This window comes from Lampetra fluviatilis, chromosome 3 (assembly GCF_964198595.1).
Source record: "Lampetra fluviatilis chromosome 3, kcLamFluv1.1, whole genome shotgun sequence".
Taxonomy (NCBI): domain Eukaryota; kingdom Metazoa; phylum Chordata; class Hyperoartia; order Petromyzontiformes; family Petromyzontidae; genus Lampetra; species Lampetra fluviatilis.
This window is the reverse complement of record NC_136277.1, coordinates 26,702,108-26,828,694: the sequence shown is the minus strand read 5'-3', so window position 1 is coordinate 26,828,694 and position 126,587 is coordinate 26,702,108. Positions and strand designations below refer to the sequence as shown.

At 42.4% G+C, this 126,587-nt stretch overlaps 1 protein-coding gene across 1 annotated transcript; it reads left to right on the top strand.

The window, feature by feature from the left end:
* Positions 1 to 39,578: 39,578 nt before the first annotated feature.
* LOC144955790 (fibrillin-2-like) lies at positions 39,579 to 118,246 on the top strand. Its single transcript, XM_078885955.1, has 65 exons — positions 39,579 to 39,838; positions 40,832 to 41,303; positions 44,569 to 44,651; positions 45,428 to 45,526; positions 46,383 to 46,478; positions 48,217 to 48,312; positions 52,205 to 52,402; positions 53,110 to 53,235; positions 56,574 to 56,699; positions 57,103 to 57,255; positions 57,730 to 58,071; positions 58,540 to 58,611; positions 58,783 to 58,908; positions 59,951 to 60,073; positions 60,241 to 60,363; positions 61,039 to 61,191; positions 61,504 to 61,554; positions 62,020 to 62,145; positions 64,749 to 64,874; positions 65,401 to 65,520; positions 65,675 to 65,812; positions 67,053 to 67,103; positions 67,657 to 67,782; positions 69,158 to 69,382; positions 70,051 to 70,176; positions 70,738 to 70,866; positions 71,239 to 71,364; positions 71,962 to 72,087; positions 72,479 to 72,601; positions 73,791 to 73,916; positions 74,447 to 74,572; positions 74,909 to 75,031; positions 75,315 to 75,437; positions 76,042 to 76,167; positions 76,272 to 76,394; positions 77,102 to 77,224; positions 77,637 to 77,798; positions 79,017 to 79,085; positions 79,350 to 79,475; positions 79,640 to 79,765; positions 80,419 to 80,571; positions 82,017 to 82,088; positions 82,217 to 82,342; positions 83,664 to 83,789; positions 84,771 to 84,896; positions 85,072 to 85,188; positions 87,717 to 87,845; positions 88,088 to 88,207; positions 89,360 to 89,485; positions 90,238 to 90,390; positions 91,383 to 91,451; positions 91,655 to 91,780; positions 93,889 to 94,008; positions 94,732 to 94,854; positions 95,513 to 95,644; positions 96,383 to 96,508; positions 102,184 to 102,390; positions 103,419 to 103,544; positions 104,985 to 105,107; positions 107,040 to 107,156; positions 108,609 to 108,737; positions 109,547 to 109,666; positions 110,806 to 111,037; positions 113,304 to 113,499; positions 115,710 to 118,246. The coding sequence occupies exons 2-65, from the start codon at positions 41,128 to 41,130 to the stop codon at positions 116,142 to 116,144; spliced, it is 8,667 nt and encodes a 2,888-aa protein (XP_078742081.1). The 5' UTR covers positions 39,579 to 39,838; positions 40,832 to 41,127; the 3' UTR covers positions 116,145 to 118,246.
* The last annotated feature ends 8,341 nt before the right edge of the window (positions 118,247 to 126,587 follow it).

Here is a 126,587-nt window from a genome sequence, read left to right as displayed (position 1 = left end):
TAGAATTAATGCCAAAACGTAGTATGTCTTATCCATTTTGCCAAATGACTAGTTTGAAAGGCAACGATGAATAGCATTCCATACAAGTTGAAACTATCTTCCATAATTGCACTTCAGAATAGGCATTCATTCGTTGATATTGGTAAAAAAAAGGTCTCATGATATAATAACATTTAAATTAGATGCTTGTAAAATATGTATAAAATATCTGTACATGCCCACATTTAACAGGAATAATGGCGTCCTGTTTGTGCAAGAGTAACTTACTGATTAAAGTAACTGCTATATATTTTTGTTTTTTCAAAACATCCACCAGCTGGCAGCAAAACGTCACAAAGCGCAAGCTTGAAAGTTTTTTTCTTCTTTTTTTTTTACAAAGCATACTTCAATTTATCCATCTACCTTGCCTGCATTTCTTCATGCTTAGTGAATAAAGTGAATTGCTGGCAGAATGGAGACTTCACACACGCGATACTATTGCTCAATTAAATAATGTATTCATATTCTTTCTATATCTTGACATGTTTAATACAACAGCGCAATACTGCTCTGAATTCCTTTTACCAGTACGAAATGAGACACTTTGTAGTCGGGGATTATGCAATATTTTATTGCTATGTTTTCTTCGGGTGAAATTTACGATGTGTAACTTTCTTCAAACGGCATATCAGATCAAAGAACAGGGCTGGATTACCAGTAGGTGATCCAAACACAGGCCAAGTAAAATAGAGGAATTGTAGTCTACTCGAGACCGAAATTAGGGATCAAAAAGATGACATGTTTGTAGTCTTTGTAAATAAATATTTCGAGACTGACCACATGGTGTTGTTCTATTTTGTCACAAGTGACCCGAGTGAATGCCGTGTTGTACCCCCATTCTTTAAAATGCCCGCTTTCTCCCAATGTTTATTCTCATGTGGCCACACCGTATCTCCCGCTGAGAATGTTTCAAGTATACAAAGAATTACATCAGTGTTTGTTTTGCTTTTTGATTATTTAGACTAATCGCATGCGTGATTTGTGTAGGAAGTGCAAGAAAATGGAAGCCTCTTTGGCCTACGTTTCATCTCATCCTCGTGTTTGACTAAAACTTCGAAACGCTGTACTGTATTTTATTTATTCTAAAACAATACCTGTTTTTGTCATTTAACATTTAATTTGCATTCGACTTTTTCTGCTTCTGACACAAATGTATAAAGAGTCTTCATTCAAAGCATATATTTAGCACGATATATAAATGGCGTACATGACAATGCAGTCCATATGTTAAACCTGAACAATTTGAACATGTATCATGAGACCTTTTGTCAGTAGCAAAGTATGAGAAATAATAAAGCCTACGTGTTAAATAAGAATAGGTTTTACCTGCTTTCTGGCAATAAAGCAGGTACAACCTATTTCTTATACTTTGATACTGACAAAAAGGTCCCATGATGTAGCTGCTCACCCCGAGCTATCAATGCTCTGATACGTACATTGTCTTTGTACTTCTAGACAGAGGTGGGACAAAGTCATTGTTATGCAAGTCCAAGTCGAGTCGCAAGTCATCAAATTCATGACTCGAGTCTGACTCGAGTCCAAGTCACATGACTCGAGTCCACATCTCATAGGTGGGACAAAGTCATTGTTATGCAAGTCCAAGTCGAGTCGCAAGTCATCAAATTCATGACTCGAGTCTGACTCGAGTCCAAGTCACATGACTCGAGTCCACATCTCATAGGTGGGACAAAGTCATTGTTATGCAAGTCCAAGTCGAGTCGCAAGTCATCAAATTCATGACTCGAGTCTGACTCGAGTCCAAGTCACATGACTCGAGTCCACATCTCATAGGTGGGACAAAGTCATTGTTATGCAAGTCCAAGTCGAGTCGCAAGTCATCAAATTCATGACTCGAGTCTGACTCGAGTCCAAGTCATATGACTCGAGTCCACACCTCTGCTTCTAGATTTGAAGTTTTCGTGACTGCAAGGATCCATACTCTTTGATTTTTTCCGGTCAAGTCACGTAGATTAAAAGAAAACAAATACATTAAATCACGACGTTTCGGAGGCAACACAAGCTTGTGTCGTGATTTAATTTATTTGTTTTCTTTTAACCTACGTGACTTTACCGAAAAAACCAAAGAGTATGTCTTTGTACTGTTCGTCTTTTGGCGTTCTCTGGTCTGACACTGGTGAGACTTGGTCATAAAGAAGGCTCTCTCTGGTGTAGGCCATTCCGTTTCAAAGACAATGCCATATGTTATATTATCAGAGCATGTTTGTTTTGCATGTTCACCACAAGTACGTGTGGTTAATGCAGACTTGATTTCATGCAAAAGGTATCTATGTGGTGTTTGAACATCTTAACAACTGTTTTATTGCCATAAAGGGTTAAACCTCTTCTTATTTCTCATAATATGAAAATGTTTTACACTCCATTGAATTACACTGAATGATTTATATCCACGCCGCTGAGTGAATATGCGCACGTTTGCACTGTTCTTGCAATGGATGAACAAACATTTTCACACGCAGACGTCCAATGAATCTTTTAACGCCGCATGTGCACGTGGAACGCGGTCCCGAAGGTTTGGCGGTTGCTATTTGGGTGCAATAAGAAACAGTTCGAAAACAAATTCCTCCCCTACACTCGAGCCATCGAGTGACTGGTTTGTCAGCCACGACCCTGACATTGTGCCAGCTCTCCGGAGGGTGTGATTGATCTTGGCGATAGCAACCGGAAAGCATCGCCTATCTGCCAGCAACGTGATAGATGCCCAATTGGGCCCTAAGGAAGCAGTCCATCTGTGCTGATCACACACACGCTGCCGGTAATCCAGGAGTTCAAATAGAAATGCAAAAAATACAAACCCATGTGTACCTACAGTCATTTGTCATTGTTGGCCCAAAAGCTTGGTCAGCCCAGACCTCTTAAAAGGGACATTTTTGCATTCCCCCGGTGGGGGGAGGTAGGGCAGTTTTGGAAGAGTGAGAGGGTCTATTTTTAAATGATGTGGCCAAATGTACGGTGTGTTGCAAACACTTGCAATGCAGAAACCGGAACCGCAAAACAGATTTTAGGGAAATATTTGAAGAGAAAAAAATGTATTCTTCAAAGGAGAAAATGTCAATGAGTTGAGTTTTGGGATACTTTAGCCAAGACACTGAAACGTTTTTTTATAAAAAGAATGAATCATCTAAAAAAAACACATTTGATAAGAAAAATACCAAATAGTCAGTGGTTATCCAAATAGATATACTTATCTGCTTTAAAGATGCATGCAAATACAGTTAAAAAAATCTAGAATTTATAAAAAGGTTGTGGATATTTGAAAAAATATATATATTAATCAATTGCTTGCCACTTTTGCCTACACAGTAAATAGCTGCAATTACTGACATGTCATGCTGTGGTTTCACCCTGCATTAGTCTTACTTCATTCGTTGTCAATATTTTGATGACCTTGTGACGTTCATGCTTAATGAGGATGGATTGACCATACTTCACCATAGGAGCCAGTGTGGATTGCTGAATAGTTTGGAGAACCCTGGATAAGTTCAGATATCATTTTCCAATGATGTTAGCCATGGGCTGGAGTCAAACCTGAGGCCCAGGCTTCATACCACAGCATGCTAGCCACTGTGCTACCCACTCCATCCCGGTAGCCTTTTGCGAACTTGACAGGGTACATACCATCTTGTATTTTAAAGTCAAAGAGAGATCAATATCGATTGAAACACAATTTTTCTGTTCAAGCCATACAAGAGTGCTATATTTCTACAAATACGCAACTTTCACTTGTAAAATTTTCAAGGATCGTTGTAAATTTGATAGGCTAAAGCATTCTGATTTGCCATGTCCATGGTCATTACGCTAAGGTGTATGTTTACATTGCCGATTCACCTTTGGATTTGATCAATTGACAAAACCAACAACTCACCCCTGCCCTTGCCCCGTTCTCTCAACCTCGGCCTGCATCTGAACTGCCCACCTACCACTTCCAGCCACCTTCTTTCTCATGGGAGATTTGGTATTGGTTTAGCTGACAGCAAGAACACATTGCTTTTGTTCAACAAACAAGGTAATTGTGCCGATGGCAATTATTCATCGTAATAAGGATAAAGCTATTTGTCACAACATTCTTAAACAAAAATATATCTTCGAACTTGCTTATCTCCAGAAATCTTGTCATTTCGTTTATCAGATGATTGCTTGTTTGTTAAAAATGACATTTTCCAGAATTCTGAAAGCATAGTTAACGTATTTAGTGCTCTCCAACACTTCCTGAAGATAAACATATACTTTTACAACCACACACAAACGCATGTTACACAGTCGTGTATTCGAAAAAATGTGTTTCAACATTCATAAAATGTCTGCAACACGTTTAGCTGCACTATACTGGCTAACATGCTAGAATGCACTGGGATGAACTTAAGCATTGGGATGAATTACCTAACCTCATGGCACATTCTCCCTGCAGCACAATGTCATGACAATTTTGGAAGTGCATATCATTTGCTGAAAGGTGGGTACTATTTCAATTACTATGCATTATTCTCTTCTTACTGTTGCAAACCATACAGTGCTTAACGGTGAATAATGATTTACGATGACTTTTCAATAATACTTTAGGTATCAGGGTGTCAGTTATGCATTCTTTAATATTTGTGATTATCCAGCAGTTTGAGCAAGGTAAAGGCAACTAAACACATTCACGCGTACACTTGGGGCAGTTTGACAATGTTATCAAATTAGTTTCATCTCTCTAAACCTCCACATGGCTCTCGTTGCGTTGGCAATACAGGTCATATCGAGATTTGAGAGCGCCTTAGGGTTTTGCCAAAAGCTCAGGTGTGATCGTTTAACACGCTTTTATTATTTTCAGTTGCATACGTGTTTGTACCCTGTACTGTATATGTGCGTTGCCAATACAGGTCATATCGAGATTTGAGAGAGACTTAGGGTTTTGCCAAAAGCTCAGGTGTGATCGTTTAACACGCTTTTATTATTTTCAGTTTCATACGTTTCGATTTAAAGCTTTCGTGACTGCAGGGATTCATCTTCTTGGTTCTTTCGGTAAAGTCACGTAGAAGGGAAGTAATAAAATAATAAAAATAAAACATAATACAATAATTCTCACGACGTTTCGGCTACAACACAAGCAGCCGTCTTCAGGTGAAGAATGAGACACTGCCAAGCTAGGAGCTTATATATAAGCTGAGTTGGAGGTGGAAGAAGAAGAGAGCCTTAACAAAAGAATGTGCATATCAAGAGGAATTTAGCATATTCATGGGAAATGCGTAAGAGGTGGGCGGGGGGGTTTCAAAGTCATATTATGCCCATGCATTATGCAGGATCAGCAGCACCAAAGGGAGGGGGGGGGTAGCATTAACAAAGGGAGGGCATGTTAATAGTATGTAGAAGCAATGAAACATGTGAATGGGAAAACGGTGGCAGGAGATCCGCAGCGGAGCAAATAATGCATTCCCTGTGGAGAACACAAGATACACAGTTAATGCCAGTGAGTGGACTGCGGTCTGAAAGTCACCATAAACGTGAACAACAATCAGTTAAGATCCGAAGTGGTTTATTACGTCCTTCCAATGATTGCTGAGCCAGAATCCATCTTCTCGGTTGAAATTGTCTCTGTGTTTGTATATGTGGATCGCCTCATGAACGAATCTCTCATGGTAGCCAGATGGCTTGCAGAGAACCTCTGTCTTGGAGAAGTCAATGTCATGTGAACCCACTGAATTGTAACAGTGATCTGCCACGGCTGAGGTGTTTGTCCTACCGTGTTTCAGGTCAGCTTTATGTTCACGGATGCGGTCCGAGACATGTCGTTTGGTTTCTCCAATGTAACTGCTACCACAGAGGCAACTTAGTTTGTAGACGCCAGGGTACTGTATGTCTGGAACCACGTCTTTTACAGACGGAACCAGATCACGGATTTTATGTACTGTGTTGAATCGTACCTGAATCTTGTGTTTAATCAGGATTTTGGAGATCTTTTTTGTGACCCCAGCAATGTAGGGTAAGGTGATGGTTTTGAAAGGCTCCTCAGCAGGATCCTTCTTGACGGTTGGAGTGATGGCCTTGCGGATTGTGTAGTCGGAGTAACCATTAGCCTTAAGAGCTTGGCGTACGTGTTTGAGTTCACTGGCAATGTGTTCCTGGTCGGAGATGCATTGGGCTCTATGGTATAGAGCAGAGGTGGGACAAAGTCATTGTTATGCAAGTCCAAGTCGAGTCGCAAGTCATCAAATTCATGACTCGAGTCTGACTCGAGTCCAAGTCACATGACTCGAGTCCACATCTCATAGGTGGGACAAAGTCATTGTTATGCAAGTCCAAGTCGAGTCGCAAGTCATCAAATTCATGACTCGAGTCTGACTCGAGTCCAAGTCACATGACTCGAGTCCACACCTCTGGTATAGAGTCTTGATGAGGGAGTTCTTCTGGGATGGATGGTGGTGGGAATCCGGTTTTAGGTAGGCATCCGTATGGGTGGCTTTCCTGTAGACAGAATGGCTCATTGAACCATCAGGTCTCCTTTTAATTAGGACATCCAAAAAGGGTAGCTTGCCATCTTTTTCGACTTCCATGGTGAATCTGATGGCTGGGTGTATGGAATTGATGTGGTCGAGAAATTTGTCTAGAGCAGGCCGGCCATGTGGCCAGATGACAAAAGTGTCATCTACGTACCTCTTCCATAAGGTCGGGTGTAGAGTGGCAGTCTGGATGGCGTCAGTCTCAAATTTCTCCATGAAAATGTTGGCTACAACCGGAGATAGGGGGGAGCCCATTGGGGTGCCCTCAGTTTGCTTGTAGAAGGTTCCATTCCAGGTGAAGTATGTATTGGTTAAGCAGTGTCTCACCAGGGGGGGTACCCCAGCATTCAGTCCTTGATGAACCAAGTCTTCAATGATTGTGATGGTGTCAGGCACAGGAACCTTGGTGAACAAGGAAACCACATCAAAACTGACAAGCAGGTCGTCTGGGGACAGGGAAATCCCCTTGATTGTCGATACCAGGTCAGTAGAGTTTTGTACCGCAGAGGTGGTTTTCCAGTGAAAGGCCGTAGGATTTCAGACAAAAAACGAGCCAGTTTGTAAGTGGGGGAGTTGATAGTAGAGACAATGGGACGAAGAGGTGTATCTTCTTTATGTATCTTTGGCAAGCCGTACAATCTTGGTAGCCTGGCTGCAGAAGGTTTCAACGAGAACTGTTTGGTCTGATCAATTAATGCGGTTGAAGCAGAAATGATTTTGTTGGTTTTGGTGACGAGGCTGTTGGTGGGGTCTCTTTTTATTTTTGTATAGCTGCCATCGTTGAGTAGTTCTTGAATTTTGTTGTTGTATTCTATTTTGTCCATGATGACAGTGGCATTGCCTTTGTCGGCTGAGAGGATGACAATGTCATCCCTCTTTTTTAATTGAGCTAATTCAACAAGCTCCGTGATAAGAAGGCTCAGCTAATCGAGTCTCTCACCTTTCTGAAGAGATGCCGCGACTCTAAGGTAATACCAAACGCATTTACACTAACATCTGCTGCTGTAACTTCTTCTAATGCGAAACGAATTCTGTCTAGAACTAGCTTAGCTCTTATCTCAGAGAAAATCAGACTCACGCGCACCGAACTAGATCAGTTAGACAAGACACTCTACAAATCACACTTATCTTTGAGTGCAACAATGTCCACATCGGATTGGGAACATGTAGAAAAAATGACTGCCTCTTCAGCTGCCGCTATGTCGACTAAATGTAAGGACAACTTGATTTCCAAATTCAACCGCCTCTCAAACAAGAAACCGGACCCACACATTGAAAAGCTAGATGTTAACAAAGTCGTAATTAATCGCAGTAACAGTCCTATTTCTGAAGGTCTGAAATCCGTTTTAGCTAAAGGACTAAACTTTGCAGTCACACCTAGACACATACCAGTTAATGATATAATTGCTCGAGTAGATGTAGCTCTCAAGGGCTTGAGTCACATCGCTGCAGACGTAGCAAGATCTGAAATCTCTGCAACCCTCAAAAACGCTAAGATGCCAGCTAGCAACATCAGCAAAGATGAGCGTTTTGAATTAGCTCAATTAAAAAAGAGGGATGACATTGTCATCCTCTCAGCCGACAAAGGCAATGCCACTGTCATCATGGACAAAATAGAATACAACAACAAAGTTCAAGAACTACTCAACGATGGCAGCTATACAAAAATAAAAAGAGACCCCACCAACAGCCTCGTCACCAAAACCAACAAAATCATTTCTGCTTCAACCGCATTAATTGATCAGACCAAACAGTTCTCGTTGAAACCTTCTGCAGCCAGGCCACCAAGATTGTACGGCTTGCCAAAGATACATAAAGAAGATACACCTCTTCGTCCCATTGTCTCTACTATCAACTCCCCCACTTACAAACTGGCTCGTTTTTTGTCTGAAATCCTACGGCCTTTCACTGGAAAAACCACCTCTGCGGTACAAAACTCTACTGACCTGGTATCGACAATCAAGGGGATTTCCCTGTCCCCAGATGACCTGCTTGTCAGTTTTGATGTGGTTTCCTTGTTCACCAAGGTTCCTGTGCCTGACACCATCGCAATCATTGAAGACTTGGTTCATCAAGGACTGAATGCTGGGGTACCCCCCCTGGTGAGACACTGCTTAACCAATACATACTTCACCTGGAATGGAACCTTCTACAAGCAAACTGAGGGCACCCCAATGGGCTCCCCCTATCTCCGGTTGTAGCCAACATTTTCATGGAGAAATTTGAGACTGACGCCATCCAGACTGCCACTCTACACCCGACCTTATGGAAGAGGTACGTAGATGACACTTTTGTCATCTGGCCACATGGCCGGCCTGCTCTAGACAAATTTCTCGAACACATCAATTCCATACACCCAGCCATCAGATTCACCATGGAAGTCGAAAAAGATGGCAAGCTACCCTTTTTGGATATCCTAATTAAAAGGAGACCTGATGGTTCAATGAGCCATTCTGTCTACAGGAAAGCCACCCATACGGATGCCTACCTAAAACCGGATTCCCACCACCATCCATCCCAGAAGAACTCCCTCATCAAGACTCTATACCATAGAGCCCAATGCATCTCCGACCAGGAACACATTGCCAGTGAACTCAAACACATACGCCAAGCTCTTAAGGCTAATGGTTACTCCGACTACACAATCCGCAAGGCCATCACTCCAACCGTCAAGAAGGATCCTGCTGAGGAGCCTTTCAAAACCATCACCTTACCCTACATTGCTGGGGTCACAAAAAAGATCTCCAAAATCCTGATTAAACACAAGATTCAGGTACGATTCAACACAGTACATAAAATCTGTGATCTGGTTCCGTCTGTAAAAGACGTGGTTCCAGACATACAGTACCCTGGCGTCTACAAACTAAGTTGCCTCTGTGGTAGCAGTTACATTGGAGAAACCAAACGACATGTCTCGGACCGCATCCGTGAACATAAAGCTGACCTGAAACACGGTAGGACAAACACCTCAGCCGTGGCAGATCACTGTTACAATTCAGTGGGTTCACATGACATTGACTTCTCCAAGACAGAGGTTCTCTGCAAGCCATCTGGCTACCATGAGAGATTCGTTCATGAGGCGATCCACATATACAAACACAGAGACAATTTCAACCGAGAAGATGGATTCTGGCTCAGCAATCATTGGAAGGACGTAATAAACCACTTCGGATCTTAACTGATTGTTGTTCACGTTTATGGTGACTTTCAGACCGCAGTCCACTCACTGGCATTAACTGTGTATCTTGTGTTCTCCACAGGGAATGCATTATTTGCTCCGCTGCGGATCTCCTGCCACCGTTTTCCCATTCACATGTTTCATTGCTTCTACATACTATTGCCCTCCCTTTGTTAATGCTATCCCCCCTCCCTTTGGTGCTGCTGATCCTGCATAATGCATGGGCATAATATGACTTTGAAACCCCCCCGCCCACCTCCTATGCATTTCCCATGAATATGCTAAATTCCTCTTGATATGCACATTCTTTTGTTAAGGATCTCTTCTTCTTCCACCTCCAACTCAGCTTATATATAAGCTCCTAGCTTGGCAGTGTCTCATTCTTCACCTGAAGACGCCTGCTTGCGTTGTAGCCGAAACGTCGTGAGAATTGTTTTATTATGTTTTATTTTTATTATTTTATTACTTCCCTTCTACGTGACTTTACCGAAAGAACCAAGAAGAGTTTCATACGTGTTTGTACCCTGTACTGTATATGTGCGATATATTGCCAACACATCAACCACACAGTTAAACTCGTTGTCTGTTTTCTAGTTGTATAATAATAGATGATACCTTTCATGGACACCTTGTAATATCTAAATAAAGGTAAATATGAAGCCCTGCACTTTTTGCCCATGTTCTGCTGGCAGAAGGGAATCCATTAGAAGGTCTATCGGGGCTATGTTGGCCTACTCTTCCAGGCTGGAGAGTTGGGAGCACCCACACTTCATCTCACCACAGACGGCAGCTCCCAGCGCATACATACCGTACATACGGCACATTTTCCACGAGGATGCCTAACCAATGACCGAAATTGGCCTGGGTCCATGCTTTGCATTCTTAGCTCATTAAGAGCCACTTTAAGTCTCTCTGGAGGCTGCATTCAGATGGTGGGGATAAGAAGAGGTCCTTGGCAGTGCAGCCGCTCACAATGTGCCGCTCGCCATGTGTAAGGTTCAGGCAGTCTTTGTCTTGTGAAGATAATTCAACCCGTCTCACCAAATTTAGTAGAATTACGCCACGGGGATAAACTCCTGCGGTTTTAAATCTGATACATCCCTGAATTATATTAACTTCTTCCTTAAAATAGGATTACTTTCAGTGTAAAACCTAATGGAATTCTACAAAATGCGTCTCCTTCGTCACCCATGCACCCACTTGGAGTACATATACAGCATATTTGTTGGCAGTACAAGTGTGAACACCGACAGGGTTACATTTATATAAATTTACATACTTTATTGTATTTAAATCATCCACTACCATGCACATACTCAGCCCAAGCAGACACCAGAGTGGCCAATAGCAGGTGGTTTAAAACGCTGTCTCACAGCATGCACTATGAACATACAGCATCACCACTTACCTTACACATGCATGCACGTAAGCATACAACTTGTGTTGTTTATTGTTGATGTTTTCATCTGTTATAGAGTCAATAGGTGACAGAGTGGCGGCTCGAGAATGGAACACATCCAAGAGCACGACCGCCGGGGAGATGGAGCGATGAATCAGCTCATTGCGGATTATTTCGAATGGTGAGAGCTGGTGCTGACTGAGTGTGTCCTTAATGCAGCAGTCGATTGACCATGACTGATGATGATGATGAAAGTTTCCGACCAATCACCAATGGGAAAAAAAGTTTCTAATAATAGTGACATATAATAAAGCTCACTTATGGTTGCATGACAAAACGTCACAATACCATCTAATGACGAGATAAGTGATATACTGTATTAAACTAACACAAAGTCATTAGGTGGTTGTCATTATTCTCTGGAATTTCTCAGGTACAAATCGTCTTCCAGTTAACGTCTCGCCACAGTGGCGAGACGGTAACTACTTCGCCGGGTATATAGGAGTTGGTGGGTTCGATCCCGACCATGACGCCTGTATATTTGGAGTTCGCATGTTCTCCCTGTGGTCACGTGGATTTTTCTCCGGGTCCTCCGGCTAGTCCCTCCACATTTAGAATCATGCGTTTAGAGTGTTTAGCTGCCAAACATTTCCACATAATAAGCCACTTCATTGAGCTATCATTTGTGGCCAGATCGCTTCTGGAAAAAAGCTATATAGCTCAGTGGGCCTTATGTTTAAAAAAAAAATTAGTTAAAATAAAATGGTGTTGAATGATTGACTGCCATGTGATTAGGAACATAATTGGGATACCATTCTCCTTGGATAAGAACAAAACAAAAACTACTTTTTAAATTGTAATTAGTGGAGAAGTAATGGGATTTGTTAAATTAACTTAACACAAATAGACAATCTACTTGATAAACCTTTTGACATCTGTCATCCTATCACCGTACTGTATTTCTTAAACTGAATTTGAGTTGTTGATGACATTAATGCATTTGTCATAAAAATAATCCTTGCATTTTTATATTCTTTGGGTCTTTAAGGTAAAGTCACGTAGATGACGACCGCTTGTGTTGCGATCGAAACGTCGTAGTTTTTTGTTATTTTCTTTGAACCTATCTACGTGACTTTACCGAAAGACCCAAAGAATATGAATTCCTGCAGTCACGAAAGCTTTAAGTTAAGTTTAATCATTGCTTTGTTATCATATGAGGCATGTGATGCCACATGAAAAACAATAATGTTCCATAACACTGTGTAGCACAGGAATCTTTCACCCACAGTGCACAAATGTGACCACAGGAAAGCATTATGGTTGCAGTATAATGGTTGTGGTCTTACCAAAGTGTCTGTGAATACTCAGGGTTTATCAGAAAATGCAAAAATATTTGTGGATTCACTGGGATCTGAGAATGATTTTATTTGTGTAAAAATGAACGGTGACTGCAAGTACTGAAGTTCCACTCTTTCTGTGGTACCGTGGTGGCGAGATGTTAACTACCTCGCCTGGTATACAGGAGGTCGTGGGTTTGTGGGTTCAATCCTGACCCTGACGCCTATATATTAGAATTCGCATATTCTCCCCGTGGTCACATGGAATTTTCTCCGGGTCCTCCGGTTTTTCTCTCCACATTTATAATCAACATGCGTTTAGGGTATTTGGCTGCTATATATTTCCACATGATAGACCACTTTGTTGAGCTATCATTTGTGGCTGGGTCGTTTCTGGATAATAGCTCTATAGAGCGCAGTGGGCATTACCTGGTAAAATAAAAATAGTAGTTAAGTAGTCGTTAAATGCCATTGTGTGTGGAATTTGTTGGAAACAATGCAAGGAATTATCTCAGTTGCCCCCCCCCCCCCACCTTGAGCTATTCACTATGACAAGAGGGAATAAAGGCACTAATTACACGAGCTTATATTTTATACGAACGTTGTACTGAAATATCACCTAAAAATATATTTTTAGAGAACCCATATGTCACGTAAATAGCCAGCCTTGAAATTGCTTGCGCACGCCATTGCTGATGGTAGGGCCTAAACTAGAGGGAGGTCCAGAGAGTCCATCTTGGGGGTTGTTGAGGCCTACTCATCCACGCGGGCCAGAGGTCTTACGAATAGATTGGAGTAGCCACACTTGATCTCACTGCAAGTGTAGCCATTTATATTGCTGGGTGGATAGAGGATGGAGGGGGATTAAGAAACGCGCCCCATTGTTTCAACCGGCGACCTTTCAATTGCACGTTAAGTGTGCCAAAGCATCCACCACCACTCCGGGATTACAGAGAGTCGATGGCGAATATAATGAACTAGAAATAAAGTTGGTTAAAAACCATGAAACAAAAATACAAAGCCATGATTACATCTTTATTTTTCAGGTGGGAATATTTTTTAATTATGCAACGATATACATTGCTTGATCAGATATTATATTCTATGCGCTATATACATTTTTATATTTAAACATTGTTTCACAATTAACTGTTTATCGTGAGTGTAAATTCTTGCTTAATGTGAAGTAATGGACCTTTTCGTATGCATGAAAAATTTTGATTGTTTTCTTATGTACAGACTATTATGAAACTGTATTTTTTTGGCAAAAGTTTGCTAAACATCTGTGTATATTTCGTAACGATTGAAATATTTCAGCAGGCCATGCGCCAACCTGAGGCATTCGTAATTCTAATTCAATCCATGCTTGGGCCTTATTCAGAGAGCACATTTCTTACACAAAATATACATGCTATTTACACATTGTTTACCCAAGCGCTCCCGTGCAAATAGATTTATAACAGAACACTCTCAGGATATAGGTACAGCACATATCAGTAGTGCTCAGCTCTGTGTCACCACACGCATAATAATACGTGTCATTCCATCGGCCTAACTGATTTACATATTATCCCAAAAGAAACCCAACACATCCTTCAATATTATCCAACATAATTAGTTTAAGCAAGTAAACTCACGCTATGCGTTTTTTTTGTGAGCAAACTAATTACTTTATGACATATATTTCGATTCGTTCCGACAAAATATTTCAGTATATGTGTCTACGGGTTGTACATTGCTAATAATGTTGGTTTTTCGGCTTCTTCTACAATCACAGTGGAAACATTCCTTTGAAGACCTTAATGTAAGGTGGTGTTAATTCAGTGAGTCATCGTTTAGTAAAGAAAAATTACTGTCTTACATTTACTTGACTCGAAGGCAGCCATGTACCATGCATTATATACTACCACTAGCGGGACGTACCCGGCGTTGCCCGGGTGAAAAAGACACACACACATCGACTTACACACACACAGACTTCGACCCATACACACACACACACATCGACTGACACACATAGACACACAAACACACATCGACTCACACACGCACATAGAGCCACACACACACATATCGACTAACACGCAGACATATTGACGTACACACACACAGCGACTCACACATAGCCTAATACACACACACATGGACTGACATACACACTTGGACTTACACACACACATCGACATACACACACATTGACTTACGCACACACATGTAGCCACACACACACATCGACTTACACACACACATATGGACTCACACACACAAACACATGGGCTTACACACACACAAACATCGACCCACACACACATCGACTTGCACACACACAGTGACTCACAGACATCGACTTACGCACACACATATATAGACTTACACACACACACATAAACCCACACACACATGTAGACTTGCACACACACATCGACACAGACACGCACATGGACTTAGACACACACAATTATTGTAAAATTGACTAAGCTAATACTGATATATTAGTTGTGTACACACACATACAGCACGCACACACATCGACTTATATACACACACACACGGACGTACACACAAACACATCGTGGCAGACACGCACATCGACTCACATGCACACAAGGACATAGACAAGCACGTAATAATATTGTAATGTTTAGCAACCTAATTTAGATATATCAGTTGTCAACACACAAACGTAATAAAGTAAATATTTGCAGACTTATTTATTTGCACACACACATATGGACTTATGCACACACACACGGACCTACACACACTAACATCGTCGCAGACACGCACATGGACTCACACGCACACAAGGACTTAGACACAATAATAATTAGATTAATATTCACCAAGTAAATTTAGAAATATTAGTTATCAGCACACAAATAATTTTTTTTTACATTTCCAAGGTGATTATTGAAAGAATAGGTTTCTATGTACGTGAGTTTAGCGAAAGAGACCTAGTACCGTGCAGAGCCCCCGGCCTCGCCTAGATTGCCCAGCCAGCTGAGGTGGCACCTTGGCAGGCTGGGGCTGGGCTACCCCCCCCTCAGTCACGATCCCCCCGCCCGCTCTGCAGTAATATGTACGGCCTATAGTGGTAGCATCTACCGACTGCATAGTAGTAACTGCACACATCGGGGTGGGGGGGAGGACATCACACTGTGAAGAATTTACCTGAGCGTTTTATGTTTTTGTTTAGCATTTTTTACGCGAAAGAAAATGTCCCCCTCACCTGCACCGAACGCGTGTCACTTGGTAGAGGCCCCCCGCCCCACCGAAGATGTGTAAGTTGGTATGGTCGAGCGCGCGTTAAAAATAAGTAAACTAAATCGCTAATTTAACTAATTTAAAGTTTAGGGACGTGAAAAACGATTAGCGCTAGCTCACCGTGAGCCTTACAGCGTGATACCTGGCTAATCTTTTTTTTTATGTAAACCCCACCATTTGAGAGCCAAATCCTTCGCAAGTGTGCGAACACACACACAGACAGACGGACACACAGAAAAAATGCCTTTTATAGGTAAGATGTTAAGTACATGATCTATGTAATAATAATAACGTCATTTATATGTCCAGAAATGCATCTCTGCGTATCAAGACTCATTTAAAAAGGATCATGCATTTTAATGTTTGGCCTATTTGGTTTTAGCAACAATTTCACGTTTGGTGAAATCGTCTTTGTAAAGCACAATAATATATTTAATACTATTTGTTTTGTATTAAAACAACGCGTTATTCAAGATCCCACATACTGTACTAATCATGGATGTCATTTTATACATATATTTCTAAAAGCTGCTGTGATGAAAAACAATAAGGTAAAACATTAAATAATTAAGCCTACTGATTAACAGACCTTTGTGAATCCATTGTTGGGTGAAGTCCTCCCCGCACCGTGTAAGTGGGGGATGGTTACACAGAGAAGGGGGGGGGGTCCAGTGCTGGTTTAGATAGCACTCGTTACTGATATTAACCTTGACCGCTAGTGAGTGAACCACTGCACCACCTCTCCTCCCTATGTGTAATTAATATATTAAGATAAATGAAGGCAGCCAAGTTATTTGATGCCATATTGCATATATATAAAAATGCCAAACCAGCGGCAAATTGCCTCGCAAATGTCTATACTTTTAAAACCTATTGGCACTTACAGCAATTAAATACTGATCTGCCTTCAAATGGCATTTGAGAGTTTATTGATGATTCACTTTCTCAGGTGTTAAGTTGGTTTTTACATTTAATTTGTAGCCTATTTACTTACGTGGCACCAGATACAACTTATATCAACATTCAGTGTTTGTTATAACATTTCTTTCAGTACACATACCTGCTTGATATATACAACTTCGAAAATATGTGTGTGCTACAAACCAAATAATCCGAGTGCACACCTGTGGGAAAGAAATCCGCGATAAAGTTGGCACCAGCTGTTCACTACTGAGCAAGCATTCTAACAGCGTAAGGTACATGTGTCTGTACATTTTTAAAAGCTGGCAAGGCATAAACAAGAAAGCAGTGAGTTCCAAAAAGACATTACACGGTCTGTAAAAACAAATTTCTTTAAAAAAAAGAATCCTGCAGGTGTGGCACATCAGTGCCAGTCAGTTATCGGGTGCCAAATGTGATATTTGCCATCTATTGCTGGCGGCAACCTGAATAAACAATTTACAAGTTCACATTAAAAAAGTACGTGATTAAATAAATGTTGACATGTGATTGAATTAGGGGGGAATGGTCAAAATGCGGAGGGTTTTGCAATGATGCTGTTGCATTCTTGGGGCATGACACACACAATGTGCAACCAGTGTGGAGAAGCAGGGTTTGGGGTTTTAGATAAAAAAAATATGTTTGCAGATTATGACTTTTTATTTATTTTGCATTTTGATGTTCGAAAAAGGCTTCAGGGCCTCGAGCTTTTTCCAGTTTTTTTGTTCCTTTTCCGTACAGTAATTGCACCCGAGTGTTGAAACGAGGCAGGCGCTAGCCAAGTAATCTACGTGGGTCTGATGGACGCCAAATAGTCTTTGTACGGAGCTTTTACTTGGGACTCGGCAGTCAACCTTAATAGCAGCTGTCTTCACCAAAAACAACGGGCACAAACAAGTCGGTCCTCCGAGGTGGGGGAAGGAGAGCGTGATGGAGGTATGTGCACATATGGGTATAGGAAGGTAGAGAAAAAAATAATACGTCGCTGCTCTAAAGGCCAACAGAAGGGGAAATCAGACACAGCGCTGCTTTTTGAGAGAATGCAATCGCCAGGGACATGTTATAATGAGTCTACATTGAAGAAAAAAAACACAAGTGGTTGTTTGGTGAAATGGAGAAGGGTTTGATGAGTCACAGTCCGTGCAGATGCAAAACATTAAATGTGTTTCCTATACATCTGACCAGGCACCGAAAACATGCAGCGCATTCCAACGATGCATTATTTTTTTTAGATGTCTTATAATCGATCACAAGTGCCTATATAAACTCCTTTAATCAGCTGACTTTAGAGACATAACTAAATATTGTATCAGTGGACTCACATTAACCTTCATATCCATTATTAATGGCTACCGTTACCAAATTTCTCTGTTGCCTGCAAGCAATCTGGCAGGAATTTCTATAGAGGCATGTTTCATCAGTGTCACTCCATAGTCCTACATTCTGTGGATGTAGTGGCATCTCTTTCGTTTGCCAAAGTATAAATAATCCTTGATGTTGGCACAAGCTACATTTTTTCCATTACATCTGGCTCAAATGATGCCTACAAAATTATGCTCTAGACAATAACGTTCAGAGTAGGGGAAGATTTCTTTGATGGACTTAGTACAAAGATGCAGCCAACTGAATACAATCTGGAAGGTTGTGCTTTTGCAGTTGTCTGAGTGGAAAACACATCAAGGCAGAATATGTTGGTCTTGAGCATTTCTCCCAATTAAGTAAACAAAGCTGCGGTGGTTCAAAGTCAGTATGCTGTGATAGAGACCTGATGAATGGTCAAAAGCAAAACTGTTAACATTTTAAAACAGTGCAGAAAAAAAAACTTGAAGACCAGTCACTCCAAATGTGTCTCGGCTACATGGCCAGGAGACCATGAAAAGACAAATCATCTGCAACCAATTTGAGTCGTCCAGCAAAACCCTGATTTGAGGTCACCCATGTATACAGAGTGGCAGATGTTACAGACAGATGTTTTTGAAGTGTACTTTTCATTATTTTGTTACTCTCGTACGGGGCTGAAAAAACGACACAGTAGAATCGAAATATGTAATCACGTTCGACGGATAACCTGTTTATTTTATTTATATTTATTTTCATATGCATCAAAAACATTTTTTGCATCTATATAAACTTTAATGTTGTATTTATAGAAAGTCCAGTATAACCCTTATATGTAGTTAACATTGAAGAAAAATGTTGGGCACTTCGATGACAAGCAAAGCAACACAAATTCACTAATGTTAAACTATGTTTATGTATACATGACATGGCTTTCATGTGTCTATACTTTCTTACATTATTATGTACGTGTGTATGTGAAATTATGTAACTTTGTAGACGTTGTAATTGTACCTAGCGAAATGTAGGTCATATAACCACCAACTTCACCAATCCCAGAGCTTGCTTTACAGATTCATTTACAGAAATACTGAGCAAATGAGCTACATCCCTAATATTATAGCGACCTTTCTAACATCACTTTGTGTGTGTATATATATGTACCTATAATAGCAGACAATTAGTTTGATTACTAATTGGCATAAAGAAAGCCACAAGGGCTTTGTGGAATCTGCGGCCTGTAAGCGTTTGTACACGGGACACGTGTCTTTCATAAAAGTACACTGCGGTGACTTTAGAGCCTTTACAGATGCATATTTGTACGCCTTAAGAACAAACTAAGTATTTTTTTTCAACGAATTGTTGCATTTTTAAAACAAAAAACCCACTGGTATGTGGCACACATTGAAGTTATTTACAATTTATTACTGAATATATAATATCAACAATTTATTACAGTGTCTTCCTGGTTCTTTCGGTAAAGTCACGAAGAATGGAAATAATAAAATAATAAAAATAAAACATAATAAAATAATTCTCACGACGTTTCGGCAGAGTCTGTTGTCTCGACAGACCTGTTCTTCACCTGAGGACGGCTGCTTGCGTTGTGGCCGAAACGTCGTGAGAATTATTTTATTGTGTTTTATTTTTATTATTTCCATTCTACGTGACTTTACCGAAAGAACCAAGAAGATGAATCCCTGCAGTCACGAAAGCTTTAAATCGAAATTTATTACAGTGTTTTATGTTTCAGATGTTTTCCTGTAATGTACACACCCAAAGGGTGCTGAAGCACTCCTTGGGTGCATACATTTCCCCCCCAAATATTTTGTCAGATTTTTTTTAGGCTCTTATCGATGTTATTTTCATTAGGCTGTCACCGTCATATCATGAAAAAAAATGTTTATTCGAAAATTTGCGAGGTCCGAGAACAGCTGAACAACATGTGGACACCCTTTCGAGTGTCCTTTATACCTTTACACCTTTATACCTTTATACAACGGAAGGGGTGGGGGTCCACTTTCCCACTCGCTGGATATCAAACTTGATTTGAAGCTTTCGTGACTGCAGGAATTACTCTTTGGTTCTTTCAGTTAAAGTCATGTAGAAAGAAAATAAATTAAATAATAGAGTACGACGTTTCGATTGCAATACAAGCAACCGTCATCAGGTAGAACTACATTTGAGAAAGAGACAAAACACAGACACGAAGACACACAGACAGACACACAAGCAGAGAGAGAGACAACACAGAGACACACAGAGAGAGACACACAACATAGACACACAGATTTAATATCACTGGATATTAAATGTGCGTTTATTTGTTTTATTTTAAATATAATTTTTACAAAAATTACTGAAAAAACATTATCAGTGAAGTAATTCGCAACCCTACACAACAGTTATAGCGACACTGCTCAGAGTTATATCTCCAGCATCTCAGTCGTACCAGCTCAGCACTCTCACTTCTGAACCTATTCGGCTAGCCTCTCATATGATAATTGTTATATTTACTAGTTCCCTGTGGCGAGATGATAACTTACTTGCCTGATATGCAGGAGGTCGTAGGTTCGATCATAGACCCTGACAATGCCTGTTGTATATTTGGAGTCCACGTTCTTTCTCCGCATGGTGGTCGCGTGGATTTTTCTCCGGGTTTTCCTTCTACATTTAGAAACATGGGTTTAGATTATTTAGCTGCTATGATTTCAGTATGTGATGATATGAGTTCTTCCGACGAGATATCGTGTGTGGCCAGGTCGCCTCTGAATGAGAGCTCATAGCTCAGTGGGCTGCAACTGGTAACATTCATATTTGTATATTTTGCTTAGTGGTTATTCTTCAAAGGGGGATATTTCTGCTCGTGCTATATATTATCTTTGCTTTCGATGCACTGAGCCGATTCTTGCTAGGGGCGTTTACATGTACTGTATCTTGTTTGTTTTTTGTTTTATTTTCCCAACCACTCCACTGCCGTTCAAAACCTTTTCACCGAGCCACCATCCCATTCTCCTCTGTGGCAACAAAGGTATGAGATTAGATAAAGTCATTAACGTTTTGCCAAGTTCTTTCGGTGACTTTAGTCCTCTGTTATGTCTGTTATTGTTATTGTTGTAGCAGAGTAATTTTGTCAAATAAACCAATACATAAAAAAAATACTAACAAAACAATAAGGCATTATGGCCACCAAGGAGATGTAGCAATGAAATCAGCTTGAAATCAGCTTGAAATCAGGGGCGCCGTGGTCTCTAGATGTCATCTTCCTCGCCGGTTATGTAGAAGGTCGTAGGTTCAATCCCTGATGCCTGTATATTTTGAGTTTGCTTGTTTTCCCTGTGGTCGCATGGATTTTTATCCGAGTCCTCCGGTTCTTGCCTCCACATTTAGAAACATGCGTTTAGATTACTTGGTTGTGATACATGTCCACATGATAAGCCACTTCGTTGGGCTATCATTTGTGACCAGGTTGCTTCTGAAAAAGAGCAACATAGCTCAGTGGGCTTTGCCTGGTAAATTAAATAGTTAGTTAACTAGTTTCGTATGCAGGTGTTTTGTGGATTGCTACATCGCAGGATCATGAGAAATTCTGACAGCTTGGGGAGGCCTTGATCTAGCAGTGGATAGATTATGGCTGATGATGATGAACAAAACAAATTGAAGTGCCTTTCTCTCAACTACATACGTGTTTCACTACAATTTCTGCATTGAAATGCTGCGTAAATTCGAATTGTATTGAGAATTATACTGTATTGAAAAAGACTAAACAATTACATTTAGTTATACTGTTCGAAAGAAGTTCAACATACATACAAACATAGTTGCTTTAAAAAAAAATCTAAAGTAAAGAATCGTACATCCCAGTAATTGGACCATTTCTCGTGAAAAGGAGGAAGTTCCAGATGTTAGACTTGAAAAGCAAGCTGTACCCTTGATAGTATGAAACAGGGGATTAAAATCACGCATACGCATATATTCTGTAACGATTCCCAATTCGTGTGTGTCCTTGGAAGTACTGAAACATGTTGTAGTGAATTTGTTTTATATGCTACGACATGGATCAGAAAACATTGACGCTACAAAAGCTAATGCCTCTCCAAAGGTACCAACGGAGAGATGCACGCTTGGAATTACATTGAAAGGGGAATCCGTGCATTGCAGAACATTAAAGGCGTCTCGATTTAAAGCTTTCGTGACTGCAGGGATTCATCTTCTTGGTTATTTCGGTAAAGTCACGTAGAAGGGAAGTAATAAAATAATGAAAATAAAACATTTTTATTATTTTATTAATAAAACATTTTTATTATTAAATTACTTCCCTTCTACGTGACTTTACCGAAATATCCAAGAACATTAAAGGCGTCTTTCGAACTGTTACGGAACGCGAGTGCACGTTGTCGTGGCACGTCGCTTGAAGAATGAGAGACGATGGCCCACGCTCGAGAATGGTGACGGCGCAGTAGCCAATAGCAGGGAACGTTCTCCGAAACGTCGTTCACTCCGGAGATGAGCGGAATGAGATCAGCTCGCGTGCAGGCGCGAGGCGGTGACGACTTGGGGGTGGCTTTCATCCCACGCGGTGGATCGAGCACAGCCGATGATCGTCAGCACTTGTCACACGTTGTGTTTTTTCACTTGACATTTTATGTAATTGTAAAAAGCAGACGAAATTACCGCACTACAGCCTGTTCTGAGTTTGGATTTTCTTAATATTCATCAGGGAATTATATTTTTACGTGATTTCTTGTAATGAACACAATAAATTACTTTTACAAATCAGACCACAATAAATCCACCGGGAGAAAATCACAGCTGCGCGAGTTTATGAATCCTTTCTCTTTTTTTAACACGGCTGAAGATTAAACAACTGCTTGCTTGGCAAAGTGTTTGGAATTCCTATGGCTTTGCATTGGTCCTGTATATTAATCAAGGATCATACTCAAGCTGCCAACTGCCTAACAAGCTCTCTCGCTCTCTCGCTCTCCCTCCTTTTCCTGGCAGTCTGGCTCAAGAGAAGTGGTTTGAGGACGGTTGATGTCTGCGTACAAGAAAATGTGTCCAGACAGCCAGGCCAGATGTTGAAAAACAGCTGTCGAGTTTTTGACCTCAGTAAGGCTTTGTCTTCCAAAGGCACGTCCTGCCATGTCTGTTTCCTTTAGGGCAAAAAAAGTTTTAAAAAATGTACAATCCAACGTGGACGCCTGCTCTAATTTTCTCGGGCCACAGTCAATTGTACTCTTCAACCTGTAACAAGCCGCTCGTGACACCTTCACTTGGTTGTATATGCCATTAGGTATTGTAATAAGCAATGTCACACGGCAGCGCCTTTGGATTTAACCAATTTTGAAAATATCTTAATGTCAAGTGCCTGTTTCGCACAACGGCACTGCTGGAATGACCTCGAATGCCTTTGTTTCTATACGAGTTCGCGTGAAAATTATATTTGGTGGGGCCACATTTTTCGTAACGTTGAATATGACATGTGCATTGGATATGTCATAGTGTATTCTACTATATTTATCATAGAACAACACTAACACTCGATCATTGAATATGAAATAATATAATTTGTTACATTTCTAATATAACAATGGTATAGGATTTGATGTATCAGTGTTTTATTGTCAATTCCATCAATACTGTAACTCCATCGAATGCACAAGGGACAAACTGTAAACATAGGATAACATGTAATACTGCACACACAATACTGAACATAAATTGAAGACCCCCTGCAGTCTGAAATGTCAAATCTGTCCATCCATGATTCATACTACATTTTTGGGCTAGGCCACGTTATGGGCGACATGTTAAGCTGTCCATCCACGTTGCAGGATCAATTAATTGCTGTGATATTTATATTCGCAAAAGTTCAAAATGTATCTTCATTGACACCATGTGTGTAGGATGTTTATGGACGAACGTTGTCCATCCCGAGTGTAATTTAGCATCGCAAATCTCCTACGGATCCACGGTACAGCCGCTGCACCAGCAAGAAGACCCATACAGTGTGTTCGAGACGACAAGAAGTCTAATGCCGTGGAGACCCAACACATGGTAACATTTATGAGCACAGAAACGCAATGCCCGCTTCATTACCTGTCTCGCTCTGTTAAAACCTCAACAGGGTTCAAATAACAAGGCCGTTTGAGCTATCAACGCGTTTCTGGATTCAGATTTGACATGCTGATAGATGTTCTGGACCAGGTTTGGTGACGTCATTGCATTGGATTTTTTGTTGTTTTTTTCTTCTTCTTTAAAACACTGGGACCTTACCCTTGTGAATGTAGGTGAAGCACCACTACCACTCAAGACGGAGGCGTGCAGCTACCAAAGGGGGTACATAAGAGCAAATAAATCAAAATCACGGTTGCCTACGGTTTCTCGAGAAGAAGTATTTAAGCTATAATGAAGCACACGTGTCTTATGTGCATCTTCATATACTGTAAAATCAAACCCCCGGCCAAGCAGAGTGACGAAGCAGAGTGACGAAGTGGCAGCCAAGGGATGGAACACGTCCGAGAGGATGTGCTACGAGGAGATGGAACGGTGAATTGAGCCATTGTGCAAGTGCTCGGCGGATCGTTGCATCGTCATAGAACCGCGACGACTTGTGGAGGCCTTCATCCAGCAGTGGATTGATCACGGCTGATAACGATGATTGATGATGGTACACTCAACCCATGTAAACATTAGTTCACTTTGAAGCCTTTCAATACCATATATAACACTATTATCACATCACTATATAGTATTTGTTCTGTACGGTTTTTTAAGCAGACATCTGGACATGAAATATTCTTTGATTCATGACAAACCCCTCCACAAAATGATTGTCTCTGTTTCAGTATTTAACGCTCCAGAAAAATATATTTTTGTTATTTTGCAGATATTCGTAGTTGAACCCCATCTACTCAAAGCTAAGAGGTTGTCATGCTTGATCAATGAGTTCCAGGACAAGAACCTTTCCCCTCGAGGACACACTGCATAGTGTTACTTAGATTTGCAAGAATGTTACTGTACAGGGCATAGGATCTGTTTCTGAGGAAATATGTTAACTTGTTCCGTGGACATTTATACACGAGACTTCAGTTACAAAGAAAAGTGTAGCCTGTGTTGTTTCAATCTTTATTGGATTGTTGGACACAATAAAACAAGGATATAAAAGACACACATATAAAATATATACACACATTTCTAATATTGTATTTAATTTCATCGTTGAAATATTGTCGACTCAGAGGTCACGTGAATGAAGCAGCGCCATGGGGTCTGGCACGCCTTACAGCGGCCATTTTTTTTTATATCCAGCAAATCATTCTCGTGGTGTCTGAAAGAATGAATCTATTTATCAGGTCTGTCTTCAAAAATGTTGTATGTGGAACGGTGAACTACTTTCTTGGTATGAGATTAGGCAAGTCGTCTTGAGCATAATTCACACGTATGAAAAAATGTCCATACTATGTCTAGAAGCTCAAAGTCTGGAGACATTTTATTTCTTTGTGAGTCACATCTTCTCACACAAAACGTAAACTGACCATCTCAATGTGAGGCTTGCGTTAGGCTGTCTGTTGTGCTAAACTCTCCAATGCCACAGCTGCTATAAACCTGTGGTCACTCACCCTAATAAACAACGTCACTTGTCGAGGATGATCAAAATGCAATCGACCTCATGTCTTCATTTACAGGTCTGCTGCCAGTCCAATTCACAAAACATTTTGTAAATTTAGAAACCTTTTTTTTTCAATTCACTGCTTGATGAAGGCCGTTGCATGCGCTGTGGATCTTGGGCGTTATTTGACACGCATGTTGACTACGCTGCACAGTGACAAATGATAAAGGCAAGTATCATAGACGTTGAAGTGTTGACATACAGTACAACAATGTATATATATTTATGCACTGCCCTCTGCGGGCAGCATAGTACCAAATTAACCTACTGTGCCAGCTTTCAACCCTGCTTAGCATCTGTGATCTGATGAGATTGGATGCAACTTGGACATGGGAAAGGGAGCCACACGGTGAGCAGGCACCATATGTTCACCCATGCTCTGCGGTCCTCAATATAGTGAAGTATTTGCTAATTAACGGGTGTGTGCATGTGTGGGGGGAAACTGGACTACCTTGGAGAAAACCCACGCGTGCAAGGGGGCAACACTCTTATCACATACAGTTGGAACAGATGGAGGCTACATTTGAACCTCATGGCGGGACCCCGGGGTCCCATAAGCCCCCGGCTCTCGCATAAACTGCGTTGCGACATCATTTTATGTCTGTTGAAGGCGAACGATAGGCAATCTATTTCTACTGTGCCAGCTTTCAACCCTGCTTAGCATCTGTGTTCTGATGAGATTGGATGCAATTTGGAGCTCTACACGATGCGCTAATCAAAGTTACAAAGCTTAGTTTTTTCTGCGCATTCGTCCTCGCTGCTGCGCTTGGACGACGTGACAACAGAATGATCCGCGTCAGGTTTATGTGCGCGGTGGGACGGAGTCGCCAAAAATAAGTAGATTAATTACGATTTTGACTTCCGTTTATTCTGGACCCCGGGGTCCCGCCATAAGGTTAATTTGCTGTATCGCCTTCTAGAAAGGCAGGGTTATGGCACCTCGACGCCTACAGGAGGAGAGTTCCACAACGTTTGTGTGGTCCATCAACCCTCGCCTCCACAGCGCTGGGTTACAGGCGTGCACCACGGCCGCCTGCCACTATTGAGCATGTCAGCACAGATGCTAAGGTTGATACATTTTATAAATGGTCGAGATGGTAACCGTTCAGTCCTGGAATGTCTTGCTCACGCCACTGTGGGCGGAAGGGTCTCAACTATAAGGAGCTCTAGAGAGTCACTATAGATGGCTTTGGCCTACTCTTCTATGCCGGCCAAACATTGTGAAAGGGGTGGGAGTACACATATTTTACCTCACCGCACACAACATGCCAATCAACTGTGGTGTACGCATATTTACTGCCGAATGTATTTTGTACATACAGTATTGGATTTATATTTTGTAGAATAACAATGTGATTATTATAATTTACATTTCCTCATCACATTTAAACAAATCTTGATGGACAACGAAGAGAGTGTCTCTGGAATAAAATAAAATAACAAATTCCTTGGATCTATCGAGTTGGTTATAAAATTACTTTCTGGAATCTTGAGTTATAACCAGTGCAAACAAGGAGGCTGACAATTCTTTTGGCAGATAAATGCTACTTTATTTTAATTTGTAAAATTCTGTCATTTTTGGATTTGGAAATGCATAGCATATTAATTTTGCTGTCCTGCATCAACATTATTTCATTTTCATGTGCTTTGCATTATTAATAATCCATTTTCAAGGAAACTTAATTTAAGGTAGGAATGTGCCACATCGCGCCTAGCATCCATCTATAATGTTATGTATTTAAAGGCAGATGTTAGAAAATTGGACTGGCTTTCAGGCAATCCGATGGAAAAATTGCTTAATCTGAAGAACATTTGGTACTATGTCTCGGGACATTGTAATATGTTCTATTCACTTTCCTGTAGACTCCCTTTGTGTACTGCTGATTTCACATTGCCATGTGTTATCATTAGTCACATCAACTATCTTGAGTTGTTAAAAATAGCATCTTAAATGATCGATAGCTTGGCATTATAGTACAAGAAGTACTAGTCCAAGTGTCCAGAGACCATGCATTTGGCAATCCACACTAATTATTTTTTTAATTTTGCCAGTCATTTCTGCTCAATGTAATTTGTTATCGATGGGATATATTTAGGCTTTGGATGACTAAATATTTAAGCGAGCAGACCGAGGGATGGGTAATTTTTGTTATTAATATTGACGCATGAGACAACATATTGGTATATTGATGCCTATGACTGCCCAATATTATAACACAGCAGACATCAGTCATTCTAATTTAATTTGTTCCCTTGCTTCCTTATGTATGTCCCTGACCGTATATTTTCTTTGAAGCCTTTGAAATACGGCTAATAATATAACATTACTCTAATGGTTTATACCAATAACAACGTCCAAGACAAATAACATACGTAACATCTCCCTGGCCACGGTTATTTAGTCCTGGTAAGCAAGTTAAAAAAACAACTGGAACAAAAAACAAGATAATCGCCGGTCAAATGTCTATAAAATATATTAAAAACTGTGAGAAGTACCAATTGATGTTTTCCTTTTCCAAGCACTCATTCGTTCTAAGGGTATGCGGGAAACGTACCATGAAATTTGGGAGACATTTAATGGGCGCCAAAAGCGCAGTGATTTTCCCTGGGCTGAATATTGCAGTGCTTCACAAAAAATGTCCGGTTATGAGCACTGCCCAATATTTCTACTCACTCGTGCCAAATAAACACATCTAGTTTGGGGTTTGAGGTATCATTATGAACTGGGGCTCCGATTTGTCTAGATATTTTGGCCATCATTCCACCACATTTTGGCGGAATGACAGCCGCTTTGTCACAAAATGGGCCCCGTTCCACAATTTGCAAATCATGTGGGGCCGATTTTGCTCAAAAGATACTCGTGCCGCAATTGCGGAATTGCCCAAAGTGGACAGGGTTAGGACATAGCCAACGATGAAGGATAGTTAACGCAAATATGTGGAAACTTTTCGCCATTGTGCAGGATCGTGTCTGTTGCGCTTGGATCGTGGCTTGCGTGGGGAGCACTTGAGGGGGTGTGGCTGCCCATTCCACCCGAGTTCGTGTGTGCGTTTGACACTTTCATCGTGCAACCTTTTTGCAGAACTTCTGCATAAACTATAGCCACCTTTGGCTTAGCGCGATCATTTTGTGCCTCATTGGCTAATGGAGCAACTGTCACACGAACGGAGACGGACGGAGCCCGATTGGTCAGTTTGGTCCATAGGCAGGGCGAGAGGGCCAATAAGGCGCGGCCCTGATTCCCAGCGACATTTCCCCCAGGCTGGCGATTACCTGTGAGCTATTTTGCGAATAAGTAATATTAAATTTTTTTTTTAAAAACACGCCTTCATGAAATGTACTAGTAATGGAATAACTCCACGACTCCAGGAAGTGGCCCCGAAGCTTGCCATAAAATAAGGGACCGTGGTGATTTACAGCCAAAGTCAGTTGACCGTGGACAATTACATCCAAGCCGAAACATAACATATATAAAAAAAAATATTTTAACATTTATATTTGTTTGATAGAATACAGTATTGTCATCAGTATGACATAAGTATACCAAGTTGCAGTCGATACCACATTGGGAAGTGGGTTAAATTTGAGTTACAAGATTTGAGGATACGACGACAACGACAGACTGAATTAATAAAACGCGTGTAATAATAAAAAGGGGGACAACTCATTCTGTTTGGCGAATCGGGCCAAAAAATTAGTACGTGTGTTTGGAGGAATCGTTATTTTTTTGCTAAAAATGTTACCGAAATTTTACATTTTATGCAAAAGCGTTACACAAAAATCTACTTGGATCGGGTCATATAATTTTTTATTATGTAAGCGCTATGTTAATAAATGTCAAGAAATATTTTACCAATTATATCTAATTTCTACTACACGATTAAATGCTTGCCAAAACTACCAATTTAAGTGGTAATCTACCCATTTTGTTTCTTTCATTTTACTACATTACCAATTTTCAAGGCAAAAAACATGTTACATTTTCTCTCAACAGCAGCCAAAAAGATGTTAAGCAGCATTTTCATATACGCAATGTCACATTAAAGGGCTTCTGACCAGCATGGTGAAGTATGCTCAAACAACCCTCATCGCCAACGTGGTGTGGGATTGACAAACGGCCATAAAATATGTAACTATTAACATTGTTATTATACGTCGGAGAGTAAAATGGACATGGTACGCTTGATGACAAGTTTCAGATTTGTTTGTGTAATATCACCTTCCATTCCTCCATCACACATATCACCTTTGCCCAATATGGCAGCGCAAGTTCTTACCCTCGCAGTCCAAGTTCCGCACAAATTCCCCTACCTGCGTATTTCCTGCATGCAATGTGGCAAGCGTTAAGGAGACCGCAAAGGTTATGTTATTCACTCTCTCTAGGGGAGAATGAAATGAATTGCTTTTTCATTTTTTTGTTATGCTCGCATTCCTTTGCTATTACCATGGCACGCTTCCCTCCACTGATGGTAACAAGAGCAGTTGCCCACAATGTTCTTGAGTGTATGGGCCAGTAAAGATGCCCTAATTAATGATAAACATGTATTTTTTTACAGACCTTTGCTAACTTAATGCAGTCTCCAGTCGTTATTCACTCGATCTTTCTGGCCTGTCGATCTCTCTGCCGTGAAGAAATGCGATTTGTATGCAAACATGTATGCTGAACTTCGTTCACACCGTATGTAGCCAACCGTGCTAATTATGATTTCTTATGCTTATTATTAACGAATGTGGATGAGCCCCTCAGCGCGATTATAGTGGTAACGAGGTTTTTTTTTTAAATACCACACTTTAACATGCTGGTTCGAGCGGGTTCTGAAGGGAGAACCCATGATCGGTTCAGACATCACCCCACAAAGGATGTTAAACCATGGCAAGGAATCAAACTCCAAGTCTCTAGGCTCATAACACAGTGGACTAACCACTGCACTACCACTACCGCCCCCTCCAAGAGAATGATAGTCACTGCTGTTTCTAAACTATTGGGAACATTTTAGCTCAGTAAAATACTTATTCATCATCATCATCATATTGCGTGATTCATTAAGGTCTTAAGTTGCATAAAATGACAGAGAATGTGAAAAAATATTACTTATTTGAGGAACTAATACTGTACATTGTTTTGAAACAGTAATTAAACATGGTTTTCACCAGTATAATTTGAGATTTACATGAGAGAGAGAGAGAAAAAAAACCAGTGACCTGAAAATATGTCAAATGGCTGACAGTGACATATAGCATGTAAATGTTCTGTAATAAATTGTAGAAAATACTTTTAAATGTGTCCTATCGCAGGGGTACAGGGAGGTATGAAAACAGTCAATCGGCACAGAGTTACACTATGCTTAACACCCCTACGTCAAGCGTCTCGGTCTGTTGAGCCTTAATTTTGTCACCTGGGACTAGTGGAATGGTAATTTTCACGGTGTGTTTTTTTCATCTCACGGTTTAACACATTTCAGGAGATTAAGAGATTCTGTAGACTTTGCTTTTAAGGCCTTCCAGGGCTAAGATTGAGAGTTCAGATTGTTTTATGTAGTTTGTTTTTACGGTAAATTATCAGATTATTTATTTATTTGAATCTTTGACCAATTAAATTAACCCTAGCAAAGTTCATATTTATTTAGATTTTTGTCTTCAGAGTCCCATTGCCAGCGACCCCAGAATGAATTAAAATAAATACCGCGTGACTTTGCAGCGTGACCTTAACAGCTTCGTTGTGTCGACAGCTCTTCTCTCACATTTGGAGGAATAAATATATACGACAGTGATTTACAAGTTTCAATACACTTAATGATTTAAAAAAAAACTCTTACTTCCATTTTAAGTCAATAAATTCAGCTTCACGACAACGAACTTTTTATATTGAATTGTATTTACGGATACATGTATATTTAATTAAGAAAAAAATGTAATGTGTGGCAGTGTGGTTTTAAATTTGATATGTAACATAAAAAAAAATTTAAAACCTTTTTTGCGCACATTTGAAATGTTTTCAAATTAAGTGTTATCTCTGGCTGGTATGAACTTGCTTTCATTGGCCATATTAACAAGGAGCATAGGTGCCATGACACAAGTTTGAACTGTTGCATATCTCTAGCTTCATGCCAAAGCAATGCGCTTGAGAAGCAGTTTGAAAACTGGCCGTGTTCACCCGCTAAATCAATTCCTGGGAGAACGCTGTTCGTGCAGCTCGGCCGACGGCGGAATGCGAGTCAGCATGGGGTGCGTTTTTCAGTGACAGCCTCAGATGGGAATTTAGTAAGGGGAAGGGGCCGGAGAGGGCAGAAAAGGGTGGGAGGGAAGGTTGGGTAGTGTTGGTGGGGGGGGGCAGAGGTGGCAAGCTGCGGAGCAAAGGATTGAGTGGAGGGGTTTCCCCCCCCCCTAAACAGATATACTATATGTAATCCCGAGCTATGTGTGACAGACATGTCATCATAACTTTTAGCCAGAAAAAAATTGTGTTAAAATAAAGAGGCGCATATTTTTGCCACCCCCCCCCCCGATACAATTACGACATCTGCAGATATTCGGTTTTAAAATATTTTAATAAACTTTCAGACGTTTATGAGGCAAGTTCCACTAGGGGGTGGCGTAGCATAAACAACGCCAAAAAACCCCGGTAATTTTAGACACATTCCAACGTCTTAACGGACTTCAACGGTAACAGCCACTTTTCGACAAAGAACATTTAAACATGAATGCGTTGCTTTCTTTTTACATCTTTATAAAATGGTCATGTTAAGTCTAGATTGAGTTTTACAGAATTATCTTTTAAAAACACGTGTGGGCATATTTATCATTATATCGTGACAGAATGTTGCTTTACAAAAATTAAGTGCTCAAAATGAGATGGGCCACATTTTTCGTGAGAACAGCCAGACTTTCCATATCTCTGAACAAACAGTGGGAAGAGATTTCGGGTCAAAAGGCCAGGTGTAACACATTACAGGGGATGTTTTTTTGCGTGCTTGCATCATCGGCCTGCAATGAGATGGTGTATGTCCATAAAATCATTGTGGGTATTCGGTGTGGGGACCAGTGTGGCACATCAGTTAGCACGATGGGCTGGGAAATCACAGCGACCCGACTTTCATTGGTGGCTGCAATCAGTAGCGAGTGAGATTTGAACCAGTGGCTAGCGTGGTGACTTTATATGTGCATCCAACCACATCTCTCCCCCAGCCCTACGCTGTGCTCCTCCATCAGCTCAACTATCCAGTCACCAGAACTCTGCCCCTACCACCCGTCACCTACCCTCACCCATGCCCATTTCACCACTTCACGCACGTGCCCCATGCCCCACTGCCTCTCATCCACGTTGCACCCATCAGACACCCTCACTCACCATCACGTTCCACCTTATTCTGCCTTCCCTTCCCCAGCAACATCAGTTCCATCCCTAGCCCCTGTCTCTCCATCCATTCAGTCACCTCCCTCGCTGACAGCCGCTCCACCCCACCCGTTGCTCCCCTCTTGCCCCTTGTGTACCGCCGTCGGCTGGCATTGTAAAGCGCCCCGGAAAGGACGCTAGATAAATCCTGAATAGAACAGAATATAAAACAAGCCCCTTTGTTCAACACATTGCGAGGAGGCCTCCATCTAACGGTTGTCTGAAATAGGACCGTAAATTCCATATAGGTAATGAATTATCTTCACAATGAACTATATTCAACCAATCGATTGTTGCATTTGTCAGCTACATCTCTGTCACTGTTTGTGTTCCTCTTCACCAATATGCCAGCCAAAGGGTAGAAAGCACCCAGGAGGAGGACGTCACCTGCGGAGATGAAGCGAGCAATGACAGCTGGTGTGAAGTGAATGTTTCATCGTCAGGATCGGAAGAGACAGCGATGGCTTGTGGATGCCTTCATCCAGCAGTGGATTATCATGCGTGATGATGATGATGAAGACAGAGATGCAAAAACTAATTTTGCAATGGACGGGCATGAATGCAAATTGTATCAATGGGAATGATATACACGGCCTCTAGAAGTCAGCTCCTAACATCCTGGTGTAACTCGGGATAACAATCTTGGATAAATCACAAAGCCTGGTCAAAGTCCGTTTGAACTGTCTGGTAACATGAAAGACCAGCAGGGATTGAAACAATGGTCAGTTGAAAGGGATTAAACATCAGAAGGAGAGGTTTCTTAATAAAGAAGGAATGTCTTGTTTGGAAGAGATGAACAGGAGGGGTTTGAAAAGCAATTATTTTGGGGAATGTTTAAGGAGAGTGAAAGTCTGTCTGGGCAGTCTGTCTGAGCAGTCTGTCTGAGCAGTCTTGTTTTGAGTTCTGCAGAGACACCTCTGTGTAGACTTTGGAGGGGATGTGGAGGGCCTGGACAGCTCTGGACCATGCAGACAGAACTTTGTGCCCGAGTGTATGTCTGAGGGTGGCTTGTGAAAGGTAGCGCTGTAGAGCAGAGTGAGAGAAGTGGGATAAAAAATTGGGTTGAACGTATTCGACGGTTTCGAAAAAACTTCTGAGTATCACAACGTGGAACAACATTACAAATGTTCACGAGGTAATTTTTTTCTACATTTTGCAGGTGTTATTTTGTGTGGTTTGTGAAAGCTTGCAATGTTACACGTATATCTTCTTGGTTCTTTCGGTAAGTCACGTATAATGGAAGTAATAAAATAAAACATAATATAATGTTTTATGTTATTATTTTATTATATTTTTTCTACGTGACTTACCGAAAGAACCAAGAAGATGAATCCCTGCAGTCCCGAAGGCTTTAAATCGAAAGTTACACGTATAATTTACTTTAATTGTAAATATTTCATTTAGACTCCTGCATTGACTAAGACGTACTGTATATCGAAAGTGGCCTTTCTGCTGTGTATTTATAGTCGTATTGTACGGGCCCATTGTCAATCCACTACTCAGTCATGTGTGTTGTTTGACCATACTTCACCATGCTGGTCATTGTGATAAGTGGAAGTGAGAAGTCCCAGCACTGCTTCAGATTTCGCTCTTCACTGATATTAGCTTTTGTCAGGAATCAAACTCATGATGCAGTGTTGCTAAACATTGTGGTGCCACTCCAAACCTTAAATAAAGAATGTTTTAAGATAATAATCAGGACAATTTTTATAAAAACAAAATGACGAAAACATTCAACTCGATTCATTAGTCCATTGCAGAGAGAAAAGAATGCAGTGCCACTCGTGGCGATTACCAAAGTGAGTTAGCTTTGCGTGACATTTTTTTAATACGGCAGTGACTCAGCAGCTCGAACGTGAGATCACATTTATCATGGATCACCTCTTCAAAAATGCCCATCTTAAGATCCTGACGTTGACTAAAAAAATTGCTAAATTGCTTTCCAATTAAAACATATTTATAATATGCGTAAAAGTTAAAACAAGTTTGCACTGACAATGATTCTGAATCAACGTTTGAATATTACCATAATTTTGGTTCTGGATTGTTAAACGTTTGAAATCCGATGTTCAGTGATTTAACGAATATATGTAACTCCTTAATGCCGCAGAGTACAGAGCCAGTCAGCGTATCTATTATAATTAACCAGCAGTATGCTATTTGCCGATGTAGTTATCGTGACGCTCTTGCCAGATTATTCCACTGCCTTATAATGGCATCAATAACTGCCCATAGTTTATACAGCTGCCAACGTAATTTTGATGGTGTCTCTGAAAGCGTTCAAATCATCTGCACTTTCGCATGCCAAACAGACCCACCTGAATACCACACTCATTCCATTGCAGCAAGAATGATAGCTTACTGCCTGCCCTTTGTCAATCCACTATTGGACGAAGGCCTCTCAACGCTGTTTCAGTCATGGCGATTGTTTTCTCCATACTTCGCCATGCTGGTCAATCTTCTTCTTTTGCATGGCAGGATGGGGAAAAAACCCAGCTTTGAAACACGTCATAGTTGAATGCTAACTTTTTTCAACCAATCCAAGGAGGCAATAGATGTTGTACAGAGCGCCGCAACACCACCAGGATGTGCACGGATGGAGCATTCGTCTGTAATGTGTTTGAAGTAGGAAGTCCCAGTACTCGCTCAGATATCACTCTCCATCATCGGGAAATCCAACTGAGGCCGCTGGATTCATAGTGCAGTGTGCTATACATTGTGCCGCCACTCAGACCCTCTGGCCAGTGTGCGTTGGTGAATGAGTTGAGTCCCAGGACCGGTTCAGATATCACACCATGCCATGGCCAAGAGTCAAACTCAGACGGCGAGGTTCATAGCGCAGTGCACTAATGCAGAATTGTGTTTCATAACTAACACAATGAAATATTTCACAGTTTAACAGAAAACTTACACACGCTTCACTGTTTTATTTGTAACGGTGTAATGGACTTTACTTTTGAGACATATGTGTACTAAGTATAACGACTCAATTTGCCTTTCAAATTGTACAGGCTGGTGAGATACTGAGAATGTTTTTACTTGTGAAGATCCGTGGCACATTAAACACGACGGTAATTTCAGTCGGGCCTCCCTTATTTGCTTAAGATGCCACGCATTTCAGAGGAGAAATTCTGCACTGTGTGAAACTTGACGACTCATTATTTCTGTTTAATTTAGGCCACATTATATTGCTTTAGGGTAATCGTGCTCTGCGTATCTCTTGCCATCTCCATACAAAATTAACATGATACGATGTTCTACTTTTTATGATGAAATGAACAGCAGGAACCCTGCCATGATTTTTATAAAAGGCTCTTTTTGTTCTATTGTTCATTGAAGTCTTTCAAAGAAAGACCAGTATAACTTTGTGGTCATCAGCGATTTTTGTGTGAAAAAAAACCCCCTAAAAAAGGCATTCATTGTATCACACAGTTCCAATCACCCACATCATCTAGTAACTTAATTACATTGTAACCTTATTTTGAATATCAATACGGCATGGCACACTTGTACATTTGACCACGTGACACACGGCAACACAAATTATTCCCTGTAACCGTGCTTCATATTCACAATGCATCCCCTGCTTGTCAGCCTAACTACTATTCCCCTAAAGTGCGTTCCTTTCCCTTACTGACGTCATTCATGAAGGAGCTATTGTATTTTTTTTCGGTAAACCACCCTATTACGGTAAATTATGTTAAATTGCTGGTTTTATGAACAAAGTGATGATGTGTGATTATGGCTGACATGTTTGCCTGCTTTTTTAGCAGCTTCGCCACGAATCTGGTCAAAATAACTTAATCTATGTTCGTGATTATTTAAAGCATTGGACACATGACTTTCAAGCAGTCGTGCGGTTCCTAAGTCTCTTGGTTAAAACTAAACCATAGAATAATTTGCATATCTGGCCGTTCTGAGGGATTCGAGCCCATAAAATGTTATGACAAAACCCACATTGGCGGGGCAGAAGGAACATTCTGAACATTCGCAATTGGCGAATCACCCCCAAAGCTTATAAACCCACTCCTAATAAAGGTCAAGGCTGAGGCATGCTTTACATGGGCCACCAGGAGCATGCAGTAGACCCTCCCAAGCAAATTGGTAACAGACCAGGGTACAATGGTTGGGTTTGCTGGAGCCATCAATGCCAGGCCCTCTTTGGTCTGGCAGCTTGTTCAGTCATATCACCCCTTAAGGGGGCTTCTTAAAAGTCTATGCCAACAATGGCTATTTATTTCGCATGCCAAGAGAAATGTACTGTATGTGGTGTTTAACATAAGACGTTCTAATGGATATGATTGTATGTAGAACATTAATACCTAGGCTATAACATGTTTGAAAAAAGAAAGTTGTATTTTTATTATACATATTACTGCACAATGTTTTGCTATAAAAATATGATTCTCAAATATGCAATTGTAAAAGTATGTTAAATTGAATGCTTTTGAAATATGCACTTGACAAACGTTACACATTCAGTTGAAGACATAACCAACTGGTGCTGTACTTAAAAACAATGGTGAGAAACCCAAATTGAGCTTTTATTTCATGATGTCTGTTGCATATGGCCAATTACAATGCGCAGCATAAGATAAATCTACGCAACAGACCTAGTATCAACATTTACCAAGAAACACAATTGATAAGATTACAATGTTTTCTTAAACATTTGCAGTAATGCTACCACAATTATGTCCTATATGTAGACTATTAAAAGGACAATTACTGCAATTAGAAATAATTTTGAAAGTGGTACATAATTACAGAGTATTTAACCGAGTAATAATTATAATTTTAAAAAAATTGTGAAATTGAACTCAGAGTTATTCACTTTGCAATTGAATCCTGCACGCATGCCTGCATATGGTAATATCATTATTTTAGTAATGAGCAAATGCAGGAATATTGTAATTAAACATTAGCGCTTACTTCTGTGCTATCTGGACGTAATTGCTTTTGAGAACATGCAAGGTTTCACATGAGATGGGGACCACCTGCAACTTGCCAAACCACGCGACATCACTTGGTGTCGGTCTCAAACAAACAACATTTTTTGGAAGGGAAAAACTATTTCTATTCGAACATAAGCACTGAGACTTCTCCCCCCAAGGCCCAGTGATTGATACACGTCCTTTTTTATGGTCTGAGTGTGAGCCAAGATCCTAGCATCCCAGCACGCAAGGGGCTCCCTCGTGAGAGCACTGTGTACCCCCATCGCCACATTAGCCACAAAGCCAAAGATCCCCCGTATAGCCTTAAACAGATTATTGGGGCAAGTGCCGTTAGCGAGCACCTATGAAGGCTGGCGCGGTACACGAGGGGGTGGGTGGTCAGCATCACGCTCGACCGCCTTTGTCTCCCCAGAAGCGATGTTTTTACACACCGCACCAGGTACTAATTTGAGGCTGAATTGACCTAGGGGAGGCCCAGGACTAGTGCAGATAATTGTCACTGGTGTTGGTAGTGAGCAGGAATTGAATTCGAGTCGCCAGGTTCGTAGTGCAGCGCGCTAACGCGCTGTGCCACCCAATCGCAACATTCGCCACACACGCGCACACACCCATGCTGTGACTTAGCAGTGCTCATTATTGAGATGTAATATTTCATGTATGGATCTATTATCATAATTTTTCTTTGGAGTGTATCTTTTTTAAATCCTGAATATTGGTAAGCAGGGTGGAATGGTGGCACAGTGGTTAGTGCACTGTGGTTTGAACCTGGTGATGGACAATGTTAGTGGAGAATAATATCTGAATTAAGTTCTGGGCACCACTTTCACCAATCCTAATATGACCAGTGTGGTGAAGTATGGTCAAACAACATCGCATCCCCCCATGACTTACAGTGTGTGAAGGACTTCATCCCGTGTTGGATTGATTAATGACTGTAAGTTAACAGACCACTTTAGTTTCCTGGCATTAAGGATTGCCTGTTTCACCCTGTGTATACGTTTGTGTAGTTCACACCATGAAAAAGTGTCTTCTTTAACTGGAAACAAGTTCATAGGCAACGTATTTGCAGCACAACTGTTCAAGCTACGAATGAACGCAAAGAGCATGCAGCTTAACTAATACTTTAGGTGAAAGCTAAATCAGCTCATGTAGATCTCTGCATGAGTTTTTTTTATAATTATTATTACATAACGAGTTCAGAACGTTGTATTTTTTTTTACTCCCTGGTAAACACAACTTAATAACCATCTACTTATGCTAACGGGGCGGACAGCAGCAATGTTGCTGTGGTTTGCTGGACGTCTGCACACTCTGTGAGTTCTGCAGCAGTGGCTCGTGCCCAAAAAATTAGCCAAGGGGTAGGGGATTTTTTTTAAGGCTGCCAACCCCTCCTCGCCCGCATTTCAATCCACCCCCAATCCCCACTTGGCACCCCAGCAAAACCTCTATCCTAAACGCACAACTCTCTACCTCCCTCCTTCTTCAACCCTCCCCTCCCAATCACGTCCCCTCCCCCCTTCACTCCGCAAGCCGCCTCCTCCTCCTCTCTGTTAACCTACAGCGCGTTGTCAATCATAGGATCCGCCTTTTGCGAAGGCGCGCGATTCGCCTTGGAAAGCCTTTAAGCGGCGGCGGCGAGAGCCGATGGTTTCAGTCGCACTCTGCGGGCTCACTGCGAGGCCGCACCAGTGCCAAGGGACCGTGAACACCCACAGTAGACTCGGCCCCAACCGAGCAACACCGCAAGCCCAGAGACGTTTAACCACCACCACCGCCACCACCGCCACCCCACATCCGACGCAGAGGAAGGGGGAATCGGAGTTAAAGGTAACGAACGGCGTTCTTGTCTTGCAAAGCGCACACGTTTTCTGGAGCACACACGCACACAATGATCGCAGGTATGATGGTCCTTTGGACTCGGTATTTATGAGCAAACCTTTTTATTAGTTTGTTTTATTTGAAAAAGATTGCTTTAAAATATCCTCCACCAATGTAGAGGAGTTTTCGATGGTATATTTCTTGCACAAAAGGGACATTGTTAAAAGAATGTATTTTTTTTGGAGCACAGTACAGGAAAGTTTAAATTGCTAACAGATGTCTTGCATCTCGTTGAGTATCGTTATGCGTATGCGGGAGTAAAACGTTTGATGCGAATCAAATGTACAAATACTGTTGAGTTTAGCATTGGTATTCCTATGTGTAAATCAGCTTGCAAAGGATTTTATATATATGTCAAAATGTTTAAAATGTCACTGATTTGTGTTAACAGGGAAAATAAAAAGTCGCTTAAAACGTACCCTTAAAACCCCTTTCTCGTAGTAAGCGCAACAAATAAATGTTCTAATTTCAACAAAATTGTGGCACTTGTTAACTGAAATATTTCACGTTCACAAAATAGTCCAATTGCAAGCAAAATACAGCGACAAAATAGACGCCGTCGGCGTTTTCATGGCGTTTTTTCTATTTGTGCTCCTCCATGCAATGAGAAAGATTGTCAACGCAGTGACTTTCGGTGACTGCATGCCACACATTGGCAGCATCCTGTTCAGTTCGCTCGTCTTTCGGGAGGTCGTTTGTTATCTCTCATCCTATGTCCATGCGAATGTTTAGCGTCGGGGCGGATTGCATGTGCGTGTCTAATGTAGCTTCGTGAAACTACATAAACGTTTGACATGAAATAGCAGTATTGTAATAACAGCACTTATTTTAGAAGTCATAACATTAAACGTTTCACTTGATGCACATGCCGTGCGAAATTTGACTCATGTTAGCAAGCATAATTGTCAAATGTGGCATTGTTTTTCTTGCTTTCATTTACAGCAGTGTGAACCTGCAAGCAGCGAAGCTCCGTATCAAGAGCGTTTGTGCAACGTCGAAAAAGGGGCGCAGATCTTCTGAAGTTTACCACTTAGGGAAGCGTGCACACAACACATACACTTCCTCCGCTCCAAGAAAGCCTGCGCTCTGCGCTCTTAATTCGGCCGGAAACCCCCAGACAAGGGTAAGGGGAGGGTTTTGGGGGGGGGGGTGTGGAGAGGTTCAATTAAGGATCTGTGGGAACAGCAACAAAAAAAACCCACACACAGACAGACACAGACAAAGCATCGCGAGTGAAAATGGAAGCCAGGAGAGGGCTGCTGAGGCTGGCCCTTTGCCTCTCGGCGTTTCTGGGCTTCGCCGTCGAAGGCGCGCTCGGGGCTGAGGGCGACTTCCAAGCGGAGCGGTTCGCGCCGGCCGAGGAGGGCCCCGTTGCACGGGCTCCACGAAGGGGCCGCCACGACGCTTTGCGAGGGTGAGCCAGGGACCTGCACAACCACGCGCACGCACGCACCGGCCCCAACAACGACAACAACAAAAAAGCCACCCATGCCAAAACCGAGCCTCCTCGAATGCCCGCCCGCCCGCCTACGCACGTTTGGCTCTGTCCAGGAATACTCCTGAGATTTGACCAAAATTGTTACTGTGGTTTAAAAAGAAAAATTACCGGGAATAACGTTCAGATTAATATTATTTCGTTCGAGTTTTGTTGTTGTTGTTGCTGTTGCGTTTAAATAAAAAAAAATGTTGGGAGGAAATGAAACCAGGCATGCCTTGATGCGGCAATGCTGCAATTACGCTTTCCCTAAAATAATAGTCGTAGTACTTATTGCAGCAGCGCAATGGCAGAGAATCACTGTAAATTCGTGACATTGACTTTGTGTCTTTGTAGTTTTCTTCAAATTAACCGGCTGGTTTTTTTTTGCAAATGCGTGTTTTCACCCCGAGACATCAGCGCTGCTCTGAATATCCGCTTGATTGTTTTTGACTGGCAAAGTAACATCAGGCACTATACATGAAAATCAGACTTGTCTGAACCTGCCAAAGCAAGCTACACTGTTGGTTTAATATTGTGGGTAAAGGGTCCAGAGGACAAGTGCTGGCCATCCCTTGAAATAAATAGGCACTGGTGTGGGAACGCATTGTAGAGTTATGTTAAACCAGATGAGCGTATCCTCCTATGGAATTAGCACCATTCCTCTGAGGCATCAGTTTATTGTTTGCCAAACACATGCTAACAAGCGCTTGCAGAAATTAACAGCATTGTCATGTGCACATCCACTTGCCAAACATGGCCATTGGCTGGACTTAAGAGAGTTCTTGTTTTTTTCCTGGTAGCACAATCGTGTCGCACAGTCTTGCCAGTGTGTTTGAGGAGGTCGGTGGACCACAACGAGACGGAGTCCGCATGCGATAACTACATGCAGGGCCACATGGTGCCTCTAGGAGGCAATACAACTCGTGTTACCTGCAGAGTTTGATTCACCCCTTGCAAAACTGTGCTTTCTCCAGCCATTCCGCTTAACTAAAATACTCCTATATTCAAAACCGGCCACATGTTATGCGCAAGACTCCACAGAAATCGTTTTTGCGAATGACTTCGGGGTTTTTCTGCACAAATGTAAAAACTTCGATTTCAAGGGGTGACAAAGCATACACCACGTTTATAAGTAATAGCAGTTTAACACGTAGCAGGCTTTCGCGACCAATATCATCCATACTAGAGTTGTTTTGGGTTAGATCGCGTAAATATATAAATGTGTCGTTAAAACCCGCCACCACCCGACACAGCCAACTAGTAAGGGTTGTCACGTAAACAGAACGTGGCCAATTCGTCACTAGTACAGCACACCGATGTCGTGTAGTGTATAGTGTAGTGTATAATAGTGTAGTGTATAGTGTAGTATACTAGTACAGCACACCGGTGTTTTGGAGAGCCAAGCCACGATATTTAAAATCTGAGTACAATGTTGTGGCTTGGCTCTCCAACAGTGCTTTGTATGAAATATATTCGGGGTAGAAACATATGCTGACTGATCGATGAACACCAATGTTAACATCATGATATGCGTATCCAATCGCCTCTTTAACATGCGCTGTATCTCAATTCGTGTGCATGCTATGTCAGTTTCATGTGACTCACGGCAGCCACTGGAGGCACTAATCATTCATTGAACTGCAGTGGACAATAACAAATATATTAAAGCCATTCTTGAATTAAATCGGGAGCCTGAATCATGACAATCTGTGGATTCGTCAGGAGAGTGAATCATTACACTCCCGAAATACAGTCTCGTATATTTCAAGTTGTGTAAGAATAGGTAAACCGTCTATGACTTTGAGTGTTTGTGTGCAAGAAGCAAAATAGATTTGTAGCTACCTATCAGAAGCGGCAATAAAAACAAAACCGACCGAGCAAGCGCGATCCACACGCAGTCCGATGTCCGAATGCGTTTGGGAAATTGAACTCTAAAACTGCGTGTTATTTTAATTGGACCCACTTTTGGCCAGGAGCCTTACATTTCTTTATTTCCCCCTCACTTTTCAGTTACGCGCATTTAATTACGAGCACACCCCAAGCGGTGTGACACAGTGAGCTTGCCGAGAGCCCACGCGTGTGTGTCTGTGTGTCTCTGTGCGTGTCTGTGTGTCTCTGTGTGTGTCTGTGTGTCTGTGCGTGTGTCTGTGTGTGTCTGTGTGCGTCTGTGCGTGTGTCTATATTGTGTGGGGAGCGGTGGTGCAACGGTCAGCGCTACGCTGCGCTACGAACCCGGCGACCCGAGTTCGATTCCCGCTCACGGCCAACAGCCAGTGACGATTATCTGAACCGGTTCTGGGCCTCCCCTAGGTCGACTCAGCCTCAAATGAGTACCTGGTGTGGTGTGTAAACATCGTCACTGGGGGAGACAAAGGCGGTCGGGCGTGGTGTTGGCCACCCACCCCCTCGTGTATTGTTCCGACCTTCATAGGTGCTCCCTAACAGCACTTACCCCAACAGTGTGTTAAGGCTGTACGGGGGATCTTTGTGTGTGTGCGTGCGTGTTGCTGTTGGGTGTCGGGGGGGGTGGTTGTTTATTTTTTGTCCCTGGCACTTTTACAACAACAACAGCAAAATCCCTGCCGGCCTTCGTATCCCGGACTGGTGCGCAAACACGTCTCCGTGTGATCCTTGTGTTGTGCATAGGCGACAAGTACAACACACACACACGCACACGATAAAATGGGTAAAATGGAAAGAATAACAACTCGTCGGTCATTCGCACGGCCCTTCTTTTCCGTCGATTCTTGCTTATGTGCGTGTCTGGGAAACCGAATGCTAAAAGTGAAACGTATCAAAACATCGGCACTTTCGTCGCCTTAAAAAAAAACGTTAAACCAGCAAATCATTTAACAATGATACAAATGTACGAGCAATGCACACGCTCGCAACATGCATGCACGCTTATAAAAGGAATTCTAATTTTTTTTGGCATGGTCGAGTGTAAAAATGGACTTCATTTGGCAGATACTATCAGTAACATGATGATACCACATGGTCCTGGAGAACATTTTTTTCTTTGTGTCACTGCTTCTCAGCCAAATCGAGGCCGCTGTGGAATATCTAAAAACTTACTGAGTTGTGCCGCTCGCCTACCTGGACGTTTGCATTTTAATTTGTTTAAATAAAACGCACAAAAAATTGTACATTTAAAAAAATGTTTGTGTTGTTTGTTGTTGTTGTTCTGGTTCATGTAATTTAGACCAAATGTGTGCGGATCCCGGTTTCATTCCTACTGTTGTCCCGGCTGGAAAACTTTACCTGGAGGCAACCAGTGTATCGTGCGTAAGTATAACACACCCTCCCTGGCCAACTCAACAGGAAATTAATGATACAATGTGGTTGATCGCAGTTTAGGCAATGTGACAGCATGACGTGTTGCGTTTACCGGCAATGCTGAAAACGTTCATACAGCACCACAGCGTCGCATGTCCCGACCGTCACACAGCCACACCGAGGAATTGAGCGCAACACATCCAACTGTCGTTGCCTTATCGATGATCATAAACCCGACCTCCTCACACGCAGTGATGTGTTCTTAATCTCACGTACATTCACTCACTTCTAAAGGGCCGGAAAATATTTGTCCACGTTTAATGCAGTTTGCTCTTTACATTTGTCCGGGTAACCTATTTGTTCATGGTGTAGCTGTCATTTTCCGTAGGTGTTCACTTAATATAAAATGATTACTCCGAAATCCTTTCCTGCGATATGACTCTTAGGCCTGTGCGATTTGCCGAAGAGTAAAACATGTAACACAACGAATTTGTGTCTGCTTTCAGTCTCTCTCCCGTGGAAATTCCACACATAGTTGCACTGTACGGTTCTCCGATGTGTTTTCGGGTTGTGCCCGCGTGTTTGTTTGGCACGGTGTCTGACGTTTCGCCCCATGCCCTGCTGGGAACTCGGAGTGAAATGTCAGACATCCATGCCAAGCAAACGCACACGGCACAACCCAGCAAACGCAGCGGAGAGTTCTGCAGCACGACTGTGATGCGCATCCACTGTGTGCGATGTCCTAACGTGTCCCTCTCTTGCACCTCTCGCTCTGTGCGCTGCAGCGATCTGTCGGCACTCGTGCGGCGATGGGTTCTGCTCGCGTCCCAACATGTGCACTTGCTCCAGCGGGCAGATCTCATCCACCTGCGGCTCCAAGTCCAGTGAGTTCCAGGATGGCCAGCGCACGCGCCGGTGTATCTAAATCTCCCAGACGTACAATAGGTTTATTTTTTTATTTTACTACAGTGTTTCTCCTCCAGTCACCTATTCGTCCGAGGAATTTATTATAGTTCTCAGGTGTGTTTTTGGGTTCTCCCACGTGCTGTTTGACATGATGTCCGACGTTTCGCTCCAAGTGTTGGGGGCTCCTCAGGAACTGAATTCAGACATCATGCCATCCAACACGCGGTACAACTCGACAAGATATCGGTGAGCTATCCAGCACAACGGCGAAAACCTAAATAGTAGGAAATCACGATCGCTGTTGCCCAAAGTGAATTGACAAGCCTGGAGAATAATTTCTGGCAACTATACGATGTAACGTCCTGTGCAGGAATGAGACTAAGGGCACCGAGCAGCATGTGATCTCATAGTCATTTGTGATTGGCCCATTGACAAGGCCACGTCAAGCCATGCTCTTGTCACATTCAATAGTCGCACATGACGCTGAACGGGGCAATGGCAGCCCAACAACAAACTGATAGTCTTGGTGAGTTGCATTGCCAATGAGAAATGACGGATGGACATTCTTAGCGATGGTTGATATTTTGCGGCTTTCTTAAATAAAATCACTTCTTGTGCAGTGTGCTCTACGTGACTTTTATATAATTCTGCGACTGATAAATGATTTCATAAAGACTGACTTGACTGAACCAGTAGTTGGCCTATTAACGTCACAATATTTTTTTGCGCAGTAAAAAAAAATCAATGCGTATCTACTACGCGTGTGTACGAATTCAACGGGTGTCTGCTGTTTTTCTGCTGACATGGGGAAATCACCGGTGTGCCATTTCACAGTCAGCCAATGCAACATCAGGTGCATGAATGGCGGTAGCTGCGCGGACGACCACTGCTCATGTGGAAAGGGCTACACCGGCACCCACTGCGGACAGCGTGAGTTTTGTCCATAATCGAGTATTTTTTTAGTTTTGTCGCCCACGTGACAAACGCATTCTCGCAGCCGCCACGACAGTCCCCTAAGCCGCTGACGTCATAATTGTTTTATTTTGTCCTCATGCTAATGCATGTGTCGGTGAACTGCAGTGTGTGTGTAAACGTTTTTTTTAAAGATGAGCTACGACTCTACGAAACAGCAAGCTTGGAAAGTTACGTGCTGAAAAAGGCACCCGCATCACAATTTTAACTGATTTGTGTATAAGTGTAAAAAAAATCCCCTTAAATGTTATCATCCTTTGAAACTTTCGTTACACATGTTGTGCATGCTACGCTGCTAATAAGTTCACTAGTGTAAGTAATATATACACGAAATATAAAAACATATACTCAACCAATATATATGTGTAATATAATGGATACATGCCAGATACTCCAGAATTGGCAAAACATAAGCTCGCCCGTGATGAGTTAACTTTCAGAGATATATTTGTAAATGAAGCTAATAATTGGTTTCTGCGGTAATATAATATTTGTAAGCCTTCCCCATTTGGCTCCCGTAATCAATACCAAAGTATTTATAACTTAGTTTGGAGCCAAGAAGAAAATGAATATGTAAGCTTGAAAGAAACCTGACATTTGAGAATATGAATAATTATTTAGGAAGTACATATCTTACGGGTGAAACAAATGCTTAGATGAATTGAGATTGCTTTAAGACGTCACTGAACAATTTCAGTACGTTTTAGATATTTCCTTTGTTGCAGGGAGAATTAAATTGCCAAAAGAAACACTTTCCCACGTGCTCTATGTCAGCATAACTGGAGTTCTTTATTGCCAACAGTTTTATTTTATTTAAAGTATTCAAGGAGATCGCTATGGATTTTCACCCATTATAAATGTTGTTGTAAAGAGTAAAAAAAAGATATACATTCCAACATTCGTTAAAGATCAGTTCCCTGAGCCAGTCACGACCAAACTTGGCCCAGCTAAGTGGCAAAAATGTAAGATTAATTAATGCGAACATTAATTACGTTGCAGATGTGGTCTCTTGAGTCACGCATGGACTGGAGATCTGCTGATTGTGCATTTTCTCTCTCATTCTTATTATTGGGAAATATTTGAGACCCATTTTTTTCTCTATTCATCAGCCACTTGGAGCCAGTCCCGATTCTTTCTGTGAATGCAGACTTGGCTCTGTTTCAAATGTTCTTTTTTTATAATGTAAAAAAGATTCTTCACAAAATCCGAGTCTATAAAGACGATTGTTTGCTCGAACCATTTTGAGCAATCTTTTTTTTCATCTGGCCTCATTCTTTGTAAAACTGCAACCTCTAAACTATGAGAAGCAAATATAATGAAAAACAGCTGCAGGAAAATGTTGATCTCAGCTGAGATCAACGTTCGCACAACAACAAGCTACCCACACATTCTGTATTTAGAGTATTACCACAGTGTATTCATGGTCTACGTGTCCACATTTATAATTATATATATATATTTTAATTTAAGCTGATTGGCATTGTAAAGTCATACAAGTTAGTTCACAAATCATTAAATGTAGTTTAAATAATTAATCAAAAATCGGAATCTGGAATATATCCGGAATCTGTCTTGAAATGGTAGATTTACAAGCCGACTGGGAAATAAATACAAACTGTAGGACTAGTCCCAAGACATTGCAACGTAAAGTTTTGATGACAAGCAAATAGTAAATCTCAGCTGATCTATTTCGCAGCTGTGTGTGATACGGGATGTCAGAATGGAGGCCGATGCATTGGGCCAAATCGCTGTGCCTGCGTCTACGGATTCACAGGCCCACACTGTGAACGAGGTCAGTGAGCGAGTGTCCGTGCATGCCCACTTACTCTTCAGCAGCAGATGTCTCTTTCAGGGTGGAACCAACGTTATTATAAAAAGGGTAAAGGTGCAGCCCTTGGAAATGTTTGCTCCTGCCATTGCTAGTGGAAGGGGCCCTCTGCAAGAGGTGGTTATAGAAAGCCACTCTAGAGGGCAAATTTGGCATATTCTTCTACACTATCCAGACGTCTAGGCAAGAGGTGGGGGTACCCACACTTTAACCTACCACACGAAACCTGCCGATCGACAAACTTTAAAAAAAACATTTTTTGTTAAAACAATTATCTACGATGCCAATTTATTTTTTAAATGTTGTGGTCTGCATTCTTACATTGTTCCTGGTTCAGGCTGTTGGCAAAGGTTCTGAGAAATTCTGGGGAAATATTGTTGGTTGAAAATTATATCTGGTGTACCATGTATGAAGTGCATATTGCTTATTATAGCTGAGTACTCATCGGAACAAACTGCACTGGAATACAAAGATAATGTTCTTTTTTCCTACATAATTTATTATTAGTAGTAGTACTAAAGGATAAATGATCAAGTGGAAAAAGGCATGTGGAGCCAAGATTATTGAACTTTAAAAACAAAACAGATGCTGCTGTTCTGTTCGCTTAAAACCTTAATTCTGGGTAAAGAACACTGAGCATACGGACATCTTTTAGGCAGCGGAATTTATCACCTGTTGGCCACAGGGTTAAGCTACTAGCGCGTTGATCTTTTGGAAACGAACCCATGTCACATTTACAGGCTGTCCAAAGACTAGCTAATAACAAGGTGCTTAAAATAAAACATTCCTCAAGTACACGACACATTAAGGAGGAAGCATGAGCAGCACGTATTCTGTTCCACTTTTTTTAAATTAGTAAATTATAGTATTTTTCATGACAGCTACTTACTCAAATGTTCCACTTCTGCCATATATAAATAAATAAAACCACACGTATAGCTCCTGGAAAGGAAGAGTCAGCAAATTGAAAACATGCACATCTAATCCTAACATTGAAGAGTCATGTTACGTGCAAGCGTTACGTTTCGGCACAGGAATGCCTGTGAGCATCAAATAATCGCCTAATAATACAACATTTTTTAACGTTTACAAAAATGGACGGTAATTATATAAACGCAATGCCGCATGTCCCACCCTTGTACATATGTGGTTCCCGGACCAGTATTCATGCGTGGTGGTAACCATCTTTCTCTGTAGATGTTCGCAAATGTGGCCCATTCACACACGGCAACGTGTCCTTAACTTCGCGCACATTCACTTATTTCCAACATACAGCGAAGCATTTTCCCCAAGTCTGCAGAAGTTTGCGCTCGATGTTTTTGTCCAATGCCAGCCGGGCATAGTGTCACTCTAATGTTCATTCTGTAAATGGCCTTATATCCGACCTCTACACATATCTGCCTCTAACTCAGTCCCTTAGCGAGTCTTATATTTGATCTTGCATCGTAGTAGTAGCAATAACAACAGACACCAACACTGGCTTGGAAAACGTGATTGCCATAGCAACAGACGTTACAACATCATTCTGCAGGCTGCCCTTTATGGCTGGTACGTGAGCCAAGCAAAAAAATATGGAAGAAATCTGCCAGCTTTGAGTCATGGACTTCAGGGTGGGTGGGTAGAGCTCAGGGAGAAGGCCTCCCAAGGGGGAGGGGGTGTTTCCTCATGGGTGTGCCTGTCTGTGAACATTCAAGCACTGCCATGTGCCCCTTCATCATGCGAACCATACCACTTCTTCGTCTTTGCAGCAGCAGCAGCAGCAAGCCTTTAACAAGATACAAATCACCGTGCAGTGAAACACACTCTGCGGAAATAACTCCCTGCCATAGTGGTTCCGTGTGGCCAGATGTTTCACACCTGTGTGGATGTTGGGCCAAGCGGTCTCTGAGAGCGATTCACAGCAGTTTGAGAGCATTTATTAATGCTCCAGTTAACAGGGGCGACTGTGCTCACAAAAAAAACGGGTTAAGGAATACAAAAAAAAGTCAATTGTACATTCCATGGTGGCACGCTTCCCTCTACATTGTTAAAACTCTTGATTGAATGTGTGAAATTTTATTTATTTAGTTGCTCCACCCAACCAAACAAAACTTACATTTGGCAATGAGTATAGTATTCTACATCCGATTATAAATAAATTGTTAAGTTAAAACGCACCACAGGCTGGAATTATTACTCACAACAAAACAACTGCCATTGTTGTTGGCAGCATATATTTGATATGAGGCCGAATTATTTTGTGCAACCAATTTTTTCCCAATTATTTATTTTTCCTAACGTTTAGTTCTTTGGGGCATAGTATTGATTTAAGATAAAAATGATGCAGATATACAGCTTACTCAGCAAAGTCCCATTCTGCTTCCCACGGGTAATGTTTTTTACTGAAACCATTCACAAGCATAATTTTATTTGATTAATTGAACACAGAAATATGAACGTCATTATTTGGGAGCCTGTGTGCACTGGACCTGTGCCACGATCACTAATCACCTAAACTGACCCCCTAAGGTGCTTGCTGGAAGGTTCCCGGCATGGCTGGTACTCATTTACGTTCCAGAAGCAAAAAATAATAAATGAATTGCCTTAAAGTTGAATTTAATATTTGTCATGCGTTTCTACGAAGATTGGGACATTTTTGCACCATTTCCTGAACAAGTACAGAGTTTTTGTGCTCACTAATCTTAATTAAGTTGACAACCCTGCTTTTCTCCATAAGTGAGTTATTTTGGTGAAGGGGCTCAGAAGAGTAAAAAAGGACCCGAGCAAACAGAAGTATGAACTTATTTAACACAGCCTCCAAAGGAAGTGGATGATAACATGCCCACAGTTTAATCAGAAAAAAAAAATTCTGGAATATTATGATGTTTGGAAATTATTCTGTGATCCATTCCGTGGTGGGCTATTTTAAAAATTTGCCATTACATTTGTTGAATATGTTCCCAAGCTATTAGGAGACTTTTTAGCCTGCAAAAATAAATGACCAAATGTCAGAAGAACATAGAGTAACAAATTCAACTTTCCGATTAAGTCATGTTTCATGAATGTTGTGAATTATGGCCAAATTAGACATCTTTCTTTGAGTATTAACCAAAATATGATTCGTACAGCTTACATAATTTCCAACGGGTGGATTTTTGTACATCCCAAGCCACCGATAATCATCTATCCTTGCTGGCACAACTGCTGACCATTAACGGGACTGAATTTTATAACAATAATTTACAATTTACATATGTTTGTCAATCCGCTGCTGGATCAAGACCTCCCGATGCTACTGGTAATGGGGGATGTTTGACCATAATTCACCAAATTTATTGGTGTGGTTTTGTGTAAACGGGAGTCCAAGACGCGTTTGGATATCACTCAACACTGCAATTAGCCATGGCTGTGAATCATACTCAGGTGGCCGCATTTTTATAACCAGAGTATTACCTTTAACAATCAATTACTGGCACGTTTTACACTCTCAAGAGCTAAATATAAATCGAATCTGTCATCCTTGGCCGAAAATAACCTTACCATGGGAAAAAAATCGGCAATAACATAACATATAAGTTATGGACAAGGCCTTACCAATTGCTAATTACATATACTTAACAATGTTAGTTGGTTTTACACATTATGTCTAGAAACTCGCCCATAAATATCTTGGACATCTGGAATAACGGCTTACCTTTATGAGAACATTCTACAGCACTTGCTGCAGTTTTATTATGATTATTATTAGCTATATTCTCAGCATGGAACAACACACCAATGCAATAAAATTAAGATTTTTACACAAATGCAAATCTGGAGCGTGCCACGACGACACTGAAGGGGCGCGCTGACAAGCGACTGTCTGACCTCGTTACAGATTACCGCACTGGGCCCTGCTTCACGCAGGTGAGCAATCAGATGTGCCAGGGCCAGGTCAGTGGCATTGTGTGCACAAAGGGACTCTGCTGCGCAACTATTGGCCGAGCCTGGGGCCACCCATGCGAGGTCTGCCCTGCTCAGCCGCATCCCTGCCGCCGGGGATTCATCCCCAATATCCGTACCGGTGCCTGCCAAGGTAAACCCGCCTGCCCATGAGCAATCCTTCACTCGTGCACATGTGTATTTTATGTACACATGGGGTGCATACAATACACAGATCCGACCATGTCTGTCCAGTGCTCGCCGAGCTGCATTAGGTTCCGGTTGCTGAACGAATACACTCACTATACGCAAAGTGCTTGTCACAAATGAACCATAATATCTTGCTGATCTCGTCAAGGAGCATAAACCATTACGCGAGCTCCAGTCATCCTCGCAGCGCCTTGTGGCTGGCCATCGAACAAAGATGGTCAGATGCACTTCTGCGGCCATCTGGAATGCTCTTCCTTCCGATATTAGGAAGCTTCTGGAGCTATGCCCTTTTTAATATAGATTGAAAACTAATTCTCTAAGAATAGCTCTTTTGTATTTAGTTTGTTGTCCTTTCCCTGCACCTCCGATTAGTATGGTTGGCTATGTATGGTGCAAAACAAGTACAAAATAACATACATACAGTGTACATGCATGAATACATATGTACATACATCTTTTACTTGTGCACATACGTATGATATGTGCACATGGGCACGAGAGTACACATGGTTGCGGGAAACCACAGTGACGCGGGATAGAGATGTTTGTGCGCACATCTGTTTGTACGCACAATTAGCTTCACACCATTAGCAGAAGGATGTTTTTTTTGTTTTGACCATCTGCAAGTGTGTTGTATCTGTTGACTCGCAGATGTGGACGAGTGCCAGGCCATCCCTGGCATGTGCAAGGGTGGCACGTGCGTGAACACAGTGGGATCGTACGAGTGCAAATGCCCTTTGGGACACAAGCAGAGTGAACTGTCCCAGCAGTGCGAGGGTGAGCGATGCCGCGCCTCTTGCTACACACGCACACCCGCATACACTGGAAAACATATGTACGTATCGAAATCTTCAAATAATATATTTACGCCTCTTAGAGAAACCAGCAAGCCCATTAGCTCGCAACCGGTCCGGGTGTGAAGTGCTGTAACTTCACCGGCTTCGACTCCCCAACACGTCCATTTACTTTGGCAGCACGGGGTGGGCGACGGGGCTGGTGGCGTGCTCGCTTAATGTGATGGTGAATGAATTGCTGGATGTGAGTTTGCAGCACGCAAGAGAACAGCGAAGCCTGGCTGAGAACAATCACTCGGTTCCTGCCATTCAGTCGAAATGTGGAGGAAATTCCAAGTCTAGCGGACTCACATTATTTATATATGAACCTCATGGCGGGAATAAACGGCGACTCCGTCCCACCGCGCACATAAACGCCGCGACCCACCTGGCGCGGATCATTTTGTTGTCACGTCGTCCAAGCGCAGCGGCGAGGACGAATGCGCAGAAAAAACAAAACTTTTCAACTTTGATTAGCACATCGTCAAGAGGTCGTCGAGAGGAATACATTGCCGTATCGTTCGCCTTCAACAGACATAAAATGACGTCGCAACGCAGTTTATGCGAGAGCCGGGGGCTAATGGGACCCCGGGGTTCCGCCATGAGGTTAATTTATATATTTTTGTATTGGGCTATACAGTAGATAAAAGTAATACTATTTCAGGGACAGTCTCATGGCAATAGGCATACACAAACAATACTTTGAGATATTCCATAAGAAACTGAATACAGTGCTCATTTTGGTAAAATTGCTATGTTCTTATTCACAAGAATGTTATTCCCATGGAAATATTTTTTTTTATTTATGAGCCAACTTGGTAACAGCAATGGGAAGAGAGGTCACATTTGAACATTTTGCAATATGGCAGCTATAGTTTCACTTAATCTCAAAACACCCAATGCGTGTTTTTATCTTTCAAGGAAATCTACAGCAAAGTGAGGCATATGCCAGGCAGTTTGAAACAAAGAGTCAATGCATAAATAATGCGATGCAGAATGAAAATGGGAAATTGCAGTTGAATGCATTTATGAATGCTAAAATTGGCAGCCTCCATGTTGTTCATTATTCTTAAATTCCAAAGAATTCCATTTAACACCACAGCTGGGCACTCATTCCACAAACGTCAATCTACATTGAGCCAACGCTGCCTGATTGTACGTTGTACGAAGTTCAACATTCACGACGTTTTTAACCTCCTCACTTGAGCAATTCATACACAAGCTTCAAACTACAATACGTTTACATGTAGGATCAACAACTGTCTGTGTTTATAAAGCGCAAATGCGCAGCCCTTTGATTTATTGCTCACACCACTGTTGCAAGAAGGGTGTCTATTATAATGAGCTCTAGAGAGCACCTATAAGAGGGTTATTTTGCCTACCCTCTACGTCTTGGTTGAGGTGGGAGTCTATGAATGTATGCCTCCAAATTTCAAGATTGAATATGAATTAGTAAGAAAGGTGGTGCCATTTACTTAAGCCAATGAGAGTTTATTGCGACAGTTTATTTCTGTTACAAGGCGTACGTGGTATTGCATATAGAGGGGTAAATGCAGATGCTAACATACAGGGTACATCCATAAACAAGAGCAAGTGATAAAAATGTATTGTGCAAGATTACAAAACTATGTAAGCCTGAAATAAAATGTAGACATCAGTTCATGTGTTGGGACAGTGAGGGATGGCGACGGCTTGGAGCGGCCCTCATCCAGAAGGGGATTGATCATGGCCAATGATGTTGATGATAATATAATACATTTCAATAATATTAAATATAAGTTGAATAACTTAAGTTTATTAGAACTAAAAGTCCACAAAGTCAACATTACGTAAATATACACTCAAGTAAAAAAATGTAGAGAAAATGTGGAGGAAAAAAAAACCTGGCTAGACAATGGCTGTAATATTTCAGTTTAAACGAAATACGATATTGAAAGTATTGTTAAGCAGAGAATTTATGAAAACATTTTTTGCAAAAGTAATACAACTAAAAGAGAAAAAACTCATGAGTCATAAGCTGTGACCTAAACGGAGCATAAAAAAACATGATACAATACACAACGGGACAATAAATGTAAGTTCAGTTTAATAACGTCTGGTAAATCAATTCTCAATCGAATGAAAGTTGATAATAAAGTTCGACATATGAAGCCCTAAGCCTGCCAGTGTCGGTTAAAAGTACTATATATACACACAACATTCTGCCATTGTCCGAAAACAGCAACATTGTTAGCTGCATATATAGTCCGTGTATTCACATTTTGTGTCCAATTCTAGTTCTACAAAGTCAGATGTTTCAAAGTTTATGTCCAATTCTAGTTCTAAGAAGGGAGATGTTTCAAGGTTTGTGCCCAATTCTAGCTCGAAGAAGTGAGATGTTTCAAAGTTTGTGCTCCATGATAGTTCTAAGAAGGGAGATGTTACAAAGTTTACATGCAATTCTAGTTCTCAGAAGTGAGATGTTTCAACGTTTATGCCCAATTCTAGTTCTAATAAGTGAGATGTTTTAAAGTTAACGTCCAATTCTAGTTCTAAGAAGTAAGACGTTTCAAAGTATATGCGCAATTCATGTTCTAAATTGGCAGTTGTTTATATAATTTACTGTATATAATATCCCAAAAAAATCACACTACATTAATATAAATAGCATTCTTTAAAAAATATGTGAGGTCCGTTTTTGCTCAGCTATTCATTTGATTTGCTCCATCAATGGACATGGGAAATACATTTTTAAAACGTTGAAAATTGTTTGAGAGTAAAAAATGCTTATATGTGTGCAATTTGAAACATGGCAAAGGATGTGCGTTTGCGAATACGAGTAAATAACGTGTGTAAAATAACGTTTCGAAAGTTGTTTGTCAAAGAGTTGATGATGCTTGGAAACATATGCAAACCCTAAATGTCTTGTAGTGGCCACATCATTGCCACATTCATGCAGCTGGGTAACTTTTAAAAAGCCATCTGTGCTTAATACAAATGAAAAAAGTTAGATAAGTGTAAAAATAAAAAATGACACTTAATATGTTTTACAAAGCATGGTGAGATTTCCTGAGAGAAATCCAGTTTTACACAAAGAAGGAATATTATTCCAAATGGCATAGGGACCAGATCATATCAAACACGTTCACAGAGGAAGAATGTAATGTCCTTCCACATCCTACACCCCATGTGCACAAAGCGAAACATTCAATGATAATTATGACGTTCAGAAGAATTGTAACCAGCTGAGATTCTCTTGATAATCCTTGCTTTGTTTGTGTGCTTCCAAAAACCCTTCTTTAGACATTGACGAATGCGAAACCATCCCTGGCATATGCAACGGTGGAGAGTGCAAAAACACCATCGGGAGCTATTTTTGTAACTGCCCTGCCGGCTTTTCCACGCCACCTGACCGCTCAAGTTGTTTTGGTAGGTGGCCACGTTCAATGTATAGTGCACACACTCTGGCACGCACAGCGTGACGAACGACTGCAAGCATTTTAGAGAATGAATCACGTGCTTGTGTATCAATCTAAAGGCCGACATTTTTTTAATATAAAAAATGTATTTATTGTTTTCATAATGTATTTGACGTGAATAATTGGAAGGGTCTTCAACGTGTACTCCCCAAGAGCTGTATGTATTGACATTCAGTAGAGTTGACTTCAAATACGATTATATTTTTCAATTTGTTCGATTCCAAGCGATTGTATTTCACTATATTTCTTAGAACTGACTTTCCCGTTGTCAATATACCATATTTTTTACATGGCACAGGCCACATCAAGTGTGTTTGCAAATCACAGCAATGTTTGTGTTTCACTCTTCCCAGACCAGCGCACAGGGGCCTGCTATGCATCACTCGCCAATGGACGGTGCAGTGCAGTGATGCAAGGACAGTTCACGAGGACCCAGTGCTGCTGTGACTCGGGCCGCTGTTGGTCTTATGGCCCTACACCAGAGATGTGCCCCATTCGTGGCACAGGTGAAAGACATTTCGTTCCCCCTCCTACGTGCATTTGCATCTTATCTATGCCTGCCTGCCTCCCAGATCCTCTGCCACCACCCTTATTGTAGAGGATCTCCAGTATCCTATGCTTGTCTGCATGTGTGCGTTTATAGATTTTGAGACTGATTTTAACGTGACAATTTTAAGAGCTTGTAAATGCAAACTGAATGCAAATAATAATGAGACAGTGAAGTGATGATGCTGATGAACCTCCTTGCGAAGTTATTAAAAACTCTTCGCGTGAAAGCAGACAAGAAATAACAGTCGAATAAATAACATCATTAAATAAGTACGCACATACATATTGTTCTATTGTTTACGCCACCACATCCAGCTCACTTTGACATCTGTTAAGTGTTTTGTTGAAATATTTACGTACGTATGTGTTTTGTGTTACGTGCGTGAAACACGTAAAAAAAATAAACGCTTGCGCGTCTCATCCCCGTGCAGAGGAACACCAGCGAATGTGCGAGCGCTTGCCATATTCACCCGGCCCTGGGCAAGGCTATCCGGACAGGCCACATGTCTCCGGTGATCCCAACGGGCCCGGCGGGCCAGGCGTACCCGGCGGACTTGATCAGTTTGGACCGGGTGGCCCGGGTTACATAGGCGGGCCTCACAGGCCTGGACAGGCTGGTGGCCCACATCAATCAAGAGACCCATTATTGCCGGGTGTACCCTTTGGGCCTGGCGGGACGCATTTGCCAGGTGGACTCCCGAGACCAGATACTCCTGGTAGCCAATTTCTACCCGGAGGGCCAGGAGGCCAAGTGGGACCTTACCCTGGCGTTGGTGAGTATCTTTGTTTCTTATCTATACACATACAACATATACAGTGGCACCATAGTAATGCAAACACTTAATCTGCATTATAAAGTAATTTACAGAACACATATACTGAGCCCGCTGTATGTGTTGGAGTGACGGCATTTTCAACCTCACTGCTGAAATTCGTGTAATTTTCTGTTCTTTTTCTGACAAATATTTGCTGGAAAATGTATATCTGCGAAACTACGTAAACCAGACCCACGGTGTTTCATCTTTAACTCCTTTGTCCTTACAGAAACCATTCTAGTGTGAAAAAGAAACCATGTGCATTACACTGCAGCACAATATATTCTGAAGCTTTGGCTGTCATTTGTACAAAAGCCATTGCTATATTTAGCCACTTGGTCATGCACACCAACCTTTTATACATCATACATTTTAGCTTTTCATGAATGTGGTGTACAAATCTAATACTTTGTGTGGTTTCCCCAGGAGGGATTGGTGCTCTGAACCAAACACATTGTGGCCGGGGATTCAAGTCAGACTTCCGTGGTGGTTGTGTTGGTAAGATTTACTCCTTCAATGCTGACTGAAACACCGTAGTAACACGTAAGAAAGCTAATACACATCGCAGCTACTGACTCGCATGAAGTTCGCATTTTCAATTTCAACGTGCGGATACATTTTGCGGCGTTCACAATGTTCGAAGTGTGATTTTATTGATTTATTTTGCAGACATCGACGAATGTGTGTACAATGGGCAGGTCTGTAAAAACGGTCGGTGTGTCAACACGGAAGGAAGCTTCCAGTGCATCTGCAATGCAGGGTTTGAGCTCACTGCTGATGGTCGCAATTGCCTTGGTGAGTGCTCCGAGTGTATCTACGATTGAAATTTCTCCTTGACCACGTCAAAATGGCGGGCACTATTTATCGGTGCATCATAATTATCTGCCCCTGTCTTGCAATAATAAATCCCTGATATCTACGTGGTTATCCACAGATGAAGTAATTGTCCACCACTTCTGAACTCGGGGCTTTGAGAAGATCACTTTCGGGTGGCTCTTATCCATGTACAGACACCAATAGGATTATTTTCTCCACTACTTCCGGGTGACTTCTCTTATCTGCAAAACGATGTGGATCAAATAAATGTATTCAGCACTCCTGGAAGACCATGGTTGAATAAAGGGTAACAGTGGCTAATGGGAAGCATCCAGCTGAGCATAATAGGATTTTCAAGGCTCCACGGGGGCGATAGAAAAGAGACATTGTGGGTAATAGGGCTGAGGATAAGAGGAGCTTCACTGTAGTCAAAACAGTATCAAAGGAGCGTTACCCATAGCACCTTCCACTTTCTAGATTGCAAATCAGTGAAGTCTATAACTGACAAAATAAATATTGCTGTAACATTTAACAGGGTACTATTTAGGTACTATTTATGCATCAAGAGTGATAGTGGACTGGTGCGTAAAACAGTACCGTATGTTTCTTATTACAATGTTTACATATGAGTACACGAATGTGAATGAGCAGTTAAAGGTGAAAGTGCCTTGCATTTGTTTGCTCATGACATTGCTGGCAAAAGGGCCTCCCGCTCGATCGAGTTCAAGAGTGTTCCTCCACAGGCTATTTGAGCCTACTGTTGCACGCTCGTCAGGCAATTTCTGGGATCAGTGGCAGTGCCCACATTTTGACTCACCAAGTGCGCGACTTGCCGATCACCTGTGGTGTTGCCATTTATACTGCTGAATGGAAAGATTCCGGGGAATTTGAGAAGCTCGCCCTTTGTTTTAACTGCCGCACAGTAAAACTAAACCTGTGACCTCTGGATTGCAAGTCTACTATGCTAACTGTTACATAACGGCAGCATACCAGTTAAACACTTACTTTTCCATATTTACAGATCATGACGAGTGCTCCACCACAAACATGTGTCTGAACGGGATGTGCATCAATGAGGACGGGAGCTTCAAGTGCATTTGCAAACCTGGGTTCTACCTGGTGCCCAGCGGACGATACTGCCTCGGTAAATGAGCACTGCTTTACAACGAAAATTTCAGCACGACCACGAATTGAATGCGTTGAACCATGATACATTCTCTCCCGTTAGCTGAGTGCATTTGCCAGTGTATATGGCTCGGTCAGAATGGAGCATCCCCTTGTCGATCTAACGATTTGTAAACTCTGCGGCAGACATTGACGAGTGTCAGACACACGGCATTTGTATGAACGGACGATGCATCAACACCGAGGGCTCCTTCAAGTGCGAGTGTCCTCCAGGCATGATCGTCAGCATGGATGGGCGCCTCTGCATCGGTACGGTGACTATAATCACAATTCAATCACAACATTTAGTTCTATGTATTAAAAAAAGAAAATCTATTACAGGTTTTTTTTACCCATAATTCCTTGCGGGCTGTAGGGTGGAAAATAAAAGTGAATTGTGACAAGGCCATCATGCAATATGGTGCCACTGCAGTCAAAACAATTCACTCCAATTTCAGCTTCTGTATCAATTGGAGGATCACCTCAAAGTAACTTTTGGAGTTTGTTTTTTAAAAGTATACCCAAGTTACGTTTTTTTCAATATACTTGGGTACACTTTTCAAAGGAGACACCCTGTGTAAGCTGTGGGGGAGACGGTGACATTGGACACCCATAGGCTCATAGTGCGGGGTCAACAAGTCAAACTGCACCACGTGGCACCCAATTATCCCCCAAGTTAACTTTTATATGGTACTAGCAATTTTATAGGTCACTGAGTACGCCAGCACACATATTCCAGTGAACCTTTAGCGCCTTGAACAGATGGCCCTATGACATTGAAGTTGTCAAATACTGTCCGTGTTTATTTGCCGAGTTTCAGCCATTATTGGCAGTCCAATAAGCAACCAACAAGGCAGTTCTGTTTATACCCAAGTCCCAATGCGTGCATTTTGGGGCCATGCGCCTTTAAACACAGTTTATGCCCCGGTGTTTGTTTTGCTGCAGACACACACATGCGCAGCACTTGCTACGGCGACTACATGATGGGAAAGTGTCTGACCCCTTTCCCTGGGGCCAACACTAAGTCCGAGTGCTGCTGCGCGAACCCCAACTTTGCATTTGGGGAGCCGTGCTTGCCCTGTCCCGCGGTCAACTCTGGTAAGGAGGAGCAGCACAAGTGCACATTTTACGCGGTGATTCAATACACTCGTGAATTTGCTTGCTTTTATTTTGTGTTTAAGATGTTTTTTTGCCACGATTCTATCGCATGCTATGTTCCAACAATAAACCACGCTGCCCGGTATAGCTACGTGTCGTGCGTGTCCAGTTTTACAAGGTTCAAATATTGGGTTGGCTGAAAATTAAAAAAGAGACACATTTGAAGGATGGCAACGAGGGGTGTGTGAGGGAAAAAACACGAGCAAATTTGGTTAAATATCACCCATTAATATTGCCACCCAATTTTCACAGATGACTACAAGATGCTTTGCCCAACTCCTGGATTCGACAACGGGGGGAAAGGTGAGCATGCATTTCCAATGTTTTGTGGACATTATTTGTACTTCCTGAATATCCGTGCACTTATGCAATGCATTGGGCCGTGTTTAATGTTTTGCACAAATGTGACATCAACAAAAGTGTTCTGGTGTGTATATCTTTATCATTAGAAATTCTAAATGAAGCAGTTTTTAGTTCATACCAAGTACTGCACATTAGTTTATTATGACACTTTTTTAATTTGTAAAGAAACTCCCAAAGAAACCCTAATTGCATTTTAGAAGTATAAGACCATTATTAAGAAGACAGAATAATAGCGTAGAACCTTGACTAAGCTTTTGTTGACACATATGCTGTGTATCCTGAACAGATTACACTGCGTGAAATAAATTCTTAATATGTTTTTAAACGTTTGCACACTCTTTGTGCTCCCTTCCTGACCGTCTCATTCATTACAAATGTTAAGTAGTTCTGCGATATACCTTTCAGACATCAATGAGTGTGCTCTGAACCCGGAGATCTGCACGAATGGACAGTGCGAGAACCAACTGGGCACATACCGTTGTGTCTGCAACATTGGCTACGAATCTGACATCACTGGCAAGAAGTGTGTAGGTGAGTGGTCGACAATTTCACCCCTGCGTAGGTTTTTCGCGGGCGCGCTCTGTAACTCCCCCCGATGTTTCACTCCACGTGCAATGTAACTCCCCCCGATGTTTCACTCCACGCGCCGTGTAACTCCCCCTGATGTTTCACTCCGCGTGCTTGGAGCAAAACATCGGGCGTCATCCCGAGCAACTCACGGTACACATTGGGAAGGTATATATATTTTTTATACTTTGGCACGTGATGTGAAACTTGCACACGTTTGTCATTACAAGCTCAGTTGGTAACAATTTCACTTCACACGCTCTTGAAATATGAGAAGTCGTAAATCAACGGAGGGGTTGGATGTGTGTTTGCACATTTTCTGTGGTTGTTTGGCTTTTGCGCATCTTCCCTAGATGAGGCCCCCCCCCATCCCCCCGAGGACATGAAAAGCGAACAATGTGTTGAGATGATTGTTTTTCAAAAGAAAATTCACAGTTGTCCTTTAGCCGAATTACATCACAGCACCATTGGAACCTCATTTGCCAGTAAAAATATGATAATTGGGTTTTTACCCTTCTATCTGGCAACAAAACTGACACCTTTTTACAAGGAGTCATGTTTGCATAGACCTCTAAGGAAAGCTGTCTCGGGTGTGGGCCAATCAACTTCAAGGATAGTGCACATTATCAGAGTTATGTCTTTTGTTTGTATTATGACTGCAGGTATTGCGGTCTATGCAAACATGACTCCTTGTAAAAAGGTGTCAGTTTTGTTGCCAGATAGAAGGGTAAAAAACCAATTATCATTATTACATCACAGCACTTAGAGCCCTAAGATAACGTTCTGAAGTGACATTACCTGCGTTGGTAACAATGTACGGCCGTTGTGGGCGAACATGCTTACAGAGATCAGGGTCACTGCGACGTCTGCCACGTGTTTTATGGAGGCCGGCACTGTGATGAGTGCCATTGTTTAAGCAGCACATTCACACACACATGCACAATCCGAAGCTCGACATCGTACAAGAAAACCGGACCACAATTTTTTTTTTCCAATAAAAAATACAACAGCGAGGTAGAGTTTATCGCACGCACCGAAAACAATCAACCAGCTGGATGTAAATCACACGTTTCATGGTTGAGCCTACACTCCTGAAGAGTTGTTTTTTTTCTTGAGATTCTGCTCATAAAGTCTAGTTATTTTTTTTTAATAAGGACAGGGTTGAATGCAAAGTCTGCCGGCAGTCCCTGTGGACGTAGGGATTGGCTTTTTTTTTTGCGAGGTAATGATTTGGTGGTACAAAGACCGACTGAAAGATGATAGTTTGGCTCCAGACTAAGTCACGCCTGAAAAGCATATGTGCACGGTCCGCTCTTTTTTCCTAATGCTAAGTGATTGGCAGCCTGAGAACATAATAAATCAGAGCCTCGGGGAAAAGGGATTACAGCAAAAGGAATTCTGCTCAGTGGTTCAGCGTTGCGTCTGCAATTTTGGGAATTTGCCGACCACGAACAAAATGGGAGGATTTCTTTTTTTACCTGCTTTCCCACAGAGGAGAAATAATCCCATAGATTGCCTTCACGTTGGATTACATATTAAAAATCATTTAATGGGTTCGACATGCTTTAAATTTAAAATAGCAGTGCTAGTGATTTGTCTATTTGGCCAATGTTATCAAAATTACCAGTGTGCAATGGGCTCCATGAACCATGTGAAAAACCCTTCAGAGAAGCCCATATTAATCTACTTCCTTGTTAAATTAAAGCGTATATTTTTTATTGTTGCAAAATATCACAAAGTTACGTATTTATATTTATGGATTCCGTTGGTACTTTACGCACAAATGGAGACTCAAAGGACATGCCACACTGAAAATGTGGTGAACAACTTCCAACGATGGAACATCTGTTGACCGATTGTCCACCCTTGCTCACTGCGCATCCCTAGAAACTCCTAACTGCAGATCAGAATGTAACGTCACGCTGTGAAATGTTTTGCTATTTCACTGGACAGCATCATGTCGTCAATATGAAGACGATGTGCCACTCACCCTTGTGAATTTAGGCAAGGCGATGCTGGTCACCCTTGAGTACAGACGATTTATATCAATGTGCAAAATGGTCAACATGGCTAGGGACATAATCTTGGTTCCATGCAACAATGGAAAATGTACATTTTAACGAGTTTTTTTTAAATGAAATTAATATTTCAGTTCACCTGGTATTAATTGAAGTCAATCTGTCTGAAAAATAAATCCAGCGATACTAGCAGATCATTGTGTATGTAACAGGATGGGGACTGATTCATATTGGTGGAAAAGCACAAAATACCAGCAGAAAGTGACTGCCAGCACATGAAACAAGAGCTTTGACTAGAAGCCCCATCGCCGTAATCAACGAATATCCATTTCAGCATCTTCGTTTCACTCTCGTCATTAACACATTAACTGGCGATGTTGACATTTTCGTTTAGTGTAGGGCATTACACCACCACCACCACCATCATCAGAAACAGACATTATCCACTGCTGGATGAAGGCCTCATTTTGAAAATAGCAACAAACATCACCGTTGTTGACCCTTTTTTGATCTGAGTTTTACTGTCGCCTTTGTTAAAATGTTGAACAGACGTCGACGAATGCACGCTTCGCGCTCACCTGTGTGATAACGGAAGCTGCCGGAACACACCTGGCAGCTACACCTGTGCCTGCCCGGCGGGATACCTCTTCAAGCACGAGACGGAGATGTGCGAAGGTGGGCTTGGGTTCCGTGCACCCGAGATGCAATGAACATGATGAATTCATTCATTAATCTATTCATTCATTAACTCGGTGAGCTAATCTTTTCCATTAGCAATGCAAGAACAGCAGTGAGATGAGAACAATGGAGTCATACACTTTTGGGCGGCTCTCCATAGCGGCCATAGACGGGGCTATACGGACAATGTTTTCCTGGTTTCAGTGCCACATTGGAGCCTATGGTTGATAGAGTTGGCTTCAGTTAAGTTATATAAATATAAACACTGTATATATATCTTTCTTGACAGATGATGCCAAGTTCCCAATTTGTTGAAGTTGGAAGTCCAGCTATGGCCATGCCCCGATACTACATATTTTCCTCTTTCGTTGATTTATTATTACTATTATTATGTTTTCACTTCCATTGGCGCATACTTCTGTCTATTATATATGTGCAGTATGCTTGTTTTTGTAATGATGTGGCGTGCATATCTGATGCGGAGCATCGCCGTGTGTTTTTTTCCCTCCCCGTCGCCTCTTAGATGTCGACGAGTGTGAGTCTAATCCTTGCATCAATGGAAATTGCCAGAACACGGTGGGCTCATTCACCTGCGTGTGCCTGTCGACAAGCAAGCTCGACCAAACCAAGACCATCTGCATTGGCAAGCCCTCGTGTGACATTCTATTTCCACGAATATTGATTCTCTTTCCTGTAACTTTGCACCCTTTGGACGCTGCGTACGGCACTCTAATCGTTTCTCTCGAACGTGCCTCGCCACCCCCTCCGTCACTCAACGCAAATCGCAATGCACGCAGAGAGCACCAAGGGAACGTGCTGGCTCAACATCATCGACAACCGCTGCGAGGTGAACGTGAATGGTGCCACGCTCAAGTCGGAGTGCTGCTCCACGCTGGGCGCCGCCTGGGGCAGCCCGTGCGAGCCGTGCGAACTCGGTATGAGTTGGCGTGCACCCCACGGCAACGCAACAACAATAAATATCGCCGCTCACTGCAAATGTATCGTAGGTTATTTTTTTGTATGTGTTTTGGCAGTGTGGTGGAGGGGGGGTATTTGTATCCTTGGTTAAATCATGAGCCTGCGTGATTATATTAGGTTATAGATTTGCGTTAGTTATTTACTTGCTTTTAGCTCTGTGCAAGGCCTTGCGACCTCTGAGTGAAATACACTTTGTAAGTGTAAATTATTATTATTCGCTCCAGGTGTTGGGAATTCGGTTCCTGATGAAGCTCCCAGCACATGGAGCGACATAATCACAACAGTGGTTTACACAGCCCTTAGCAATCCTTCTGGTGACGTGTCAGATTTGGGGGTGTTTTTGACCATACTTCACCACGCTGGTCAGTGTGAGACAGTGAAGCGAGTGGGGGGGGGAGGGACTCACGGCCAATTGAAATATCTCTGTCCGCTAACGTAAGCTGTGGCAAGTCACTGGATTCAGAGTGCAGTGCGTGGGGTGGAGCGATGGCAGCTGTTGCTGGAAATTATAGCGGACTCACTTTAATGCATCGGAGAAATACCGGACCATGTTGCATTAAAAAAAAAACTTAGCATTTGTTTTAGCCATTCCCTATTTGCAGCCGAGGTAAAACCCTCCTATTCATTTGGCCCAAACAAATATTCGTTTTTTTAAAAATCAACATTCACTCTGAATGTAAATGCACCAAGTGTGAGTCGTGTGTTGTAAATTCAAATGACCTAAACTTCCCCAAATATTATGTATCTGTGTTTGTGCAACTTCCACAATGAATGAATTTATTTTCGCATCACTAATTGGATGTTTTATTCTTTGATTGAAATTATCTGTGCATCCGATGGCAACTTTGGAGGAAATCCATCCAAAGTGTCCATTAATGCACCAGCGCCTGCATCGTCCTGCTCACCAGTGACCAATCTCCAGACAATTCCTTCTTTAAAAACGGACCTCTGCCGAGTATGCATTAAATAGAATTGTTGACTTCCTATGGCAAGTGAATATCCATGCATACTACTTTATATTAACGCTTGATTTCAATGATCCACTTTTCCGGAAACTTTGGTTTCCAAAAGAGCTCCCCTACCAAATGTGTCTGGCACCTCTATTGTTAAATTGTCTCATTTTTCATAAGGACAGCATGTGCTTTTCACTGTTTTGTTTTGTTTATGCCCAAACGCAATTTCTCTTCTTTGTTGCAGACACCATTTGCCCCAAGGGTTTCTCCAGAGCGAAAGGAACTCAGTGTGAAGGTATCGTCATTTGCGTGGCATTGTTTCCTTCCCTTTAGAGGACTCACTCTCACTGCATAAAACGGACCCGCCCCCCGTGAAGTTTCCAACACGTTACAAGGAAATGAAATGTACACAAGGGAAGACGAAAGCAAACAACGTCGACATGTTAGCCAGTAGGCTTCAATCAGCCATGTGCTGAACATCTTGAATGATTCTTTCTCAGCGTGATATTCTATTCCCTAGTTTCATGAAGGGCGATGTAAAATTATAGAATAAATATGTTATATAAACACAAGTTAAATTACACTTACACATGCTCGTATAATATTGCATCTCAAATTATTTGGCTGGGAACCGCTGTAATAGATAATACATATGTTGACCTGTTGGACCACAAATGGTGCAGTCTGACCAAGTTCTGGCTGAACAAACATTTAATGGTCTAGCACAGGATGTGATCTTTTGCACAATTTCAACACAAGTATAGTGAATGCATCTCACTCTTTGTCTTTTCCCAAAGTTCACCAAAGATGACCTCTCTCTCTCTCGTGCTCACATTCCGCACCTGCAGACGTGAATGAGTGTGAGGTGTTCGCGGGGATCTGCGTCAACTCTCGCTGTATAAACACGGCCGGCTCATTCAAGTGTGAATGTCCACCTGGCCACACCCTTGAGAGCACCGGCAGGACCTGCATTGGTAAGCCTGATGGGAAAAAAAAACACTCAAAGCAAAACACTTTTCCTCAGTTAAGCAACACGCTTTACACCAACGCTGCCCGCAATGCAGGAAGGTATATTAGGATGAAGGAAGGTATATTGTTCGCCACGGTGAGAGCCAGGCAAATCTGTCTGTCGCCTAATGATGCCGGTTTTAATTATTGGCAAAACATCGTACTCAAATTATGAATGTTGTGGGTTTACTCTCCAACACGCCGGTGTGCTGTCCTAGTAATGAATTGGTATGTTCTGTTTACGTGACAAACCTTACTAATTGGCTGTGTCAGGTGGTGGCGGATTTAACGACACATTTCACGTGATCTCACCAAAAAACCTCTATTATGGATATTTTGAATTGAGTTTCCAGGAGAACTTTTTTTCTATATTTAGGGAACTTTAATGGTATAACAACACTCGAAGTACATGTTCAGGCACTTGAGAGGCAACTTAAATATTCTCACAGACTGACTGAATTTCTAGGCAGTCTGAATAGTAATAGTCTAAATATATATTTTTAGGCAGTATCAATAAAATGTTTGACTGAAATGTGTTTAGCTTGTACAGCATATATATTAAAAAACATTCTTAAGAGATTTTTAAAAAAATAAGTACTATGATTGTCAATGCAGTTACTGCTGAATTCTTTTATGGAATTTTTGATGTGATCAAAAAAGGAATTGTATAAAATATTCTGAAATCGCATTGCAATTATATTGTTAATGCATGTATCTCACTCCGTTACCACAAGAGTAGAGAAAGCATTAGGCCAAAGTCAAAGCTAATCTAGGTCAGTTTTTAAAAATCAAACTATATTATAAAATGTTTTGCTGGCTGGCTGGCTGACTGACTGGCAGGACGTGACGTCCGGAGGGAAGAAGGGACGGACAGACGCTCACGGCCAAAGAACATTGCGGGCTTTCTAGTTTATAATAAAATGACAAAATAATGAAATTGCTTGCTCGTGAGACTACCTGGCAGAACGCCCTCCACGAGAGATCGGTCTCAAGAGCCCCTCTAGAGGGTGTTTCCGCACGAGCCAGACACGTTGAAATAGCTTGAGCGTCTTCTTGGTTCTTTCGGTAAAGTCACGTAGAAGGGAAGACGGCTGCTTGCGTTGTGGCCGAAACGTCGTGAGAATTATATTATTATATTATTTTATTATTTTTATTATTTTATTACTTCCCTTCTACGTGACTTTACCGAAAGAACCAAGAAGATGAATCCCTGCAGTCACGAAAGCTTTAAATCGAAAAAAATATAGCTTGAGCGACCACACTTTTACTTCTGAGAAGTTTCCGCCGTGTAACCACCGCGTCACCCGTTCATTCGGACCTTTCTTGTGACATGTCACGCAGACCTGCGCCTGGAGAACTGCTACCTGTCGTACGAAGAGGAGGAGTGCGAGGAACCGCTGGCCGTGCGTCTCCGCAGCGACGTCTGCTGCTGCTCCCTGGGCAAAGCCTGGGGGCCCGAATGCGAGGGTTGCCCCGAGAAGGGCAGCGCGGAGTACGCCTTCCTTTGCCCACGTGGCCCTGGCTACTCCAACCGTGGCGACCCCATCGGCCGACACTTTTTCAAAGGTGACGGCGGGGTGGGGGGCCTTGCTGCTGCGTCGCAAAGTAATGGTGGCTTGTAGCGGGTTCGTGTTAGTAGCCCTGTACAATTTGGTTGGGGGTGGGGGAGAAGGGGGGAGGCTGGAGGTAGTTGAGCCCCCACCCCCCCCTTCCCTTCTAAAAGCTCCAAGCAATGGCCAACACAGCATTGCCTCACACACATAGGGTGGTGAGAGTTGGAGTGGAGCGCACGATGGACACAAGTAGATTATCGTTACTCGTCGTCGTATTGTTTGCGTTCAACGTTCGTTTCAAGTTTGTTTCACATTGACTGTGTCATTCCCCCCCTTTAAACAAGGCCATGCTATACAGGTTGGTTGGAAGCAGCAGTGGTTTACTTCGTGCTTGCTGCTTTGATTTATGAAGATGATAACTTTAAAAAGAAAAGTATTTTTTTACAGTGGGGAAAATTGTCATACAGTTGTTTGAACGTGATCTGTTCAAAACAAGATAAGAGCGCTTGGAAAGATTGACCTAATGAAACGTTTTAGGCCCAAATCCTGTAATTTTGAGAGCACAGTATCAACAAAATCAGAGGATCTGGTGGACAAAAGTATGTTTATTTACTTCTTGTGTAAACTGTGCTTTGGGCTTGCCCTCATTAGCGATGTGTATACTTTATCCTCTCCGCACAGATATCAACGAATGCAAAGTTTTTCCACAAATGTGCTCCAATGGCAAGTGCAGGAACACCATTGGGAGCTTCAAGTGCAACTGTGAAAATGGCTTCGTTTTGGACGCAGAGGGCAAGAACTGTACAGGTATGATCCAACACAATTTACACACCTCTTGGGAAGGGAAGAACAAACATATCCGTAAACATTCGTCCCAGAATAGCCGTTATGTGCTTTGATTTATGTCGCCATGACAAAATATATGCATTTGTTTTCATAACATCATTGACGCTTGTATACAATTTGAGGATTCCTGGCAGTGCACATTAGGGTGCTTGTTGCTGTAATTGGGCTGCATAAACATGAACTGTAGTGAAATTCAGAGGCGTGAATGTGTGAAGCATCACAGGCACTTAATATCCACATGGGCGCTATTCGTCCAAACTGCACTATATGCTCGTGCCAATGTGCGAACTGATGAATATTGGATTCGAAGGCACCATGAGAATAATATACCCAACCAGGCCAACGCTTTTGTTTTTAAAATATCCTCCTTGTAAGGGCCACTAATGTAACCACTTTTGTACCAACAAGTTGTTTAACACGTGTGCTAAGATGTGTATGAATACATTTCCAGCGCCGAGTTGACTCGCGTTACTGAACTCTGTCGTTTGTGTACCTCTCCCCCTCTGATGGCTTCTTTCACAGACATTGATGAGTGCAAGATCTCTCACGACATCTGTGGAATGGGAACTTGTGTGAACACACCCGGAAGCTTTGATTGCGAGTGCATGGAGGGCTTTGAGAGTGGCTTCATGATGATGAAGAACTGCATGGGTATGACCTGTACATCATTATCAACAGCATCCTAACTCGCGATAATTTTGGTTATTGTTGTTGTTGTTGTCAGCCTGTAACTTCCCATTGCTGGGAAAGGGCCTCTCCAATTTTCTTACATTCCTCCCTTTCCTGAGTTGTTCTGGTCCAGTAAGGGCCTCCAAATACTTTGATTGCATCTCTTCCATCTCGTCCGCTTTCTTCCTCTGCCTCTTTTTCCTTCTCACGGTATCTACTAAGTTGTTCATTTTACTTCAGAGCTACACCATTGCACGATCGCACACTTGCCTAGGCTTTGTCGTTGTTTGTCTTGCGTCGCGTTCGTGACATGAGCTGCTTGCTTTTTTGGGCACGTTTTGTGCCGCCGTGCAGACATTGACGAATGTGAGCGGAACCCGCTGCTGTGCCGCGGTGGGACATGCGTGAACACGGAGGGCAGCTTCAAGTGCCTGTGTCCACCGGGACACGACCTGAATGAAGATGGCACCGTGTGCATGGGTAAATCTCCTCCGCTCCCTTCGCAGGCAACAACACCGTTTTAGGTCTCTTTATCGCTGCTCCATACGTCAACGTATTTTCCCCCTCCCAGATGAGTGTTTTTCATGAACCTGACCTTTAACAACTATGACAGAGTTACGGTATATATATATACCAATCTCCAACTTAGTTACACATTTTACCTCATTTAAAAATGCATTAATACAATGAGAAAAATACAAAAATATATACTTTTTAAAAAATACTGTAAATATTTGTATTTCGCCCAAATATAAACACCTATTTGACTCTATTAGCTCTGCATACTTAAACAACAAACTTAGCAGCAAACAGGACAAAATTATCCTGCTTATTTCGCAGCATGAATGTAAAAGCTAAAGGTGCAGCCTTGCAATTTTTTCTTCATACCGCTGTTGACAGAAGGCCCTCCAATAAAGGAAGCTCTAGAACACCATTTAGAAAATATTTTAGCCTGTTTTCTAAGCTGACCCGATATACGTCAAATGAGGAATTTATATCATAATCTATGTACATTCATACATTACCTCTGTGCTGGTCCTGTGTGCGTGCGTGTGTGCGCGTGTGTCCGTTCAACAGACGTGGATGAGTGCTCTCTGAGTGGCAATCTGTGCCGAAATGGCCGCTGTGTCAACATGATTGGCTCGTACCAGTGTTCCTGCAACACCGGCTACAGTGCCACCCCAGACCGCCAGGGATGTGTGGGTAAGTGACCTGTCTCTGATCTACATGTACAACATTTTTAGTGCCACTTCAAGCTGTTTACAAAAATCAGACTCAGTATACAGCACCGTTTCATTGTACTTGTGGCCAACTGCCGGGCCATGGAAATCCGACTGTGGGGCAAGGTGAAACGAAGCATGTTGCCATGGTGCCCGATTAACGTTTAAAATAAATATAAATATATATAAATGGTTGTTTACTCCTGTATGTAAAATTGTCTTAATTAATATGGAAGGTATGTGTGTTTATCCTATGCTTTTAAAAACAGGTGCAGCACATGTTTTGTTTGTGTGTATTTTATCAACAAAGCTGTTCATATTCTACGTTGAACTGTGGTTATTGTTGTTGTTATGTTGTTATGTTTTTCCTACAGACATTGATGAGTGCACAATCATGAACGGTGGTTGTGACACCCACTGCTCAAACTCAGACGGAAGCTATGAGTGCAGCTGTGAGCGGGGCTATGCCCTGTTGCCAGACACACGCAGCTGCTCTGGTGAGTGACGTCAATTTATAGACAGTTATATGACCTCCACCGTCAGTCATATTCTCGCCACTCCTGAAATTAATTCCTCATCGCCATCTCCCATGGTCCTACGATGTCATGACCCATCTCGCACCGGCCCATGAGATCATCTTAGCTCAGCATCTCTGTGGCGGTGATCCTCTTGGGTGTGTTTCCTCCTTTGGCTGACATCCTGTCACCAGCCTAGTCCATCTGCTATCATCCCTTCTAGCAATGTGTTGTGCCCAAACCAAATGACCATCCTTGACAGTCAATATTATATCTATAATTTGTGTCTGTTCCTTAAATCCACGGGCCACTCGTTTGGTCTCTCTGTGTAATTCCCAGCATGAATCTCTCCATGCTTTATTTTCATATTGATAATTTACTCAATGTCTTTGTCGAAATTGCACCTCCGATTATCACGGTTGGCTACGTAGGGTGCGAAAGAATTTAAACTTGCATACATACATTATTAGTATGACCATTTTTTCCCTCAGCATTTAACAAGTCACTCTCCATATTAGACATGATAGAACGAAAATAGCCTTTAATTGGACATTTTAAATTGTGCCTCATAGGCTTCATACTACTAAGTGCTAATAGCAATTATATAATAGCAATTATAATTACGACTGCACTTTTCACAAATATCTAATTTCCGTAGACTCATATTTAAAGGCTTAAACATTACCTTGTGCCAGAAACACATTATCGACACAATCGAGCGTTTACACTTTCAAGACTGTTTACTTTTTCTATGACATGAAGCTGTGAACACTGCTTTAAAAAAGAATGACCAAATACACAAGCAGGTGACTGATCATATACATGGACTTGTCAGCCCTTAAGCGTTCACGTACACAAAGTAAGAGAAGTTATTCTATACTATCGTGATAATTATCCACCATGTGAATGCTTTCATGCGAGACCGCATTGGCGGCGGTGCACAAACAAAAACGAGAAGAAACTCAACACACGCAACAATGACACTGTCATAAAAGTCCAAATGTATATTACTAATTTAATAAAAGACATTTCAGGCAATGGCCATTCTTCATAACTTCTAAGAATCATAGATATCATGTTTTTGTCCCTTTAAGGCCAGTGTTATTGACAAATGTGTTCGCTTTTCACGATGTACGAATAATGGTCAAGTGTTTCCCACTCTGTCTTTCAGACATTGATGAGTGCGAGGACAACCCGTACCTGTGTGACGGCGGGCAGTGCACCAACGTTCCAGGAGAGTACCGATGCCTCTGCTATGATGGCTTCATCTCCTCCGTGGACATGAAGACTTGTTCCGGTGAGCCGCGTGCTGTGAGCTCCCAACAAGCTCCCTGCCTCTCTTGACATGAAAATAGAACGAGCGTCTTTGGCATGGGAGCACATTTTTCTTTTTTTTTCAATGAAACATCTGTGTTGGGCCTCTCCTGTGGCTGCGGAGTTTTGTCCTGGTACCTTATTATAAATAGCTTGGAAATGATGGGCAAGGGAGTAAACGGTATGACAGGCTTCTGGACATTAACAAATATCCTGTGATGTAATGACTTACAGAACGACATTGCTGAGTTTGTTAAAATAGGCTATTGTTACGTAATCTAGTTCTGTCAACACTAATTTATTATTTCCGAATAATTATATAAGAAAATTGAACACAGGCCAAAGTTAGAGACCCCAGTGACTCTGTCATGGTCAAGTGCAGCCAGCCGCAGATAACATGCGGAGCAAACAGATACATCTGTAATGCAGTTATTTATATCAAGTCCTTGGAAAGGGCTCATCGGTGCTGCAGCATAATTACTACAATACAATAAACGAGTGTGTGTCCGGCAGATGTGAATGAGTGCGAGCTGAACCCCAACATCTGCATCCACGGCAAGTGTGAGAACACACGCGGCTCATTCATCTGCCACTGCAAGGTCGGATTCACCGTCAAGAAGGGCTCCACAGGATGCACAGGTTTGATGCGCGCGCCACATTCCTCTGAGTGGAAGGCACATGTAATTTAGTTATGCGTCCGCACGCACGAGTGAAAATTGCTTTCTTTTTTTGCATACAAAAAATGTTGAAAAGTTGAAAAGTCGTTGGCGGCAGGGTCCATGCGGCAGCCTTGAGTGTGTGGCCTTTTTGACATTTAGCGCACAGAGAGAGCTTAATATATTGCATAGTGCAACGTGCGCAGCAGGTTTCCATCGTCTAAGAGAAACTGTGTCGTGTAGTTGCACGGCAAATGTGTTTTCGCATCGAATTTCTTTTCTGATATTTGGCCTCATTTAAGTTTTTTCATTCCTTCAGACGTGGACGAATGCGAGATTGGAGCGCACAACTGCGATATGCATGCGACGTGCGCAAACGTGCAGGGCAGCTTCAAGTGTACCTGCATCGAAGGATACTTTGGAGATGGAGTGAAATGCCAAGGTAAGCACATGTCATCACTTTCCTCAACACAGCAAACTTCGGTGTAATAATTAGGAGGGAATAATAATAATTCATTTGCTATGAATAAGGCAAACACATTCAGAAGTATTTTCTTTGGAACTTTTTAGTTCGTTCAATTCAACAGCATTCAGGTTGGAAATGATACAGTTATAGTTCAAGCGCCGCTGAAAGAACCTTGAAGCATTTTGAGAATCGTGCAAAAACGTTGCCATGTAGGATTTACTTCTTCTTTCTCCGCTCTTTTCCCCGCGCCCCCCTGCAGATGTCGACGAGTGCGCCAACGGGACGCACAACTGCATCCCAGAGGCCAAGTGCGTCAATATTCCTGGCACTTTTACGTGCGTGTGCAGAGACGGCTTCTCGGGCGATGGACAAACATGTGTGGGTAAGGCTGCACTTAGCACACGCGGCCGCCGTGGCCGCCGCCACGACCTGCCAAGCAACGCAACGTCGAGGGAGATGAGATAATACAAGCGACGTATTTTTTACGGATTTTTTTGGTGTGAAATTTATTCGGCAAAGTCTCAATCACTTATGAAGACTCTTTCAAGAAGGTCCTGCCTGGAGTGTTGGGCCAAATGCTTTTTTTGTGTGTGTGCGTGCATATTTTCTTTGCACGTTCCAGATAACTGGAACATGTTCTTCATAATACCCGATGCTTGTTACGTGACCTTTTCAATAAAACATTCACATCTGAGCGGAGACATGTTGCATAATTTCATATATATGTGCACTGCTTCACTGTGGAAAAGAGGCTAGAGTATCTTAGCTAACTGAGTAGTAAAAGTACTGGATATGCGCACCCATACTGGTCCGGTACTCGGCAAGAGACGAGACAAAAGGTGTTCCCTTCACCAAACTGCACTGACTTCCGTGGGGTGAAGTATAGTCAAACGCTCCCGCCCACTTCCCCCCCACCCTGCCCCGCCCCCCACACATTGGCATGAATATAACATACATTTTCTGTTGCTCTCTTTGTTCCTCTACAGACATGGACGAATGTGCAGAGAACGTGAATCTCTGCGAATTTGGCCAGTGTCTCAACTCGGCTGGCGGTTATCGCTGCGAGTGTGAGATGGGCTTTGTGCCGACCGTCGATGGGCGATCCTGCAAGGGTGAGCAGCACTCATTTGCCAAAGCGCCAACAGCCTGCAGAAGCATCATAGTCGGGGGTTTCAAGCGTCAAGGCTCGACTGTCTCTCTTCTCATTTCCCTCCAGATATCGACGAGTGCATGTTCGACAACATCTGCGTGTTTGGGAAGTGCGAGAACGTGCCCGGAATGTTCCGGTGCGTGTGCGACCCTGGGTATGAAATCGATGAGACCGGAGGGAACTGCACAGGTGAGGAATGCAACTTAATCGAATTTCGTCCCATCAGCCAAGGCTATGGCTGGGAGGTTTTTCAGTGTAAACGGCACCTTATCTGCGTGTTTTTTTCCCCAGGGGTTGTCCATCAGACCTTGAGTTGCATGGATTCCACTCGCAGTTGTCAGAATTGTGTTGTTCTTACACATATGGCAGCTACAACGACCCACGGGATGTATGAATCTTAGAATATATTTAATTTTAAAAGAATAAAAAAAGTATTATAAATGAGTGCAATTTTTGTTGTTATGTAATAGTGCCACCATATTGGAATTTTTGTTTGCTGTTTAACTAAGTGTGTGACATCAATTACACGTTTTACTTTGTGGATTACGTTCTAAAATGTTAGCCTCAAACACAACCAGACATGGACTAAACTGTGAAACTATTTTAGTTTATTCAGCAGATAAAGCCCACTGAACTATGCCCTCCTTTTCAGAGGCAACCTGGCCACAAATGATGGCTCATCGAAGTGGCTCTTCTCATATGTGGCCATTTCTAGTAGCCATACAATCGAATTCTTAACCTAAATTTATGGAACTGTGGTCAGTAAACGACATTTCCTCCTTTGTTTCTTGAGAATGTCATTGAATCACATTTAATGTTACACGCTGACAGTGGGGGGGGGGGGGGACAAGTTAGAAAATGTATTAACTCATGGAAATGTGCAAAACCCTGTGCAGACAAAGATGAGTGCGCTGATCCCAGCAATTGCTTCAACGGCATCTGCACCAACACACAAGGAAGCTTCCTCTGCACCTGCCCTGCCGACTACCAAATGAGTCCCTCAGGCCAAGGATGTGTGGGTGCGTTTTTAAGTTTTCGTTCCGCAGTATTTGGTTCAGACCTCGACAATTTTAATCCGCACGGTGAAGTAGAAATAAAGACTTGAAATTTTGGGTCGCGTGGACGGACCTTGCAGACATGGAAAAATTGTGTGTATTTAAACTTTTCTGATATTGCCCTCCCACAGTGGTTGAGTTGTTCTACCAAGCTTCGCAATTTACTTTTCACATGTCCTGATTTCTGTACGCCGGAACAACCAGTTTACATCATGTATTCATTTATAAAATCAGGGAAAGGATGGTTATGCACTCTGGCAGCAACCGACGATGTTCATTCAGCGATAGGCACAATGCAGAAAAAGATGATTTATTGCCGATGAATATTTTCGACTTTTTTTTTTTACTGATCTACACATGTGTTTGCCCGGGACAGACTACAGAGTTGGGAAGTGCTTCCTGGAGTCTACGGAGAGAGGAGACGGCACCTTGAGCTGCAACGTGGAGATTGGCATCGGCATCTCACGCTCGTCGTGCTGCTGTTCCCTGGGCCGAGCTTGGGGTGCCCCGTGCGAGCTGTGTCCCGTCGTCAACACGAGTGCGTACCCGCGCACTGTGTCCCCCACGTCAGCGACTCCTCATTCCATTAATCATCAACCGCCAATCGTCATCTGTACCCCACTGGACGCAGGCCTCCCCCACGCTGTTTTGGCCCCGCTGGGGATATTTAACCATGCCTCACCACACTGATCAGTGCTTGGTTCGTGAAGGTGGAAAAGCCCAGGATCGGTTGAGATTTCACTCACGACTGACCTGAGCCGGACCCGGAAATTGAATTTGGGCTCAAAGTGTAGCGTGCAAACCACTGCTTCACTGGCTCTATCCTCCCCTTTACTCGGTGGTGTGTTTCATATTATCGCTCAGTGTCAATCCAAGCGGACGGCACCTCTCCATATTTTTTTGTCGTGTGTTTTCAGCGTATATATTCAGTTTTCGTTGTCAATGTCCATGTTTCTGAACCCTAGGCACATGCAGAGACATGAAAGGGAACACGTGGATTGGAGAGCGTACAAAAGTAATTTTGTAGAGAGCATGTTGCTAGAAGGGAGGTTTGTCGGTGCTCGAGACTCATAAATAAATAAATAAACCTAAAGGGGGGACCTGCTTAGAGCGGCGTGTGGAGCACGGAGATGGATCAACGAAATCTGCTCGTGCTAGAATTGATGCTTGCATTGCAAAACCATGAGAGGTGGTGGCAGCTTGAGGAGATGGCAACAGATCACTTCGCTCTTGTCACTGAAACATTCCTCCAACCACCAAACACAGAACCATGGGGTTGGACAAATATTTATCATTTTCAGCACCACACCTCTGGAATAATCTCCCTGAAGCAATACGCACAGTCGACTCCATCGCCACATTCAAGTTGCAACTCAAAACGCATCTCTTTGCACTTGCATACAACTAACTCACAGCCACAACTTGCTTTTATTTTCATATATTTGAAATAACTATAGATAATATATATTATCATTGTATAGAATGTTTTATTTTTATGTTAAGTATTAATATGATGATGGCAGGTTTGTGCCAGAAAGGCACCACGTGTTGAAGCAAAAATAAATTTACTTGACTTGGATGGCTGCTCCTCATATCTTTACTATCTCTCCTGCATTGGCTAATGTTACTTCAACAATGAAGGATGATTGTTTTAAAATAATTCGTTTGGACACAACTTATATAATAATAGGATTACTGAAAGAAAATGTTCATATTATCTATTTAAATGTACTTTCTGTCTCTCCACAAACTCCAGCTGAATACAGGATCCTTTGTCCTGGTGGTGAAGGCTTCAGACCAAACCCCTACACCGTCATCTTGGAAGGTAAGTCGGTCAAATCACGTACTAGGAACAAAATAGCAATGCTGTTAACTCATGCACGCTATCGTTTGCTTCCTGTGCCTACACAATGCGCACATTTCGAAACGTGGAATCTAACAGTTCAAATTCAAGCTAGTGCAGAGGCAACAAAAAACGATTCTTTGTTTCCAGTGGCGCATGTTTTTCACAAAGCATACACTAAGACGGTCTCTTCCTGCCAATTTTGGCCACAATACCCCACTGAACTCCATTTCCCCGTCCGTGCAGACATTGACGAATGTACCGAGCTGCCGGGGCTGTGCCAGGGTGGAAACTGCCAAAACACCTTTGGCAGCTTCAAGTGCGTCTGCCAGCCAGGCTTCCGCTTCAACGAGGACAACCGCCAGTGTGAAGGTAACACGTCTCGCCACGTCCTTTCCCAGGGCCACCTCAGTGACTCATTTATGCGTCCTCAGCAGCGGATGTGTGTCCCACGAGCCTAACGATGTTCGCCATTTAAAATCTGCTGAGACAATGGGTTTCAATTGCGCGGGGGACGGGGGGTGGTTGTTTTTCAGATATCGACGAATGCGCCAACTTCCCGACGGTGTGCGGTCCTGGCACCTGCTACAACATTGTCGGGAACTACACGTGTGTCTGCCCACCTGACTACATGCAGGTTAATGGAGGGAACAACTGCATGGGTGAGTACAGCGCGGTGTTGCTGCTCGGCAACACGTTTCTTGCACCGAGGGCGGGCAGCGCAGTTCATAATTGGAAAGTTGCGAAGTTAAAATGTTGTACGGGAGACAACGCTGCCCTCCATTACTTCTGGGGTCTGTAAAACGAGCACCAATTTATCGTGGAACCTCACAAATTGTTGTTGTACGCACAGACTGGTCACCACCACAGGAATGTGGAAGTGTTGCCTATTGTTGTAAACAGAAGATGAGCTCTAACCCATGCTCATTTAATCGGTAAATCACTTATATCCTCGATGTGGGATGAAACAAAGTTTAAAAAAATTACCCATAACATGATAGGCTTTCATTGTGAAGCTACATTGACAGTGTTTAACATGCACAAATAAAAAAAACTCTACCTATAAACTGCGTCCTTAAACAGGGCAATAACACTGCCATAAAGAATAGGCAGTTGTGTGAATGAATGGGTTGAGGTTTTGTGATATAACATGACAGCACTTGTTACCGGCAACCATCTGTTTTTGCTTCGACAAATGAACTGTATCTGAAACGGAAGGATCAAGGAAATGTTTGAGACAATTTTTTTGTAAATACTGACCAAATTCGGTGCACATTCATACTGATGTCTCTCAACACGGCAACCGACATTGCAGACATGCGCAAAAGCTTCTGCTACAAGACGTACGACGCGGCTGGCTGCGACAACGAGCTGTCGTTCAACCTGACCGAGAAGGAGTGCTGCTGCAGCTACAACGTGGGCAAAGCCTGGAACAGGCCTTGTGCGCCCTGCCCAACCATCTCCACCAGTAATGCAACCACCGTTCTGCTGTCTGCACGTAGCTATTTAGCCCTTGAACCATTGGGCCAAAAACATACTTATTGGTACCACTCAGTGGCAAATCCTTAGGATCTTTTTTTACGAGTATTTCATCTCTAAATCACAAATATATATGATTGCAAATTTGCTATTTATAAAACAGCTCCTTAAAGAAGAGCAAGGTAGGATGTTTGCCATAGAATATACCGTTATTTCAGAAGAAAAACAACTGTGTGATACGAAACAGCTATGAAATATGAATATAAATAGAAATAGTATCTATAAAACAGACAGTACATATGCTAATATGTTTTAGTTTTCATGACGGACTGCCCATAGTGGACTGTTTTCGCATTAGCCACCACAGGCGATACTGACCAACCCCCTTGGCTCGTGGTAGAAAAATGTCTCAACACGGCTTCCTCAAGTGCTTTGTAGTGACCCTAAACTTTCTCCCGAGGGTGGGCTGCAATATCAATTAAGCTACCTTCTTGGATTAAGACCAATGAAGCTCAATATGGCATCTCAGTAAGGGCAGGTTAACACATTAAGGGGCAAGGTAGCCAAACTTTTATGCATGTAGGTGGCAATATTATAGCACTTGCACTTGTGGAGCAGAATATCTCCAGCGCAAGTGATCATAAATTCGTTTCTTATGGAGCGAGGCCACTGCATGATTTTACTTCTCATGAATCAAGTCATTTTAATCTCGGGGGGTTTCCATCCTCATGCTCTTCTCCACATGCTGAATCCGATTACTTTAGGAAAGGAAATAGCACAATTCTAGGCCAACAATATAGATCAATCTTGACTTAACTGAAAGACCCAAAGAATATGAATATAGATAAAGTATTAGAAATATGAATAGGTTTTACCTTTGCTGTAAATACATGCATTGTCTTATATATGCATTGTTTGTTATCAGAGGTGTGTGTTTGCATGTTCACCACAAGTGTGTGTGGTTAATGCAGACTTGATTCCTTGCAAAAGATATCTTTTTGGTGTTTGAACATCTTAACACTTGTTGTATTGCCAGAAAGGGTACAACCTATTCTTATTTTTAATGCTTTGATACTGTCAAAAAAAGGTCCCAAGATAATATAGATAAACTAGGTTTGAGATAGGAAGTCGATATGCAGTCTGATGTTAAACCCACACTGGAATTTTTACTGAATACCTGCGTTTGTAATTGCATGCTAATAAAGTTTTTTGAGAATTGAGTTGACCTTACGCCAATGGGAAATGATCCAGTGAGAGAAAAGAAAAGTTGGCTGCAAGCTGGTGACAAAAAAAATCAACAAATGAGCTTATGATTTGGTTACATAACATATTATTACCACTACTACTACAATAAATGGGTCACTTATCTGTGGTTGTACTGCGAATAAACCTGTAATTTACTTCGTTGTGTAAACAAGACATTTCTCCCGACAGAGGCCCACAATCAGCTCTGCGGAGGTGTCCCACCTGGTTACGAGATTGATATCAATACAGGCGAGCGCATTGGTGAGTGCTCTATCCTCCTTATACTACTGCACGATCCACCCAACTTGGGTACACAACATTTTACCAAGATGTATATTGCTGCATTATGCTTTGAATGCAAAGCAATTGATCTGAGTTTACCGTGACAGATATTGACGAGTGCTCCAAGATCCAGGGCATATGCACCAACGGGATGTGCGTCAACCTGCCTGGTAGCTTCCGGTGCGAGTGCCCGATGGGTTTCCTCTACAACGACATTCAGATCATCTGCGAGGGTATGACATCATCATATGTACTGACTCTTACCACCGCTGAGGTCTCAACACATCCTCCATTGTGCATCACCGAAACTGTTTTACTTGCAGGACACGCTTAGCGATCATTCATGCGTATAACTAGTGTCAGATTGTTGAAAGTCTGAGCGATGGGGAATTAAGCAAGTGGAAAAAGAGCTCTGTGATTGAATGGATACAACAATTCACACATCAACGCTGAACATTGACTGTTAAGAAAAAATCGTGGAAAAAAAAAGAAGAAATTGAAAATGCAATGAAAATAATTAAACTCCCCATATATTGCGGGAGTCACTGATACATTGGGAAGATTTTTGAAAAAACAATATCCATATGAAATTTCGTACGAAAAATACAATAACTCTTAACAGAGAACTTTATCCAAGAAAACAACAGATTTAGTGTACCAGATTATTTGAATCTGCGACAAATGCTATGTTGGCCAGATGGGATGAAATATGAGCGGGATAATAAAAAAACACAAGGGAGACATCGAATAATCACAACACACAATTATATCGGCTGTTGGGGAACCTGGCTGTTAACAGCAACAACATCCGATTGATTTTGATGGCCTTGATGCTTTATGCAAAACTACTTACTATTGAATCTTGATTTGAAGCTTTCGTGACTGCAGGAATCCATACTCTTTGGTGAAGACTAATTAGAGCATCCATTGAAAGAAAGGGAAATTACAAAAAAATTCAAACAATTCGATGGCTATAGGATTAGCATGGCTTAGAAATATATCGTGAGTGATCACGTGACAACCTTGATAAATTAGCACGGCATTATAATAAGATTTATAACATTTAATATAAAACATTAACTGTGACTAAACAGATCATCACGTAAATATGTGTACATAACATCAACATATCTTACGTAATGTATTATCATCTAACATAACCATCGAGGGTAACTAATTAACCATGACTAACTTGTTTCAATGTGCAAGTATACACTGCATACTTTTATATTACCAAATGTAAATGTCGTATTTTTCCGCAGCATACCTGTGTGCTCAAGCTATAATAAATCGACACGTTTGCCAACGGAACAACTCTTATTAATTGGCTGTGTCGGGTGAAAGGAGGGTTTATGACAGATTTATTTTTACTTCGCCATCTCACCCACAAATCACTCATGAATTCTGTTACCTGATATAACCCAGCAGATCACCCGTCAAAAACGGGCAATGTATCATGCGTCTCAATGGGCCCGTATTTATCTCCTCGGTACTAAGAAAGCTAATTCTAATCAATATTTGTTCAATAACACCAATGTGCATTTTCCTTCACAGACATCAACGAGTGTGCCAGTGCTGAGAAGATGTGTCAGCGTAATGCTGAGTGCATCAACTCCGTTGGCAGCTACCGCTGCGAGTGCTCTGCAGGCTATACGCAGACTCCATTTGGTCTCTGCATAGGTGGGTATATCTTTACGTCTGCCTATAGCTGTGTGTGTGTGTCTTTGTGAATGCTACAGTCCCAGCAACTCGGGTTCAATTTATGACTGTGCACAACTGCCTTTGTGATAGCCTTGTGTTATAAGAATGACACGAATACCAAATATACTAAATTATTATGACTTATTAAAATGCAATGGCAATGTATATCTGATTGTATTTTTGTCAACTCAACCTTAAATATTCACCTGATGTGGTAGCATAACCAGCCTTCGTAGGTGATCACTGTAAGCACTTGATTCTGTCGTCCATATGACCATAGTCTAGATGACCATTAACAATTGACAAGTATGACTCATACCAAATAACAAAAAACGCTATGAGTATCATGTACGGTCAGCCAGAAGACATTTAATACCATGGTAGTGATGAAACAAGTAATTGAGGAGCATCGGAATACAAGCATCTGGCCAGCTTCTCTCATGACAGCTATGCCACTAATTACTCATTTACACACTGGCCATCTGCTCTTTAACTTCAGATTTATCAGGCATTAAACAAGTAAAAACGTTGCCATTAAATGTTCCCTGCATCATAATATAAACTCTGAGAGAAAAACCCCTGGGTATAATTGTTTTGTGCCTCTGCTGCATTCGTAATTTTGGCAGCACTAATCGGATTAGTTCCAAATTTTTGGGTCGTAAAAAGAGTATTATTTATTATCATGAAGCATTATTCACACTTGAGGTTTCGACTATTCTCACCACAATTGCAAACTGTCTTCTTCTTGGATGCCACCAATGGGAGTTTATGTTCGTGCCACGACGCCTCGCGCGGTGCAGACATCTACAGTGCATTCTGGTGTCCCGGTGATGGCGAGCATCGAGCTGTGCGTTTTAAAAGCGCACAGCCGGCAAAAAAAAGCCAAACAGGAATCTTTTCGCGACACACCTTTCATGACTTCTTGTCGTTGTCTTCTTCATTTAATTTTTTCTTTTCAAGACCGGGACGAGTGCTCCGAGAAGCCGGAGATTTGCAGCCCTGGGCGTTGCCAGGACTCGGAAGGAAGTTATCGCTGCATGTGTCCCAACGGTTACAAGGCCACGGAGGACCAGAGCATGTGCATGGGTAACCCCGCTGATGTCAACACGTCACCCTCTGCAGCTGAACAAACACTTAAAACCTCGGTCACACACAAGGGCGTGTGTATATCTACTACACGTGAATTTGTTTTTGTTCACTATAATTTCCCCCACCCACCCTGTCCCTTCCCCCCGACCCCGCTCCACCCGACTCCAATCAGACGTGGACGAATGCGAGCGCCAACCTTGCGGCAATGGCACGTGCAGGAACACGGTGGGGTCGTTCAACTGCCTCTGCTTCCCCGGCTTCGAGATTTCGGCAAACAATGACTGCATGGGTAAGTCGTCGCCGCACGTGCACGATATTTCCATGGTGAACAACCGCCGCCGTACCGTGCCCCTCTTTTTACCTCCTCGAAATCCTTCACGGTGGATGGGGCTCGGGAGTCTAAAGTCGTTGTGTCAACGAGCTGTGCGTTAAGAGGGCACGGCGTGTGTTCTTTAAGCGCAGTGCCCACTCTCTTCTCCACCAAGCACACGGCTGAGTAAACGCGGACGCGTCTTTCCGCAGCAGAATAGCTGAAGCTTTGCCATGTGAGAATGCTCGTTCTGTAATTTTTTTCTAGTATTATTTTTGAAAAAACATTGTTTGAATAAAAACAATCTATCATCGTGGTTTAAAAAAAGTGCATTAAACGTAAAGAAGTCAGAAGCATGTTTACATGGGAACCACTTCTGTCTTCTTTAAGTTTTCATCACGTACAGTGTTTATCTGTGCATAGTTGTGGCTAAAGTGCAGGAGGCTGTGCATAGTTGTGGCTAAAGTGCAGGAGGCTCCCTTTTTGTCCATTCATTAAACCTCTCTGCACCTCACAAGTAGAATTAAGCCAATGTTTTCATGGAAAATGTTGAGGCAGATGCCACCCAGGCATCCGCCCTGCATCCTTTTGGAAGAGGTATGTAGATGACACGTTCATCATCTGGCCACATGGCCTACCAGCTCTGGACCAATTCTTCAACCACATCAATTCCATACACGCAGCCATCAAATTCACCATGGAGGTGGAAAAGGATGGCAAGTTACCATTCTTGGATGTTTTAATCGAAAAGAGACCAGATGGCTCAATGGGACACTGTCTGCAGGAAAGCCACCCATACGGATGCCTACCTAAAACCTGACTCCCACCACCATCCACCCCAGAAGAATTCCCTCATCAAAACTCCACACCATAGAGCTCGATGTATTTCTGACCATCATCACCTAGCCAGTGAACTGGAGCACGTACACCAAGTCCTCAAAATGAATGGATATTCAGACTACACAATCCGTAAAGCTATCACCCCAACCATTGGGAAAGAACCATCTGAGGAACCCATCAAAACCATCACCTTTCCATACATAGCAGGGGTCACCAGACAGATCTCCAAAATCATGAGCAAACACGAGATCAAGGTTCGATTCAACACAGTACATACAATTTGTGATCTGATCCCATCTGTGAAGATGTGATCCCCGACATGCAATTACCCCCGGCGTCTACAAACTAAGCTGTGTCTGCGGCAGCAGTTACATTGGGGAAACTAAGCGACATGTCTCGGACCGTGTTCGTGAACACAAGGCAGAACTGAAACACGGTAGGACTTATACCTCAGCCGTGGCTGATCATTGTTTTAATGCTGTGGGCACACACGAAATAGATTTTTCCAAGACGAAGGTACTCTGCAAACCCATTGGCTATCAGCAAAGATTCGTTCATGAAGCCATCCAGATATATAAACACAGACACAATTTTAAACGAGAAGATGGGTACAAACTGAGCAATAATTGGAAGGAGGTTATCAACCAGGCTAAGTCATAACTGGCTGTTATGCTTAGTAGTTATTTTTGACTCTCTGGTGTTACATTAACAGGTTAAATGTCTTTACATTAACAGTTTAAATGTCTCACACTAACACAGCCACCGTTGCTCGTTTTCCTTGATGTGACGGTGGCCCTACGATTTTACATTGACATGCTAATCTCTCACAATGCAATGGCCACCTCCGCAGCTTCGTCGTCGTGGAGGTAGCTCAGCTCTCCGATCTTACATTGACATGCAAATTTCTTCACTAGCCCCGCCCACTTCACTTATGACCCTTGGGCTGCACCCATCTCAAACCTTTATAACATCCTGCCTCAGCAGCTCTCGCGCTATTTTTTCACCTGATGACGATAGCTTGTGTTGCAATCGAAACGTCGTGATATTTTTTATTTATTTTTTCTATCTACGTGGCTTTACCGCCGAAAGACCCATAGAATAGAATTAAACAATAACTACGTAGCGATTTTAAGTTGAGTTACTAATTTAAACACCTATGAAGCGAGTTGTAATGACTGGCGAAACGTCGTACTCAGATTGTCAGTGTCGTGGCTTTTCTCTCCAACACACCGGTGTGCTGTACTAGTAACGAATTGGCATGCTCTGTTTACGTGACAAACCTTACTAATTAGCTGTGTTGGGTGGTGGCGGGTTTAACGACACATTTTCTATATGACACGATCTAACCCAAAAAAACCTGTATTATGGATGAAAAGTTAAGTAATCAAATGCAAGAGGAAGGTTTTTTTTATCCCTTAAACCTCAGAATCCAAACATCTTCCATAGGTCTTCGAGCACGCTGAACCACTCAGCCACTATGTTTATGAAACATAGTCAACTATCATAAACGTGCAGAACCCATTTCATCACAACACACTACCATAAACACGGAAAAAACCTTTTGGCACATCTGTCCATTTTCGTTTTTGAGTCCTTTAATTTGTATTTTGTTTGTTATTTTCTGCCCTAAAAACGTCTCTCCCTCTCTCTGCTCCTTGCCCTGACAGATAAGGATGAGTGTGTCTCTTTGGCTGCTCACGTCTGCAAGTTTGGTAGTTGCATCAACAACGTGGGCTCTTTCAAGTGTCTTTGCAATGAAGGCTTTGAGCTCACCGCTGACAAGAAGAACTGCAGAGGTATGTGGATGCATAATGATGAAACGTGAATTTATAGGAAGCAACTCTCGCGTCTGATAATTACGCATTAATCGTACTTGGAAACCCAAACAAAACAATATACAGTTCCTTGTTTATTTATCATCTACGCATAGCGTGAGCAAAGCATCTATATCAAAACGGCTGCACCGTTTACACCGCATGCTGACCACAAAAGGGTTGGTTTTTAATACTCACGCGGAATTTATATATTTTTTTTACAGATATTAACGAGTGTCAGCAATTCCGAGGCATGTGTGCGCCTGGAACGTGCCAGAATCTGGAGGGCTCCTTCCGGTGCGTGTGTCCTCCGGGCTACGAGGTCAAGGAAGAGTCATGCACAGGTGCAGAACACTGGCCTCTCAAGGTCAACACCCACAATGCACCGATGTCCACAATGTATTTTCGGGTGTTTACCACGCGTTGGTCTCACCACGGTGGCGAAATGTTATCGTCCTCGCCTGGTATGCAGGAGGTCGGGGGTTCGATCCCGACCCCTAACGCCTGTATATTTAGAAAAATGCATTGATATTATAAATGTCAAAATGTTGGGCGACTTTGTTGAGCTATCATTTGTGGCCAGGTCGCTTCTCAAAAATAAGTTAATACCTCAGCGGGCTTTGCCTGGTAGGATGTGGATGGTTTGGTGTTGTATTTGTGTGTGCTGTTTGGGTGATTTGTTTACCTTTCTTGTACTTTGCACTACTATCATGTGTTTGTACTGTTTGTTGTTGTAACGTCCTTACCCGCCCCTTCTGGACATCTGTGAAAAGAGCTTTATAGCTCATCGGATACCTCCAGTATCAATAAATATTCTGATTCTGTTCAGCGTGATGTATGTAAAACACGTCACAGAGAGCTATAACGGCACAGCCGTGAGAGCACATACGCAGCAGTGCCCTCAATAACATGTTTAATTTTAAATCACTGTTGTTGTGCGGAGGCCCAATGGCCTATACTACAAAACGATCAGCAACAAAGAGCACTCACGATTTGTTTAGCAGAAGGGAATTATTGGAGGAGCAATCGTGCAGTAGTCAGCAGTCTGTTGTAAAATCTAGCAACCTGAGTTAGATTGCCAGCCACGGCTAATATTAGTGGCAGGTGATATATGAACGGATCCTGAGTTGCCTCCCTGCTTCACGCTGACCTTTGGGGTGAAGGATGGAGAAAGAAAAAACAATGATTGAGATTCCTTTATCCGGTAGTGGATTGACAAAGGGGCTGTGCAAGTTTTAATCATTTACGTAAGACTCGACAAGTTTCCTGAATTGAGCAAGGTCATACGAACTTGGGGAAAGAGACAATTGGAGGGAGTTGCAGAACGAAGGGACGAGGAGAAAGAGAAAATGTTACGCCGTACAACAACGTAGGTCACAGCCAGCCGTGTGGACGAGCGTAAACAATCAATCTCGTTGGCTCCCTTCTGACAACCGATTTCAACTTTCGTCGTCGTCGTGCCTTGCTTTCTCCCCTCCATGGTGTGTGGTATACAGACATTGACGAGTGCTCATCGGAGGAGGACCTGTGCATGATGGGCTCGTGCCTGAACACATTCGGCAGCTTTGAATGCCGTTGTCCCTCGGGCTTCATCCTCTCTGAGACTGGTCGCAAGTGCTACGGTATGGACACGTGCATTGCTGATCCGCATTTGACCATACTTTGGTTTAAGCAAAGCAAGTATACGTTCGAGTTAACTAAAGCGTGAATGAATGTGAAGTCATTTCAAAAATAGCCATCGTTGGAATTTGTTATTCTTTTTAATATTTCAAATAATGTTTGTTTGTCCTTTCCTAACATGTGAAAATAAGTGAAGCCACGTTTATATTTTTTAGCTCACGTACTGTGGTTTTTTTGGCCACTTGTGTAAAGGAAAATTATGCTCAGTGGTAATTTACAGATGATAATTTCCACAGCAAAAAGTTGGTTCCACAGTGACCCGTCAGTCTCGTGTAGCCACTTTCTGTGACCAAACTGGAGCAGAAACAGATCAGACTAATTTTCCATGATCATTAATGGAACCAAGATTAGAAAGATTATGGGATGTCAGCCAATAAACCAAGATTAAACTTCGAGAGCAATTAATGTCTAAATATATAAGACCTATGTAGGCGTGCACGGGACTTAATTCTCTCATGGAATATTTTCTCGGGAGGGATCGGGGACATTTTCAGCTCACCTCCAGGCATCTCCAGCTGAAATTAAGCCATGGCAATGTAGACACATATATATATACACACAAGACATATATACACAAGAGACACATGCAATATACATAAGATGTTTACGTATCAGTGTTGAAGATCAATGTACACATGCATCATTGGAAACTCCACTCGGCTGCATTCGCGTAAATGATTGCATCTAATTACAGACGTCCGCGTCAACTACTGCTTCTCGGAGTTTGCCCAGGGCAAGTGCTCCACCCCGAAGCCCTTCAACACCAGCAAAGCCGGCTGCTGCTGTAGCATGATGCCAGGCGATGGCTGGGGCGACCCCTGTGAACCGTGCCCCAAACAGAACGAAGGTATGAGCTTGGAGAGAGCCGCCACGTCCCGGGCCTTTACCCATTTTTGGACCTGTGCTGACTCGCATTAAAACAGCGGCCCCATGGCAGACGTGGCCGTATCTGTTGAGTTCGTTCTTCGTCTCCCGCACCTCCGATTAGCACCGTGGGCTACGTACGGTGCGAAAGAAGTTCAGCATACATACATACGTGCGTACATGCGTGCGTGTGTATACCGACGGACAATTAAGAACAGCCCACAGTGCAACCGTGGCCACCAATCTCAAACCGAGAACCACCCAGCAACACCATTGCCCGCTCCGATCATTCCCTGGCAGCGTTTGAGACATTCATCAGGTTACTCATATTCCTGAAGCCATCGATTTAAAGAGCATGGCACACAGATTCGATAGAAACACAAAGACGTTGCTGATCTACTTCCCACCAAACGAGAGAAGAAGTCCAATTGATATGGAAGGGTGTGGTGAGGGAGAAATGGGAGTCTGCGTTCAAGGTTCAGAACCTCTTCCCACAACGTTGTACTGTACCATGCTTCTACACCAATCTTGTGTTTTGTGGTCGGCTGCCGATATTTAAACTCGATCTTACCAATTTTACGAAGTGAATCACATTTCTTGATCATATTTAACATATATTTGACGCGGTTTTTTGCTTATAAATCAGCAACGGACCCATTAACCTTAAATCAACAAGGGTGTTGAACTCCATGTAAAACCTTGCTTCTACTCTAAATTCTGGACAGATATGAGAACAAATTAAAAACCATTTATGGTCTTTCATGGTTTCTCTTATACGTAAAGTCATTCATGTCATTAATATAATTCACGGCTATAGTGTTGAAGAAAAACGAAGCGTAAGGTGTATTTACAGAGCTCTTGCACGGATGCACAATGATACTTTTTCAAGTGTCAACGTGAAATGTGCTCACAATCCCCGACGTGGCATTCAGAATGTGCACTAACCAGGCAACGTTTCTCACCCACACTCAACAGAGGAGGCGTACAGGTTGCTCTGCCCATACGGTCCTGGAACGGTCGTTGGACGAGATGACAGTCGAGAAGGCAAGTGCTTCTTAGAAGATAAATGCGTTACAAAAACACCACTACCATCACCACCACCACCACCAAAGAAAGAGAGAAATAAAGTTAACACAAATAACTTATCAAAATGGGCCAATTACATTGGTACAATATCTGGAAAGTTTTGCCGAGACATATCTCGACCGCAATGTTCGTATGCCTTTAACTTTCCTCTCGCTCCCCAGATCTGGACGAGTGCCTTGCCAACCCGGGCATCTGCGCCAACGGGCGGTGCATAAACACAGACGGCTCCTTCCGCTGCGACTGCCCGATGGGCTACAACCTCGAGGCGGCGGGCTTCAAATGCGTGGGTCAGTACGCGATGTCACCAGATAACACTCGTGCGAACAGTGCGGCCACGGGCAGCCAAGTCGTCTCTCTCTCTCTCTCCCTCCCGGCAGCCGTCCATTCACCTCCCGCGAATGCAATAGTTTCTTTGGACCTTTCACGTAGGACACATGGAGCACATTGGCGGACGATGCTGCCGTTGAAATATAATGGGAGTGGAGCTGTTGTAATTTTGCGCCCCCCCCTCCCCCACCCATCTCGTGGTTTGATGACCTTTGACAATTTGGGATCGTGATTTGATTCGACGATTCAATAATCGATTCTTTGTATTTGGAACTGTAGTGCGTGGCAGTGCCTCCGGTGGCTGCCGGAGTCATATGAACTCATTACCCACAACAGATATGAACAAAATTAATTAATTTGTGCACACTCTGATGTACGTGTCGTGCGTTTAAATAATACATTTTAATATTGATTTGAAGCTTTCGTGACTGCAGGAATCCATACTCTTTGGTTCTTTCGGTAAAGTCACGTAGGTAGAAAAAATAATAGATCACGGCGTTTCGATCGCAACACAAGCAATCATCATCAGGCGATTTAATTGAAACATTGTTATGGGCCGAGAAGAGAGTGCCATGAAGTGAATGTCTTTCGTTTCAAAGTGTTTTGCGCAAACTTATATTTTGTTACCCAGCTCTGGCTGGTCACCTGCTTAAAGCAACACCGTCTTGTACTTTAAAAAGACGTTTACTCCTCTTTTTGTTCCAATAATCCTAAGTCCTGTGAGAAATAAATAAGGTCTACTTCCCTGAGTACTTTAACGTCTCCTATAATAAAGGAAGGCTGTGCCAAGCACGGTCCGTGCGTGCGCCAAGGCATCAAGATTAACAAATGTGATCAGAGTTGAACCCATGCCAGTGATTGTTAGGAAGTGTGCAAAAAATGTCCCAGCCAGCTTTTGGCGGATTCCATGACTTTAGCCAAGAAGTTGAGAAAATGTACACGCGTTTTAAAACAAGTTTAGTTTTTAACGTGAGTTCTGTTTTTTTGGACTTAACTGATTTTAAAATAATGGAAGGCAATTAGACTTGCTTAAAAAAAGTATAATGCAATTTACGAAAGGAAAAAAGAAACTTTAATACATTTTGAAATAGCGATGTCTGTGGCTGATACGTAACTGCCCACTACCACGTAGAGAGATCACGCCCTGGAAATATCCCAATGTCGGAGCTCCGTGCACCACAGCTCTGTTTTGTTTTAGGACCTTTGGTGGCTTCTAAATAAAACGCGTTCCTTAAACATCTCATCAAGTACACCTTGGAGCTAAATGTGCGGACATCCTAAATCGGTGAATGCTTCTCTTGTAGGTCACTTACTTAAATATTGCAACAAACTACCAGGCATTTTATGTGATATTTTGATCTGAAAATGTAAGCCTTCTCATGTATTTTATTTGAAGGTAGCATCTGCTGGTACACTAAGCAGTCTGGCAAAGTAGAAAATATAGAGTAGTCCTTCGAATCATTTGGCATTTTATGCATGACAATATACGGCCATTGGTGGTTGTAAATGACGTATAATAGTCTGCCAATAAATGCAATTATGCTTGGAGTGTAGTACAGTCGCAGTTCAGGCATTAGCATAAATGATCAAGCTCACAATACATATATCGGCATCGCAAATTCATGTTTTTCAACTCACAAATAGGTTCACATGACTTCCTGCAGCCCTAGCAGTGCTACATTCTCTGCAATGTTAGAAATCAGAAATTATGCTTGATTTTTAATCGCAACCCTGAATTATGAGAACGTATTCAATCGCCGGATTTGCAGGGAGAGTGCATGTGGTAAATCGTTCGTTACACCACTTTTTGGATGACCTTCTTCTCTGCTCAGATTGTGGATCACTCACACTTCTTGTTCTTCGTGACCTTTCTGCTGCTTTTCAAACCACAGACCAATCCGTCCTCCTCGAGCATCTCCAAAACTATGTAAGCGCCTCTGGCAAAAACTTCTCTCCTGGCTCTGCTCCTACCTCTCCTTCTCAATTTCCATCCAGGGACTGTCTCAAAAACGCCTGCTCACCTTTTACCTCCACCGCACTTCTCTCACCGATCTGCGTTTGTTCCCAGACGCGAACGAGTGCTCCATTGGGAACCCGTGCGGCAACGGCACGTGCCTGAACGTGCCCGGAGGGTTCGAGTGCACGTGTGACGATGGGTTCGAGCCGGGACCCATGATGACCTGTGAAGGTCAGAACAATGCCCGTAACGCTGTTTTTGGGAATGATTTTGTCTCTCCACCTTGCCGCCGTCGTTAATCCTTGTCATACTTACGTCGTCTTCATTGGATTATGGAAATATTAGCTGCAAATATCATAGCACTGCTATGAATTGGCATACGATGTACTGTAGGGGTAGTGCCTTACATCGATATGCCCTATTCCAAGCCAGCCTTTTTTCAGGAAAGTATCCAGTGAAAAATTAAGCCCTGGTTTGTGCCCTTATAAAGTCAAGGGCAAACTGATGTTTATTTTATTTAAAACCTGCTGAACTGACTCCCATAATTTTTGCTACAACATATTCCTTTATTGAACCAAACTGACCTAGTTTGTATTATGTCCTACAGTGTGAAAACTAGATTACAAAAATACGTTTTGATGTTGATTCCTTTGAAAATGTTTGGCTGCTGGAGACATTAGAGAGTGAGGCCCTTGTGGTCTGTAATGGCTTCCTTGGGATTATCTGATTGTTTTAAATAGCGCTACAGTTTAATGCAAAAAAACAGCGTTCAGGCCAGCGCTTTCCTTTATGCTCAGCTCATGTGGGAATCGTTTCGCTAAAGTAAATTCACATAATGCCAGCTTTCTAAAGGCCCTCGGTTTATGGCTTTGTCGCGCGCCACTTTGAAAGATTGTCGTAAATTACCACCCGGTTCAAACAGCGGGTTGCACGGCTCTTTGCGAACACCCACAGATCTGAACGAGTGCTCCCTGAACCCTCTCCTGTGCGCCTTCCGCTGCGTCAACAACTTCGGATCCTACGAGTGCATGTGTCCCACTGGCTACGTCCTGCGCGAGGATCGCCGCATGTGCAAAGGTGGGAGGAGGAGACACCGCGGATTTTGGTGGCATGCCCAGGGTCCATTAAGCAGGAGGAATGCAAGTGCGGCTTTCAGCCCCTGTGCCTGCTCAACAGTGGGGCCCACTGTGGTGAACAGGCAATGGTTGCAGAGCGAATCTGTGCCATTGATATACATTCTTTTTAAATGGTGAAACAAACAATACAGTTACCGAATTCCTTTGCTGACCAGATGTTTGGGTTAGGTTTGCTGTATATGTGTATGCTCCAACAAGGGCATGCGAGGGTACGTTATGGTTTTTACCCTGGTGACCACACCGATGATATATGATTCATCTTCATATTATTCAAAAGATTAATACACGCCGAGTTTAAAAACCTAAAGATAAGAGTATAATCACGAGCAGATATGATTACAGTTTCCACACGTTTCTACACTGTCTGTGGTCTCTGCAAAGTCATCGCTGCAATTTGTTACGGTTAATTTAGGTCAACTGGCAGCTCACTTGCAGTGGAGACTGTTTTATTATATTCCAGTATTGGAGCCTGATATGACCAGCAGTAGATAATTTGGTTAAATATTTCTCAGGAAGGAAATTATTATTTCTCTTCTCGTTGTCACTGGCTCCCTCTTCTTTGAGTTCCATGAAACATCTTCATCCCATTTCACCCACAGACCAGGATGAGTGTGAAGAAGCACTCGACAACTGTGCATCCAGAAACATGATTTGCAAGAACCTCATCGGCACCTACATGTGCATCTGCCCGCCTGGGTACACACGCCGGCCCGATGGTGAAGGCTGCATTGGTAAGAATGAAGAACCTAAGCAAACATCGTTGTTTATTGTGGGGTGTTGTTATTTCAGGAGTAAATAAATGGACACTTTAAGTCTGAGCTTCACGATTGGAGAGCACAGGGCAACTTTTTGTTATAGGTGGGTCGCTGGGTAAAGAGGTAAGGAGGACTCAACATTTTAATGCAAGGGTTGCCACTTGTCCTATGTTCCCAGGATCATCCTCTTTGTGGTAGATGTCTTAGAAAACCTGTAAGTCTTCCCAGAACATTAAAAGTCCTATTTTTGTCTTGTCGTGCAATCGTACACCACTGAAGCGAGTGCATTCGCACATAGTTCTCCCCTCCTCTCTACGTTTTTGTGAGATATTCTTTCTCTCATGATATGTCCCGGGTTTTTTTGTTCCGCGGAGGTGGCAACTCTAGTCTATCATCATGTAGAAACTATTATATATTTAAAATGTAACCACTGTCACACCTTTTAAGATCCACAGCACGATATGAACAAAGCATTCCACGCAATGTGTGTATATATATATTTTTTAAACAAAATCTCAAGCAACTTGAGAGACACACGCGATGTTTTATTTTTATTTTCTCCTCCATTAATGCTGCGTGAGATGCAAATATCTTAAAACAAAGGTAAGTTATTGGAAAATTGTTGGTGTTGGCAGCCATGTTGGACCTGCACTTTTGCTCCTCGAATTCCTCCATTCACCGGGACGAGGCGCCGTGCTGCGCACTGTCTTGCAGACGAGAACGAGTGCCGTCTGAAGCCTGGAATTTGTGAGAACGGCCGCTGCATCAACAACGTTGGCAGCTACAAGTGCGTCTGCAATGAGGGCTTCTCCCTGAACCAGGATGAGACGGAGTGTGTCGGTAAGGCCTGCGCAGTGCGACGTTTTTTTTTGCTGTTGTCTAAAGTTGCGTTTGTGGCTCTTTCACTGCGGCTCGTTTCCATTGGTAATGGACAGAGTTAGAGGAAGGGAGCCAGATCGGTTTCCTCTTGTCTACGCGGCCTTCAAAGATCCAAGGCACGATGCGTCTCGTGAGGCTAAACAAAGGAACAACACAGCAGTGCCACGATATATCAGTGTCAAGAATTAATGAAAACTAAAGCTTTGGATTGTGATCCTTTCACTGATTGTTTTACGTATTTTAAAACACTCTGGTTCAGAAAGACATTTGGGGTTTCTTCCTGGCTTATATTTCAAAGTAGTAGCGTGCTTATTAAAGGGTGTACCTCAGCGATTCCATGAATTGTCGTGATTCACAGTCAATTCAAGAGTAGATATTTTTTTTATGTGTACGGCACAGTGAATGGTAGCACCTCCAGTGGCTGTGGGGTCCATGTGAACTGATTACGTACAATATATATGAACAGGAAAACATTGTTTCTTACAGATGCGATTAAATTAGTAAAAAAAATGTAGATTCCTCGGTTGATCGGTACACCATTAAACACCCTCTACTCAAGTTACTCAATTGGGATTATGCATGTGAATTATCGCCCCTACTGGCAGACTGATGACTAACTCTTGCAAATAAGATGATCCTGGTCTCTTGTGACTTTCACAGAGCGCTTGAGAAATATACTTCATTGATGAATTCAGAGCACAACAGGCAACGTTGGCATATGTAAAATAGTGATGAAGCATTTCCTGTGTTATTATTATAGGAAACATACTACCTCTTCACAACAATTGCAAACTAAAAGTATATTTTAAAAATATAAATACATTAATTTGTTTTGCAGCAACATTCGCAAATGCTAGTGAGCTGGTGAACTGTAACAATGTTTGGCATGTGCTTGGGAGCCTGAATAACAAAACAGTTTAGGCTCCGGTAGAAGAACAAAATATGATTTCCTTTTCCTCAGTCAGGCAAACAGCACGTCTCCCTTGTGACAGGGCAGCGCAAACACATTCAAATGCCATATCATCGTTAATCCTCGCCTGACATGTAAACATTCACCTCACTCATCTGTCTTCCATAAATCCCCTTGTACATAAAATCACTTGAAGGTCCCGTCCAGGTTTTTTTTCTGACCAGAAAAAAACAGTCAGAAAACAGCTCCGCTTGAGCTGAAGAGGCAGCTTAATCTTGGATTAAAAAATTGTGTATTATAAAATTAAATGACCAATTATCTTGTAAAAAAGAACTGTCCCGAAGGAAGTGTTTCATGCTATTAAATACTTCCTCACACATTCCAACACCAGGTTGGCTTTCCTCCAACCCTCCATTTGACTTTGCCTTAAGGACAGTACATATTTCACATACATAGTGTATGATTTTTTTGTTTTAAAAAGGCATTTTTTTCAAAAGAAAATATATTTTTTGAAATGATGCTCAGTGATTTATTTACATGGCTGGTAGATGTTATACCATTGGTATCCAGATTCTCTTTTCGTTACTCACAAGATGACTGTGAGACTGAAAGGAATGCAGAACTGTTCACAGAACCTTATGTCGCTCTTGCATTCCTGTGGAATAGTTTACAAAAGGAAGACCATAAGTCTCAAAATTGGCGATCAGTTCTAACATTCACTCACACAATGCCTTTCATTGGCCAAGAATTTGGGTCATTTGCCAACACTTTTGGTCACTTGGCAAGGCAGTGGGACACATGAGAAATTGAGGATACTTTACAAGCTAAGAGCCCGGGACAAGCAAAGGTTGTAAATTATTAACTACTAGCGGGAAGTACCTGGCATTGCCCGGGTCTTAAAAATATTTCAAAACTACTCTTAAAAATGTAACCGCAGTGCGTACTGACTGTGGTGGTACCTGCTTTCACTGCAGCAGTGCATACTGTGGTGGTACCTGCTATGATTAGAGCAGTGCATACCGACTGTGGTGGTACCTGCTATGATTACAGCAGTGTATTCTGACTCTATAGCAGTATTTATCGACTGTATAGCACAAAGTACTCACCTGACAGAGTGGCGTGGTGAGGCCGAGTCCCGTGCAGAGCCTCCGGCCTCGCCTAGATTGTCCAGCCGGCCGAGGTGGCACCTTGGCAGGCTGGGGCTGGGCTGCTACCCCTGACCCCCCCTCCCCCCAGCCACGATCTCCCCGGCCGTTCTGCAGTAATATCTACGGCCTATAGTGGTAGCATCTAGCGACTGTATAGTAGTAATAACTGCACGCATTGCGGTGGGGGGGACGTCACACAGTGAAGAATTAACGTCAGCGTTTAGTGTATTTTTTATAGCATTTTTAACGGGAAAGAAAATGTCCCCCTCACTCCCACCGAAGGCGTGCGACTTGGCATGGGCCGTCCCCCCCACCAAAGGAGCGTGAGTTGGTATGGTCGGTCACGTGTCATACATAAATAAATAAAAGGAAACGCACAAAAATCGCACTAAATCGCTAATGAAACTAATTTAAAGTTGACGGATGTGAAAAAGGAATCGCGCTTGTTGACCGCGGGGCTTACGGCTTGGTAACTGGCTAATTTTTTTTTATGTAAACCCCACCGTTGGAGAGCCAAGCGTGCGACCACACACAAGCCCACCCACAAATCGACACACAATTTTTGACTTTTATATATAGATAAGAAAGATAAGAATAAGATAAGAAGATAAGATAAGAATAAGATAAGATAAGAATAAGATAAGAAGATAAGATAAGATAAATATAGAAGATAGTTAAAGGTAAATGTGCAGCCCTGCAATCGCTTGCTCACACCACTGTTGGTGGAAGGGCCTTCACCAGAGAGAGCTCTTTATCAGAATTTTTACTTAGACTGGAGAAATCCTATAAGCTTTTAAGCTCTTTTTGCACAGATGCCCGGTATGGGTGGGTCAGCAAGCCCTCGAGAGGGCATTTTGCCAGATGTCTTGGAAGCCGTCAAAGTACCAACACTTTACCCAACCACACGTGACCTGATCAGTGGCGTTCCCATTTATGGTGCTCGGTGGAGCATGGGGGGGAGGGGGGGGTTAAGCATCTTTACCATTGTTTCGAATTGGTGACCTCTGTATTGAAAATCTAGTTTGCTAACCATAGTACTCAAAGACCCTTATCTATAATACTTAAACAAAGTCACATATATGAAATATATACCTGTTTTAGAATATATAGTGTTTGACGAATGTTCATTAAATGTATTACTTGGTTTGTGGTCCAATTTTTGAGATTGGATAAAAAAAAACTTGTCTATCTCTTAAAATGTAGGTTTTCCCCTTTTTTCTGGTAACAAGCAGGTGTTAAGAGGTTAAAACACCAAACTGAAACCTTTTACAAGGAATCATGTCTGCATTAACCACAATACTTGTGGTCAGAATGCAAAAAAAACATGCTCTGATAATATATGCATTAACGAAAGAACCAAAGAGTAATATATGCATTGTCTTTGAAACTGATTGATCCACACCAGAGACAGCTTTCGTTTGAGTCTAGTCTCAAAACGGTTTTAGACCAGAAGATGCCAAAAGGCCTTTTGGCGTCGTCTGGTCTAACACCGGAGGTCATCCAGTCACTGTGCCACAAATTAAAAAAAACTCACATTTATACAATAAGCGTGCACAATAATTATACGTAAGCCTAAACAAACGATTACCAATCTAGTCCAAAATACGTCCAAATAACTTTTAGAATCATACTAACTCCTCGGAATTTCAAATGATTGCAGAATAATTTGATGGTGTATCCAACTTCTTGAGAAAGGATGTTGAATGAAGCAGTTTTCATTCTCTTTACGCGCAAAATTATTAAAATATGTGTTACACACAGTATGTTAGTATATTTGGCCGTAAGCAACGTGACTGGTATTGAAGGGAGGGCACTAATAAATAAAATATCGGTAAGCATGCAATAATAATTATGGTGCTATGTTTATACATTTAGAAAGGGGTGTTGATCAACATATTCAGAGTGGCGTATCTTGGTTTGTGCAATGGAAAGAGAGCCAAGGTTTCTCATGGCTGATGGATCATGGGTCATAAATCTAGACGAGCCGGAGGTCATTGCAGCTAAGTAACCCTCACAGAGCACGCAGTCATTCACTCAACAAGGCTCCAAGACAGCGTGGGATTATAGCCTGAGAATATTTTCATTACACTCAGCCTCTGGAGCAATGAAGCTGTGAAAGAACCAGTGCACTTAAACTTATGGACCTGGCAACATCCACTGCTAAGGATAGGAAAAAAAACAAGCATTTTCACGTGTGTAGGTATAAACCTAACTGCATGTCAATTCCTACGATTACAGTACAATAATAATGTATAGTGCTTTGTAACTCCACTGCTGGATGAAGGCCTTCTCAAGCCATGTCATTCATGTGGGCTATTTGACTATACCTCATCACGCTGGTCAGTATGGGTTGGCAAAGTGGCAGCCTGGAGGGAGGGGTAGTACCGATTCGGATATCACTCGCCACTGATATTCGTAATGGCTGAGAATCGAACGTGGTTCGCTGTGTTCATAGTGCGGCCTCTGAACCACCACATCGCACCCCCCCTCCACCCCTTTTTGTCTTATCAAGCCACTGAAAACTCCGATTAGCACGGTTGGCTACGTACGGTGCGAAATAAGTTCAACATATATCTACTGATATTGAATTTCCAAAAGGGGAAATATATTCTGCTGCATTTTGGCACCTTCACCACCCCCAAAAATGTATTTTAGGTATCGGGTTTAATCATGTGTCAGTGAAATGAGACGGAAAGGACATTTACATTCCGTTAAGGAATTTATTTTGTTGTCTACTTAAGCATGGAGTATCCAGTTTCTTCACACAAATTCAAATAGAACACTTGATGACAGATTTTTATATGTGGCCCTTTGCAATAATAATATGAATTTGAGCAAAAGGTAAAAAAAATCGCATTTGTTTGCCATTCTCAGTCTGTTGTTGACCACAAAGTCTTCCCGTGGTGGTTTCTTTTGTTGAATTCGTTTTCCTTGAAGCGTTGAAGTAAGTAAAAAAGACAGGAAAAAAGAAAGCCTCCCAGTGACATGTGATCCTATCATAATTCCCCTTTGGTGTGTTATCCCAAATGCATTGCATTTTTTGCATTCAACAATGAATCACTAAAATAATTCCTACATGTCATTTTTAACCTCTGGATCAAGGCCTCCCCCCCACACCGCGTTGATCGTGGAGGTTATTGTTTGACCATACTTCACCACAATATAGTCATTATGGGTCAGTGGGAGGGGTGGCAGTGTCGGAGTGGGGGGTGATGCAGTTAATTTAAATAACCGGCTATGTTGAGTTATAAACGAGTCAGGATTTCTGAATTTGTAATTGTTTTATTGTGCCTTGCATAGCTGTTGTACATTATGTACTATGAGGAAGGGCTATTGCCAGAAACATCACCTGTATATATTTATCCTTTTAAGGCAGAGTTATTGTCCAATGTTTTAACATTTTGGCTCTGTGTGATCGTGCACCACTGCCAAAGCACTGTCACCAAATACATTTTCCATAACGTCATAAATCATTCCACAGATGTTGTTAATTGTGCAGGTTATGCCTCTGCCGACGACAATTAACGCCACCGCTAACCCACACGCGCACGCGCGATGTGCCCGACTGTCGAGCGCAGACAGCCGCAGGGGCTTCTGCTTCACGGAGGTCATCCAGTCGCTGTGCCAGATGGTGTCAAGCAGCCGCAACCTAGTCACCAAGTCCGAGTGCTGCTGCGATGGAGGGCGCGGCTGGGGCCAGCAGTGTGATATCTGCCCGCTGCCTGGCACTGCCCAATACAAGAAGCTGTGCCCGCACGGTCCCGGCTACACCACTGATGGGCGAGGTGAGCAGCTCATTGGACTGCTCATGCGACCTGTTTCAATCCCAGTCTTTTTTTCTATAGGGGTGCCACGATGGAGAGATGTTATCTCCCTCACCTGGTATGCAGGAGGTCGTGGGTTCCAGGACGCCTGTTTATTTGGAGTTTGCATGTTCATCCCGTGGTCGCGTGGAGTTTTCTCCGGGTCTTGGTTTTCCCCTCCACATTTACAAACATGCGTTTTGAGTATGTGGCTGCTATACATTTCCACGTGATAAGCCACTTCGTTGAGCTATCATTTGTGGCCAGGTCGCTTATGAAAAAGAGCTACATAGCTGAGTGGGCCTTAGCTGGTAAAATGAGAAATTGTTTAGTTTTATATCGTTTTGAGTTTATATGTGGTGCAGCCGATTCAGTTGTGACAATGTAACTGGAGGACTAGCTCTATCATCAAACTACAATAATGAACATAGAATAGACATGGACACACACCCGCACTGAGGTGTGGATGATGTACATACAGCTAGCTCTTAATGAATGAGTATGCCAATTGTGCAAATGTGCCCGGTTGACTTGAGCACAGAATAGAAAGATGGTTCACACGCGCAGAATTTACATTTGTCGACACAGATGTCTCCTTTACAGATGTGCACTGACTAGTCCAGTAATGATTCAAGGCCTCACAATGCAATTAACTGTCACTGTTAAGGGTATCATTTAGAATTAAGCTACAATGTATGTCACTATTGCCACGACAGACATGCAGAGGTTTATAGGAATTAAACTCGTATGATAAAACCTTCACACTACCAACCTTGCTAGTCTTTCGTTTTATTGACCTAAATCTAACAGCTAAGTTATATCCTTTAAATATGGATGATATATTTATGCACACCTAATATATATGAATTGAATAGCGAATGTGTGTACAGTATGTATGTTGGTCTTCTTTCGTACCGTACATAGCCAACCGTGCGGGAATGCGTGATACACACACACACGTGACACACGTGAAACGATAGATGCGTGAGAACTCTTCCCGTGTGCTGCAGACATCGACGAGTGCACGGTGATGCCGGGCATGTGTCACCACGGCCAGTGCATCAACAGCGAGGGCTCCTACCATTGCATGTGCAACAACGGCTACACAACCGACATCACCCGCACGGGCTGCGTGGGTACGTACCCATTCACATCACTTCAAATAACCCCCTCCCTCTCTCAATATTCATGTGCCATGTCCTTTTTTCAAAGGCGTCAGCGATCGTGGCCTTGCATTTATCTCCGTCCATGATGTCATTCAAGAACTTTGCATTGGCTACTCCCAGTTGCATTCAAATGTTGAAATTGCTTATGTAGTTAATTATGTAATTATTTTTCGCTCTTCTCTACCTTCTAGCGATGTAATTTCCCCAGTCAAAGCATTATAATAAGTCTCTTATTTTCTCATTACATGACCAAGAAATCTAACTTGCCTTCCTCTAATTATGATGAAATATTTGTAAACGTACCTGATATCTGTAATACATTCATGTTACTCATCTTGTCTGTCCGTGACATTTTTACCATTCTTCACAAAACACACATTTCTATTGCTCCTTGTTTGCTTTGTGAGGTCTTTGTAATCGTTCATATTTAATCCATATTGGAGAACAGATCAAACGGAGCACTGTGTTATTATTATTATTGTCGTAAATAACTTCTTATTTATTTTAATACAAATCCCATTGTCTGAAACATATACTTCAAACATTCACTTGGGCATATACGCCAAGTGCTTATGATAATAATTCAAGTGCTGTGTGAAGTCCTCTCGTTGCTGTGTTGATGGTGGGGGGTTTTGGGCGCTGCGGTGGTGAGATGTTAAATCCCTCAAATGGTATGATGGAGGTCGTGGGTCCATTCCCGACCTTCACGCCTGTTGTATATTTGGAGTTTGCTTATTTTCCCTGTGGTCGCATGGATTTTTCTCCGGGTTTTCCCTCCATATTTAGAAACGTGCTTTTAAAGTATTGGCCTGCTATAAATGTCCACATGTATTGGCCTGCTATAAATGTCCACACATACAATTGGAATCTGTAATTTTGTAGCTAGATTCTTGTCTCGTATAATTAGACATAAGAATATGTGGAAAGGAAATGCCTACAATGAACATATAAATAAAATTAGCAAAATGCAATTTTTGGGATATTCATTCAGATTTGTTGATTTCTAAAGTAAAACTATTGTGGAGAAGTAATTCTTAAATTTGTAAAAAAAAATTGCACAAGCCAATACGCAACATGGCATATGTAGAGTTTTTGTGAAAGTAGTGTTATTGTGGGCTAATACACGCATGATGTTCTGCACATATTGGGCAGAAAGCGAGCCGATCAGTTGCAAACTGCCAATACTTTTTGTAGTACTGCATAGGCTTTCGCGGTTGTACTGTATAGCTCTCTGATGTGTTTTCTGGTTGTACCGCAAACAAGCGGAACAACTGAAAACCACATCAGAGCAGTATTTGTTCTCTAACCAAATAATGTTGCCAAAAAGTGCAACTTTACTCGCATTTTTCTTTTTTTACTCAAGATGTGTTCCTCTTCTGCATCACGGCTAACCTGCGGCTTTTACAATAGATCTGGACGAATGTGCCCAATCGCCAAAGCCCTGCAACTTCATCTGCAAGAACACAGAAGGCAGCTACCAGTGTGCCTGTCCACGTGGCTACATCATGCAGGAGGACGGCAGGACATGCAGAGGTCAGATCATCTACCCATACATAAAAACACTAAAATCCCCCATATAGCCTGAACAGACTGTTGGGGCCAGTGCTGTTAGAAAGCACCTATGAAGGCCGGCATGGCACATGAGGGGGTGGGTCGCCAGCACCACACCAAACCACCAAATAACCGTCACTGGTGTTGGCCATGAGTGGGTCACTGAGTTCGTAGTGCAACACGCTAACCGCTACACTACCACTCCCCACATGTACAGGCACATATATATTTGCATGTAATGTTACATCACCAACGTTGGCATTGTTTCAAATCCGTCGTGTTAAAAGTGAGCATCCGTTGTAAGAATTCATATCCTTAAGCTGATATGCCATTTGTGTGCCATTGTTTAATTGGTCACTAATGTTTTACAAATGTGAAAAGGCCAATATATATAAAAGCGTTATGCAATTCCAAAAAAATGTATTTCATTGTTTTAACAATGTCTAAATTAGCGATTTATGCATGTGAAAATCAAAAGACAAACAATTCTTCATTTAAAATAAACAGAATGTTTCACCGTCAGAATTTTCACAGAGAATTAGAGTGCATTACACACATTCAACATAATGTTTTTATGGATTGAAAACCTGTTTACACTTATCAGTGAAATATTTCAGGGGAAAAAAGAAAACATTAAAATCCCTGCCAACTGCCCAAACGTACACTGGCTAAGCGATCTGTTCTAAAAGCATCTAATTGGTCTGCGTACTTGTCACACCATTGAAATCAAATGAGTTTACGAAGTATGCAAGCGCCAACGAAAACATAAACAATCATTTGATAAAACCGTCACAGGCATCCAGAGGGTATTTGTTTTTACTTACCCCCCCCCTCCCGAGTGTTGATGGTCTGCAGAGGAATGTTCTACAAAAAAGGCAAGGAAGAGCAAAACGTTGAATGTCCAATATGGACGATATTTTTGTGATACGTTTTAACTTTTCCTTTTTATTGTCACTTGGGAGAGAAGAAAATAACTGTGGAGAGGTTTTTTTTGCTGCCTATTTACATCATACAAATAGCCACACGTTAGTTTCTAACATTGCAAATAAACGTTCATCATATCGGCTGCTATTACATCAAACAGTAATTGGAGCGCTCCTAATAAAGTGTGATTTTAACATGAATTTTGACATGTTTTGCATAACATTCAATTTTATCCCTGGAAATGGAACTGGCAGTAAATGAAATGTAAACCAACACTTCTCTGAAATGGTATGTGTTGACCTACAACGTGCCATTTTATTTATTTGACTCCGTTTATTGCTGCAAGGTCGTATTATATTTTGCCAGCATACACAAATAAATGATCCGGTGACTGAAATTTTCTGCTAAATGTACAACAGATATTCGAAAACGTGGGGTTTTTTCCCTTTCGAATTGCACAACCTAATGCCGATTAAATTCATCCTGCAGCGGTGCACTGGCATCCCAACTCAAACTGCCCTGACCGGTGGTATACCAGAGACGTGTTTAGTCTGTCACACAGTGACAATGCAAGCAGTTACTGCCAGAATAAAGTACACCCTCGAATTGCATCCCACGAGCAACAACAGTTGTTTATTTGGATATAAACTACTGCTTTCTGTCACGTTCAAAACGAGCTGTGGGAATCCCTTTGGTATAAAGGAAGGGGGGTAAAACTAATAAAAGAGCACGGCTTCATTCCAGTAACGGAAATCTGTCTGCATGCCTCTCCTGGGGTCATGGTGGGAGGTTGGAATTTTTGTTCAACATTTACAAGAGTTACGAAGTAAAAAAAAAAGAGGCAGCAATGAAATCATAGTTAATGATGTCGTTTAAAATTACACCCACTCAGCTGTAAACGCACTACTTTGATAGCCACTTCAGGAAACGTGTTCTTGCAATCAACAGTTCGCCCGAGTAATCGGTTCGTTTATTCACCGCTGCTTGCAGACCTCGACGAATGTGCCAGCAAGCAGCACAACTGCCAGTTCCTGTGCGTGAACACCATCGGAGGCTTCACCTGCAAGTGTCCCCCGGGATTCACGCAGCATCACACCGCGTGCATTGGCAAGTCTCGCGCACTTCCCCCGACGCCCCCACCATCCCGGCACACAAAAAACAAAGACAAAGATCCGCCCTCACCTCCCCTCTTGCAGCCTGTAACAGAGTGTTGGGGCAAGTGCTTTTAGCGGGCAGCGGCTATGAAGGCCGGCACGGCACACGAAGGGGGTTTGGTGGCCAGCACCACGTCCGGCCGGCCGCCTTTATCCTCCCAGTGGTGATGTTTACACACCGCATAACGTACTCATTTGAGGCTCAGCACCGGTTCAGATAATCGTCACTGGTGTGGATCGCGAGCGGGAATGGAACCCGGATCGCCGGGTTTGTAGCGCAGCGTGCTAGCCACTACACTGCCGCTCGCAATACGCGTGCAATTATTGGCTGGAGCAGACCCTGGCTTTGGCTTTCACAAATGGCCGTAAACTTGATTACTTCGAAATGCTGAGGTTGAGAGGCAAAGGGGGCATAGGTGGTGAGGTGGGGAGGGGAATGAAATTGCTCTCAACTGCCAGCGCAGGTTTCCTGTCACTTTGACAGGTTAACGAATAGGCACATTTAATGCACAGGAATTCTATATTTGTTGATTGTGAGTGACTGATTGAGTGAGTGGCCAATAGTAATTCAAACCAAGTTTCTAGTGGGCTGGAACCACAAAAAAACGCTATACTTTGTGGTTACCCCCCCCCACCCCCGTCTTCTGTAGAAAAGGCCAAAATTGTGGAATTGTTAAAAGGAAAATAATCCCAGTTGCATGTAAAGGTAATTAGGCAAAGGTGCAGCCCTGAAATGTCTCCCTCATCCTACTGCTAGCAGAAGAGCATCTACTAGAGGAGAGTGAGCCCCTCCAGAGGGTAATTGGCCTACTCTTTCACATTGGCCCGATGTCTTCGAATAAGTAGGAATACCCACATCTAACGCGACCGCGTGAGACCTGACCATAGCTACCTGTGGTGTACTCATTTATGCTGTTGGATGAACAGTACAGGGTGGATTTAAGAAACATGCACCATCGTTTCAGCTGCGACTCTGGGAGATCGAATCTCACCAATTGAAATTCCAGTATGCTAACCATGACACCGTGACAACTGAAGTTGTGACACAAACTTAACAATAACTCAGAGTGGTATGTTTGTTTGCTGTATGTGTGTGTATTTTGAACTTCTTTCGCACCGTACGCAGCCAACCGTGTTAATCTGAGGTATGGGGGCAGGACAACAAACTAAACACAAAACGCAGTTCTAAGGAAATGAGTTTTAAATCTAGATTTAAAAGTACATTGCTCCAGCAGCTGCCTAATATCGGAAGGAAGAGCGCTCCAGACGACCGCAGAAGCGCGTCTGAAAGCGCCCAACGCAGTAATCGTCTTTGTTCGATAGCCAGCCAAAAAGCCGCGGCGACGATGACCGGAGTTTGTGTGTGATGATGGCTTATGTTCCTTGTTGTTGTGAATGGCCACAGACAACAACGAGTGCGTGTCCCAGCCCGGAACATGTGGCTCCAAGGGTGTGTGCCAGAACTCTCCGGGCAGCTTCTCGTGCGAGTGCCAGAAGGGCTTCAGCCTCGACAACAGTGGCAGCAACTGTGAAGGTAACAAATTCTGCAGCACCAAGTTGTCCCTCTGTTGGGAAGTCGGTTGCATGTGTGTAACGCGCGAGCACAGTAAGCATAGAAGCTTTCGTATGGACGTGCACTACCACACAGCGGTATTTATTGAATTGCTGTCCCCCACATTTCATTCTGAAGCGTCGTTTTGTTGTACTGTACACGTCGATGGCACGGCCCAGAGGGAGCGCATTTTCTACTTATTGCAGAGGTTCGTGGTTCGCATCCCGTAGGCCGCCTTGGCTAGTACTACAGACATATTAACCGTAAAATATATCCCCTGTTTGCTTCACAGTGGACGTTAAAAGATCGTGTGATGTAATTCGAAAAGTCGTTCATTATTTGCCAAATAAAGATACCTGCAAATTACTCGATTGGCCCTCCTCTACTGTGAAACTACTGCAGACTATGTCTGTGCCTTTGCTTTAAGAATGGCACAAACACCAATTGTGGGTGCCACGGTGGCAAGATGTTAACTACCTCGCCTGGTATACAGGAAGTCGTGGGCTCGATCCTAACCCTGACACCTGTATATTTGGAGTTTTCATGTTTCTTTCCCCGTGGACGCGTGGATTTCTCTCCGGGACCTCCGGTTTTTTCCTCCATATTTAGAAACATGCATTCAGAGTATTTGGCTGATATTCATTTCCACATGATAAGCCACTTCGTTGAGCTATCATTTGTGGCCAGGTCGCGTCTAAAAAAGAGCTCTACAGCTCAGTGGGACTAAACTGGTGAAATAAAATAAGTAGTTTAGTTTAATGGTGGACATTTTTATTTATTATTCTTTCCAGACATGGACGAGTGCTCTGGTAACCACCGCTGCCAGCACGGCTGTCAGAACATGCTGGGCGGCTACCGGTGCGGCTGCCCCTCGGGATACCTGCAGCATTTCCAATGGAACCAGTGTGTCGGTGGGTGCACAGTCGTCTGCTACGCAACAGCCGCCAAACAACTGATGGCAACAGAGTTAAACATAAGATCGCAAAGGGAGATATGCAGCCCCTGCGATTGCTTGCTCACGCCTATGTTGGCGGAAGGGGCTTCTGCTTGAGACAGCTCTATAGAGGCCATAGAGAGGTTGTTTGGCCTACTCTTCCTTGCCGGTCAAGACGTATCGGGAAGAGGTGGGAGCACTCGCACGTGACCCCACTGCATGCAACCTGCCGACCAACTACGGTGCACTCGTTTCCTGAATTTACTTCCAGCGTGGTGGAGCGGCGACAGCATGCGAGGCTCGCAATTGGAAGGTTGCGAGTTTAAAGTCAGGACAGGGTTTTGACTCGATCCCTTCATCCGTTTGAGGTCGATAACATGACATGAGGTCAGGCTTTCTTGAAGGCAGTTGATGATGATGGCTGCACTATGGAAAGACCCTCACCCTCTGCTACCAATGTTTTGCCATTGCCAGGAAGTGAACTCAGGACATTGGGTTCATAGTGAATTTTGCTAACAACTGCACCACGAACCAAAGTTGTAAAACGTGTTTTTTAAGGGATTGTATTGTGGTGGCTATCCAGCACTGTGGCTCGGACAAATGTTGCGAAACTTTTTTCCCGTGTGCATCAATAGGGTGCCATTCCCTGGCTCGCCAGGAGAATGCAAAAATGTCGACTCCACATGTGGCTTTTTATGGGGTGCTCCGATTTCTTCCCACGTTTAAAGACTCATTAAATGACCGATAACACCTGAATATATAGAGCACTGCAGAGCTTGGCCAATTGTTGGCGTCCGCTCACTGCGTGGCTGACTTCCTTCTTGTCTGTGGTTCTTCGCACTTCTGAGTCATTCTCCTTCTTTGAGAGTGAGTCAAACCCGTGCCCATTACAAGTTGAAATTATTATTACCATTATGATTAGTTACCTAAGGCAAACCATGATGTGCTGCGTTGAGAATTTTTAGAATTCAGTTTAAGTGCCAGAGGCTTTGAGGTTCACGACGAAAGGCGCAACATAAATTGAATTATTAGAATTATTAATCTTAGAAACGTACCATTGCTGGCCTTAGCGGCTTTGTCCCCTTATTTAATTTGCCCCTTTGCATTTTCCCGCAGACGAGAACGAGTGCACGAACCCCCAGGTGTGTGGTTCGGCGTCGTGCTACAACACGCTTGGCAGCTTCAAGTGCGCCTGTCCAAATGGATACAACTTCGATCAGTTCTCCGGCGGGTGCAATGACGTCAACGAGTGCTCACACTCCAAGGCGCCCTGCAACTTTGGCTGTTCCAACACGGAGGGTGGATACCTGTGCGGCTGTCCTCCCGGCTACTTCCGCGCCGGCCAGGGGTAAGTGGTCAAGCCTTTGCATCACGGTGGCTTTGAGATGTTAACTACCTCGCCTGGTATACAGGAGGTCGTGGGTTCGATCCCGACCGTGATTACTGCTGTATATTTGGAGTCTGCGTCTCTCTCTCATCATCATCATCACGGTGGCTGGGAGATGTTAACTAGCTCGCCGAGTATACAGGAGGTCGTGGGTTCAATCCCGACTTCCTTTGGTCACCTGAATTTTTTTGGGGTACTCCGGTTTTTTCCTCCACATTTAGAGTCAACATGCGTTTCGAGTATTTGGCTGCTATAAATTTCCACGTGATAAGCCGCTTCCGTTGGGCTATCATTTGTGAGCAGGTCGCTTCTGAAAAAGAACTACAAAGCTCAGTGGGAACTTACCTGGAAAAATAAATAAATAAAAGTTTACAATTCTTAGCGCAGTAGAGTGGGGGTGGAATTCCGCAGAGGGAAATACATTACGTATTTGAATACACAACGAGTGCTTTGAGTTGCACCAACAAACCGCTTAGGGTCTACGACTATGAGCAGTCATTCAGTGCAGAGTTTGGACATTACGAGTGTTTTTGTACACGGTCCACCCACGCTCGAATGCGCTCGTTTCAGTTTAATATGCGCTCATGGAAAGATGGTTGGCCTGGAGCTCTTTGGTTTTCAAGCAGTCCCAAAATTCTTGGAGATCATTATTGAAAATAATTAAGTGTACTGCAGATGTCCCAGCACATGTGTTTATAGCAAAGATGTCTAACCTGGCAATTAAACAAAAGCTGTGTTAAATAAACGGTAAACTATGGGACTGCATTGACAGGGCTCTACAAGCACAAGCTGAAGAAGAAATCCCCAACACGCTGCCTTATTACAGAAAGTAATTATAACAGAGTGATGTTCTGGGCAGTGGTCCCTCTTTAGTGTGAGGTTGTTTTCTAAACCACCATTCAATAACACGTAAAAAATAAGGGACTGCGTTAGCAGTGGTGCACAATCGCTTACCACGTTCATCGTTAACCCTGCCTTATAAGAGAAAAGGCTGCTTTTATTAAGTAGTTCATCTCACAGATCGCGTGCGTAAAGAATGTTTGGCGATATGGTTTTCATCTTCACTCTATCATGCCAAGTTACCACAAACCTTCACAAGTCATTTCCTTTTGCTCTGTCTGCCCGAGGCAGTGCCGCATGTGGAAGGGACTGTATATTTTTTAAGTGAATGAACTTTTTTCAGCTTCTTACGAGATGATCAATGCCAAGTGTAAAGGGCACCGTTGTTCTCCAGCGCCGCGTGATTTCTGCTAGGGATCGCATCCTAATGCCACTGTCACACAACGCATTCATCACCGATACTGTGGCCTGTCAAGGAGAGTTAAGTGATAGGTGATGCCTTTGGGCAATATACCCCTTCTTCGAAGCACATATCACGCATTGGACCATTCCTACGTGAATATGAATTCGTCTGTGGAACGATTCCCACGTTGAAATCTCCAATCACACTGACTTTTATATGCAAAATAATCGTCTTATAGAACACCATTAGTTTGAATGGAGATTAAATAAACAAAAGAAATAAATAAATAAATAGAATGTATGCTTTCACCACTTTATCTGTGCAGTAGAGAGTTTCACTACTTCACTACCAAGCTGTTATATACCATAAGCGCATCTATTAAGAAATATTAAAACACAATTGTTTTGATAGTTTACTGAATTCCGCCAGGAAACAACTGCGCACCTTAAAAAAAAAATAACCTGGCAATTAGCTAGTACTTTAGCACATAGGTATGATGGTGAGACTGACATTTCTGGCAAATCTCCTGATGAAACTGGTTGTAATCACCAGTGAAACTTCCTACTCAATTGGTAACGTTGTAGGTTTACTCGCCATCACACCGATGTGCTGAAGTAATAGCTAATTGCCACGTTTTTTCACATGACAACCCTTACTAAAAAATACAGTACTCAGATTGTAAATGTTGTCGCTTTGCTGTCCAACACACCGGTGTGCTGTACTAGTAACAAATTGGCATGTTCTCTTTAAGTGACAAACTTTACTTATTGGCTGTGTCAGATGGTGGTGGGTTTAATAACATTTACGCAATCCAACCCACGTATTTTTAAAAATTATAAATGCAAGATTTGATTTGTAAATTCACCCCCCCCCCCCATGCTGGTAACATAGCCCAAAGACACGACGGGTGAAGAGCGGTGGATGCGCAAATGATGGGCCGGGGGGTGGCGGGGATTAATCACCCTGCGCTTGACTTCCCTGCAGGCACTGTGTGTCTGGAGGCAGCGCTGGGGGTAAGAGCGCGTACGGACCGGGGTCCGCGCCGGGGACTGGGCCCGCAGAGCTGCAGGAGGATGAGAACGTGCTGTCGTCGGAGACGTGCTACGAGTGCAAGATCAACGGCTACCCCAAGCCCAACCGCCAGCGCAGAAATGCCGGGCCGAACGCGCAACCTGCAGAGGTATGGACAGTGCGCCCGCGGGCCTGACGCCTTCCGTGAGTCTTATACCCACCCAGCACGGAGGCTCACAATCAGGAGGTTGTGAGGGTTCCTATCCTGGTCGGGGGGTTGATTCAGTCCTTCATCCCTCCGGGGGTCAATAATATGAGTAAGAACTTTTTGTGGGGAAGTCAACAGTGGTTGTCCTATGGAGACACTTAACCCCACCACAGGAATGTGTAATTTCCACCACTGGCTCAGGGATTTTAACGGGACATGAGCACCGCCTCAATGCTCGTTTGAGCATTGAATTCGTTCTGACCCATTTAGAGCACTTGAAATAACAACCTGGTGCCTAGGCGAATTTAATGCATGGGAACTTGGGGTCTCACGCTGCATCAACTCATTCATTGAAATGAGTCTTTCACTCATGATACATGCATACAATTATAAGCGTAAGAATGGATTACTTTATATTCAGATGCTTTGCATTTAATGGGTTCAAGCGATTCCTGCTCCAACTAGGCTACTTTCACGACATTCACCACAATGTAAAATAAATAAAATCTTGAATCGAATTACAATCAAGAATCCTGACAATTCATCGAATCACAATGGGGGTGGCGAGGAAAGTAATTGAAGACCAAATGGGAATGTTATGAGTTGGAGAAGATGCAACCACCGTGCAGACTGGCCAGAGTGTCTCCAAACTCACTGGCATTGTCACGAGCAGATGATGTTTGTTGATGTCTGGACATGGAGAACTCTTCACCTAGTAATTATTTATATAGCTTTCAGTGTTTTCTGTTCTTTCCAGTGAGCCACTCTATTTGCTTGCAAGCACAGATCTTGGGTTTGGGTTCCAATTGACAGCCACATGGCAATGTTGACGACACATGTTATTTGCTGAAGAGTAAAACTCCAAACCATTTGTAACATATTTCACGAAGATGGGACATTGTTTGATTATGTCCTGGAGAAATATGTAAACTAATGGAAATTGCTTTAAATGACCAGTTCAGAAATAATACTGTTCTATTGTTTCATTAGAGCATTCATAAGAAGATGGAATATATTGTAATGACAAGTTGAAAAATACAAGGTTTTTTTTCTTTACAATCATTGGTAGGAAAGAAAGACCTTGGAATTTTAGCTGACATTGATTATGAAAAAGGTCAACAGACCAGTCAGCCTCCTTCAGAAAGGCCAGTGAGTTAAAACATCACAATATTCTTTTGAGAAACGAACCTATTGTTAATTATAATAATGGGGCTTTTGGCAGGACATGTCGCCAGAAGCGATGATGTCCGATGCTTAAAACGAGGTGCTTGGTGGATTGTTGCATCGCCAGTCCACGAGAGATGGAGACAGCCAGCAGTGTATTGACCATGGCGGTAGATTAATATTATGAATTTCCGAAGTGAACCGAGACATAAACTCTGTGCCAGATTCAGATGCACACACGGGCTTATTTGAATTAACTGACCAATAAAACCCTCAACAATGGAAGGATGCTCTGAACTCACAGTTCACCGCCTTGCCAGTAATCATTTCCATTAAGGATCGCAATGGCCTTCCCAAATGTGATTGTGCCACAGTTTTGATTCTAAAAACATTTTCGCGAAGCAATGGAAAAGTTGGAAATACTTGCTGAGCACAAAAGCACACACAGCTTTAAACATCTGAGGCTGCTTTTGTTGGCACTTCGAAGGAAGCCTGAATAAATAAATGCAGGGCAGGGCAGCGTGGCTCGAGGAAGATTTGTTGACGTTAAGAGCCCAGGGCTCTTTAAAATTGTTGCCTTGGGTGCAGCCATTTCCTTGACATAAAAGAGACTCAAGAACATTTTGCATGTTTGTGCTAGGCAACTATTCCTAGTGTGTTGCATATCACACCATTGTTTTTCCCATGCCTAGTCCAATAAACAGACATACAACGGATCGACCCGATTGATTCATGTAATTATTTTTTATAGAGTCGTTATATGCATTGCCTTGCTTCATCGTGGCTTAATTTCCAATTGTGGTTGAATGTTTTATCTCAGCGAGACTAAAAAAAACGATTCACACGGGTCCAAAATCGTACAGGATCTGAACGATATAACTTTGGACATGCATTCATCTACCCGAGCTCTAAAAATTACATCGTTTTCATACCGCAGGGGAGTGGGAAAAAAATGAGAGGTTAACCGAGCACACTCGTGTTCCTTTCTTCCCACCCACGTGCCACAGTTGCGCGAGAACGCCACAGACATCAACATGGCCAGCCTGGACGTGGAGCGCCCCGTGATCGTGCATGTCAACATCAGCTCGCTGGAGGACGGAGACTCCATCCTCGACCTCTTGCCGGCGCTCGCCCCGCTTAACAACCACGTTAAGTACTCAATCGTGGCTGGCAACGAGGCGGGCATCTTCCGCATCGGTCAGATCCTAGCCGACGACGAGAGCGAGTCGGAGAGCCGGAGCGACCTCGGCAGCTCGCTGCTCCTGGCCAAGCGCAAGGCGGTGGCCGTGCAGCGTCCGTCCACTCACACCCTCGAGGTCACCGGCGTGCCCACCTTCCGCCGCAAGGAGCTCCGGCGGCTGGAGGCCGCTCACGAGAAGGACTACCTCGCCGGGGAGCTCGGTCAGGCTCTGCGATTGAAGCTGCGCATCCAGCTGCATTGATCGCACCCGCCGCTCGTGCCTGTGTGCACGCCACGCGCGCGCACTCACACACACACACGCGCGCGCATGAGTGTGTGTGTGAGTGTGCGCGCACCACTGAGTTAGACAGCAGTAAGGGTTGAGGTAATTGCTGAGAGATTGTGTGAGGAATACGAGATTGGGAAAAAACGGAGTGTTGTTATATGGGTGGGGTAGGTGGGGGAATAAAGGTGTTGGGGGTTGATTGAAATAAAACTACCAATAATGATAATAATAATAAGAATGCATTTAGAAAGCTGCCTAGTGATACCGCAAACACAAAGTACAATATTAACCATGTACATTGTCTACTCCAAAGAGCAGTGATGTTGTTACAATATATAACTACGGTTGTGAAGCTGTGCGCCACACACTAAATAATAACAAATTGGCTTGAAATAAACTGGGTACTGTATTAAAAGTATTATATAAAATAATTGAGATATCATTGTACATGCCTTTTCTATTTTATTTTTGAACAATATTTTTGCCCCCTTTGTTTCAACTTTAGCTCTGTATTTCTAAATTCTGTGCTATTCAGATTCAAACTTTTGAATGCAAGATGCCCAATGAGACTGTCAATTTTCTCTTAGCTTTGCATCAATACTGGAGTAATAGTCTAATGACATTTTCTATAAGTTGATCTCTTTGCATCATGATAGGCAAGACAAAAACTATGAAATGTTATCATACATGAAGTGAAATTGTAACAGTCAGGCTTTCTGCAATAAGAATTAAACTTAACGTTTTTAAAAGTGAATTGTGACAAAATGGTAATAAATGTCTGCCTGTTGGTCAAAATATGTCAATGTGCATTTTCCTGGGTTAATGCCAGTAATTCCAAAAAGCACAACTTAATTAAGCAATGATGTATTGGCGTTTGCAACTCAAGTACTGCCAAATAAAAAATATATATAAACATTTCCAGAAAAGTTAATCAATTCAGCGTGAAAGTCTGCACAGCCATTTGTGGTCCCAAAAAGAAATGGTGCATTTGACGCCAGATTACAAGAGGAACTCAAAAACGTGAAACAGGAGTTGTTTGGCTTACTAGCTATTACACAAACAGTTAATATGAATGCAATTGTTGTAAGATTCGCTGACTAACAACACGCTATTTAAAAAAAATGGTGCTAGTAATATGGTTATGAAGAATACTGCACTGCTAAGCCGTATTTCAAACGTACAAATGAATATGAAAGAATTACTGTACGTTTTGATTCTATAATTTTTTTCTAAAAATACATTACATTATATACATTAAAAAAAACTACATGTAAAATACTTTAATGTGATCTATGTTAATTCCTTTCCATTTTTGAACTTGAAGCTCTTTGTTAATCACAAGCTAGCGTATTTTAGTATCTGTGGGGTTTTTACAATTTTTTGTTAATTACTTCAGGGTTTTTGTGTGTTGTTTGCAAGTAAGAAATCATCATCTTGTATAATATCGGCACCGATTCAAACGACAGTGGGTAGCTGTAGAAACATGATGCTTTTATTTTTTTGGATGTTTAAAGTCTGCAGTAGGTGATGATTTTCCACCTATCGTCTGTCAAAAATGACAAAACCATGTATAAAAAACAACCTTATGCTGGGTAAAAGCTAATCTGTGACCTGTACTGAGGAATGAAGTAATAGACCACTGCAAAGACTGTTGATATAATGTTTTGTAATTGTCCGTAAACTGTTAATATTACACGGCAATAAACCTTGAATGAACAAAAAAAACCATCGCAATCGGCCTCAATTTAATAAAATATTTTGTAAAAGCACGGAGCTCAACACCAATATGAAAAGAATGACTCGATTGTAATGTTTGGATGCAAGCTCACAGTGTCCAAGTGTCAAGCCTTGAATTTTAGGTGAAAAGGGGAAAATGTGCTTAAAGCATTTATTTTCTTGAGGCCATGTGATATTCATAAAAAAAATTGTAAAGGATAATATAAATCATGAAACCTACATTTAACATGAAAATCTCGTGCCGCTCACAAAACTTGTTGGTTAACCAAAAACATCCCAAAGAGTTCCCTAAATATGTTGTTGTTCGTTGGAGAATTGTTTAAATTCCTGTATCGTTGTTCACAGCCTGACTTAATAAAAAAACAAAGCAAATATATTTTTTTATTTTCATATAGTCCCACAGAATGTAACTTGACCTTTTGAATAAAAGGAGGGGAAAAAGAACAACAACCTCAGAGTCTGACTAGAACATTAGGAGCTGGTTCTCAATAAACAACCATAACACACACACATGCATTTCGCTTCATAAGCAAGGAATGTTCACCCCCACATTCAGTGGCTTGGGTACACATTCAATGTAAACCAGATGTTAGTAGCCAGTTGTCATATTTAGAATGCTGTGCCCTGCAGACCGCCTCTTGGAGCCATCCATCTTATTCCCTACACACAAACACACACATTAAAAAAAGAGTGTGGACTGAAATTATTTGCCATGTCCACTGCCAGGCCACACAGCGGTCTTGAATTTGATTGTTGAAACCGTGCGAGTAATGTTTCTTTTTTACGGCCTGGTATGATATGTTAATTCCAATTAATAAAAAATATACACGTACAGTGACAACAGTAGCATAAAGAATAACAAGAGTATGTGAATGGTAATGTGAATGATGAAATAATAGCCAGGCTAAGGCGTTCTTTGAATTGCAAATTCAAGTCACACGATAAAAAAAGAGATAGACTTTTGATAAGAACAGAAAGCACAACTGCACAATTTACGCATAATGCGAACACGAATCCAAAAGCAATTATGAGGAAAGGCATTACGCCATCATATACCGTTATCTTTTTGTCAAGAATAACTTTCACGGTACATGCAAAAACATCACTCTCCGATCTGCCTTTGGGCTGGGCCGCCTGTTGTTCTCACGGTGTGTGACATTTCGCCCCACGTGTTGCTGGGATTTAAACGTCAGACATTGCGACGAAAGAACCACAAGCGGTGCAAAGCGAACGCCGAATCGGAGAGACGTACGGCGCCACTGCCAAAGCCTCCTCGGTCGTTCGAGTGACGCAATGTCCGACGTTTCGCTCCACGTGCCGCTGGGAGCTTCGTCAGGAAGTGAATTGAAGCATCGTACTGTACAACCCGAGAGGCGACACCAGCGCATGGCACCGCACGCACGCGTGTTAAATAGCAAGTCAAACAATTCAATAAAAGAAATGGGCTGAAATGAGCATGCAGCACAAAGAACAGATTTTTCACAGACACCGTCGATCAGTGACATAGAGCGCAATATCACATGGTATTTGTATACAGTTGTATAACCAAGCAATAGAGAGTCCCACCAATAAGTTGGCAGCATAGCATCACTTCAAACTGGGGCAATAACAACACAGGAAGTCATGAGGGCTTGGAATAAGCTTAGCGGATGTCACTTGAGCAAGCAGATCTGGAAAGAGATACCGAATAACGACAATAATGTGAACCAAGATAATCTAGTGGTTAGACAATGAGCCAATATGCACGATGCCAACGATTGCAGTTTTCCAGTCACTGAACAACGAACAGAATATTATCAGGGTAATCTTAATGCGGTATTTTTTTTAAGTTGACAATGATGGTTTCTTTGGAGCTCGGAAAGCTCTTTGCCCAGTTGCTAAATCTTCCCACCCAGCAGTATAAGTGAGTGGGTGCCCCACGGATAATGGATCGGCAGGTAGCGGATGGTGGGAACTCCCAACTCTTCCAATGCATCTGGCGAGAGTGGAAGAGTGGACCAAATAACCCTCCAGATGTGGGATATCGAGGTGATATGTGTAGCTTCTTCTCGTGGAGGCCCTTCCACCATCAGTGGGCGTGAGTAAGGCATTGCAAGGCGGCGCCGTTACCTCATTTGAACACTTAACAAAGTGTATTTTTTCAGCCAAGTTCTACCCACTGCTGGATAAAGGCCTCCCTACACCGTCACCATCCCACATTGTCCCATGATGCCACGCTCCACTTGAATCCTCCACTTGACTTTATCTCATCACTCCATCTCCATGGCAATAGTTTTCTTGGGCACATTGTCTGCTTCTGATTACGATTTCTGTTGAATGCCACGGATACGTGGAGGACTCCGTACAAGAAAGTAAATGTAATACAAATCAGAAGAGGTGTCAGACAAGGAGGTACATTCGCAACAACACTATTTACAGGAAACTTTGAAACCTCAATAAACATATGCGCAAAACCAAATCCAAGTACAACAACTTTTCTGAACATAAGGAAATCAATATTTGATAGACACAATACAGTAAAATATTTTATACCTGAGCATCAGGATAAAAAAAATTGAAATAAAGAGGCAAACCACAGCATAATGTAGTGCTTTTGGAAAAGTGAAATTGACAATAAAAAACACAACAAGCCTTTCAAGATTATAGACACACAGAAGTATTATGCCTTCAAAATACATTGTATGGTTGCATACTTAAAATGTAAAGCTCAAAGACAGGTCCCCAGGGTCATTGAATATTCATCTAATTCTCCGACTTATAACAAATATTCGGTGCTAATGATGGCACTCTAATTAACTTACAGGTAAATGTGTGTGATGTTCGATTCCATACGATGCATATGCAGCGCTAATATTTTCGCATATCATATGCAGCTCGTGTTACACTTTAAAGTATAACTAAAGTAACACAATAAATCCCCAAAAGCCAAAGGGGTAACGCTTCATATGCCAATTAAAAAACTATTAAGAAAGTCTTTAACTCCTATTATCCAATCTAACCTTTAAGCCTCTATTTAAGTGCTATGAAGAAGAGCCATTGGCCAAAATGTCACCAATATATATTTATTTCATAATAGAGTTTTTTTTGGGTTAGATCGTGTAAATATATTTCTTTCTCTTATGGGCACTGTGTCATTGATGAAGGTTGAGTTTTTTTTTAATGAAGTTTAGAGCATGATACTTGTGTTTACTTTACTGACACCTTCCGAAACTGGCATACAATTAACTGGGTTTCAGGTTCGTGATAAATCAATAGAATTATTAGTCATTTATCATAATTATGCACCATCAATTCACTGCTGGATGAAGGCATCCCCCAAGCCGTCGCTGCCACTACCACCACCTTGTGGAGGCATTCATCATCATAATGTATAAGAACGCCGAATTTTTTTTGTTATAATTCCGTAGCTACTTAAGCAGAATTGGTCTGTTTCTAATTATCTGGGCTTTAGCTTACAAATGAGCACCTCATTACAAACTATCCATCGTGTATAAATGAATATGACAAATAATGTAAAAAAAATATTTTACACATACTCTAACAAAAACAAACTTTATGCCATTATAAAATCACCACCTTCGGATTATAAATGTCAGCTGAGTGAAATCAGAATACGTGTGTGTATGGTCTATTTTCATTACTACATTAACCTTTAACATGTGGAAACACAAGATACAGTCGGTGGACTTGCATGATTAACACTCAAGACAAACACATGTTCAAACCCTGCAGCCAAATCAACAGGCACCCAAAACATGGATAAGCTAGGATAGTGGCACATTCGATATAACTGCAAACTCAACAAGGAGCAAAATGTCCTAAAATGTCCATCGCCTCTTTGAGCAATGGCTGTCTCGTACACGTGATGAGTATTTGTTACTCTCAAGAGGTCAAATTCACCTTTACATACATTCTATGGTGTTTGAGACTTCACAACAACGCGGGTACTAACATGTAACATGAATCAATGGCAATGAGATCGTATATTAATATTTTACGGCGTTGCAGGAAACGATCCCTTACAAAAAATTATTTGGAAGAGGATTTTTTTTATGTTAAAAGCCATGAAATCCATGTAAAAAAACAATGTGTAACAAATTTGGCTTGTTTCATGCCGACTAAAATCTTGTAATAGTTACATTTTAAAACAAAACAAAAATTATATTTAACAAAATGGATAAACACATTAACCGTTTTAACATGTGTTAAACGGAAATGAGAATACATTTTAAATTAAAACGCATTTGGACTCTTCATGAGATATGCAGAGCGGCTGACCTAGAAAGATGCTACATTCCGCTTCTAACATCTGCAGAGGAAGTTGGTACTTTACGCTCATATCGCAGATGTTAACCTACAAAGCACACACAAGAAGGTATGCACCGAGCGCAAACATCGTCTCAATCTTTACCCGTAAATAAAAGTTCTCGCACGTCGAGGACTTAAAAAAAAAACTTTTGTTTAGCGATGGAGGCACAGGCCAGCGTTGCGATGCCAAAGGGCAAGTCTAAACAAAATGTTTAAAAAAAACGGTGATCTCAAAATGTAAAACAGACGCCCGGAAATTCCACAAGCCTCGGAATGATGTGGTCCCCTTTTTTGCTCAAAAAAAGTGGGGCGGAGAGAAGGGGAATGGGCTCCAAATTGTGACTGTCATTACTGGGGTACACCATGCCTTGAGCCATACGCCGTAAATACACGCTTGAGCAAAATCCGAATTTAGGCCCTTCAAAGGAGGTAAAGGCACAGCACTGTATATTAACCCTATCAACAGATTCGCCTGCACTTTGCGCCTTCCAAAATGATACATCAATGTGGGACACATAAATAAATAGATGACAGTACTTTATTCCACCGGGAAGCCTGCCTGCATCTGAAGACTTTGTTTTCCAGAATTCCACTCGAGGTTCTCGAATGTGTTTACGAGTTGTTACCTCGCGTGGTTTCGCATAAATTCTGACATCTCACTCCGCCCGTTCAATGTTGGAAACGGTCATGAACAACAACCCATAAAACACACACACACATTGGAACGGCGTACAACACAAGCCTCGAAAACATATGCAGTGTGTCCTCCGTCGGGGGTTCGGTACATTTATGAAGTATTCTTTGTCGGAGGGAACCGAATTATCTGGGGGAAATGTGCCTCTACAAATGAGAACGCAAACAAAATCAGTGTCTCCTAAAGGCTGTTACAATCTTACAGCTGGGTGTCCCACAGACGATTCACCAACATCACCTTCCAAAGCAGAAGACTGATGGGTAGGTGCCACTACGGCCAGAGCGTTAAATATAAATGACAGTTAGAAAACACAAACGTATTGTCAAATATCTAAATACAATTGGGAAAGTGTACTGACGTTGCTTCGCTGATATTGTGTGCAAGTCAACGTTAAGCGATGAGCGATTCACGAATCATTCCAGCGTCTGCACTTGCATCAACGGCCATTGCATTGACCAGGATGGTGAAGTATGATCAAACACATTCCCACAACCAACATAGCATGTGGAGGCCTTCATCCATTCGTGGATTGACAAAGGGCTGCGATTAATTAATTATATTATTTATACAGGGAAAATCAGTACAACGTGTGTCTCTAAACTCACAATAGAGCCTTATGGTGGTGTAATGCCACGGGCACTGCATTGGATAGCTCAGAGCTCCTGAACTCAAATCTGGCCACTGCTCATCGTTGACTCATTGGCTTACACATGCTACCAATTGTGATGGTCACCAGTGGTGCTGCTAGGCAAGCCCTGCAAAACCTTAGGGCCTCAAGCACCACAAGGAACCCCCAGTATCATTCACAATAACAGTTATGCACTAAATATATCAACCTGAATTCAGATCCTAATAAAAAGAAAAAGACAATGAACATAATGTCAAATTAACCTATCTAATATCTACCTTACTCTTTGGTTCTTTCTGTGCCTTTACAATATTTATTTTCTACCTACGTGACTTTACCGAAAGAACCAAAGAGTATAGATTACTGCAGTCACGAAAGCTTCAAATCAAGATGGATATCTACCTTGCCTACAGCTCTTCTCTCATCTCACTTATTCTTGATCTCATCGCATCTCTCATTTCACTACATTTCTGTTTCATCTGTATCTCTCACCTCGTTACACCTCCATCTGTTGTCCGCATTTATATCCTCTTGCTCCAATCTCTATCTCTTGTCAATATCTCTTCGGTCTTACACCGTGATAGAGGCCTACTTAAGGCCCCCAGTGGTCGAGCATCACCACTGATGCTCACAGACCAACTACTGTTGACATTACATCCTATACCATCACCATTTTAGCTTTGGGTCATTGTCGAATCTAAGACACTTCACCTGCTTAATGGTAGAAAACTGCACGTGTGCAGGGCTTACTTTGTCATCAAACTGGAATAGCCAGTTGCACCCATAGCGAGAAGAATACTGGATGTGGTGTACAGGGTGTGGAGACATTTTCTGGGTCGCAAATCCAGACCCTGCCGGAAATGGAGCCGTGCATATGCAAAAAATAAGATAAAAGCAATGCGCGTGAATGAATGGGCCTCCTGACAGCAGTTCAAATAAAGCACGGCTGCTCATGATAAAGCTACGTTCGCTTTAAAACGAAAGCACGTGGTTTACATTCAGTGCCATCTTTGTGGGGGGGGGGAGGAGAAAAATCCAGACAATGCCAAATATTTGCAAAGCATAAAGTCATCCATACAGGAGGAGGCATTCATAGATTGTGTCATTGACAACACTTATGGGAGAATCTAGATTAGAAGTTTTCGTGACTGCTGGGATCCATATTCGTTGGTGCTTTCGGTAAAGGCACGTAGGTATGAAAATAAATACATTAAATCACGACGTTTCGATTGCAACACAAGCAATCATCATCAGGTGGGAAAACCACAGCAAGAATATTTTTTGTGCTGTGGTTTTCCCACCCGATGATGATTGCTTGTGTTGCAATTGAAACGTCATGGGAAAAAGCGTGTGCTTATAGACGACTTGCTTGAACAATGTGAACATCCAGTAAGCATGCACACCCCTCACTATGAACTGTGAAATGGACATTCGAATATAAAAACACGTTTTATACCATTTTCTCCGGATAATGAGACAGCATTCCCCCCCCTCCCTGTATTTTAAAGCAAAAGCTCGAGGTCCACCATATATTCTCATAGATATACGTGTGTGGCCAGATTTGTATGACTTTATTGACAATGAACACAAGTTAAGGGTACATTTACTTTCCGGAGCATCCTATAATGCGGAGAAAATGGTAACACGGCAACTTGTAAATCATGCTCAAATAATTCAAGGAATCGTTCATGTTACAATTCCATTCATAGCTCCTTTCAATCCATTGATTGATGAAAATCTATCCATGCGGTTTGTCGATGAGGGTTATTTTACAATAAATCGCAATGCTAGTCAGTTGCGAAATTAAATTAAGTGATAGCAGGGAGGAGAACCAGGACCGATTCAGAAATATCCCACTACTCGCTTTAGCCGTAGCTAGAAATCAGGTTCAGAGCCATGGGCTGAATGCGCCAATGATCGTGCCTTTGATTTGTATTCACAGCACTGTGTCCTGGCAGAGACAGCTGTGTTCAGCAGGAGGGCACACAATTGCAGCAGACGTAACAAATACCGTGATGATCCAGTGAAGGACCCCCCCCCCCCATCCCCCCTTCATAGATGCAGGCCTGGCTTAAAGGGGCAGCGTGCTTTCTCGTCCATTGTCTTCTCAGTCACCAGAGACCACTCGAGGCTGCCTGAGGTCAACACAACCTGAAAAAGAATGAAGGTGACCGGACCTTGTGCTGACCACCCAACCCCATGTGTGCCGGGCCAACATGCAACCTCACGTTCAAGGCACATTCCCCTGCTGTCCTTTTAGGCACCCAGCATATATAAGTTCTCTTTTTACAACCCCATCAAAATCCTGAAGCAATTGGAAACATAAGTGGTATTTATTTAAATAATAAAAATGACTCATATTTTGTGCTTAACAATGCACAAATGATCGTGCATATTGTTAAGCACTATATAACAGTCAAATGCATAAAAAATAATAAGTTGTAATAAACAACGATATAAACGTTGTATAACAGCAGGGTGGATTGACGGTGAGGTGTTTAGTGCATTGTACTATGAACCCAGCAACTTTGGCAACCAAAGTTCAATTCCCAGCCACAGCCAATATCAGTGGAAAGTGACATTTGAACCGGTCCTGCCTGCCCACCCCACCTCATCAGGCCACACTGACCAACAGCGTGAAGGAAGTATGGTCAAACAGCCCCATGATCAATAGCACAATGTGTAGGGAGGCTAGATTTGAAGCTTTCGTGACTGTAAGGATTCATACTCTTAAGTTCTTTCGGTAAAGTCACGTAGGCAAAAAATAAAATTAAAAGTTAAATCATTATTATTTTATTTACATTATTACTTTTATTAACTTTTAATTTTATTTTTACCTACGTGACTTTACCGAAATAACCTAAGAGTATGTGTAGGGAGGCTTTCACACAGCAGTGTATTGACAACGGACCTGTCAGATGATGTCTGTACATTCAATTGTAACAATAACAAATGCATACTTTGTACAAGTGCATTATTTTATTTCAAATCTAAAATCTAGCGGCACTAGTTTTATCCTGCATGTCAATTCAATTGCGCATGGAGAAGTTAT

Excerpts from the sequence above, each read along its gene's own strand:
- LOC144955790 (XM_078885955.1), top strand. The coding sequence starts at position 41,128 with ATGGAAGCCAGGAGAGGGCTGCTGAGGCTGGCCCTTTGCCTCTCGGCG. Across the intron at positions 89,486-90,237 it reads GACTGGTCGCAAGTGCTACG|ACGTCCGCGTCAACTACTGC; the intron begins GTATGGACACGT and ends ATCTAATTACAG. Across the intron at positions 111,038-113,303 it reads TACTTCCGCGCCGGCCAGGG|GCACTGTGTGTCTGGAGGCA; the intron begins GTAAGTGGTCAA and ends ACTTCCCTGCAG.